Raw genomic sequence first — 143,125 nt, 5'->3', positions numbered from 1 at the left:
GACAAATATACTGCAAGAAATAGTTTACCATGACATAAAGAATATAGACTGTGTTTTCCTAGCTTAGTCGTTTTATTGTTTTTATGCTTGTGAAAGCATTGTCTTCAGTGTATGCCTTCCAGTTCTTCAACTTATACTAAGAGAAAGACAAAACCTTGAAGAGAAAGAGAGGAGAGCTATAGATGTTACATCATCCCAACTTTAAGGTATTTATAGCCCCAAAGTTTTATGTCCTTTTTCAGATAAAGAGATACTTTAAACCCCCATGTCCTCAAATGGCGTATAATTAAATGGCAGTTTCTCAAGCCTTTTGTTTGTTGACTTGATGTTACATGCATGTGCATGCAGTTTCATTTTTTCACTTTTAATGGACCAGGGTTCGTTTCCCACGCTGGTCTGGACTTTCCATGCAGGTGTGACTAGACACAAACGAGCCCTGGTGCGGACCAAACAACCGGACCAAGACCCACTTTTTGAGGTGGTCTCGGTCCGCTTCCAAACAAACTCTGGTGCGGTTTGTGGTTCTCTGGTGCAGGTCTGAATATAAACCAAGGTCCATCCGAACTAACTACAGGATGCATGCGCCTCATAGGCCTATAAAGCCACCGTAGCCAAGTAGCCCCACGTGTTTCACTTGCAGCCCGTAGTGAATGTTGTTCTTTAGTTCATACCTGATCCTCCGTCTTCTGTTAAGCCACGCTGTTGCTAGCATGTTGTGGGTCAGGACACGCAGAGCATAGCATCTCCTTGCTGTGCACATTTGTCTTTGCTGTTCCAAAATTTGAAACTGAGCGTTGTTAAGCCTGCTTTGAAGGAGCTGCTCTTGAAACTGGAAATGATTTTGCAGCTCTAATAAGAGCACAAACACACAGACCAGGCGAGCAGCATGTAGAACTTCCATGTTTACCTCCATTTCCAGGTAAGTACTCTGTGTGCCGCCCTTTGTCAGTGCTGTCCAATGAGAGCACCGATCGTCACACACGTGGATGTGTTTACAGAATATAGTCCACTTGCAAAAAGTACAATCTGAATACGAACCGCACCAAACGAAAAAAATAAAGTCCGCTTTTGGTCCGGACCAAACAAGTGGACCAAAGGACTATTCTGGTCTGAATACAGCCTTAATCTCCATAATTTTAGCCATTATACTCATTCTGTAAACACAAGTATTTGATTTTCTAAAAACTTACACTTTTAAATACCTAAAAATCATTTAACCTGGACAGCTTTGTAAAATAATAAAATAGTCATTGACTGCTGTTAGATTAGATGCTCTACAACATGGTGAGCTGTCAGGTCACCTAACTTCCTTTTACAGAGTCACTCAGATTCAAAGCACTATAAAGTTTTCAGAGATGCATGAAGGTGCATGGACGTGGCATGCATTTTTTTTTTTTTTTACTGACTCCACTTGCTTCCATTTGTGTGAAGATTCAAAGGATTAGGATACAAGTACAGATGAACAACTGTTTGTAAGCTTATCTGATTAGTCAAGGTTCCTCTTTCATTCTCACTACTTTGCAAGATTTTGCCAGATAATTGTGGAAGCACAACATGTAACTAATAGACATAAATATATTTGGGTTCAATCTTTGAGGATGTAGCTGCAAAGCCATGCACTAGACCAAGAGTTTACCCCTGGGGTAAAAATATGAGGCCTCGGTACCCTCAGCCTGGTGTCTAAATAGCTCATGTCCTATCCACACACTGTATTGGTGTTATTTTTTCATGACTTTTTTCAAGTTATTAAAAGGGACATATCATGCTGATCTGTGATTTAATACTTACATATAAAATAATAAAGTTGAAAACAAGACCTCACACCCCCTGAATTTTCAAAAAATGAGATATTGTATTTTTTCTGATATCCTAGAACAAGATTTGATGCCTCTGAAAATAGGTCAAATAGACATTTGGCTTCGAGATTTCATCCTTCATGACGACACGAGGATCCTTTCTTTCTATTGAAGTAATCTGATAAAGCAGCTCCTCCTCTGTGATGTCAGTTAGTCACACAACCGCCACCAAGGGATACACCCACCAAGAGCTGAGTATAAATGTATAAACTATACCTGTTGCAGTATCGGTTTGACTCACCACACTGAAGCGTCCTGAGATGATTTGTGTCGAGGTGGATTTTCTTCCTCCTGAGCTGCAGAACCGTCCGGGTCTGACTCGGGGTCCAATACTAAAGGACGTATCCTACACTCTGCCATTTTATTAGTGCTATCAATGCCTTACAGTGAAGTTTTGGCAAACAGAAAACTCGCTCGTTCTGCTCCATTCAATATGGCGATTTTGTAAATACTGCCATGCTGCAAAAACTGCCCCCTGGCTCTACCCCCTCCGACCCTCTGATAGAGCTGACCAATCAGAGCACAAAGGGCTGTGATGTTGCGAGGTTACTGGGGGTCATTCTTGAAAAGGAGCGTTTCAACCTCAACAAGATTTTCAGAATGGCCTAAACTAAGGATATTGAGAACGCTATTGTGGGGCAATGAAGGAACTAAATGACTTGTACTGAGGGCAGAAATACTTTACAGGCATCCTAGTCTGGCATAGTGAAAAGGAGAAACAAGCATGATATGTCCCCTTTAACTAATGAGTTTTGTCCATGTAAGTGCATGGGGTACTTGACTGACAAGAAGGCAACCTGTAGATGTCAGCTAAAAGGTCAAAAGACTCGCCTCTTTTCCTCATCCAAACCCAAACAAAGCTAGGCTGAGTTCAGCATTTGCACTCTTCCCCCAGTCAGCGATGGGCTTCAACCCTCTGTATCAGAAACAAAATGTGACAACAGAGAATATGCCTTAAAAGACGCAGTCCATGGTTTGGACATATAAATCTTTAATTTCCACCAGCATTACTACCTTTCGGACTGTAAGTACAATCCATATTGCTCTTTGCTCACACACACATGACAGGTGTCTCTGACAGAGATGATGGAATATTTGTAACTTTGTACTGTATGCAATGTGTGTGTAATCAACACAAGCAGCAATGGTTGATAGTGTCCTGAAATTAAATGCCAGGTGTGTGTGTGTGTGTGTGTGTGTGTGTGTGTGTGTGTGTGTGTGTGTGTGTGTGTGTGTGTGTGTGTGTGTGTGTGTGTGTGTGTGTGTGTGTGTGTTTGTGTGTGTGTGTGTGTGTGTGTGTGTGTGTTTGTGTGTGTTTGTGTGTGTGTGTGTGTGTGTGTCTGTGTGTGTCTGTGTGTGTCTGTGTGTGTCTGTGTGTGTGTATGATTATATGTGTGTGCAGTGTATGTATTTGTGTGTGTCCATCTGGATGGGTCCTCGGGGTCACAGTAATCTGGCACAGCAATCTCGCACTGTAATCATCTCAGTGCCCAGCAGGTGGTCCGGCAGACGGCTGGGGAGAAAAGTTTCGGCACATTCTCGCTCTGCAAGCTCAGGCCATTCTTGCTTATAGAAACACCAGCATAAACACTGAAAAACACATCAAAGCCTGCAAAGAAAGCTCATTATGAGACACAACTGAGATAAATCTGGATGTGAACGTCCATGTAAAACATGCAAAATCTAAACCGGGTCAAACTGAAGGCAAAGTGTTTATGTGAATGCACCTTTTTTTTTTTTTTTTTTAGGTGTAATCACATTGCAATCTATTGCACAGAGATGGCTCTGATGATCAGACTTTCCATCACACAGTGCATTTAATAGATTCCCTGGTCCATATTGGAAAGCACAGCATTGTAGATTCAGAAACTTGAAATATATCTATAGATTCAGTGTGGGGAGGGCAGACCCTGAGGCTTCTTTTTCTTTCTCTGGCACAACAGCTTTTCAAAAAAATCAGTACTAGAGATGTTCTTCTTCGATTTTTTTTTTCTAAAGTCTTGGTATCTGTTTAAGTTACATGGCTCATAGTTCTGGTAGAGGGGGGTTTACCTGGAAGTGCACGGTGGATAAATACAGTCTCTGCTAAGGGCTAGCTAACAGTGACACTCATATTTTTACATAGTTGATGCCATAATCCAAAATCTGTGAGAATCTTGGGTTCAATAAGTGATTTGGTGATATGTTTGTGGTTAGAGTAGTGGGTGTTGAGAGTAAGACACAGAACACATCAGCTTGAACACATTCTCAGTTTCTGTCATCTGGGGGCAGTTTGGCTTTAATTTGCTTTCCCTCTACAGAGATCAGTCAAACATGTCATGTCAACTCCTTTATTTGCTTGTAAGACTGTAAAAGGAAGTATTCTATCTCTTATGAATACTGTATGTGCTGCATACATCTTGAAAGACAACTTGACTCTTGTCTTGGTTGTTTGCTGGTCTGCATGTTTATTGATTCAACAAAAGTATGAAACCATAAAATATACAAAAAAAAACACAAAAAAAATCAGAACAGAAAAATATAGTCTGTGCTATGCTTGCCTTAACATGTTGCAACAACATGTGGATATCTACATATATATATATATGTATTTATATTTGGTACTTTTAGCGGTACCGACCGAATTCTGTCAAAAGTAATAGTTCCGATTTACGTAAAATCAAAAGATATCATGTTAAGGTGCCTGGATGCATTCTTGTGACTGTGGGGGAGTGGAACAGTAGGTGATTTTCCATGCTGGACATGAACACAGCACCCCAGGGTTATTGTATTCATTAACCTTTGATAAAAATATATGAAATTTTATTTTAACTTATCACCTAAAAACTTCACTAATTTATTTCCAGTTGCAAGGACTTTTGATAAGAGCTTTTAATACTGCTTTCATTATTTAAGACGTTACACTTAAAAAGAAAAAGAGGAATAGAAAAACAGGGGAATCACTTGACTCAAACCAAAGTTTAACTCAACTTTCTACTTGTCTGTGTCAGTTTTACCAGCTGTGTGCACTTCTGGGCCATTTTAAGTGTTCCTGTGCTTACGTGGCTGTGTCTCAGCGATCAAAATGCTCTCATTTCCCTGCTTGGCTCACATTTATGACTTCAACAATGTGTAGTTATTGTCCCTGCTCTCCCAGCAGTGTTTTTTTGAGTGTAATGGTGTTTTTTTCTCTGAGTAGTGACAAGAAGAGAGGCCAAACATGCTGCCGTTTGTGATTGGGTTGTTGAATAGTGGGTCACTTCTTAGTTCCTCATCCCTTTATCCACAAACATCTGTGTGGTGGATTGGGAGCACTACCTTGTGCAGACTTTACAGGTGTCATTTGCAGCTACTGATGTTTCTGAAAGAGCCCAAAACAATGAACATTCTCATGCTTTAAAACATGCAACAAAATTGTTTTGTTCCATTTCTGTCAACTATTTACAAAAATTGATTCAACACTGAAGTTGGTGCTCAAGTTGTTCTCATATACCCTTGATCAGAAATTTCCATGGATCCATAAATCACTCACGGTCCAAACTGTAGGAAACTGGTCTTTTTGGACTCAAGTATGCCGGCTACATTTGAAAGGATTAACCTATATAGACAGATCATGTTGAAAATACAGGAAGAGGTTTATGTAATAAGAGACAAAAACATCAGGATAATATGAGACTTTACAATGTGGCCTCACAACGTCTGTAAACATGTTTCTCAATAGATGTTTACCTCTAGCATGAAAGTACCTTATTTTCCTGTAATGGACAGGGACAGATAAAAGTGCAGAGAGGGTAATGATATATTTTCTTTCTTTGCTTCTTCATTTTCTGTTTAGCAGTGGAAGGTCTTAGCTCAGGAGTAAAGCTATTTCAGGAGATCTGGGCCTTATCGTGCCACCACACACAGGGATAATGAACTTGTCCTACCCTTGTGCATTATATACATGTCACTGTGTGTGTGTCTGTGTGTGTGTGTGTGTGTGTGTGTGTGTGTGTGTGTGTGTGTGTGTGTGTATTCTGTTTTAACTTAAGAGGGCAGCCAGTCTGTTGTTACATAGTGATGAAGGACGCTTGGCTATCTCTACCAGGCACCTTTATCACATCTGCACATGTGACACCTTTCAATAACCCTCAGTCCCGACCTTTTTTCTCCTCTGAGCTCCATAAAAGAAGGCCAGAAAGATAAAGAGTGTGTGTTTGTACAATTGTGAGTGTAGATATTGTGTGTTTGTGGGGGAAACTAAAAATTGTGTTTCTGACAGAAAGAGAAGAAGGGGAAGAACGAGAAAGAGATCCCAAGAGGAGAAGAAGTATGAGATGCAGAGATGTGGGGTTAATTTTTTTTAATTAGCTCAATCGCTTACATACTGCAGTTCAGTGTTATTTTGAAGTGGGATGTTTACACCCCTGTTGTGGATGGGTATCTTTTTTCACCTCTGATTCACCGTGTGAGATTGGGAAAGGGGCGGGATCAGGGGAAGGCCATTACGTGAATGATTGAATTTAAAGTTCTTGATACATCTTGATCCCACATATTACATTTTAGCTTGTGAAGTACATAAGTTTAGGAGTGTTTGAAGGCAAAATGGGACATCAATAAGTGCTGTGGTGTCAGTTTTGTTCATGATAATGGCAGTCGGAAGCTGGAGGCTGCTGCATAGCTTAAGGCTCCTGTGAGGAACTTTTGCTTTGTGCTGATTTTTGGACAAAGAAGTATTTGCTGATTCTGTCCAAATCACGAGTACTTAGTGTTTCTTGATAAAGTTATTATCCTGCTTCCCTGTAACAGTCAAATCTTTACTCACTAAATTTTTATTGTCATGAAAAGAAAAAATAATAAAGGTGTTATGCCAAGTCACTTGGTCTGCCACCTACCCCACTTGTGATTTAAGATGTTAAAAATAAGCAAATAGAAATTGATACCAGCCATGGTAGACAAAAACATAAGCAATGGAAAAACAGGAGGTCTGCTTTTGTATTGAAGTACTCATATTTTTCTTTCTTTTTTTTTCTTTTTCCTTTTATTCCCTTTTACTTTCTTTTTTTTTTAATTTGCTTTTATTGTTTTTAAAATGTTTTTCTTTTATTTGTCTGTTTTTACTTATCTGTTTTTATCATTTCATTTTGATCTGCCTGTACAGCACTTTGTCTACAGCTGTGGTTGTTTTTAAAAGTGCTCTATAAATAAAGCTGGTATGGTATGGTATGGTATATTTTTTAAAATGCATCTGTTTACTAAAACTTTGATTTTTTTCTTTTCTTTTTTTTTTAAGGGTACCCAGTAAGTCTTGGAATAATACATGATGTGACAAATCTGTGTTTGGAAAGTTATCTTAAAAGAGGATTACAAATAACTAAGAGCAACTCCGTAACTAAGAGCAACTTTGTAGTTAAATCCAAATGTTTGTTTACATTGCATCATTGTGACCTCCACTCTTGATAAGGACATAAGCTGACTTCCTCCATCTTTGTAGTTGTATGACAGAGTAAGGAAGATGGACAGAGTAAAGAAGACAGAGATGTACAGGAAGTCGAAGGGATAGCTATCAGGAGTGTGAATGGGCAGAGTTTAGAGCAGAGAGCCAGGCCTGTTGGCCAGTCTCCAGTGGGGATAGTGGGTGTCCCTGTGCCAGCTGGCAGCCTGTCTCTCCCATCTGTGGAGCCTAGGAGAGTGTGCAGTAATCTCCTGGAGACAGCAGCTCAGCCCGGGCCAGATTTAAAGGGATACGGCCAGCTGGCCAGGCATGGACAGGTCTGTACCAGGGAGAGAAAGGAAGGGCAGGAGAAGGCCACAAAGACGGGGAGGGGATGAGTGAGTGAGCCGTGATGAAGCAGGTCAGGTGTAATGGGGAGGAAGATAGGAGAGCTGAGGATTGGTGGTCTGGGAGCAATAAAGAGCGCTTATAAGAATGATTATGGTCCAGCTGCCAGAAAATAATACGACAGACTGAATGTAATGTCCCTGCCTTTAACAGCCAAAACTACAATGGGTCTTTGGTGGCTGCTGTAATAGGACAAACATGTACCTGTGTCCATGCTGGCTTATGTGAGGTTATATCTCACCGCTCTGTTGCCTTTTCCCACAGTCCTGTGTCACAAAGCTGTAATGCAGATAATTGAGGAGGGTGCTCTGTGCTTACTCCAGTAAAAGAAATAACACAAGCTGCAGCCCAAGCAGCTCCTCTTAGCTCATGGTGTGCTCTTCTCTGTGATTGTTGCAGATGGTAATCAGAGCCCAGCTGGCTCAACGGCTGCAGCTTAAGGCCTGCATTTCAAAATAATATCAGTCTGAGCAAGTTAGCTTTTAATCCACTACTTAATTTTTAATAAGAAATTCTCCTATAGAAAAAATGGTTTACTAATCTCCAACTCAAATGGTTTTAAAAAAATCTTAAAATCTATTTCAGCCTTGTTTCTCTCTCTTGTGTGACTAAAATCCAGTGTAAATTACCTTCTTTTGCAGAGCGGGAACCAGGTGAGAGAAGACAAGTGTTAAGAGGCAGACAGAAATGGACTCAAGTTTGCAGCTGGGTCCTGACTCCTTACGTGAACATGCAAGTACAAAAACCCTGCACAAAAAGACACTTACACACACTCACACAAACACGTGCATCGCAGCAATCAAAGAAAGATGTCACATTTGCACATGTAGACAGACTCCTACTAAAAGATATCTGTGAACAGTATCTTGTACACATGTGTTTGCAGGTGTCCTCACACACTCTCCCACATACAAACACAGAGACACACAAAGACACACACATGCCTGCGGCGATCGTAGGAGAATGAGCGGAGCCATGCAAATCCCCAGATGTGCAGGAAGACAGGGAAGATGAGGAAGAGAGGGTTGTGAGGAGGAGCAGAGTGCCTGGAAGGAGGGAGGTCTGATAGAGGGAGGACGAAAGGAGGGGGTGTGTTGGGGACGGCTGGGTGTTTACTACTGTTTAAAAGGCAGTGGGTGCTGTGTGCAGATTAATAAACAGGAGGTAATAGCAGAAGGACTCTATATTTATTTTTTATCTTAAATGTTGCTTGTTTGTCGGGCTGGATGAATATTGACTGTGAAATTGGGATCAGGGGCGACACATGCCAGTGCTCGGCCTTATCTCTGGGATGCAGGCGGGCCTGGGGCCGTTATCGCCGTGCCACAGTGGCGTGCCGGCACTCCAGCGCTCTCAAAGCCGCCACATTCCCTTTGTATCTGCCTGGAGAAGCCTGTTTACCTTTCACTGGCTTGATATTCCTATTAGAGCCGCTGACTATTTACTCACTGTCTCCTCCTCCTCCTCCTCTTCCTCCTCCGCCCCCTCCCTTCTCTCCTCCCTCCACCGGGCACTGTGCTGTCTCTCATCTCTTCCTCTGTCTGTTTCTCTCTTGCTCATTCTTTCTCCATGCCTATCTTGCTCCTTTTTACTGTTTGTCTCTTTACTGGATATCTTTTTGTCCTGCTTCTGCCTCTGACCTTCAGCATGACATAAAGTTCTGGACGCAGTTTTGCCTGCCAAGAAGGGAATAGACTTCTTTCATGCAGTCATGACATTCGTAATGAGGCAGACTGCTTGACCCTGGCTCAGTAGGACGCTGTTCTTACCAGTAAAGGACAGAGCTGGTCATGTGTTCAAAGAGTTACTAAACTCTAAATAAGGTGGCCTGAACACATGACTTTGTGATTCTTTCATATCAAAGCAGCTGGAGATATCTTTTCCTTTTACAATGAAACATAAACTTACCCTAGACAAAGTGGTGTTGTTGCTTCATCAGTCATAGATGTGGCTGATTAGGGCTCTGGTTGTTATTCACTTCAGGTGATGAAAAAAAATCTATAAAATCTTCTGAAGTGGCTTTTTCAATTTGTCATCAATGTAGAAAAAAATACAAGAAATAAAGCAACTTGTCCACTCAAGCGCCAAGTAGATGTTTAATAGTAAAGTAAGAGGAGGTGGGTGTGCAGCTTCTGGCAGAGTCATCTGCATAAGCACACGGCTAATGCAGAGGCTGTGATGCAAAGCACGCTCAACATCTCACTGTACATGCACATATATATATATATATATATATATATATATATATATATATATATATATATATATATATATATATATATATCAGTAGTTCAGCTTAGGAGCTAAACTGCGAACAAAGAACATTGTCATAGCATTATTATTATTATTATTAACTAAAACTAGAACTTTGATCATGGTTCCAACCAAGTTAGCCCAACATAGTTATATCTTTAGGTTGGAAGAGAACCAGTTCCGGGTCCTGAAAACATGGACTTCAGGTCTAACAACAACCATTCTGATTTTCCCTTCTACGCTTACGCTAACTTGAACCTTTTTATTTGCATTCTGTATCACATTCAGGTTAAACACTAATAGGGCTATTCAGTGTTCCTACTGTAATGTGACATATTGCATCATTCATGGTGACTGCCTGCCAGACTTCACATGCACACAGTCCATTTGTCAGCTTCCTTTCAACGTAAGCGCCAAATGATTGGAAATGTACTTCAGGTAGAGTTTCTTGATCCCAACATGGATTCACAGGCACACAAACAGAAACCGTGGGAGAAATAAAATGCATAGTAGCTAGTCACAGCAAAATCAAACATACTACAATTCACTATCACATAGGATTCTGTACCAAATGGTACAATATTGCATTGAGTATTGCATAAACCTGTACGTCATCATTGTTTAAGCTTGGCATTAGTCTTCAAGATATTGGAAGGTAAAAACATAGAAACATCATTTTTGCAGAATTTGCACAAAAACAAAATATTGAATAATAGGTTAAAACTAGGGATGCATGAAATAATTGTCATGTTACTGGTATCAACAGGTGTTGGCTTAAAAATAAAATATCTGATAACAGCCAACACACCAAAATTCCACCAATATAATAAACCAATAAAATAATGGTCCGAAGCTGCATGTATTTGTTGGACTTTTTATGATTTTGTTTGCACAGTTTAGAATGAGAAGTTCCATATTTTGCTTCCGTTTCAAGTTCAACCTGAATCTAAGCAGCAGTCTGTGAGGTAGCTGACTAATTCGGGCACATTTACCATTTACCATTTACCATGTTATGATTTTCTCAGGAAGAACATCTTCCAGCTTTCAAGTAGGATTTATCTTTTGGAATTTTTTTGTTTGAAAGCAATTGTCATAAATAAATATACAGTTAATATATTTTTCTTATTTTGCACAAGAAATGAATATTGCATGAATGAATATTATATCTATGCAACTGTGTGCACAGAAAAAAAATATCGGTATCGGTGTCAGCTAAACAAGTTGTTAAATATCGGCATATTGGATATCAGCAAAATATCCAATATCATGCTTCCCTAATTAAAACAATAGACATTGTTACAAGTTTTTGATATATTTGATAAAATTAATTGGGGTAATTTTATCTGTTCAGTAACTCAATTTTTGTTGAGTGTCTCCTAAATGGTGTATACTTTATAACAACTCTACTAAGCACTTATAAGTTTACATGTTTAACAGCTTGAAAACACCTGTTTTGGCATGCTGAGTGAAATATGTTTGTTGGTAAAGTATTTTTACAATCGAGCGTAACATCAGGCAATTAGAAATTTAAGAGAAATCATATTGTGAAAAAGATGTAGCTACCAAAAGGCACCAGATGTGGAGTAAGCCCTAAAGTGATGATTCCCTTAAACAAGTTACTCTCTTTCCTCTTCTATCGTATGTTAATATCACCAGACAGCTGTGCACACCAGCTTTTAACTGCATCACAACCTGCAGGCAAATTCAACCAGTTCTGAGAAGCTGTGGGTTGGCAGCCAATCATTCAGCTTTTAGACAATTAACCAGCACCTGTGACAGGAAGATCAGTAACAAAGCTAAACACAACTTTTTTTTGTGCAACATTCAAGTGTCTACCAGTGTCCTCTCCTGAGGGAAGGGCGCTCAGATTCCTCCAGTGATGACTGCCTCTCCACTGACTGCAATCTTCGTGGCAGTTTTTTTGTTTGTTTTATCTCTCTCCTCCATGCAGGGTGCTCTGAGGGGCTTGAGGCACACTGTGCTGCATGCCATGCCACAAGGTGGGATAAGGAGCAAACAAACACACGGGCAGTGCTTAGCAACCCTGATCAGAGTGTCTGCCAGGGTCCTGATAAGCTGACAGGCAGGAGAGGACAGGGAGAGGTAGAGGGATTGGTTGGGGTTGTGAGGATGTGAGGCCGTTGACATTGGAGGGTGTTTTCTTTCTCTAAGCTCTTATGGCAATAAATTCCACAACAGCTCCCAATCATTTCGCCATAAACTGTAAGGTGCAGAAGGAATGATTTTCATTGTTCATTTCCATCTGGTTCGTACACCAGAGGAAGAATATAAGCCTGTCCTGCACCCAAGCTGACCAAGTTTCCATTAATGACTGACTGATGGGGCCAGCCAGGTGTTCTCTTGCATTGCCCGCTACGAGCCTGGTGATGGTTTAAGTTACTTCAGGTGACATTTAAACCAACTATGACTCTGAACCAGCATAGTTAGGCACAAGTGATATTACAGTGTGTCCATAATGGTTTCAGTGAAAGGAGTCTTACTACCCTGGAGTTCCAACTCTTACACCAAGGTTCCCTGATTAGCCCAGTGATGCACTTTGTGTAGCTCTCCCCTTGAGAATGCTACAGGTTTGGTTTTACATTTTTGGCAGCAGTAGCTCAGTCCATGGGGACTTGGCTTGGTAACGGCAGGGTCATTGGTTCAAATCCAGGCATGGACCAAGATTGACAATTGGGCTAATAGAGAGTATGCACGTGATGTCACAGCAAGCTGAAGTCACTGCTGTTACGCCCACTGAGTGGCAGAAAGAGGGAGATAAGTGGCAGAGTTGGCTTAAATACTTAAAAAGTAAATTTAAATATTGTGGTCTATCTCAACATCTGCCTGGTTCTGCCTGGTTTTTGATGGTTGGTTAATCCATCTGTCTGTCAATTGGTGCACATCTGTCTGTCTATCCATCTGCCAGGTTTTTCAGCAAATGTGTGGAAGACCCCATTAACATTTCAGTATACTTGTATTACATTGGAAACAGAGGGGTAGACAAAGATGACGAGGTTAAGGCAAAAAGTAAATCAAAAGCCTAAAATTATGCCTGAGTTTTATGTTTATCAGGCTGAGATCAAACATGACAGATTGCTAACTTGCTAGCATTTCCATGCATGCATTAACTTGCTCATAAATTTAGTCTGCCTGGCCATTTAAACATATAGGGCTCTAATTTCGTAGACCAGGTCCAAGCGCAGGCGCACCTGCCCTGCGCCAGCCTTCGCCGCGCGGACAGGGCGTGACCGGCACACTTTGTAAGTTTCCTTCAGTGCCAAGAGAGGCATACTGAAGGCGCAATGAGGCGCAGGGGTGCGCTTCCATGCCTCCCTCCGCGCAAATGGCAGAGAGGGAGGAGAAAAGCCGTGAGTGGGTTTAACACCGCCGAGCACTGTCTTCACCAATCAAATGAGCGCCTTGCCTCAATTTTAAATGCCCTGCGGCTGAGGCGCAGCGTCTGATTGGTCTGAGTGATCCCCAGCACCGCGGAAACAGTGTGCTGGAAAGAGCCGGTAGGGGACACGGTCAGAGCTGCTGTCCCTGCAGCAGGAGAATGGACAGGTGGGTGCATTGGAGGACACGAAGTGCGTCACCGTGTGGGCCAGCTCCCAGGACAGATGTAATCTGTTCCTTTTTTGTCATTAATAGGAGTATAAAATGAAGAGACAGTAACACAGCTGGCTTATCCATTCAGAATACTTTTGATCCACCTGCACTCCTGGTTTGTCATCGCCAAATAGCAGAACCTTTGGTGATATACTGTATACTCTCCCGGTGTATCCACCTCATCCTCCTCACAATAATGTACTCCATCTTTTTAGATCATGTTAAAAATAAAGACTAAAACAGAGAAATATGGGAAATCACGGGTAAATCCGGAGTGACATACATTATTAATATGTCTCTTTTTTTCTTCGTCTTTTCTCTCCCTCTTTTCTTTGAATTAAATGAAATGAGAGAACCAGATATATACTCAGTATCAGATGTTAAGGCTGTTTATTGTTTAATTGTAAGATGTGCATCAAACTTCCAGCTGCCGTCAGATTAACTTTCCATTATGACAAACGGCTTTAATCTGACATCAGATGTGACGGGACAATTAATATAGATACCAATGTCTATGCTTGTTCAGACGGTTACATTAAATAACGATTGCTGTGATTGTTTATGGCATTAAAATGTGCCTGACACTCTGGAAACCTGCCTCTGAGGCTTTGTTGACGTGAACGCACATGTGTGCCTGTCACCAAATCACAGCTGTGGAGGGTGCGCTCCACTTTGTGCCGAGAATAGACCAGGTTGGAGCTGGCGAGCTTTCAGCGCACTTTCTTCACTGTTTTTGGCACGAAATTGTCACTGCGCCAACATGAATCTGCTGACACCTCCCCCTGGTGCGCTGTCAACTCCCCCTGGCGCGCCGTCACACCCATCTCTGCGCAGACGGTCTACCAAATTGTCAAATTGGCAGCGCACGGTGCGCTGCACAAAATTAACACTGCACAGGGTGCGCCAGGCTTGCGCCACGAAATTAGAGCCCATAGATTCTGACTGATATCAGTTATGCCATGTTCATTGTAGATCACTTAAAGTAGCCCATTTGTATAAAATGTACTGTGAGAACCTCATGTATTCACTTCAGCAAATACATAATCCCATTTATTCTGAGAATCTTACTTTCAGCAATATCTGGTTTTCACTGAGAATCTTTGCCATAACTCGTCCCACTGATGTAAGTTTTGGTCAAATTTGCCTTTAACAACAGATCTTACAATGAACCCAGTTGTAAGGCAAGGAAAAGACCGCGAGCTCCATTTCATTGCAATCTCTAGATATTGTGATATTGCAGTCTAGACCCCAGTGGTGTACTGTCCTTCTGACCAAACATTACTGAATAATGTTACAGCTAATGAATTCTTCTGTAAAATAAGATTGCTACTTTAACTTTGCACCAGTAAAAACCCAGCCATATGCTTCTCTTGAAGAATAAACAAAGCAGAGAAAGTGTTTGAAAAGCTTTTTGACCCAGGTCTGTTTACAGATCAGTGAACCTTAATTGGCTCTGTCAGACCATGCTCACTTCCAGCATATCCATTTTGATACTGAGACAATAACAACATTATGGAGCTCAATAGCTCATATTCCTACGTGGCAATAATATCTAGTTCCCCCCTCCTCTCAGCGCAAATCAATGGAGTGATATGGCCTTTGGCTTCATTTTTCATCTTTATTATTGATTGCTGTTCTACTTTGGAGTGCACTGTCAGTCCAATTATGGAGAATTTAATTGATTTTTCTTCACAAGCTGGGTTAGATTGGATTGGTTTATGCAAAGCAGATCAAACAGAAGTACTCCCTGGACTCCTGTCTATGTGTAAAATACAGCTCTAATGAGCAGGAGCATGCTTGCACTTTCTGCTTCTCACCCCTTTCTCCCCACCTTAGTGCCTCTCATCCCACACACACTTCGTTTAAAAAAAAAGGCAGCAGTGGTTACTGTTTTGATAATTCTGCAAATGTCACATGAATAATGATCTGTTGTACACTGTAATTGAAAAGAGTAAAATTGTTGCTCTAAAGCATCCACTGTTGTATTTCACTCCCAGAGAGAGAGATGAAACCTGTGCAAAGAGTTGATAATTCATACAATTATATGTTATGAATAAAGAAGGTGTCTCCTTAAATTCCACAATGACCTTTACAGGAAGCCTCCTCTCATGAATTATACATGACCCTGAACACAATATGTCAGACAGCTCGACAAGGCTAATTAGCTGCAGGTAAATTGTGAAGGACTCCATCTCTTATGCTCTCTCCATCACACATTCACACAGATGCACAGGTCTGCAGGTGTTTACTTTATCCAGCCCATCTCATTCACTGTAAGCAGTCACAGCTTTGAGGAAATTACACTGTAATGTGAACATAAGCTAGGGCCGTGCAATATCTATCAAAAATAATGAGAAAAAAACTACATATGACAAAATAATGACTCAAATTATTTTTCGGTACTGGTCGATTAGCTCACGTATGTGATCATGGAAGTACAGTAACTTTTTGGAAGCAGACACATGTCAGAGCTTATCAGAGACCAGCAGTGTTGTGCCAAGTCACACGGAAAGTTCATAGTTCATTTTTGAAAATTTTGAACTTAACTCAAGGTCCAAAACATGAACAAGTTCACGTTCATTTTTTTGTTGCTAGTTCTCGTTTTCAGTGGAGCCAAGTATGCTTTAATCCAGATCCCTCGAGCTTATTCTCCAATATATGAATCTCTGTATTCAATCAAAACACCACAGACAGAAAAAACGTAACCATGTTGAGTGAACTGTCTGCAGGATGAGCCATACTGTTTGCAAGGAAAGTGCTGTAGTAGATCTGATCTCTGTTGCCGTAAATCACAGCGCTCGGCATCTCTCAGGAACTCCCCTTATCTCTCCGTACCTTTCCGTGCTTCTCAGATTGTGAGCGGCTGTTCACTGCCTCAGAAGTGAATGTTCCCGTTCATAAGTTATAAACCGAGCAGTTTAGTTCACTGTTCATAAAAATTTGATCCCGTTCAATGAACGTGCCCATTTTTACTTGTTCACGCACAGCACTGGAGACCAGCACCGTCAGGCTGCAGGGTTTGACTGAACCATGCCTGCTCTAGCGGTAAAAACAATGTTTTTGTTGTTTTTTTAAGCAGGTGTTTGTTTGGTGCAGTGGTCTCGTTCATCTCCCACTCAGCTGTATGCCTCTGTTCAAACTGTTGGAACTAATTGATCATACTGCTGACTTTATCTGCAGCAGCCTCTGAACGGACTTTGCAGCCCACTAACTGATGGATGACCAACTCTACTATTAAGCGAAAAATTATAATTATGATAACAGTAGCTGCAAACTGGCAAACTGGTTTTAGATTAGGTCACTTTGACACATTTTACATCTGTAGATTTTAAAGAGTAGTCTAAATTGAATACATCATTGCTACTCAATGCATGCATTTAAAAACTATATCAGTCTGAGAGAGTGATTTAAGTTCCCTGATGTAAAATTTATACTTAAAAAAACAAGGCACATTTAAATATACATTTACTTTACAACAAACTGGAGTTTAACAAACCTTATATATCACGCTTTTGTCCACAGACTTACTTGTCTCCACAAAAAAACCCTCAACTTTTCCTTTTTTCCTGTCTTCTAAAGTTTGTTGTCTCAAGTCCTTGAATCTCATCTTCGAAATTTTAAAGTTTTTCCAAGATATTTGCACAGCTACTGTCGAATACAATTGGTGATACTTGTGGTAACATTACTTCTGAGTAAAATGGTAGAATCCCTCTGTGGCCAGTGCTGCACACCTCTCATCATCCCCCATTTAATTATTTTTTGCCAGAGGGCAGTGAGATCATGTTTAATGTATGAGTCTTTGGGCATGTGGTAGTGTATCCGTTTGTTTTGTAGCCACAGAGCAGTGGATGTGTGTTGTCTTATAGCAGTCTATCACTTGTCTCCTCACTTCAATTTCTACTTTCACATTCCTGGAGGCTGCTATTAGAGCTAACACCCCTCCTCTTGGCACCTTTGCACACCCTGAGTGTGCATGTATATGTACTGTATGTGTGTGGGAGAGGGCGCGCGACAGAGATGGCGCTGTCTTCGATGTCTCTGGGTGCCCCCTTGCTGAGCTGTCATCACTCCCTGGCACCGGGTACACAGCACAGCTGCAGGGGAACCACTCTGCAGGGAACCTTCGTTTCCATCTGTCTCCAATTCACAGTGGCACCTATTTAGAGCAGCTCAGCGGCTGTGCATGCCACGAGTCACAAGAGAAGGGGTGGGTTGGTTGTAGGGGGGTCAAGAGAGGTGGGCATCGCGATTGGAGGGTTATATTTGATATGTGTCTGATAAAGCTGTCATTTATGACTTTATCATACATCAGCTTTGATGCAACGTGATACATTTTTCATTTCACATCTTTTTATCAGACTTTTTTTAAGATAGGCATAAATGAAAGAAGTATTCATGAAGATCACAAATCAGAGAAATATTTCCTGAGCATGTCTTTCTTTTTGCCATGTACCATTCATACAGTTAAGACAGAACATTTTTCACAAAGTGGTTGAGGGATTTGTTGGGCTTTGTATGAAACAGGACATAAATTCCATAATATATATCTTGAAACAATATCACTAGTAACCCCATCAGTTCATATCAGTTTAATATGACTGTGGGCATATATTACCATCTGCATGTGTGTGCATGTACCCATATGTGCTTGTGTGTATACACAGTGTAACCCTGCACTTGTGTCTGTGTGTTTGCGAGTATGAGAACGGGGCTTAATTTAGCAGGTGTGCCTTGACAGTTCTTGAATTGGTGCCAAGTCTGCTGTGCGAAGGATAAGAGAGAGGAGGCGCTCAATGTGCATCTGTGTGCAGCTCGACTGTGACAGATGAGGACGGTTTAACTTCTACAGTTCTGTTAAGATCTGGAGGTTTTTCTGGCACTGTTTGTGCCAAACAGGTGTGTATTTTAAAAACACCACAGAGAGAAGAGGTGAACGAGCCTCCGATGACTTATTTGTCTGGCTGTGGTGTTTCTCTGATAGGAGGACGTTGCCAGTTTTTTCCCTCTGAATGTGGGCTCAAATTTGTTGCAAATACTCCAGATGGAAGTGACTTTACCCTTGAGTGTTCTTGTTCATCTGATCCAACCCTGGGTGAATGTAGACAAACACAAAAAATAGTCACATCTTTAATCTTTGGCGATATTTAATGTAAAAAAAAAAACTTATTAAAAAGTCCAAAAACATCCAGATAGAAACACAATAGTATTTCAACTTCAGCTTGTTAAGTGGTTTTGTTTAAATGAATCAGTTTTAGCTGCACATTTATGAGGATTAACTGTTACCCCGTGGACCTAACTTTGTATTTCCTAAAGTTTCTATTTCTTCTAAATGCTTCAAGTCAGTTTGAAATACAAAACAAAACCTCTCAGAGCCTTAAATGTCGTAAAACAAGTGACTACTTGTTGGCTTTGAGTGCTGTGTGGACGGCTGGCGAGTTGAAAAGTTCAGCCGGTTAGTGGTGGCCAGGTGTCTCACAGGCAGGCAAGACACTTCACCATATGTCTGCTTCTCGCCAACAGACGCCAGCCGTCCTCTCTGCTGACTTTCACATGCTTTACTTTTGCTGTGCAAAGTGAAAAGTTAAATCTTGTCTCAACCTTCAGGAAAATGCTGAAAGAATTCTGTTTTTGTTCATATTCAAAAAAGAAGAAAATTTGTTCCCTAGATGTGAAATATTGAAAAACAAAATAGATGTGGTGCATTTCCTCTGAAATTTTCTTATACACTAACAAAGTTTCAGATTATTTTTGGCTCTCTCCTGCATACAGATTGGAGTTTTAAAGAGGTAATGAAGTCCTGGTGTGTCCTCCTGCTGGGTTTGTATTTGGCGAGGGGTGCCTGTGTGTCGCTGATAGAGGGATCTCTCTGACATGGCTGCTCTGGCCCGCCGCATCTGGGGAGCCAGTAGCGGCAGCCGCTGGGGGGAGATAAGGCGAGGCTACCCGCTCGCCTGTAACACACATATTGCCTCCCTCTGCCCTGTTCTCCTCTCCTCCCTGGCTCCCCTCTCCACCCATCCTCCCGCCCGCCATCCCCCCTGACCTTATCTCGGGGGAGAAGGCACCACTGGGTCGCTGCTGTGATAGCACCTGCCAGAACCAGAGCTGGCCTCTGGTGATTATGGGGGAATCATTATCTCTCAGTCCCCAAAAACTCATTTTATACCTGCCAACATCTGAGGAGGGGGGGTTAAAGGAGCAGAGGCTTCTATAACAGGTAACACAGAGAGCGATGTGTGTGTATGTTGAGGTTTGGTACCAGACGAGTCTCCTGGGTTATCTCTTTGGGGTGAAAAAAAACATCCAGCAAACATCTCACATCTTATTCCATGTGGGTTTTGCATTTGATCGACCTCTGATTTGATGTAAGATCATCTGTGAAGATGGCTGCTCATATAGTTTATCTTACTGCTGCATCATAAGTATATATAACCTCAGTTTGGGTGGTTTATGGAGAGTTTACACCATAGTCATAAACTGGATTGCCATTTATCTTAAGATTGATTGTTTCTGGGAAAGAAGTTGTGCTGCTTGCTCATTTTAGATGGAGAGGAGGGAACTTCTCGTTTTTATGGGGCTTAGTATGCATTAAATCACTTCATTCCTAATTTTGTTACAAGAACTCTCTTGATGGAGTCAAGCTAAGCCTCTTTGCTCTTTCTGCTCACTTTTCCTTTCCTGTTTCATCTAAACAACTATGGTAAAAACTTTGATGCAACAGTCATTTTGCCCTCTGCTTTAACCCTTTTCTGACATGCTTATGACATATTTACTACTGCTGCTTTCACTAATGTTTACATAGAAGGTCATACCCTGTAGGTTTTCTCACCCTTTAGGTGCTGGTTAATGTGGTTGCACAGATCCACCTCTAAACCCCCAAAGACTACTGTAGTTGTTTTTGAGGGTAAATCCTGTATAAGTGTATCTCATGCTCTCACTTCACTATTTTTGAGATTTATTTCAAGGTTTAATGTTCAATGTCAGTGCGGGGAATCCCACCAGTTAAGCTCCTGAAAAAACACCTAAATTTCATGTGCAGTGAACACTTTAGGTTTATAGAGAAATCACTTCTTTAACTCTCCTTCTCGCTCACACACACTCTCTCTACACCCCCTCACGCCCAGAGACAGAAAGCAACATGAGTTATTCTCACTTCCTCTCTGCTGTTGACCATATGTGCGTTGGTTTCAGCCGGTGCTGGCACATCTGTGTTCTCACATCCCCTCTCACTTCTCTCATCAGCACACTACTTGATCCAGAAAAATAAGTGTGTGTGTGTGTGTGTGTGTGTGTGTGTGTGTGTGTGTGTGTGTGTGTGTGTGTGTGTGTGTGTGTGTGTGTGTGTGTGTGTGTGTGTGTGTGTGTGTGTGTATGTGTGTGTATGTGTATGTGTGTGTGTTGTGTGTGTGTATGTGTGTGTGTCTACAAGGCACAGAGAAGCACTGCTGTTATACTCTCAGGCCACTCCGTCTGGTTGAGGGGTTAATGAGTCCTGTGGGGTCAGAGGTCAGGGAGGTGATGGCTACAGTGTTGCTTGAGTTTCACATGAGAGCCTCATTCAGCTGTCTGAGCTTTGTGAAGTTAATACTTGTGGATCTTTGATTTGAGACATGAGATGGTAGTGTTTTAGCATGTCTTTTTCCCAGAGGACAAAAAGTCCTGAAGTCTTCATCTCTATTTACTGGCAAGAAATGTTTGCATGTATTGTGTAGAGGAGGGGCGATAATCACATCAGGTTGAATTTGTATCATGTTTGATTGACTTAACAACACACTAACACATCAAGGTTTGCAACTTGCTTAGTAACATACTCACTTTTTCTTGTTCTCATCTTACAATAAATAGAATCTATGTTGAATGCTGAAATGAAATTAAACACAAAGATGGTGAGATGAGCTGTCAGTAGCAGAGTCTGTGGAGCAAAGATAAATTGGAGAATGGAATTAAGGTTAATAAGTGTAGAAATGATGGATACTTACTTTTTAATTTGTGAATAAGCTTCAAATTTATAACATTCAAGCAAACAGTTTGAAAAAAGAAATCTTCTGACGAAAAAAGATAATGAAAAAATGCATGCTATTGTCCCACACACACAAAACACTAGGGAAGTATAATTCATGTTCATTGAAAAGTCAGGAATACAGCTGCTGAGCAGTACTTGTCACCCAAGTATTTACAACGTCAGAATCCTTTTCAAAAACATATTTTCTAAAATCAGACCAGCAACAACAGACTGCCCAATAGCTGATACCATAAAATTACTGATAGTATGTATATTTTTTTTAAGTTTTATGTTTTAAGATGTGGAGTTTCTATGCACCAGGGGGTACGAAAGGCCAAGATTAAGTGAGAAAATGTGTATTTTTTAAACATTGTACCAATTCTAGCTGGAATTAAGCAACATCCTCTTGTTGAAACACAAAGAAAGAAAATGTTCAACTGCAAATTTATTTTTGTCTACTGGGTAAAGGAGTATTCCTGTGCATGATTGTTTATTAATTTTAAGTCTTCATCGAGCCATCAAACAAAATACTGTCTGGGTGTTGTCACAAATCTGTGGCAAGGCTTGTGTCATCAGTCAGGCTATGAATGTGTGTAGAGATCACAACTTACAGGTCTGCAAGGTAGCAGCAGCTCTGTATTCGTTACAAATACTCCATTAGCTGGAGAAATGCTTGGTCTTTCACCTCAGATGAAGGATGAAGATTTAGTGATCTGTCATTACTGGCTTCATTTTCTGACTTGTCTCTTGTTTGCTCTTCCCAAACTTCACAGCATTTTTTTGTTCCAATGCTTGCTTTGACTTTTGCTGCTTTTTTATTTCTCCAGTCCAGTTTCTTCACAATGACGACTTTTCATGTGACTTGAAAGATTTGATCGGGTTGGAATGAGAAATAATGATAAATATTTCCCAAATTATGGCGGATATCAGGCTAGCATAACCCATTGAGTACTTGAACGTGAATTATCAAGGAGACAAAAGTTTCCTGAGACAAGAGAGAATACAAAATGCAGGAAAAATCTCGAAGAAAACCTCAAGATAAACTTGAGGGAAAATGTTGAAGTAATGTTAATTAGTTGTCCTTTGGGTGAAAAGATGCCTGCACAAACTTTGGGGATGGATAGAGAAGGTTGAGTTCACGGATAGACAAAGTGACATAGGCCACTGGGATATGTACACAGCTGCAAAGGTCCCTGGTTAAGGATAGATGGGGTAACTTAGGCAGAAGGATTCAAATAGGAAGGAGTGGCTTCTGTCCCTCGACACAGCTGGTTCCTGACAGAGGAAGCCCAGACAGAGGCCCAGGTCCTGCTGCCTGCTGCTGTCTGCAGCTATCACCATAGCCAGCCACTGCTGCTTGGCCTCCCCAGGGGGCTGCGGCGCTGCAACACAGGCAAACACGTGCAAACTGTTACACACTAACGCACACTTCTGTTTTTTAGCTGCAGCGGCAGGCAGGGGCAGGAGGAGGGTTCAGATGAGAGCACAGCCCCTCAGCCAGAGCCACGAGACACGCTGACCTGCTACTGACATATACACACATACTCATGCATTCTGCGAGAGAAGACAACGAGATCGAGAGACCCAGAAGAAAGAAAAATGGATGAAACCAATGAGTGACAGATACAGTTAATAAGGACAACGGAGGAGACTTTTGGCTGATGACAAAGCAAGAGATGTGTGAATAAAAAAGCAAGTACCATGCATCTTTCTTATGCAATAGTGTGTGCAGATCTGAAGGGAAGGAACAGAGCAGGAAGGATCCAAGAAGTTCACAGCAAGGATCTAGTTCTTCACAAGGAGGTGAAGGAAGTAAAGGAAGTAAAAGAAGACACAGCTGGCTGTCTCTTTTTTGCTTCTTTCTGAAAATTTCATCACAGCGTCTTTGTCCTTGGATGGCGGTTCATTGGGTCAAACACTAATCTACTGGGGCCTCTGAGGCAAACTTTGGTAACACTTTGAAGAGGACAACAACCTGCAAAGCCACAAGGATATTTTGACTAAACCTCCAGGAAATCCTTGAAACGTTTTGGGGATTTTTAACATTGATTGCCCTGTATCTGTTTTTTTTTTTTTTTGAGAAAGTTTCCTGGACACAAGATCAGGAAGTTTCTATCTTAGTGGTGGTGTTTCAAAGCTTCGAGCATGTCTGCAGAGATTCACCTGGAACGACAGAAGAAGGCCGACCTGAGAGCCGGGGCTTTGTCCACTCCACAGTTTTCTCCACGTGTCCCCACAGTGACACTGATCAGCCACAGAGGACTGAGGGAGAAACATAATGCCCTCAGACTCCTGCCCACAAACCTGGATTCAAACCTGGCAACCAGCAGCCTCTACAGATGTAGTGAAGGTAGGAGCTTGTCATCCTAAAGGGACCTGTTATATGAAATCTTTTGGCAGTGTGTTACAGCGATGAGTGATGGAGGGTCCCGCAGCTGTCAGGTCTGCTCATTAAGTTGGAGTGATTGACGTATAATCAGTTTGTGTTGACTTCGAGCGCATGCTGTAAGGACAATATGAGGTTTCTTCATCTTGAAAGTAGACCTATTATTTGATGAGTGAAGCTGGGGTTTCAAGGTTAAAATAACACCAAATATTTGCACTTTTCCATCTCAAAGCAACTTTGCGTAAAATTATTATGAGCTGTCAAACACATGTCATTATTGTTAACAAGCCCAGTGTAATATTTGTCTTATGGGACTGAAAAGGAAAAGGAAAGAGGTTTTTAGAGCACTGGATGGGTGGGGGGTCTTCCTCTGGGCTTCCCCATGCAGCTGCAAGGAGACAGAACCAGATTCTGGAGTTTCGCTGCTCAGCTTCAACAGCCGCATAGAGCAACATGCAGGTCATGAGGGTGCATCACGGTGAACGACACGAGAGGAAACTTTAAGAGGGGAAATTTTACAGCTGCATGAGGGATACTTGAAAAACATCCAGGAATATAAAAGAGGAGAAGAAAAGGAAAATGTAATTGATTCTTAAAGCATTGCAAACACTGAAGTAGTGCCTTTAGGAAAAAAATGAAAACCTTCACTTAAATAACTGGGTTTGAGCTGAGAAAGAGAGAGAGATGTATTAAGAATTGGACATTAAAGGAGCAATTTTATAGAGTCTAAATATGTAGAAACTGTAAATCAGAGCGAGGACTAATACCCAATGGAGTGAATTACCTGCAGCGCCTGCCGTCTCTTGGCAGTAATGAGCTTTGTGAACGTCGCAGCGATAAGGCCTCTATAATTAGGCTTAGTCATAAGCATCCCCCCTGTAATTCTGTGATAAAAACCCAGAAGAACTCTGGTGTCGCTGCTCCTACCCATTCATCTCTCACTCTCCTTCTCTCTCTCTCTCTCACACACACACACACACACACACACACACACACACACACACACACACACACATTCAAGCATACAGTGAAGAAATCAAAATACAATCTGTCAATACAGCTTTCTGTCTCTAGCAGTTTTACCTGATGTAAATGCGTATGGCTTTGTGGGTGGGTGTATAGTCCAGTGATATGTAAGCACCCTGTATGAAGAAGCTGCAGAAACGTGTGTCTGTGCGCGTGCGTGCATGCTTGTGCAAGTGCATGTGAGGTGTTGTGAGCTGCAGCATAGGCTTCCTGTGAGGGAGCAGATGTCGCAGAGCTCAGGCACAGCTGCGACGGGCGATAACCGCGGTGGCAAGAATATGTCGGCACGCTGGCTCTTCTCCCTGGGTCTTATCAGCCGCACACAGCATACAGAAACACACACATACACACACACACACACTCATATAGACACTCTGCCATAAGGAACTGCCACCCAGCAGTAGCACATCGTCACAGCAGGCCCAGATAGAGGGAGGAATGCAATGAGAGAGATGGAGAGAGGAAGAAAAGGACTAAATCAATGGACTTTGAGGGAGAAGGTGCGCTGAATCCCTAACAAAGCCTCATGTTAGCTGTATCATAGACTTCATAATTTAGTCCCAATCCTAATCCTCTGTGGCTACTCTTTGTAGTATGTCTTTACTGAGGGAAAACTTTTATAGTACCCTGTCTTGACATCACTCTGTAATACCTCATTAACTTTGTGAATCAGGATTTCAGAAGCCTTTGAGATACTTTTTTTCCTTTACTAGAGAAAAAAAGTTCTCAAAATTGTATAGAGGCTGAAAACCTATCATGACTGCAGTTTTGCAACTCTCACAAATGTATTATCTTCTTTACACCTTCGCCATGAGTGGTTTATCTTGTTCTTTTGCCGTGTCACTATTTCACAAAAATTATGCTAGCATAAATCGTTATCAAAAACAAAATGACCAGACAAAATGTAGACATCCCTTTGAACAAATTTAACAGTATTTCCACAAATAAGAATATAGAACCCCACTTTAATCTGTTCATTAATCGTCACATCACCATATCTGCGGCACACACAAGCAACTGTTTGTGTCTTCAGTTGGATGTTTGGGGGTGTTGCACGTGGTATGGTGAAGGAAAACTGAGTTGATTAGGATTGAAAAGGAGAGAGGCATGTGTCTGAGGGGATGCAAGGTGTGAGTGAGAGGTGCGAGTATATGTGTGTGTTTGTTTATGTGTGTGTGTGTGTGTGTGTGTGTGTGTGTGTGTGTGTGTGTGTGTGTGTGTGTGTGTGTGTGTGTGTGTGTGTGTGTGAGGGAGAGAGAAGTTACCCTCTGTATTTCCTCAGCACCAGCTCTGTGGTTTCTATGAGGAACAGATGTTCACAACTTGATACAGTGCCTCATCCCCCTCTTCTCCCTATCTGCAGTGCCAGCACCACCAACTGTCTGCACACTCACGCACTCACAAACTCACACGCACGCACACACACACACACACACACACACACACACACACACACACACACACACACACACACACACACACACACACACACACACACACACACACACACACACACACACACACACACACACACATTGTCTCTCAGGAAAGGCAGTCATACTGTGGCAACTCTTCTTATGTGAATGTATGGAGGTGTTTTCACCTGCATGCTTGGGACTTTTATTGTCTGTTTCCCTTCGAGCTCAGGCCATGTATCCTGTTCTTGAGTCAACACTTAATACAATCAGGTGTCACTTCCTCTTTGACAGTTTGCTCTTCTGCTGGTCAGCTGCATCCCCTTGTGCAGTGGTCCAGCCATAAGCATGGCACTTCTGCCGAGGGAAAGAGACCAATGCACTCACTGTGCCTGATTCATGTAGCGCTTGAAGAGTGTTTTCATGAATCCTTGAAAATTCTTAAAAATGAGGTGAACAAAATTGAACAAGAAACAGATTTCCTTTAACGAAATATTTCCACTCATGACTATTGACTGTATATAGAGTGGATAGTGTAGCTCTGCCATTTATCATTGTACCGTTTTGAAGCCAAAATACTTACAGGCGCAGCCATTGTAGCATTTGTGCAGCAAGAGTCTGCACAGTAGAGACGATGAGGGATTCTGGGAGAATCTGAGTGGAGCTGGGTGACAAAAATAATAAGTATTCATTTCATTTTATTTTACAATCCCTGAAAAAAATAGACGAGAACAGCAGCTGTCAATCATCGTTATATGTTACATAAAGCCTTGTTTTTAACCTCGTATAACTAATGAAAACGAAACATTTCAGAAAAAAGAGGACCTGAATGCAAGACAGCCAAATGATATCTTCAAATCACCACAACAATCGGACGTGAGAAACCTTTCTACGAGGAGTATTAATTTTTTAAAGTTTGACCACAGCTCATCTGGAATGGCTGGAAAGCCAGATTTTTTAACCTATACCGCAGCCAGTCACCAGGGGGAGCAGTTTTTGTGGGGACCTCACTTCGAGCCAAGCAAGCGGACGTCCATTTTTTTTACAGTCTATGCTCATTACAGGTCTTAAATTTAGATAGCACTTTGATAAATGTCTGAATACTTTTTTATTCACTACTTTTCACAGCGTTTTATCTGATGTCTGTTTATGTTTGGTTAAGACATGCCACTCTTGGTGTATAGCAAGCCTTTACTTTGATAGCTAACATCTGTGCGGTTTTACTGCCTGATGTCTGTCACATCACTAGTCATGATTGTGAGCGACTAAATTTTCTGGTGCCTTGGTAAGTACGGTGAACAATTATCAGTCATACGCTAGCATTTGTTCTGACTGTCACCTGCAGCAGGAGTGAATAACAACAAACCACACTGCATGAGAACACATCATGAGAGTGGAACTCAAGTGGAACCATCAGATGATACAACTGGATACAACACGGCAGCAATAACAATTACAACTTTACACTATACACTTGCTCAATATGGCACACCTTTGCAGTAGTTCTTTTATAATCTCCTTTTTTTTACCTTCTTATTCATTTTTCTTCTGTTAGATCTGGATAAGTCTTAAAATTTATTTCAAGAAGTGTGAAGGAAGCCAGTCCAAGCCCCTTGGTCATTATCAAATCCTTAAAAACATTGTGACTAAAGATGTTTCTCCTTTCCCATACTGACCCAATACCTTAACTTCAGTATCACAAAAACAAGCACAACCATGGAAGAGCAAAATAAGATACATACACATTGATGCTGATGACATTTCTCAAGCTTTCACAATCACTGTACTCCCAGGTTACACTGCATTGTAAGTGGCTGTCATGGTTACATGATCACCACGATCACTTACCTGGAGCTGGCCAGTTAATGGCATAGCATGAGCATTGGATACTGCCTGATTGTGTTAAAAGCCTAATTACCACACTCACTGGAGTGTTTTTGGAGGGGTTCTTTTACAGTTGAGTGTTTTGATTTTAGGACAAAGGATTCCTTTACATATAAAAGAAGCTAAAGTTAAATTTTTTTGAGTAATTTCTAATTTACCTTCAGGAAATAAAAGATATGCATGACACATGAAAACATATTTTACCCAGATAAAAAGCCCAGAGGCATATGAAGAATCTTGAACAAGTATAACCTGATTTATGGACTGTGTTAGAGCATACTTTTGTATCCTCTTTACTAAAAACAAGCTGGATAAAAAATGCCAGAGGTCATGCACTAGAAATTAAGTCTGACACACTGGTTGAAGTGTAAACTGTTGTGTAGTGCTTGTTTTGAGTTGATCCATGGCAGAAACAATCCTGCAAGTCAAGTATTTCAAAGGACATTATTTCTCCCAAAGAGCACGAATTGAATTTTGAATTCCCATCATGTCTGGGTAATTCAGACAACCGACACTTTGCTGCTCGATTGCAAACAAAATGTCACAGGGTCTATGGGTGCAATTTGTAAAAGCAGCATTCCAGCGTGTGTGCTTGAGTGGGTGGGTCAATGATCCGTTACAGCACGGGGTATTACAGAAAGACTCTCTGTCTCATCCTCTTTCATAACATTACAGAGGAGCGGTAGGACAAGCACGCGGTGAAGATGTTAACATAAAAATGGAAGAGAACAACATCCTGAGCAACCTCTTAAGCATGCTTTCAGAGAAACAGCATTAGAGGGAGATTTCTCAACACAAACACAACCAACAAAACACAACTCAGTTGGTTTTTTCCTGTGTTTGATCAAGTGAGATGTTCTCTTTCCTTTTTCACTCTGCAGACTTTAATGACACCTCTTTAAGAGTGTGGTCTGTTAAAGGTGCATAAAGGACGAGAGGATAGGAGAAGAAGAAGAAAAGCGCGCAAACACAATGGGTCTGGCGTTCCTTTCAGTCAGCTCAGGGCCTTATCTCATTTCAACACACTAGCCTGCGACTGCCACTATAGGAAAGGATTTACAATGTGTGTGTGTGAACAGAGGAAATGCTGCAAACTTGTCCCTCGCGCACACACACACACACACACACACACACACACACACACACACACACACACACACACACACACACACACACACACACACACACACACACACACACACACACACACACACACACACACACACACATTTGGAAATAGTCATTACCATGCCAGCAACCAATCAACCGAATCTTACATCAGAAAAAGGACTGAACGATCCCGGAGATGCTGTCACATCACAGAGTTCAAAATTGTGTGTGTTTGTGAGGTGGCACAGAGATAAGCTGAGTGAAATAAAAGAAAAGACAAAGCTGATATAATGCCATCAAAGGGGCTTCTAGTTTTATTAGATGGCACGGAGAGTTCATCCACACGAGTTCCCACCTTATGTGTGTGTCTCTTTGTGCAGTTTATCAGGACAGCCACATTGGAGTGTCACAGCTAACCCAGTGACCGCTCGACAAAAGGCCAAATTAAGAGGAGAGAAGGGCTGTCGTACGGGGAGGCTGACAGGTTGACTGACGTCGCTCCCGAGGAGAATAGCATCCTGTCAATCTCTGGAGCTGTCACCTTGACAGGAATCCTTTCTTTGAATGCAACCCCCATCGCCCAACCTTTCTGTCACTCAAGGCCACACACACATTGACACACAAACACACCTTTTCTCCTTTTAAGTATTCAGCACAGAAAACAAATGAGCCTCCTATAGCACATATTTAGGTGACACACACTCACACACAGCTGCTAGTGTACAGCAAAGGCCATAACTCTGATGGAGAAAAAACTAAAGAGACTGACTTTCATAAACACTTCATCCATCTCCTTGACAACCGTACTTCCACCATGTTACGCTACACGCACTGTAATGGCCTGTGCATCTGCTATGTGTGTAATGCTGATGTTTTTTACTCAGTGTCAGCATGGGTCTGACTGTCTTTTCTGCAGGAGCTTCACTGTAAATCAGTACTGTAAAGACAGAACAAAGTTTTTTTTCTCATGCAAGACACTAGTACGTTTCACTCAAAGAGAGTCGTGACTTCTTCATCTGCTTTTTCCTTGTTTTTTCCCGCTCTATATGAAGGCGGTGTTTGTGCAAAGGCTGCATGGCGAGGCTGGTGAGACCGGAGTCAGGGCAGAGCAGCTGTCTGTGTGTACTTTACAAGCTGGTTCTGTTTGTTCTGTAGACACAGGAGGGGTCAGGAGGGTGTCAGCTTTGTCTTCTGTCCCCCACTATGGCTATGTGTGTGTGTGTGTGTGTGTGTGTGTGTGTGTGTGTGTGTGTGTGTGTGTGTGTGTGTGTGTGTGTGTGTGTGTATGTGTGTGTGTGTGTGTGTGTGTGTGTGTGTGTGTGCCCGCCAGAGGGAGAGAGAGGACAGGTGGGTGGGGTAAAGGGCTGAACAGACCAGTAAGGACAGGTGGAGGATTCTCACTATAGAGGAACCAGATGTACCTGCCATTTTCTGTACCCATGCCTGTATAGTACGTTCCTACTCCTATTCATAAAGAAGTTGTTTTTTTGATGAAGGTGGTGGTGCAGTAGTATGATATAATAAATACTCCAGAGTCAACCTTTCATCCACAGAAAAGTCAAAACATTGAACTGAAGATGAAAACTGCTGCTTATTAAACTGTAGAACGGGTAGCTTAAGGTTTAACAACTATCATGTACCTGTCATACAGATGTTAGTCCAGTGTTTACACTGTCACAAAACAGTTTGACAATTAAATCTCTCATGCTCAATTTTTTCGAACTACAAAAAAAAGTGTTTGTCCAAAGTCACAGATTTATTACAAACAAAGAAATATGCAACATTGAAATGCAAAAACCTGCAGGCAGCCTGTTTAAACACAGCCAAAATAGTCTAACTCTTCACCGCTTCCTGTCAGTAGTTGATGTCCAGCAGAACAGCTGATTTAATTTCTCTGCTGACCAATTTTAAAATATTCTATTTTTTTACCAGTGTTCGATTGTCATCCAGATTAATGATTCAAATGATCTCTCTCTGCCCCTAACACACGCTTTTCAGGTGATCAGAGAGAGAGCGACAGAAGTCCTTCCTGCTAATGCAAGATTGTGTTTTGAAAAGCTGTGTGCAGCTTGTTGCTGCTGATGAGGCAAAATGATACATCAGTAACAAGTCTCACTCATGTCTTGTGATTTCAGATATTGAATGAAACACATAGACTGTACAATAAATGACATAGTCCCCTTGACGTTACCTGTCTGTTTCTGAAACAAAGTTTTGAAGCAAATCGGCTTGTGCGGTCATTGGAAATGAGGGCTGGCTTTGAGTCTCCAAATTAACAGCTTTGTGCGCCGGTCAGTTACATGAGCTGAGCTGTATCTCTGATTGGGCAAACTAGTGATCTTAATTTCGTCCACACTGCTGAGTTTGAAAAAAATTCAGGTTCTTCTGCAGCCAGCTTCAAGTGGGCACTTAAGTAACAGATCGGAAATTGCTGCTAGGTGAAACACTGTTTAAGATGAGGGTTGTGTAACATATTAATAGAATAATCATGAAGGAAGCATTGCTACATGGGATTTTTGGATGGCACAAGGGATGGCCAATCAGATTTCATGAATGGACTAAGCCACCCCTGGTCACCCTTTGGAAATCACCCTGCATTAGTACAGAGCAAAATATACACTTTGGAGGATTTTTTTTAAAACTGTAAACTAGAAACATAACATGCCTTTGTGGATTTTCTAAATATAGTTAGATGATTAAAAAAATCTAATTTTGCAGCTTCATTTGTAGTCCATTAACAGATGTCACACTGTCACCTTTAAAAGAAATACAATGTTTTAAGAGCCAATTAAAGAGGATGTAAAGATGTGTTATACACACTGGAACAACATAAATGCTATATTATCAGGGACTATAAAAGGGACATAAAGATGCATATAATGTGTGCAGAGCAATAAAAGAGAAGCATTAATGATAGTGATAAAAAAGGACTATTTCCATACAGGACAGACATGGTATCTTCCACGTATACTTCCCAAACTGATTCTAACATCAGAAAGAAAACTGATTTTAAAATCTCTACATTTTTAATTCGTGTTTGTTCACTGCTCTTTTAAAAAGACGTTCCTGTCATTTTTTTCAAGCACTAAATAAGTCAAAGTCTGCAGTCTCATGGACTCAATCCTGCTCCTCTTGTTGTGCTCGTGATCCTGATATGAGGAAACAGCGGCCCCCACGGGTAGACAGCGGCACAGCAAAACAGTCTCACTAAACGCCTTTTGATTTGATGCTTTTGGCATCTGATTAAGTAGAAGGGATCTGATGTGTTTTGTAGTCATATTAAGAGAATGTTAATTTTTGGATACTTTTCTTTTCATGTGAATGTGAAAGTGGAAAAATGTACGCTCTTAATCACAAATATTGTTAAGAAATCCAATGCAGTAGAATTTATTCACCAGTGGTTTTATAGTAATTTATTTATATGAATTTTGGGGGATTATTTGGATCTTCTTCAATTTAGAGAGGATTCCTGTACAATAGCTGCCAGCTCCTGTCTCTGATGGTACCCGAGAGAGAGAGAGAGAGAGAGAGAGAGAGAGAGAGAGAGAGAGAGAGAGAGAGAGAGAGAGAGAGAGAGAGAGAGAGAGAGAGAGAGAGAGAGGTTAGGAGCTCCAGATGGTGTTTAAACGCAGACAGAAGGCTACAGCGAGGACAGAGAGAGAGGAGGAGGAGGAGAGAGCCGCGGTTACTGCGCACAGTGGGCCCATACGCTCCACTCATCACTGAAGACAAAACAACTAGTCTGAATAACCCCACATTATTCTTTGGCTGGAAAAAGAAATCCTAAAATAAGCCCAGCTAACTGATAATTACTCTGGCAGAGGTGAACATTTTTTTGTGAACCAGGCAAGTCGGCGGAGGATCGGCGGCGCGTCGGAGGAAGAGGAGGAGAGGGACCGTACAGAGAAACGTGGAGGGTCCGCAGGCTGAGCTGAAACTCTGTTTTTAAGGCAGAAAAAGGAGCCAAATTAATTTCCCAGGATATACAATGAGTTTTTCTTGACAGCACGGACTCTGGTTGAAGTATGATCGAGAGGGTTTAAAGTTGGAGGAATAAAAGACGCAAACAGGAGAAACCGCATCGTAATATTTTGCGTTTTTACGCGAGCGGGTTTGACTCTACAGCAACAAAACTAAAAACTGTTCATAGTAGTGAACTTAAATGAAAGGACGTCCGTGCAGTTACACTTTTGTTTTTTCTTCTATTTTCCCGGTCTGAGATGGTTAACATGAGCAAGAGAGCGGATTTACATGACTGGGACAAGTTGTGATTTTTTCCTCACACCACCATCTCCATCAGAACCTGTTTGCTGAAAAAAGAAAGAAAAAACAAGGACCGCAAAACCAAAGACATAAATGTGCGTAAGGATTCAATTTTTTTTCCTTTTCGATATAACTGAGAAAAGAAATACCTCATAATTTATTAAACCTGGAAAGCCAATAATATCCCTTTGTGAACTCCCAAAGGAAAGTTAAACATTTTCTTTTGTCAGACTGTGGCTTCAGCCCCTCTTTCCTCTCTATGCTTCAAACACAGTTTTGAGCAGAAAATCGAGGATAACACCTGAATAACCCCCCTCTCTTTAGCAGATAAGGCTTTACCCTTTTGTTTTCCCAAATAATGAAGATGGAGTCGATATAAAACCTCTTAAAGAAACCATTCTGTGTGGATTATCACCCCTACAATTACCTCAGCCTGACCTCGACCTTCACAAAGTAAGTGCAACCTGTAAACTCCAGCAAATCATGGGGGAACATTGTATTTGTTATTGGTAGAAATGACTTTATTTAGTCTGGCGTGAGCCCACACTTGTTTCCTGTTCCTTTTTTAAGAAAATTTGTTGTAATGGGGAAAATGTGTTTCCCTTTAAGAGGGTTAGTGCTTTAATTTATTGAATTTGAACCATCGTTTTGATCTACATCATGTTAGCAGTTCTGATAGATCAGAGGGTGGGAGATGGTCTTTTGGACCATGTCTTTTCTTTGATATACTTTTTTTTTTCCTATTTAACCCTTTATTTTAGGCTCTTTTAATTTATTGAACAGTAAGTTCAGTTATCTCCAGTATGCAAAGTGAAACAAATATAGAGAAAACAATGCATTTCTTATCAGTGGAGAGGCACTTAAGTTTTTATATGCAGTTGTTATCATAGAGGTGGAGATATGCACATACAGCTGGTCCTAGAAATTGTTGCATATCATAATTTTATCTGATTCGGGCAATTCATGCAGGTATATTAGGGAGACAACATAAACATTAGGTCTATTTGATTTTTGTTGTAGCATATATGCACTCTTATCTTTGTATTTACTTCTTTTGTTACTTGTACTGAGAGAGACAGAGGGAGACAGGGAGTTGATGTGTTGTTTGCCCCATCAGCCTGTGCTGGACATCAAAGTGATGTTGCACAAAGTGATGACTCCAAATCTTTGGACTCTGTGAACTACATGTTCACCTGGAAGTGATGCTTTCAGACCTTTACCCTGAACTGAACTCTAAAAGCCTCCCCACACACAAGTGTACCTTACCACAGCGAGAATCCATTTAGTAGACAAAGCAGAATCAAAGAGACCAATTCTCCTTCTTTTTTGATTGCAGGGTGTTCCTGTAGAGATAAAAACTTGCAAAGGCTTTAAAAAGCGAGGGGTAGTGGAAGTGTTTAACAGAAGTTCTATGGTAACTGCAGAAAATAACACAGCAGTAAATTGATATAAAAGCTTGGATCATGGTGGATGATTTATTCTGACCCTGGTAACTGTGGGGGACACTCCCTGAGAAGAACAAGTCCTACCAGAGGTTTCTCTCCCCCCACTTGAACAGCCTCAGCAGCGCTCTCTTCCGCCTGTGAGTGCAACAGTAAAACACTCAGGCCATTTCTCTGCAGGACGTGGCCTTGTATAATTGGCCCTGGTAAATATCATCTGAATAATTGAACAGTTGATAATAGTCTCAAACAATGGACGGGAGGTTGCAGAGGTGAAACCGCAGTGCACACACCCTGCCTCACCGCACATTATACCTCCATCACCACCACCACAAACGGGCATCTCTTCCTCTCAGCCTTCATCACTCAGCTGGGCCCAGCCCGCCACTCGCTTGGGCAGATGTCACCTCTTCATCATTAAGTAGCTCTCTCTTAAAAGGCATGCCATTCATTATGACCTCAGAGTGTTTATTCACTACATATAGACCACAGGTGCATGAATGGGATGTAGTCAATCTAATGTACAGAAGGAAACAGGCCGCAAGACTTTTAAAAGAGCATCAGAGCTGGGATCTTCTGAAGAAACAGCATCAAACTGCATTTATTTCAGACATATAATAAATGTATGAATAAGTCAAAAGAGCAATGTATAAACAGAAAACCTATACCGCTGTCTTAATTTTAAGACTCAGTTTAATGCAGAATGTGTTGGATAAAGTTACTTTTACTCCCTCTGCTTCACAACAACCATCCATTATGCAACACTATATACTTTGACTGGCCGCTATAAAGTTCTCTACATCAAACCTACTTTAGCTCTTTATAGTAAAAAAAAAAAAAACTGAGAAAGACAAGAAACACTTTGCATAATTTCCTTTTCTTTCTGGCTTTATTAACCTGTGATCTGTTGCTGCTGTCCAAGACACATCATGCCTAATGTTTCACCACATAAGTATCAGGAGAACAATATTATTTTGTACTCTGCATGTGCCAGGACTAACAAGATAATTCATGAGAGAGTAACATCCAAAAAAGCTGCAAGAAATGGTGCAAGTCCTTCCTCTTTACTATTGTGGGCATCTATCAGTGTCTGTGTCACCAGGTGCAGGTAAAAAGACTGTCTACACCTGATCTGGGTACAGCTTGCGTGTTTACTGTAAGAGTGTGTGGGCTTGTCAAGTGTGCATAGTGCATGTGTGTGTGTGTGGTAATTATTGTGATCTAAATGTGGGCTGTGCAGGTGAAACTGGCTGGCTCCTAATTAATGAGCAGAGCAGATGGCCTCGGGTGGGCGATGGTGGAGCTGCAAGTGCACAGCGAGCTGGTCAGGTGGTCAGCACTGCACACACACACACACACACCTGGGTCATCACAAGCTGGTCAAGGCACAACCATCAGGGCTGTGTTTGTGTGTGTTAATGTGCATATGTGTTTATGAGGACTTCTTGTTAGTTTGCAAACAAAATGCATACAGTGTGAGCCTTCATTATATGATGTGTATCAGTTAGATGAGAGCTTAACTAACAAAGAGGTTTAAGGTGTCAAAGTGAACCAGATTTTGAATTAAAACCGAGTAGTGATAGTAGCACTATTGCGCACTGCACATTTGAATTTAGACTTTGTTTTTACTTTATTTACTTTACTACATGTGAGATTTTCTCACTGTCCTGCGCAGAAAAACAGGACGACTTCTGTATGAATTCATTTTTAACATGCATCAACAGGTTTGAGATGTTAAACTTTAGCCTTGTGTCTGTTTTTATACCTTAAATTGTCAGTTTGACACTCAAATAGAGGACTGTTCCCTTGATCTGATGATAGATGCAAACACTGCACTACACCAGATTAAGATGTATTAAAAGTAAGTACACTTGAGTCTATTTTGTGTCACAGAGAGGAAGTAACTACAGTAGTAACCATGCTGAAGAAACCATAATTGTTGTTGGTAAATGGAGGGTTTTCACCAGTTTCACCCCTGTGAGTGTGTTTTCATGGCAAACTGCTCATTTGAAAAATATTTCCTCAGAGAAGAGGATGGATGGATTCTTATGGCGTGGATGGCTCTTCAGTTTTTCTGTTTTTGCTGATTGGATGCCCACAGCCAGAACAAAGTGTAGTCACTGTAAAGTTAAAATGAGATCAGAGAGCATATATTTCTGTTTTTTTTTTGTGGCAATATAGCCAGAAAGTGATGGAGGGAGTGATGAAGTGACTTTCCTGATGTGTAATCTCTATGGTTTCACTGCTGTTTATCCTAATACACAGTGGGAAAGACCAGTGTGGCTCTGGCCGCCTTCTTCTCCATCTTCCATCCTCTCTGTGTGAATGTATGTGAGTTTCTGTGTGTGTTGGTGTGTGTGTGTGTTGGTCTGCTCTTGCCGGGTCTGTTCCACATGTGTTTGACATTACTGTGACAAGGCTGCCCAGCCTCTCGGGGGAGATGGAGAATGTCAGAGAGGAGAGCGGAGAAGCGAACAGCTTCCCAACATCTGATGGAATGAGAAACACACTCGCTGGATGGCCGGCCTGCTGACGCCACAGCGTGGGAGCAGAGCAGAGGGTGGAGGCCAAGTAAAACCCCAAATGTGTGTGTGTTAAATATCACTCTTTTTCTCCTTTCCTCGTTTGATTCCCTACATGTGCACAACTCCTCTTATTCCCAAGAAAAACATTTATAAACACACATTATCACAATTCCTTTTCTATGAGTAAGGAGCAGGTGACGTTTTTTTTTGCTACCCTACCTTCCAGTTTTTCAGGGGTGAAAACCATTTATGGCGGAGCATATCTGGAAATTATTTGTTGAATTGCCTCTTCATTACTTTGACGTATACGGCTCTGACAAATTGCATCCTCAATTATGCATTTCAAAAGACAGCACATTTGCCATTGCACAGGAATGCTTCCTCATAAATGCGACTGCAAACAAGTGTCACAACATTTCTGAATTGCTGACATCAAGAGAATGAGGAAAAAAAGGCTTCCTCCCCCTCCCTTCCTTGTCTTGTGCCTGCTTCACCGTCCGCTCTCCCTCCTCACCTTTTACTTCCCCACTTGCCCGCTGACCCCTGACCTCATTTTCACCTCTCCTCTCCTCCCTGTCCCATTCTCCCAGCAGCACCTTCCTTCTCCTTCATGATAGGAAGTGTGTTCAGATCCGAGTCAGACACAGGAAACAGCTGGGCTAATCTACAGTAGCGCTGAGCCCTGTGTTAATCAGACCAAACGGACAGGTCAACAGAGAAAATGGGAAGTTCCTATCGCCAATGCTACCTGATATAATGACCCCCTCCCTTTCCTCGCGCCTGACACTGAGGGTTTTTACCACAGGCGGGGAAAACAAGTACAAAAGAAACACAGATTGATGTTATTAAGGTCTCCACACTGAATCAGTCCTCTCTGGACGTCTGGGGAAGTGCTGCTAGCAATGAGCACGCAGGCTGAGATTGTAGAGGAAAGCACGTCTCTCTTACTCTTTTTGCTTTCCCTCCCTCCTCTCTCTATGTACAGTATTTGTGAAATTAAAAAAAAGCCGTTATCTCCTGGAAACAGATCCTGTGCCACACAGATGGTTCCGTCTCTCTTCAAATGGGAGGCTGAGCCGCTGAGTGCCGTTGTGTGTTACCAGTTAGCTGCGCAGACCTTAATCTCGGCTCCAGTCTTCCTTCCTCTGCCTCTCTGTCTGTCTCTCTCCACTCATACACACACACACACACACACACACACACACACACACACACACACACACACACACACACACACACACACACACACACACACACACACACACACACACGCACACATTCAGACAAACTTTGCCTCTTCTAGATAAAAATACTGCATGTGTAAGGAGGTAATTTCATAGGGGAGAGGACATTTTGGGCTATTTGAAGTGCAGAGAAAAGTCAGGGTGGTTCTTAATATGTCAAAGGGCAACAAAATGACTTATCACCCGGCAGTTTGTTCATCACCAGGAGCAACATTGTTGTTTAGGGCTGTAACTAAAGGTTTTCTGACCTCAAATTTCAGGAGTGACTTCATTTTGCTTAAAACTTAATTTTTTAACACTTGTAAAAGATCACCTAACGACACAGAGCATGTTTTGCTACTTTATCGCGCATACATTTCACACCGAAGGAGACAAGAGGATAATTAAGTTTTAAAAGGTCTGGTGCAATTCTTGATTATATAAAATGGCCTCACAAACATATATCAAGATGGAAAACAAAATTGACAATATGAACAAGGATTGAATAGCAAACAAAAATAAATTTAATGCTCAGAGAAAGTTTTTATTCTCGTTTTGTGTTGGAAAAATAAGACTTTTAATTGTCGAGTTGTTACAGTCTTCAAGCACTGACCTTTACTTTACTTTGCCACTCTCACAATAAGCTGTAACTGTTTGTCATCCACCAACTTCACATGACAGCGGGTCATCTTAATTTGCCAATTAGCTCACATAAACACCATGTTATTGGCACCACATTCACTCTCTTTCTTCGCCCTCTCGCTCTGTTTTTGTGGCGGCGTCCTGTAGTCGGCTCGTGTCCCAGAGGAGGAGCTGGTATTTATTTCAGCGGCTTCCAGCATGAGCTGGCTGTGGGCTAAATGGAGAAACTGTCAAAGCTTCTCTCTAACCTGTCACATGATTGCCCCCCTCCACCAACACCACCAGCACCTCCTTCTCCCTGTGTTTTGTGTGTGTCAATGTGTGTACGTGTGAAACCTATGTGGTCCTGCAGGATAATACCGAACACCCTGCCCATGCCTGGCTAATGTCAGGAGCTATTGTTGCTGTGCCTGCGGGCCAAATGAAGAGGCATGAGAGCGCTGGCAGGCTGCGGGGAGCAGTTCAGGCTGCAGACAGTGTTGTCAGCTCTGACAGCTCCATAGTGACAGAGCAGACATTTAACACTGAAATGAAATGAAATACATGACAACAAGCAGGAGAATGACTAATCTGCTGTTTGTTTTCCTATCTTAGCTGTAAGTGACAGCTCAGTGTCAGGGCTTTAACAGCACACAAAGCATAGGAGAGAGAAAATAAGCAGCGACAATTCATATTTACATGCAAAGAGTCAGGTTTATGAGGTGGACAGATGAGATGCTGCTGTTACTGAAGTGTGTGTCCATGTGTGTGTGTGTGTTGCCAGGGTCAAATCTAAGTCTTTTGTGCTCCATAAATCAGCAGGCAGCAGCAGTCGCAGTGACGTAAGAACAAACAGAGCTGCTCTCTGGCTGCAGCTGGCTGAAAGGAGGGAGAAACAGGAATACAGAGAGGGGAAAGAGAGAGCAGGACAGCAGCTGTCAGGCCTCCATCGCGCACCTGTCACACAGGAAGTGAGCGCCGGCCACTGTTTCCTGGATACACCTCCTCAAACAGCGCTCCTGGAAGAAACAGAGGGAGGACATCTGCTATGAGGGAAACACAGACAGGTGGACAGCCTGACATGATCAATAGATAAAGAGATTTGAGAAAAAGAAATGTCCAATAACGAGCATGAAAACAATGCAGAGTTTCTCATGTCTGGTTTGTGATTTGGTGTGTGTATTGGGACTGAGAAGGATGTTTGTGTTGTCGCTGAGCTCGGTGACAGACAGGTCACTCTGTGAAGACTCCAGCCTGACTCTCCCACAAACACAATAAGCCTACATGTCCTAAACTTAACAGTGGGACATTCCCACGCTTTCTCCTCTCACCCTCCGCCTCCCCCTTATGACCAATATGAACTAATCCAGATGTAGTGTAGCTGCTCACAGATGTACACATAACTCTCTTCACATGGTTTTCCCCCTCAAATGCTACTCCTTCATGTTTCCCCAGCCTCTTTCATCATTCACACCACAGTCTCAAACCGTTCCCAGCAGGAAGTGATGTCACTGGATGCTGCAGTGCTGCTGATGAGGCATTTGGAGCTGCTGTCTCCTGTCTTGATTCTCCTCCCAGCCTCCAGAGCTGTCTGCTCTCCCCCTCGCCTGTGTTATGCCTGCTGTTGGTGGAGAAGCTTTTCTTTGTTTGTCAGGCTTGTCAGGCTGGGTCCTCCTGAGGCCCCCCTTGCCCTATTCCCAGGCTGCCCTTCATGCTGCCTGTATGCAATTAACGGAGTAATTAAAAGCCTGATGAGCTAATTGGTGCTGGGTGAGGCTGCAGGTGTTTGGATCAGGGAGTGTGTTTGTGGAGGTGCATTTATTGTAAACATCCTCTGACAGAGAGGGGGCTCAGTTCAAACATATTCTCTTTGTTGTGCTTTAATAGATCTTTTCCTCACTTCATAATGATTATTTGAAGTTGCAATAGTTACAATAATAACATTCAAATGCAGTTATTGGCATCAGCTCAATTTAATTTATCACAGAGTCACTCCTTGTTGGGATTTAATATGAAAATTCTGCTGCCTGTCCAGAACCAGATGTTTTGTCAAAGTCTGTTATATTCAGGTCACACAGCATAACTCTCAAACCAAACAGGTGTGGTTGTTTTCAAGTGTTGTTCATTCAGAAATCCTTTTTGCTCTGTGGCTTTGCTAGTGCTGTACCAGAAGGGAATAGTCAGGCCATGTATTATTTCTCCCCAAGCTTCATTTATGACGTTGTACAAAACGAACTGTAGGCGAACAAAATGAAAAACATTTGGACACCACATCTTTCTCCTGTGACTTTTAACCCCATTGTCGGTAGGGATGCACCGATCCAAGTTTTCTGGTACCAAGTTTTCTGATACCCGAGCTTTGGATAGCAATCGATACCAATCCAATACCAGTGTTAAATAATAACCTGCATCCCCTACTGTGGGATAACACTGGTAATGTTTTGGCTAAAAGGCAAAAATTGAGTATATGGAATAACTGAAGTTAATATTTATTCAAACCATAAAATAAGCCTGCCGGGAAAATAAAGGCGTAGAGCTGGTTGCCTGGATCAAATTGAATATTTGTCACCTGCAACTATTGGACACTTTGAGTCAACATTTAGGGTGAGATTTATGCTTTTTTAAACAGTAGGACACAAAACAGAAAATTGTAAACTCACCAAAAAAGTTGACTATAATGTCTTAAATTCTAGACCTGGCCTTGTAAGTTTTCATTCTTAAGCAGAACTCTGTTTCTTTCTGTTTTATCACCATTAACTGGATATAAAGACAGATTATGACATGTCTGACAGAGCCCACTTGCTGGGCTCATCTGAAAGAGGAAGATAGTCTGATTCAAAGTTAAAACATGACAGCCTGAGGCTGAGCTCTCAGCTGGCAAAACAAGGCACATGGCTGTCAGGATGAGGAGGAAGATGTCGACAAGAGAGAACAAAGGAGGGTTATCATGCAGAGCAGAAGCTTCATGTAAATCCTTCTCCGCTCATGTCTGTCTGCATGTCTGTCTCTCTGACCTGTTCCCAGATGTATGTGTAGTCACCTCCCGTTATAGTCGTGAGTGTGTGTGCCTCTCTCTTTCTTTTCTCCCACTTCCTCCCCTGTCTCTCCCTCCCTCCCTCTCTCTGTTTCTGTTTCCCTCCCCTCTCTCTTCGTGGCAGCTGTGCTGGTGATGGCTGTGTGCCCATGGTGCAAGCTGGCTGTGGGGTCCCAGGTGGTCCACATGACAGTTATTGATGTTCAGGTGTTCAACTCCTCTCACACAGAGACCCTGGAGCCACACACAGATATACACACATCCAGAAACAGGCTCAAGATGCACAAAACACATGCATGCACTCCGATGTAGATCACACGCAGACACAAAATACATGCAAATAGTCATGTGTTTGCACAATTATGAGCAAAAGTGTGTTTTCTTCCCCTGCTGCTGAGGGAGTACAACAGAGGATTCATGCACACAGCTGCCGGGCTGTCTGGCGGGGAACCTGGATTACACTTTTCATAACAACAAGATCTTCATTGGGAAATTGTATGCAAACTAATTTGTAGTATCCAGAATTTGTTGCCCTTTTTGTGGGGTGGGATAGCTGGTGTTGTTACTAGTGCCCAGTGCAGTCCTAACACACTCCAGATGTGTCTGGCTGGCCGGGGAGTTGTTCTTGGCACAGCCGCCTCGGCTGAATGTCACAAATACTTTCCTTTATTTAGGAATGGTTCTGGGTTAGTGGCTGCAGAGGAAGAAGGAGGCGAGGATGGATGGTTGGGTAGGGGAGTGAAAAGAGGAGAGGCAGATGAAAAGAGCAAAATAAATGATTAGCAATGTAGAGAGACAGGGGAGAGGAAGGAGAGGAAAAGATGTAGAGGGGCAGAAGATGGAGAAGGAGGAGGAGGAGGGAGTGGTGAGTGAGCGAAGCAGAAACAGCTCCAGTCTAGCATCTGGATTTTATTAGCAGCCGTTGGGAAAATCTGAAAAGGAAGTTTTTTCTCTGCGAGCACGTCGGCAGCAGTGATATGCTGCACATAACCACTTCACTGCCGACGAGAGGAGCCAGGCCCTCCCAGAGGAGAACAGATGGTCGCTAGAACTTCAATACAATTACATCAATAACAGCTTTCACAGATAGAAGCACTGTGTGACAGGATCCCTGCAGCTCCAAGAGGCAAAGTACAACTCCTCTACCCTTAGCACCCCTGGCTCGGCATACGCTGTCTTTAATCTGCCCTCACTCCCTGCTCGTCCTCAAGTTGGCCTTGTTTTTCCTGCCAGTTTAAAACCAGTGAACAATCATTGATTTGCTCATGGTAATCTGATCAAAGACAGTACGGCTTTTGTCAGTGCTTAATAAGCAATACTTCTCCACCCCCCTCATCCCCTGTTTGTGTTTTTTTGTTCAACATGTTTGTTCAGCCGGCACCGCATGTGTACTATCACATGGATTCTCAAGTAACATAGGGGAAAATATGTGTTTGTGTCCGCAGCATGAGCATATGCATCCAGCAAAACTTTGTAAGCATGTGTGGGTACATCTGTGCATCTATTTGAGCATGTGTTTGTGTGTGTGTGCACGCAGGCACTGCACAGGCCTGTCTCCCACCCTGTCATTAGTGAGAGCTTTAAAGCCTCTGAACTCTAAATCAGCTCAAGATGAAGTGGAGTCTGCGATCTGTCTGCAGAGGCAGCCTGCTGACACACACACACACACATACACACATACACAATCCCATTTTACCTGTGACCAAGTTCAGACTTCACACTGATGACAACCTGTAAAGCAAAATATAGAGCTATCAGGCCAACAGGAGGAAGAAATGATTTTTTGTAGATTGCTCTTGGCCAGAGGAAGATTGGTCTCCTGCGTCAGCAGTCTTTTTCTCTTGAATGCCATTTGGGCCCGATGTATAAAAGTAGATGTTGCCATGGGTGCTGTAGTCTTAAGTCTTGGGTCCAGGGCACAGGGTTGCAATCCCCATGTTTTGATATGAAGGCCTGGTGGGAGGCTTGGGGCCAGGGGCTCAGGCTCTGTTTGTGTGGACTCCTCAGCGGCCTGATAGGGAACAGATGTGGGAAGGCAGGCGGCCGGGCAGCCAGCCAGAGCAGCTGGGAGAAATTAAAAACAACAGCATTCCTGGAGACTGGGGGAATTACAGTGTGAGGGGGAGAGGGAGGGGGTGAGGGATGTAAGGAGCGAGAGGGAGAGAGTTTTAAGGCTATGTGGTCACTGAGGAGAGTCTCCGTGGAGAGTGAGCGATTGAATAGGCAGAGGGGGATTTAAGGGGACTGTTCTGTAGCGGTTAGCTGAAGCTAATACGTTTCAGCTGTATCTCCAATGGAAGCACGCACACACTCACACACAGATATGCACACTGTCAGCGCACAGACATATGCCAGTATGAAATGAGACGAAAACGCATCTGAATGGTCTCATAACGGCTTGTCATTACATGATGCTGTTTATTTGTACTTAAATGTGTGTTTATTTTTAAGGGTTTAAGTGATTGCATATGTCTTTAAATGTATAATGAGGCACAAAAACAGCTTCAGAAAGTTAGACAAACCACTAAAGTGTTGGTGTGTGTGTGTGTGTGTGTGTGTGTGTGTGTGTGTGTGTGTGTGTGTGTGTGTGTGTGTGTGTGTGTGTGTGTGTGTGTGTGTGTGTGTGTGTGTCGTACAGCACGTGATCTGTGGTTTGGTGTGTCTCTTAGTGAATTGTTTTTCATCTTGTTTCATCATGGCACAAGGGGAGAGTAGAAGACAGAGAACATATTTAGAACTCAGGCTGCATACTGTTTCCTTGGTGAGCAATCTTTTAGCCCCAATTACGTCAAATGTGCAGACAAACAGCTGTTCAGAGAGTCAGAGAAACAGAGAGAGCAGTGAAGAAGGCAATGATTGCAACTTATCATTTTATCTCTGCGTTACATTCAATAGAGAGTGTTTAGGATGTACAACAACTGGTGTATCGCTTCCCAACTGTATTGATCACAAAGTGGCTCCACTCAGGCAGACAGATAAAAACCTGTGGGGGTAAATAGAGAAGCACGGTCCAGACCAAGTGTTCAGTCAGTCTGTTTTACTCAGTGCACCAGTCTCCCTCATTCTCTACTTCTCTTTGTTTTGAGTGTGTCAGCACAAAGCACTGTGGAAGCACAAATGGCCACAGATGGGTTGGCAGACCTAGCAGACTTCCTAATGTATTAAAAGTGAAATCCAGAGCGTGGTGCGTATGTGTGTGCCTGGTCCCTGTAGCTGGTCAGATTAAACAGCTGTCCATAATCCCACGGTGGGAGCAGACACACAGGCTGACCGAGTGGTCCCCTTATCCTCTCCTTCTCTTCCTCCTCTCCTCTTCACTTAAAGAGGTGATAAAAATAGCTGTTTAGTAAACAGAGAGTCATGGGAGTGTTTTTATTTTATGGCACCCCTCTGGTGTTGGGATTACAAATCGGTTCAGGTCCAGTTTAAATAGCCATTGTCGCATCTACTCTAATTCTCTCTATGACTATTATTTTTTGCAATTTGTAACTGCTTTCTGAAACTGAATTTTTCATTATGATTTTGCAAGCAAATGGATCAACATAACAGGGTTTTTGCCAGGATGTATATTGTGTGTTAGTCCTATAGCACAAACTGTAAATGGTAGCACTTATATATTCTATCAAAGACGCAGTTTCCAGAACCATATGGCTGCCTCCCTACAGGAAGCAGCCCACCAGTCCAGCACCACAGAGAGCTTGTTTGTGTGTTTAGGATTCTATTGTAGAGAATAGCTGCATCTATTTATACCGACCTTCCCCATCTGCCTCTATCTGCAACCTTGTGTGTTTATGTTCACAGCGTCAGGCATGGGGCAAACAGCGGAGTGCCCCTCGTGTTCTTGAGGATCAGTGTGTCAATGGCCCTCGTGCAGCACACTCCGGAGTGGCACTCTTTAAATACAGACACCAGCTGTTGAACGTGTCGACATAAGCTCTCTCAGAAATAGGCATAAGCAAGGACGGGGGCCAAGTGAGGCAGGAGTTTTATGGAGGAAAACATTGGATTCATAGAGGGCTCTGAAAAGTGAAATGAAGAGCAGAGGGTTTGAGGGTTATTTTGATCATTGATGCTATAAAATCTAAATTAATGCCTTCTTATGACACCTTTATCACTGTTATCTGTTCATTACTCTGAGCATGTAAGTTGTTTAAATCCAATTTTAACAGAAACAGATTTTTTTCATCATGCAAAATAAAGACTACAGAAGAATTTATGAATGTCACACAAAATCTACAATATATTATGCCTGCTTTGCTAGAACATTTAAGAGGTCTTTTTCTTTATGAATGTATTTGCTGAATACACTTTGTAGTAATGTTTATTACTAGAGCCGATAATCACAATACTGAATTAACCTACAAATCATGCAACATATTGATTTTATTGTTTTTTAATGCACAGTGCACATTTATTGCACTCTCTCCGATATGCATATACACAGACTCTAAAGCTATCTTCACACAGGCTGCAAAAGTCATCAGACCCTCAGCTCAGGTTTGCATTGCAGAAAGATCTAGTTCCAGCAGCTGCATGGACAGACGGACACATACACAAAAACATAGTCAACACCCTTAGCTTGCTAAATAATAGACCCGCTTTATATTTGGTGGTGGTGTGTATGTGTCATGTTTGATTAGGTGTATGGAGTTTGGAGCATGACAGAGTTTCTTGATGGTCACAGTGCATGTATAGACCTCTTGAAGCCTTCTGCCACAGTTACAGAAAGTAAGGCAACACATGCTTCTGGTCGTCCTACATCCACCCAGTGTCGTGTTTTCTTCTCATGCCCCTCACTGTACCATCCATTTCCTCCATGCTACACAGCCCGGCCTTGCCTTGTTTGGTCCTGGCAGGGTATCTGGCAGAGGACAGTGAGGCTTCTGATAGCAGGACGGAGCTCTGCTGAAAGCCGGTCCACACAGTGATGGACAGCAGCAGATCCAGCTGCACTTGTCACTGGCTGTCAAAGCGGCTGTCTGAACTAGGGGACGAGAGGGGACAGGCGGGGAGTAGAGTGTGCATGGGAATATGCGTGTGTGTGTGCGTGCGTGTGTGTGTGTGTGGTTGTGTGTCTGGAGGTTGGAGGTTACAGTGGAGGGGCACTGATTGGGATGTCAAAGCTACATGGAGTGTGTGTACGTGAAGGGGAAAGAGGGAGAGAGGGAGGTGAGGCGGGGGTTTCAGTCAGCAGCAGCTGAGCGGGTGAGCAGGTGTTACTGTATGTCTCCCAGGCCCATGAATCTCCAACAAGAGAGACACAATACAAGTTTGGATTCATTTCCACTCCCTGCATTGATTTGTTTTGCTTCTCTTTATGGGGCTTTTGGTTTAAGGGAAACAATCGATGGCTCCCAGGTGAAAATGTCAGAGGCCTGCTCTTTAACCAGCTGTCTCCTCTTTGAATTTTGTTTTATTTTTACCCATGCTGAAGCTTAGTTTTGATGACCATGTCTGCTTTTTCTTTCTTTTTGCTTCTTTCATATCACAGGTAGCAGAGTGCAGAAGGTTGGAACAATGCCAGATTCACCTGCGGATGTGAAAACCCAGCCCAGGTCCACCCCACCCACCATGCCTCCTCCACCCCCGGCTGTCAGCCAGGCAACCAATCGCAGCGCTTCATTCACCCCAACCACAAGTAAATCAAGTAAGAAGCTTTTGTATTTCCCCGCATGGTTCTAGTAATAAACACACAAGTAGTCATCTTTGTAGGATCAAAATGCCACAACTGTTATTATCTTTATCTAAAGAGCAATATGGTAATAATGTACGCAAACATGACAGCTGTATGCTTTGAGCTTTATGATTCTTTGATTTAAAGATGGTCCCTTTGTGTTGATGAGCCATGTCAGCAGGCAGTCAAACAGGCAGGTGTGAGAAACACAGTAAAGTGGTAGGCACGCTGGACCAGAGAAACCATAGCTGTGTGAGCTCTAACTCTGCATTACACAGTTATCATTGGAATAGAATACCAAATCTTTTTTGGAAGAAGTTTCCCCCATCATTGCAAACAATGCTCCTCCACAGAGCTGACATATCTGGGTTGAATTTAGTTTTGTTAGGTTAAGATCATGAATTCAGTCGGGGCACAGGCTGAGATGTCATACAGATGTCATATAGTGTCTAAATTTAATTCAAAATTTGAAATGTTTGGTGACAAACTGTGGTCCAATATGCTTGTAAGACAATCCTCATGGTACAATTACTATAAAAATTTAAGTTAAAAAAATAACAAGGAGTTACACACCTCTAAAGCAGTCTAGTGTAGACTCCACTGTCATCTGTCCCTTTAGGTTGTCCGTCATGAACATCTTAGGCCCGAGAAATTCCAAATATGTGTGTCTTCCCTGTTCTGCTGAACAAGTGTTAAAGTCACTTGTGTGTCAGGTGTGCATCTCCTCAAGAATATATCTGTGTGTGTGTGTGTGTGTGTGTGTGTGTGTGTGTGTGTGTGTGTGTGTGTGTGTGTGTGTGTGTGTGTGTGTGTGTGTGTGTGTGTGTGTGTGTGTGTGAGTGTTTTTGGTTTACAGAATGCCCTTGCTAATAGAACAAGTGTCTCTTAGCGCATATGTGAGTGCGGCTGTGGCATTTTGTGTGTGTATGTGTGTGTGCGCCTGTGTTTGTTTGAGTGTGAGTGTGTGAGTGTGTGTGTGTGTGTGTGTGTGTTGTTTACCAGCTGGCTGGTTGGGTGGCAGTGGTGGTGGTGGTGGTGTGTTCAGGGGCTATCAGTCAGGGTGGCGATGCAGTGTGTATACTACTTTCTTCCCTATATAGCAATGACAGGACCGTGTTGTTTCACCTGTTGTGGCAGGCGGTCAGCAGTGCGGCTCTCCATGCACCTCTCCCTCGCTCTAAAACCAGAACACAAGTGCTGCCTGTAGGGATCACATGAGTTAGTCCATATGTGTTCAGGCCTGCGACCAAGCAACAAGCATGCTTAAAAGGAACCACAGGAACCTTTTCTGTTGAGCAACTGAGTTACATATCATCTTGTTTTCAAGCATGATTGTAGGAGTTGGTGTTACAGTGCACAGGGTCCTGTAAGTACACGGTTAAAACACTATGATTTTGAAATGGTAATCATATCATACCTTAGATTCTTAGCTGAGCGTGAGAACTTGTATTTGTTGTTGTAGTCAAAGTAAATCCTTGTGCCATTAGCATGTGGACATTAAGCAAACTATGTGCAGCTGCACCAGTTAACTATTTAAATAGTATAGTTATCTGGTTTCTTGTTTATATTTGTAATGTATATGGTAGAAACCAAGCAGCAACCTCCAGGTTTTAATGTAATGCCAAAGCTCAAGTGTTTAAAACTGTATTACCTGAAGTGTCCACTTGAGGCTGGCCTCAATAGCCCCAGATGCCACATATACACCCATTTTAACAGGTACATTCTTAGAGCAAAATTGCAAATTTCACTGCCGGATATTTATAAGGATTTCAATCTGTGTAGCACATTGTTTTTTTAAATAACTTGTTCGCCTTGAAGATATTAAGATTACAAGTTCGGCGTAATTAGGGACATGGCAAACTCGGCTAACAGGTTGCACACTACAGCTGTGAAGGTTCACCACTCCTTCGCCTCTTGCTTGGTTGTCTGAAAGAAAGTTTGAGTTAGCATGTCAAATATGTGGATCACTGGTGATCAACAGGAGCCAACATGTTCATCAGTGTTTTTATACAGGCTACGGTAGAAATCCTTTAAATATATTGCTCAGAGACTGCAAAACACGCCTGATTTTAAAAAAAGAGAAAACTGACTTTATATTGAATGATTCAAACTCAGAAATGTTGATATTATGACCTACTGACAAGAAACAGTGGAAGAAAAATAGAGTTAAGCAAGCATCTCTTGTAATCTAGCTCAAATAGAAAATAAAAACAGAGGAAAGGTCAATCGTGCATTTGTCAGGTCCTGTGTAATTGTGACTTTGTTTGTGCCTGCATTTGGAAAAATATGTGAGGGATGATATACGTGTGTATGAATGCTGTGTCTATTCTGAACCTTAAAGCTGCAAATCTACTTTCAGCTGGTGGACATGTGTAGGGCCAGATTTAGCTACACACCTGCTATTGGAATAAAAGTAACACAGGCCTGCTGGCCTATTTTTGGCACCTCTTTAACAAGTTCCCCTTATAGTTGTGTCCTAGTGAGTGAGTGAGAGGGAGAGGGTGAGGAGCAGGGTGGAATAGGCAGATACAGTGTGGGAGGGGGTTGAAGGAGGGAGTCAAATGGTACCACTTGTGAGACAGCTGAAGTTCAAGCAAGTGAACACACACACGCGCTTCACTATGTAAAACAAAATTGTAACATTAAAATGACTTTGTGCATCATAGACTGCAGACTGGAGGCTCTACCAGTATGTAATCTTAGCTAAGCAGGATGTGACTGCTACTGCCCTCATCATTCCCCCAGATCTGTCAGAAGTTCCCCAGGCCCCTCAAAAAACTACTGACCCACTTCATGTTCTCTTTTCCCTCTGTCTGTTTCCCTGCAGTGCTGAATGGGAGCAGCCACTCTCCCACATCACTGAACGGTGCTCCCTCAACTCCTAATGGCTTCAGTAATGGGCCAGCAATGTCCTCGACCGCCTCTCTTTCAAACCAGCAGCTCCCGCCAGCCTGTGGTGCCCGGCAACTGTGCAAGCTGAAGCGCTTCCTGACCACACTGCAGCAGTTTGGCAACGACATATCGCCTGAGATTGGGGAGAGAGTGCGCAGCCTGGTGCTGGGACTGGTGGTATGTTCTCATCTCTTATATTAATGCATCTTTATAATCTCACTTCAGTGTATCCATCTGTCCTTCAAGCGGTTTATTTTCCTCTGATTTTGTTTCAACCTGCACTGCTTGATCCTAGCTTTTAGTTCTTTCATAGTCATTAAGTTTTACGCTATGATCTAAAAAGATTGTAAATGTGTCTTGTAAAACAAATGACACATAAAGAGATAACGTATAGGTGAGATTTTTTTTTCTGTTGTCTTTTTTTTTTGCAGAACTCCACTCTCACTATTGAAGAGTTTCACTCCAAACTTCACGAGGCCACCAACTTCCCTCTGAGGCCGTTTGTCATTCCTTTCTTAAAGGTAAACACTTGTTTAATTTTCTTTGTAAGGTAAATGAAGGATGATGTCTCAGTAGACATGCTCATGCTGCTGTGTTTGCATGCATTTTTTTTTTGATTACGCTACCAAGCACAAGATTAATAGTTGTAGTTTCATAGTTTCTGGATTGATAACTAAAAAGTGTATTCTGTAGTTACAGTGAAGCACTGTGTAGAAAAGTGGAGAGGAGCTCGTGAATGTCCAATGAAAGCAGTGTGAGTGAGTGTGTCGGGCCCCCTAGTGTGCAATGATCCTCCACATCTGGGACGTTGTAGCAATGGCTGCGTCATATCAACCAGACAGTTCTGAGAGAGCTATTTGACAGCACTGACACACACACACATACACACAATATACACATAAGCCCACCCTGAAGAGGGGAAGAGAGACACATGGCTGAGGAAGGTGTCGAGGGGCCTGTCTTATCTCATCCTGTCTCTCCATCTATCACACTCTTTTTACTTGCTCTAATCTTTTGTTGTTTTATCTGTTGAGTTTCCAGTTGACTTCTTGTCTACTTAACACACTTATCTTAATATACATCTGGTCAATAAATGTATACCCTTCTGGGACAATTGAGTCATTCCTAATCCTGAGATGTCTGTTTTCACCTCTGAAGGCAAACCTGCCCCTGCTGCAGAGAGAGTTGCTGCACTGCGCTCGGTTGGCCAAGCAGACCCCAGCTCAGTATCTGGCCCAACACGAGCAGCTTCTCCTGGACGCTAACGCCAGCTCGCCCCTCGATTCTTCTGAGATCATGCTAGAAATGAATGAGCACGGCAAGAGAAGGACCCCTGACAGGTAACCAGCAATTCTTTCTTTAACACAATAAAGCACATACAAATAGACTCCAGATGGACTGTGTATATATGAATTATTTTAGGGTAATTCAGAATGCCAAGCGACAAGAGGAGTCTATAAATCCTCTGTGCAGGAGGCGGAAGTCTGGACAGCCCTGATGCCAGGATGAATCTGCCAGCTGTCTGAGAGGGTGGGGGGATAAATGCAGAGCATGAAAACACAGAGATTTTCTGAAAGGGGAAAAAAGGAGATAAAAGTCAAGGAGGAAACTCAGTTCATGTCCTCATCACAACCTTAGAACCGGCGGTGAGCCTCAGTTTGTCCCACATTCCCCCCCCCAACGCGTTGCTTTATGTACCCTGCTTAGATGACGCCTTCTCTTCCCATTTTCTGCCTTTGTCTCTTTCTGGCACCATCCTTCTTTACCTCTCTCATTTTCTCTCTTTCTCTCTGACTGCCTGACCTGCGGGTTCCCAGCAGCTGTCCATATGTCAGGGATGTGTCCAGATGGTGATGTGCTGACCGTAACACTGAGCACATCCTGAGCAGGGCGGGTGTGGGAAGGTGGGAGTGTGGTGGTGGTGGTGGTGATGGTGTTGGTTTGGATGAGATGAGAGGTTGGATCTTGAATGTGCAATCCCACTGTAATCCGCACACCTCCGCCTTCCAACCTGTGGTTTATGCACAGCAGGCGGAGAAGGGGAAGAGGGGGAGGAAAAAAGGAGAGGGCAGGGGTTCAGCTGGGGCAGGACCTACATAGTGCCAGCTGTTTCTCTGGTTTTTCAGATACTAAAGCAGGGATGTGTATGAGTTTATCCAACACACAAACATACACAAGGATAGATATGATCACACACACACACACACACACACACATAATCATCATCATCATCTGCATGGGGCAGCACTGCTTTTATTCGCCTTTGATCCCCTGGATGATAAAGAGTGATTTCTATCCTGGTGCCTGCCTATTGCCATCCAGCTAAACAGATTAATATCAACACTCCCATTTAAACTGTCCAGATGGCTTGAGAACAACCTCACACAGACACACACGAACACACATGCATGCACACACACACACTTGAAGTACACAGACACAAATGAGTGTCACTAAACATCTGCCAAACGCACTGCATTCAGCCCATATTGCCCCTTAAGCCCGAGAGCAGGGTGGGAGGGTGAGGGAGGAATACTTGCAATCTAAGAGTAGGCTGAGGGATATTCAGATTAAGAGCTTGAGACGAATGGTTTACAGTTTGACTTGGCTTTGTTTGATACATATGGCGTACAGCTGTGCTAAAGCTTCAGAGGACCGCTGCAGCGCTGTAACTGAACAACAAGCAGCTCTTATTAGAATAGCGTGTGTAAGTGTGTGTGAGTGTATTTGCACACACCATGTGGGTGTTCTTGAACTTTAAAACTGTTGTCTTCCTTTGTTAATGCAGGTCAAGTCCACAATGATCATGTTTAAAAATACATATCTATAAGAGGTTTAGGTGTTTGTTTTTTTTAAAAATCAGACTTTGGCTGTTAAGTCAGGTTTCATAAATCTCCTCTTCTCTCCTCTTTTCACATCACACGTTGATAAAATTCCTTCCTTACATGATGCCAGAGTTTTGAAAATGAACATGCTGTGAACCAGTTGTACAGGCAAAACTTGTTTCAACACTTATAGACAGACTCAATCAGGCATCTTGAAATGAATGATCAGATTATTTTTCTTCAACAGTAGACAGTAACAGTTTTTCACAGTAGGCTCTTTTTTGCCTCGTGATCTGGTTTTCAAGACATTTGAGTTCCTTGCGGGGGCATGTTTTCCTGAACCATGAAGTAATGCTCTGGCATTGCATTTTTATCCTGGCAAAGCAAGCCCACACTTTCACATTACTCATTGTGGCCTGGCAAGGACAGGGCTTAGCTGGAGAAAGATGGAGTAGGTTGTGCAAAATTTAATGTTTCATTTATTAGCATGGTGTCAAAAATCTGTTTCCGAATGTAAGCGCGTTGAATGGATAAATGAGTTGCACCACTGTATATTTCAGTTAATGAGCATTGTCATTGAAGATCAGAACACTTTTTAAATGTTACAGCTTTCATATGCAACAGCTGAGTAAGTTATTGGATGGACATTAGCGGAATAGTGGTTAATGTGGCAGTGGAAACACTGGCTGCTGCATTTTGGCAATGAACACCGATTTATGGTACAAATTCTGTTTAGTCTGCATCTAACCATTTTACTTTCCTTCCATAACTCATCATTCTTTCATGCCTGTTTTAACACCCCAGATCCTTTTTCACGATACCAACTTGCTGAGTGTTTGACCGTTTAATTATTGTTAAATTCCCTTCACGCCCCTCTCTGCAGGACCAAAGATAGCTCTGACAGAGACGGCCTGCACCCCGAGCACCTGGCCAAGAGACCCTGCACCATCAGCCCAAGCCAACGCTTTAGCCCAAGCACAGGTCTTCCTGCTCACCCACCGCCCAACGGTCTCTCCACACACCCTCCAAATGGCCTCTCCCACCCACCCAACCCCCAAATGGCACCCCAGCACTATCGGCTAGAAGACATGGCCCTGGCACACCAGTACAGAGACGCTTACAGACATAATGAGCACCGTGAAGCCCGAGACAGACACCGGCAGACAGGTAAGACAGCTGAGATGCATTCATAGAGAGTGATTAACCTGTAGATCTATATAGTCTACGATCAAGATTGTGTTCACGGTAAACGGTGTGCATGTGTAGAACAAAGGCCAGTTGTCGGTCCAGTCTGATAATCCTTGTGGCAGTGCGTCTAAATAAAGCCCACGGCCATACATACCCATGTGCTCCAACTGTGGTAACCATGTATGCCTTTACTCTGCTTTCCCAAAAGGAGAGAGGTGAGTTCTCAGCCAGACTGTCTCGCTGATAAGGCACAAAGTTATGATGCAGGCATTCAAAAGCCTTTGATATGTTGGTTGTTTAATTTAAGCTTGTTCTTATAGTGTGTTTATCCTTTTACCAAAAACAACCAGTGTGATATTATATCAGGATTAGGTGTAGGTAGGAAGTAACTCAACTGTGCAGAGCAGGATAAATAAAGTGGTTTGATTGAATGGTTGTTATGTGTTAATATAACGTTATGTGTGTTGAATCTGACCCACACATTTGTCTTTTAGCAGTGCATGGAGCCCGTCAAGAAGAGGTCATAGATCACCGTCTCACAGACAGAGAGTGGGCAGAGGAATGGAAGCACCTTGATAATGTACGTATCACCTTGATTGTCATGTTTATGATCAAGTAATTCTTTATTTTCGGCGTTTACTTTATAAAGAATGTGGAGAAAAGAGTTATTAGGTCATCAGGTGATTGAAGTTAATTTTAGCGCTAAAGACAGGATTCAGATGCCAGAGAGTGAAGTGTTGACAGGCAGAACAGCCTCCATCCAAGCTGACAGAGCAGTTGACAGACAGCTGATCAGGAGGTCTGTGTCTGTGCCGTGAATCAACAACAGACTGACACCTCTCAGGATTCCTGCTCCCAACTCCATGAAGACAAAATCATGTACACTAGACACAGGCACACACATATGCTCACAGACAGACACGCACACACGGAAAACTAGGCCCCAGATGGAGCTCGAGACCCAGCAGAGAGCAGCTCCAGCTGGGGAGAGCAGCTGAGACAAGAGCTGCAGTCATGGAGAGAACCGGCCAGGCCTGGACTCCTGCCAAATTAGAAACACTTCAGTGAAATAAATATAGCTTACTCAGAGGGGAGGGAGGAGGAAGAGGAGGAAAGTAGGCAGAGACAGAGAGAGTAAAAGATGAATGGGAAGAACGATATGGATTGAATGTCAAGCTAGCTAAACCCATTTAGCAGGACAGGACCGGGTCTGGAAACACGGGCACTGTGGAAAAAAGTGACACTGTTTACTACTGGAGGAGGAAAGAGAGGAAATCTGTCGAGCTGGCAGAGAACAGAGCAGAAGGGTGGAAGGAATTGGCTCAACTTTTTTTCATCAGCAGCCCAGCTGTTACATTATGGTTTTTGTAATGCTCTTAGACATTGAAATTCACTGACAAGCACACAATCCATGAACATAAACACACACATCTGCTCAGTGGTGTCAGATAACGAGTATTCCTGTAGACTACAGTGAAAGGCAACGTTTTCCCCCAATGCCGTAATGATCTGTTAATTTTTTTTCAAATGAATTTGTGAGTTGAAAACATTTTGTGTGATTTTGTGTTTTCTCATTTGAAATGAAGGGATTTACATTTTTAACAACATGTGGACTATCATATTCCTCTTTATCTTGAAAAAAGTGGATCCTTGATTTCTTGCTCTTTCTGGTTGCAGCTCTTAAACTGCATCATGGACATGGTAGAGAAAACACGCCGCTCTCTGACAGTGCTGCGCCGCTGCCAGGAGGCCGACCGTGAGGAGATGAACCACTGGATCCGGCGCTACAGTGACGTGGAGGAGATGAAAAAAGGTGGGAGCAACGGACAGCACTGCCTTCCTCCTCCTCCTCCTCTTCCTCCTACTCCTCAACACCACAACTCCTCCTCCAACACATCTAGCAGCGAGTCACTGCCCATAGGAACTTCCTCGGCTGCTGAAAGGCAGACAGGCAGACAGACAGGTAGACAAACACACGCAGGGTTTGTTTGGCAAAGCAAAACACCCGTAGCAAGGTAGGGCTGATTTGATTTGCTGGAAATGCCAATTTGCACATAAAAGTCAGTAAGATTATCATAATTTTTCAGTAAATGTACAAATTTGAGCTCACACTGTGAGGAAACACAAATCGAGATCTTTAACCACCTGATTGCACACTCGTGCTTCCAGCTTGCTTATTCATGATTAGCATTTGTATTCACTTTCAACTCTCATAGCTACTTTCCTTTTGACAAAGTGCAGAAAAAGTGGATGCAAAATTACTGATGTATGCACATTCATAGTTCTTTAAAAAGTAGAAGAGATAGGTATTGTGGGTGTTTGTTTTAATTGATCAAGAGTGATTGTGTCTAAATGTGCACCACTCATGTGTTTCAGAGATCCACAGAGACTTCTTACATAGACCTCCCTCAGGATACCTGCCAGAGGAAATCTGGAGGAAAGCTGGTAAGAGTCAAGCATCCCCCCTTTTTCCTCTATTGTCTCCTGTATGATTGACCTCACACACACTCACAAAAGACACATACGACTGCCATCATCAGTCATCAGGGCTACCTCCCGCCCGCCACAGAGACAGATAGATCAGAGGCCTTACAGCCGCAGGTCCATCAGGGCAGAGGGTTGGAGGCCTTCTGTATCATTAGGGCTAAATGCCCTCCATCTGTCACTGCTATGAAAGGCCACTGCAGTTAAATTTGCAGTGAAAATGCAGTCACCTGGCCCAGTAAAGGCCACAGCAGCGCAGCACAGTTCAGGCTTAACTGGCCTCCATAGTCCTAAGAAGCACACATTCTCCTGTTTTTCGTTGTGATTGTCTTTTCATGCACATGAACAAACTTATCACCAAAACAGTCTTGACCATTGTTATTTTGCATGGGCCTTTTTGTACAGTATACTGCATGTTAGTCAGAGCCCTGCACGGGAGTCATCAGGCTCAGCCCTGGTTCCACCACAGTCTAAGAAGTGCTATTATGTTGCAGTCATACTTCAATACCCTGTGGAGGGACGATGCTGCTGCTGTTGGCAAAATACTGTGCTGCATTTTCACCAGCAGAAAAAAAAGCTCTTTTAATTGCAGTTGTTTTTCATACAGGTACGACAAGCATCCCGCTCTCCCCAGCTCTAAAGCATCTCCAAAACAGGCAGGGTGAGTAAAATATCTCACTCAAAACATCTCACCTTCCACTGTATGAATATGTGTGTGCAAGAGTGTGTGTGTGTGTGTCACCTCTAACTCAGCAGCCAGGTAGTCTGCCTGCTGTAGCAGCAGCACCTCTTGGTTTTAATTAAAACCAGACACGTATTCTCTGGTCTGGTTCAGGTTGAGAGACTGCAGTGCTTTTGAAAAATAAGATCTGAAGTGTGAAAAAGCAGACAGAAATAACACGTCTCAGGGACTCGCCAAATCCCTGTGGAATTAAAACGTTAATATTGCTGCCCCCGTGTTTTCCATTAAGTGCTAATTGCCCCAGCATCTGCTATGCAGTCTCCTTGATAAGAATTAATTAAATTTGCAAACTAATCTTAGTGGTGCATGCATTAGGCCAGATAATTGAGAATGCAGATAGTGTTTTCAAGAGAAGGAAGGGGGAGGGGGGCTAGAAGAAAAATGAACAAGGAAAGAAATGAAGGATAAAGGTGGAGACGCAATGACAGTATGAGAGAAAAAGACATGTGTCTTGATGTGACTGTATGTTGGCAGAACTGACTAACTTTTCAACATATTAGCCAAAGAATCAAGTTCAGACATGCATACCTGCACACACAACCATATGCATATATATAAGCATGTGCATACACACAGCAAAGGATGCAAAGGTTCCCCCACTGCCTATCTTTTTACACAGTAGTTTGAAACAAGTGAAGTGGAGTGGCAGGGAAGAGTGACAGTTATTTATGAGAACCATCTCAAACAAACACGAGCAGGCGAGGGAACAATACCAGTCTTACTCCCTACTTGGTTGACCAAATGCACCAGGGGGGCCTCTTCCCATAACTGGAGAGAACATTCATTTAATCTTTGATAAGTATGTCTGTCTTTGAAAGGAGAAGAACATGGAACCTCTTACCATCACAACACATCACATAAACATTTGATGATGATGACATGTATTTCGCTTCCTGTTTTTCCACTATTTAATGTCCAATGACAAATCCTGTACTGGTCAATTTGTTATGAAATGTGAGGTCAACAATGAAGATGGTCAAATTATTACTCATGACTAGATGAGGGCAGGAAGTTTCTATTTCAGACTACCATCTGGAAAGCAGGCTACACTCCTGCCTCTTCACTCACAGTTTGTTCTTGTGCTGAGAGAAGAGCCTTTCGATACAATCTACAATGTTGAGAGCTGTTGTCCAAGCGGCAACCTCCAGTTTAAAAAATGTGGACATGCCAAAATCTGCTGTTTCTTGAGTGTCCACTTGCAGCTGGCACTGAAAGTACTGGAAGTCACGTACACACCAAGCCAAAAAAAGCCATTTTCACAGCAGAAATAAACATATTTACAGCCTGTTACAAAAAACGTCTCCCGTCTGAATCGCTGATTTCACTATCAGCACACACTGTTTGCCCAATCAGCTCATGTGACTGATAGGCACCCTATAGCTGTTGATGTGGAGACACAAAGCCCATCCCAATATGGCTGCACCAGCCAATTTGCTGCAAAATCTATTCAGAAACAGACGGTTGACGTCAGGGAGACCACGTCCATTAATTATACAGCCTATGATGCAGTGGGAGCATGCACGCACACTTGTTAATACAGCCTGACAATTTTTAATCAAATTATTCTGATGACAAAAGATTGTGCAAAGGGAAACCTAGAAAAGCAGTGAAGTTAGTGACAAAACTTTGCAGACATCTGCTGTTCTCAGCACTGGAAATTATTTTGGCCAGACGTGTTTGAATTAATTATTGAAGTCTGGCTGTTTCCCTTTTCTGGCAGAAAGTTTTAAATCTTGGATGATGTACATCTGTTCACTGAGATACAACAAGATGGCAGCTTAAAGAGCTTCAATAAAGAATGACAGAGCAAGCAGGGAGGGATGATGGTCACACGCACTAACACCTCTCTCCCTCTCTGTCTTTCAGAGGAGGCTGTGAATGAGGTGAAGCGACAGGCGATGTCAGAGCTGCAGAAGGCAGTGTCAGACGCAGAGAGGAAAGCTCATGAGATGATTTCAGCAGAGCGCTCAAAAATGGAGAGAGCGCTGGCTGAGGCCAAGAGACAAGCATCTGAGGATGCACTGACAGTCATCAACCAGCAGGAGGACTCCAGTGAAGTGAGTATCACAGACCCCCCAAATTTCACCTCATTCTCCTTCACTTCGACTTGAAGTTTTTAACCCAGTCACTCTCTCCGTTATTTTCATGCACAACACTCTCTGGTACCCATCTATATGTTGCCCCACCGTCTTAAAAACCCTATTTTTGTGTTGTCTGTACAGCTGTCTGGTTTTGATTTTTTTTTTGCTGCAACATGTTGCCATCATTATTGCAAAAGCAGTCCAGTTGTCTGCATGTATTAAAGTAGACAGAGCCAGATGGCTGGAGCAGAGCTCCAGGCTGAAGCCATTACAGAGCAGTTGACCACCACCTGCTGGTAACATAGACAAGTGGTGTTAGACCAGGACTTCAAGACCTAGAACCGAGTCCTTATGAAATCCTTAACAAAACATGAAGAGCAGAAAAATTAACAAAAGTAAATACTTCTTTAATATGTCTTACTACTTTATATACAAAAAACATTGTATAAGAATGTCAACTCTGTGCCATCCTGGAACAAAAAAGAGACTTATTTTTATTATCCCACTCTCTCCCCACTGTCTCCCCAGAGCTGCTGGAACTGTGGGAGGAAAGCCAGTGAGACATGCAGCGGCTGCAACACGGCTCGCTACTGCGGCTCCTTCTGCCAACACAAAGACTGGGAGAAGCACCACCATGTCTGTGGTCAGGGCCTGCAGGGGTTGCCTGGGGGCAGCAATGTCCCGATAGGCACCCCCTCCTCTTCCACCTCCTCCTCAGCGTCTGGTGCACCTCCCACCCACTCGGAGAGCACCCCTCCAGGACCCCTATCCCTGGTGGGCCAGAGTAGTATTGCAGGAGGGGCCGGCAGCGGCAGTGGGAGTGTATCTGCCAGCCCCAAGGAGAGCAGTTCCAGCAGTGCCTCTCGCTCCACGACCCCAGCTACCCCTGCCCTGCTGGACGCAACTTCTCGCTGAAGTATGACCTTTGTCCCCTCCCTGTGTACTGATGAGACAGTGCTCACTCTCCACACATAACCAAACTGAGGAATCTTCATCGCACACTGCTCCCTTTCCTCCCCTTCACTTTCGGTCCCTATTTCCTTCTCACGCTGAGCTCCTCTGATAATCTTCTCACTACCTGATGATTGACAGTCACCTTCTCTCAGAAACACTTGTTCTGGCTTTGTCTCATTAAAAGCCACACATGCAAAGATTTCAGCCTAGGGTACAGTGTAGTGAAAAGCATGAAAATTGTCTCCTATAGCTGTGTTCAGTCACAGATACATATCAGATGTGTTTGACTTGAAGATATGACTAAGATGTTCCCTCAGTAATGTAAGCAACTCTGTCCACATGAGGACACCAGATAAGGGCTGTGGCAAGGAAACATAAATCAGGGGGCATGAGTTGGCTGATTAGCACTTGGATTGGATTTCCCTTTAATTTAGCACCAATGACAGAACAGTACCAAGCCCTGAGATGTGCACTACCAGTCCAACCAGTTCACTGATGTGGCACTTATTCAACAGTGTCCGTGAGGAGACAGGAAAGGAACATCAAAGTTTGTTTGTTTTTTCCCAAACAAATGAGGGAAGAGGAATAACCTGTGATGTGATTAATTCCTCTGAAACACAGATTAGTATTTATTTAGTTTCTTTCTGGCTTTAAGGGAAAATAAAGAAAGTCCAAATATTCCAAGTAAAGAATAAGACTGATGGTGGCGATGCTGATGATGATAACAATAATAATATGAAAATAAATTAACTTTAAACTGCTAACTACCTTGCTAGCGAGCCAAGAAAATCTACACCGGACTCACCTCTCTGCACCATTGTGAACCCAAATGAATTCAAAGATGAAAACCAACATGATCCAAACCTTTGTATTACACTGCCAAAGTGAATAAGTAAGCGATAAGGAGAAGCACTCATCTAATAACCAAACGCAAAGCAACATCACCTCCTCAGCAGATAAGCCAGCCCTGAGAGGACCGAGCTGCAGAGAGGCTGCGGAACGGGACCCAGAGATGGTAAAAAAAAAATAACAAAACTGTGACCTGCTTTGATCTGCAGCTGCCTCCTGCAGTCTGGACAAAACTACAGCTATTCCTTGGCGATGGCCCAGACTTGTGAAAATGGACAATGCTGTGAACTTGCCTACAAGAAAGACTGATGGAAATGGATGGAAACCCTGCCACAGTGTGATTTTTTTGTGAACAGAGAGAAAAGAGGAAAGAAAAAGCTACACAGCCTCAAAGGAGATGAAGATACAGACATGGCAACAGAGCTGCCAAAAAGAAACCTCAAAACAAGCTTGAAAACATTGTCCAAGAAGGCATTGCATACTGGGGAAGGTTATTTGTAAGTCATTTTTTAAAAGCTCAACAACGGGGAGATATTTCAAGGAATTGCTGTTACCTTTACATTCACTCCCTCCTTTTCCAAAGCATGACAAACAGATAAAGGAGCCTGGTGAAGGGCGGTGTAGACTTGGTTCTCCTCTCTCTTTCTACCTCCCCTCACCCCACACCTCCCTTTGACGCTCTTCCCCGACTACTTGACTCAAGTTTCCCCCCTCTCCCTTAGCCTGCTTTGGTAAGAGCCCCAGAGCAGTCACATGGGAGGGTTTGAACCTGCTTGTAGATATTGTTCCTCTTTTCAAATTTCAATAATGTCTCTTGTCGCTGATGTCCATATGTGCTGCCCTTGTGTATATCCAGAAAGATGAACTTTGTTTTGGTTTTGTTACATTTCAGTTTCCTCCTTTTAAGTTTGGGCTGAGCAGTGAAGTCAGAGCAAGGAGGAAGCCCCTAATTTGACTTGTTGTTTGATCTGTTGTATCTATATTGATGCGATGAAACCCCTCATGTAGAATATTTTGTATTGCTCGCATTGTAAGACAGTGAGAGGACAGAGGTGCAATATGAAGAGAATTCAGCTACTGAATGGAACCTCAACAACTGCCCATAGGGTGTCATATAATATAGATACATATAAATATATTTAAAGTAACATCAGTAACTTAATGTGAATGTACATAGTATTTAAAGAGGTCCAAAAATGTGTTTGCCAAATAACAGAAACCTTTAAACTTTAATGTCCAGAATATGATTTTCTCACAGTACATTAGTTTCTCAAATTGATCAATTTTCCCATTTTCCACTTAAACAGCTTTGAGTTTTAGACCACTAAAAAAGTGTCATGTGACCCTGAGTGGACCCTTAGTGGATGCATGCAGGACCACAATGCATGCAGCTGATAGTGGATGGAAACAGATCAAAGGGTGAATAGACACTACTTCTCTTCCTCGACAACTTCTACAATGACTTGTGCGTATGGGTAACTTCCACCCGATGAAATATTTGAATCTGGATTTCAGACTAAATCCAGTAATTGTTATTTGCTTAACTCACCCTTGTTTGGTTTACATCTTACAGCAGGGAACTCTACATTAAAAAGGGGTGTTGGAGTGTCAAAAAAGTAACCTTAATATAATCTGAAGTGAGAAATAAATTGCCAATTCAATTTCAGAGTTAGTTCCTTCACACCAAATTTGGAAATGGTCTAATATGTTCACTTTCTCACCATCCTTGCAGCCACTGTTCTGAACCTCTCTCTTGGTCCTCATCAACCTGTGTGTTAGGAGTGTTTGTTTCCCCCCAAAGTGCAGGAAAAACCATCAAAAAATAATTAACTTCTGTGCCAGTGTTAAGCTAGAGTAAAACTCCAAACCAATTTGATACAGAATCTTTAAAATGTTTTTTTTCCTCTGTCATTTGCTTATTTGTTATTTGGCATAAGCTAAGGCTCCATGGCAGGTCTAACAGTATAGCAATGCCTAACTATGGATTATGTCCCACATGCTCCAGCTTTATGATCATGTCCAGATAACATTTTGATCAAACAGCTGTAAGGCCTTTACATACAGAACCAGAAGGCCTGTAGCAGCCATATATTTATTTATTGATCAGAGACTGCTCTACCTTGTGGGCCTCATACACACTTGGACCAAACTTGGGGAAAAAAGCCTTTTCTTTTCACAGTGGGTGACACAAAAAAGCATATCTTTATGTTCATCCATGGATCAAAAAGCTAATCATTTTTTAAATTTCTGTGATTTAAAATTGAAATTGGATAAGCTACAAGGTACCCCTGCATCAATGTGTAGCATTTCTGTCTTTGTGCTATAATTACCTTGATATTGTGCTGACCTCAGCCTTTTTGTGTCCGTTCCCCTGATGTTGTATTCCTCCACTTGTACCACAGACCACTTTTCATATTCCCCCCCACCTTTACACACACACACACACACACACACGCACACACACACACACACACACACACACACACACACACACACACACACACACACACACACACACACACACACACACACACACACACACACAAGCTACCTCCTGTGACCATACAGCTAACCACCAGGAGAGGTTGACCTGGACTTTGAAAAGCTGGACTGAAAGCAGACATGGAAATACACAATTAAAAGCGCTCAGTGAATATATTTTAGGAGAAAAAGAGTTGAGAAGCATTGCCATTATCGGATGTACAGGAAAAATTAGCAAAATGATACCGCTTGACTTTAGTAATAGGTACATAATACAGTCAAACCTGCATATTAAACCATGACATGCCATTGTTTGTCCAAAAACCAATAAAAGCACAAACCAAAGTACTCCTGCATTGCCATAGTGTGGCTTTGACACAGTGTGTATTAACAGTACAGAAGTAATAAGGTTAGAGCTCCACTACAGCACTTAACCAAAGTGTCTGAGATACACACAATCAGGGCAGAGGAGTGAGGAGCACGCTAAGTTACCTGGCTTCGTTTCAAATGTGTAGACTCCTCGATCAAGCAATCAAAGCGCTTGTCGTCTACACAATGAATCGTGCTTCTGTACAAACTTACAGGAGCATTTCATTAAGGATAAGCCTACTAATTGCGTGTTCTTACGTTACAAAGCCTTGTAGAGATAAAACAACTACATGGTGGATGAGTGTGTGTGAATGTCAGCGTGTGTTTTTGTATTTAAAAAATATCCTTTCTTTTTGTGTCTCTGTAAAAACTACTTGAAACTTTCAGAGCTTTAATGAAACATCCCAGACAGACTGCAGTGGCAAATTGATTCATAATATGTAGCAGCAGCTTTGTGCAGTGAAACACCGTATCTCTACAATATCCACCTTGTAAAGAACACTGTAATGGCAATTCCTTTCAACTCTTCAAGAGCTTTTTGTGTGCCCTTGTCTGCAAGTAAGCCCTGAGATAAACTAAAAGAACCAAACCCAGTACACCTGTTATAAATGACCAAAATACAACCAAAAGCTACAATGTTACCCTTCAGATTACACTTTGGTTAAGATTTTTTGTGTCTGTCAGCTTCATTTTGTCATGAAACAAATGAGATTCATGCTGAGGTGAAACATACTTTTCTCTGTGAAGATATTATTGATGGCAAACGCATAAGGGCTCTGCTGTTTTGAATACCATCTTAGGGTCTCTGAACACTTTGCATCAGCATTTCCTATTGGTTTAATTCTGTACATGATGTGGGCAAAACTCGTGTTTAGAAGAAACAAACACTTACAGGTTGGCATTTGTCTCTCCTACCCCAACCGATAACTCTACCAATGAAGATTTGAGGCTGGTCTCATGTGATGGTGACTCGTCTTTCTGATGAAACAGGCACTGATACACAGCTTTGGTAGAAAGCTAAAGAGGCAAACAGTGGATACAGCACTTGTTTTCACAAAAGCCATGGCTCAGGATGGTCCTGTTTTTACCTTTACATGAATTGAAAAAGGTTTTATATTTGTAGGGGAGCATTCTATACTGTACTGTGCAATACATTATTACAGAAAAAACAGGTTTCTGTAGGAAAGGTTGGCTCTTTGAAGATCTTTCTCTTTTTGTTTAATTTCCCTCTTCAAAAGGTCCTGTTGCCGTTTTTAGATGAAGTTAACTGTGCCAGAAGAATTCAATTCTGATTTGTATTTATTTCTTGCATGCTTTCCTCCCTGTTGCTAATACCGCTCTTTAACTGTTCGCTCTGTTGGATGTGTGAAGCTGTAAAACATTCTAATTCAGGTTATTGTCTGTGTTGAACAATGTAACTGTGTAATTAAAACATGAAATGAAGTATTCATCATTGGTGGTGGTTTTCTTCTGGATTGCAGGCATATTCTGAGATGACATCCTCAGAAGAGGAAAATCATCTATTGTTACTGAGTCATCACTAACAAGAAGCTATAATATGAACTTCATACACCATATGATTACACTCCCTCTGTCTACAGAAACGTGATCTCAAGAGCTGAGGAACAAAAGAAAAACAGTATAATGGCATGTCTCTATACACTTTGTATCTTTGTATGAGTATAGGTAATGGTGAATATTACGGAAAATAAACCATTTGCCTCTTGCATTTAGGCCTATATTTTCCTCATAGACTGCATAGGGGTAAAACACAAAGATAAACTAGGCTGCATTGTTTTTTAGTTGCCTCTGTATCAGGTTTGTGCAAAAGTTTAAGGTTACACTAGCATTTAGCGTGGCATTGCAAGCTCAAGTACTTACAGTCACTGGCATCTATAAGTCAAGCCCCCGCTCCCTCTCTCACACAAATATATGCAGGCTAGAGCTTAAAAATATTAAATAGAATTGGCAGCACTTGAATAATACATAGCTGTGAGCAGGGCTTGACATTAACATCGGCCAAATACTGGTGGATTTCGGCAGTGGCTGGTAACACCGCCGCTCCCACTGGCCACTTTGGCGGGTTGAATTTTATCTCAAACATGGAGCAGAGAGACAAGCAAAAAGATGACTCTGATGATGAAAGCTCTGAGGAAATTTAATTTACCTCTCCTTCATTGTCATTCTCATGAAAAAAGAAATGATTTTCTGATTACAATCGTTAATAAATATTTAAGCAGACAGTGTCTCTTGCTGAGTTTTTATCAGTTCAATTAATCCCCTTTACCATTTTATTATAAGCAATAACAAAGTACTATTTTAATTACTATGTCTTAATAGACTGCATATTTTCATAAGGAGCACAATGTTACACACAACTTTATCAGAGCTGAATACCTTACTAAGGACCTGTGGATTTTAACATTGATGTAGTCTTGTTTTGAGTGTGCATAGGGGTCATTTACATTTAAAGAGGTTGTAAATCTTTTTTAAGTAAACTTAAGCATGTCATCATCGGCTTTAATCATATTGAACATAATTATCCAACAACAAATTGTGGCCAGTGAAAATACTGAGTGGCCAGTAACTCAGGGATACCACTAGCCACAGTGGCTGGTGAGCGAAAAAGTTAATGTCAAGCCCTGGCTGTGAGCATATAAGACGTAGACAGTAAATGTAAACACTCCACAGGACACCTGTCCTGTTAACTGTTCATTTCTGTGGTAGTACTGTATGCAGCCTTGGGGAAGAAGCTCTGCTAGTAGCTAACAATAGTAGCAGTGGTGGGCACCAGCAGCTCAGTCTTTTTACCGCTGTTTATGTGACTCAGCAGCAATGTACGCACAGTATTGTATGTTTTACTATAACAGCGGTGCTCTGCAATTTCTGGATCTCACAGCACTACATTCCAGTTCCCAGCATCTGTTGCTCATGTGTTCATCTACTTTTATTATTTTATCCTGTAAGTATTCTTCTTATGCCATTAGCAAGCAGCTCTCATGTGCTACGGCTGTAGTCTAGTGGAAATTTTATATTACAACCATGCAATGTTATAATCGGTAAATATTTGGTGAAGATGGCCTAGTGGTCTAGGTCCCGCCCCATGAGGTTCGACCTTGATCGGGCGACAGGGGTTTGAATCCAACCTGTGGCCTATTTCCCACATGTCACTCCCCAATTTTGCCACCTTCCCTACGCTATCCACTGTCCTCTCCCATCTCATTAGAGGCATGAGAAGCCAAAAAAAAAAAGTTGAAATTTTACTCTTAAGATAAGATCAAATGTTAATCCACTCTTCAACTTTTATTTGTAGATTAGTGGATTTTTGGGTATTTAAAAATCATGATGCATCCTGACTAGCATTAACTGTGCCCTTGCTAAATGTTAATGTGAGCTGTTGCTCATAGGTCATTTAATATGTTCTTACACCTTCAAACCTGGTTGATGTCACTCTGGATCCTCACTATAAATGCTATTTTTTCAAATTACTGCTGATAAGTAGAAACTAATCCATAACAAAGACACCAGTCCAACAGTTACAGCATTCCCAGCATACCAGTTGTGCTCCTAGGATTAACAAAAATTAAATTATCCATTCATTAGTTTATGTACAGGGAAATGGCAGCATGGCATGTTGTGGGCTCACTAATCACAGGGACCAATCTATGGTTTGATTCTCTAGATTGATTGAAAAATTACTATTGTGACAAAAAAAAGTTAATTAGCTCAAGATTACAAGGTAAATCAATCTGTTTATTGGGGTGCACCGATCACAATTTTCTGTCCGATCACCAATCTTTAAAAAGCCTGGCCTGCCGATACCGATTTTTCTTTCTTTCTTTCTTTTTTTTTTTTTTTTTTTACCAACTTACAGCATATACCTTCAATGTTCCAACCTGTTCAAAAAATAAATCTTTATGTTAAACAAAAAAACAAACAATCAAGTATCCCGAGTTTTAGGTCTCAGAGTAAAAAGCAACAGTGGCTGGCTGTCAGACCCTATAATATAAGGGGAGGTATATGGTCTGACAGAGGTCTGGCGGAGGTATGTTAGATCAGTTTCATTTGTAAAGATTGGCCAAACATCGATCCCCCAAAATTAAGGAAATCGGCACAGATCGATCTGTGCATGTCTACTGTTTATGTACAAAAATTAGCTTTGTACCTCAAAATAACAAGAAAATCAGTCAAGCTTTCAAGAAAACAGCTGAAGTCTAATCATTATCACAGGAAAACCTACATTTTTATATCAAGACAGTAAGACAAATGAGTTGAAATCTTGTATGAAAACAAAAATCACACCAAAAAAAAAAACAGATTCAGACCTGAAAAGATGCACCTTTTGCGGTAACAATTCCACATGTCTGCCAATTGTCACAACTTCTAGTAGTTTTGTATTAATAAATAAGATCATTTCTGTCGTATAAATGTAAAAGTCTGCTCAACATTCCTGTAATATAAGTTGAACCTGGGATGTGGAGGAATGTGCACCAAAAAGCGATGGGCAGGAGGCACCTTGTTGCTGCGCCACTGGGATGCAGAAGCCCTCCTCCTGTGTTTCTCTCACGTGCGCGCCACTGTCAATCAGTCCAGCGCGTCATGAGTCTCATTCACAGGTGATATCTATTAGCTTACCTCATATGCTGTCAGGTGTCGCGTCCGCGGACCATCAAAGCGTTCCCTCTGTGGCAGAGACTTCTTGTGGCGAGCTGCAGTGGGCTTTGCAGATGCCATGTTGGAGCAGTGAGCTTAGCATGGCGGAAAATCATCTGGAGTACGGCTACCTGGAGGGCGAGTCCATGGGGGAGCATTTCGCCGAGGACCCGGTTGGTATCATTGTGTTTGTGGTGTATCTGAAGGTGGCTGCGCACGTTTGTAGTGTAGTAGTTACGATAGCAGGGCGACTGAACCTGAATGCGCAAGCACAGCAATGTGTAGTTTTATCTTTGATACACGTTTTTGTGCAGAGACGACTTGACAGCCATATCCAAAATAACATGATTGGTGCATAGGGCCATTCAGGTGCACTGCATTGTGGGAGAGGCGCTGGAATAGACAGAAGCCTTACATCAGGTTCAGATGTATTGTACTGAAACCTCGCGCCATATGCTTGTGAGTCTATGACTGATCATTCATTCTGAGAGATTCACTTGTGAGACTCTATATGTCTACCCTGGCTCTATACACTTCCCTTAGACTGTTTTGTATCTCCTTAAGATATAATTTTGAGAAAGTAAGGCTACATGTTTGCCAAGCCATCCAAACTTATTATATATTCAGATATAAAACCATTGTGTGTGTGTGTGTGTGTGTGTGTGTGTGTGTGTGTGTGTGTGTGTGTGTGTGCTTTTTTAAATAAATTGCAATTTGGAGTTCAATGACAGCACAACAATCAGGTGATGCAGACAAACTCCTTATTCAATCAGGCATACTTAAAATCCAATGTGGTCCAGATCCACAATGAAAAACCTTTGACGCCTTTTGCCCTGTGTGTAAGCCATTTTATGAAATCTATTTTGTTTCTGTACTTGTTTATTAACATTTCTTCTTTAATATCTCCTCAGTCAGACCTCCAGTGTGGTATTCAGCTTCAGTCAACAGAAACTTAATACTCTCCTCTCCATGTTGTGTGTTTAAGGAGCTGGCGGCCATCAAGGCCAGGGTTCAGGAGCTGGAGATGGAGGAGGAGACCGAGAGGCTGAAAGAAGAGGAGGAGAGGTGTGATGTAGCAGAGATGCAGCTCCTGACAAGCAGCCCCCGACCTGGTGAGACAGCCTTGGGGTCTTACCCGCCCCATGTTTTGTTATTGTGTCACATTGTTGTATGGCTAAATACTGATTATGCATTGGGGAGGCCTCAGCAGCAAGTTTTTGGCCAGGTGCGTAGCATTGCAGCCTCCAGGCAGGTGAGGTAGTTGCATCCTTCACCATCTGGCCAACACCTGGGACACTTCACATGTGCCTCATCACTGCCCAATGAGACGAAGCAGCAAGCCTCGTGGAACCAGAAGGGTCCTCCTTGCTGCCTTTGGCTATTTTCTGCCTCTGTGCATTTCCACATGCCTTAAACCCCTCCCATTGCTTTCCTTTGGTTCTTCTCAGAACAGAGATGTAATCGGATAGGAAGCACCATTGTGTCTTCATATTTATTTTCAAAGAAGATGCAAGATGTATTTGAATAATTTTTGCTTGTATTTCACCCTGTCAAGACTGTCAGTTCTTTATATTTAATCCAGAAAAGTTCAAATATGTTTTTCCCCCCCATAGGACCTTTTTACAACATGACCCCAGAGGAGAGGATAGATGCAGACAACAGATCAGTCTACGTTGGAAATGTAACACTCAATTTTTTTTTTTCCATGTTAAGCATTTTTATTTTGTGACATCTGTTCTGACTCATTTTATGCACATATCCCAGGTAGATTATGGAGCTACTGCAGACGAGTTAGAGATCCATTTTAACGGATGTGGCCCCGTCAACCGAGTTACTATCCTATGTGACCGCTTCTCAGGACATCCCAAAGGGTGAGATCAGCCAACGTACACACATTTGGGCTTCCATGTAAGATTGTCGAACAAAATACAACTTCACCTAATATTGTACTTAATTTGATTTCTTGTTGCTCTTTACTCTTCACAGGTTTGCATATATTGAGTTCTCTGATCGAGACTCGGTGCACAGTGCCATTGGTTTGCATGAAACCTTGTTCAGAGGGAGAGTCCTCAAGGCAAGGAGAATTATACTTTTAGTTACTAAGATGATTGGTTGCAATGGTTTCGCATACTAAACTTACTTTTGGTACTGATAAACCCAGATTTTAGAATGGAGAAAAATTGTAAGAAATGGATTATTTTGGTGAGGAAAAGATATAGTTGCTTGTATTTAGACCAGAATTTAAATTGTTAAATCATGCCATGCCTATCTTTGGCTTAAACTACAGGGCTTCCTCTTTTGGTTCATTACCTTTAATCAGTTTAATTTGGACAACTTTGTTAATCTCTCCTGGGGGATTTTCTTATTTAACAAAAAAAAACTGTTGTATGCACTAAATGTGTTTCAAGAAGTGTAAATGCAAAACTAGAAATAATTTTTGCTGTAATTGATCACCCTTGGTAGTGTGGTAAAGAAATTATGTTCTTGGACTCCCAGGTAATGCCAAAGAGGACCAACATGCCAGGCATCAGCACCACGGACAGGGGAGGCCACAGAGGCGGACACTCCAGAGGCGGCAGAGGCAGAGGTAGTAGTGGTTATCGTCCCCCAAGATACCAGAGCAGCTCTCGAGGCAGGTTCAGGTACCAGTCCACCAGGCCACAACATCAAACACCCCACCCTTACTACGGAGGCCCCTCAGTGGGAAAGAGACAGTGGGGCCACATGGACTACCAAGAACAGGTGCCTAAGCGTTATCCATGTCTTCTACTGATCACTCCTCCATCAGAGGAGATGGGGGCAGGGTCAAGTGGACAGCATTACCCTCAACAGCGCTAGCACCACCCAGTAAACGCAAAAGAGGGTGACAAAAACTGATGATTTTAAAGAAGTGTTTGTTGGCATTACCAAGTGAAGCATCACGTGAAGAGGATTGGTTGCGTGACTTTTTAAATTGCATCCCTGCATCAGTCGTTCGAAGTACATGAGATGTGAAAAAGAAGTCTGGGGTCAGAGGTGTTGCATAATTGGCTTCTGTGAATGCATGGGACAGTACTCAAATTGTTCAGCAGTTTGCGTCTCTATTTTTACAAATTGATGTGAATGTATTGTGTTTCTGCCTGCAATGTAAATCCTCTCTAATGTATAACTCTTTGCTATGTAAGTGAATGAATAAATAAAACAATGATTCCAGTTCAATGACATCCATGCAGTTATGTGCAACAATAAAATTTTATTTCAGTCATTTCAATAATAAAGGCAACAGTTAAAGAAAATGCAAATAAGGGGTGTTCTGTACAGTGGAGGATCAGAGTGAGAGATGTCAGCCAGTTTGCACCATCATCCCAGATACGATGCCGTCGAAGGCCCTGCAAAATGATTAGTCAAAAATGATTCGATCACTTAGATCACTTCTTTGGAAAACTATCAGTGAGAGTAATAAAACAACAAGCTTTACGAGTTGCCTTACTTTGACTGGATAGTGTCACCAGGATTGTGGAATGGGTTGCACATTACATCCGTAAAAGAGTTGTGTAGTTTCCTAAACATCTAGAAGGGAAAAAAAAAACAACTTAAAGGCTATCAAAATGTTGACCAGTGTATATCAATTGTACCCCTTAAGTTAGGTTTCCTGATAAATCTTTGTAACATGTGAGAAGGATTCAGCACTTGTGCACCTTGTATATCTCTATAGCTTTGCTGATGTAATCACATAAATTTATTGTCCAGATTATATTTAGGTTATTATGGCTGACCTAGGAATAACTTGAGATAAAAAACAAGCCGAGACTTAGGGGAAAGACATTTCCTAGTTGTGTAAACGGCAAAAACACAATGAAAAAGTATAGAGTTTGGCTTTTCATGCTGCATTTGTGGTTAAGATGAGTGAAATCAACTTACACTTCTGATTTCATTGTCCCGCAATGATGTGTTTGATGAATCGACGACAATGACAAATTTCACCTTGGAGTTGGTAACATACCCGTATCTAGTTTATGAAGTTAAGGACATACATGTGTACATTAAAAATCCAGTATGTCTTTCATGTGCTGCAAAATGTATTTCCCTGTGATGCACTGTTCATACTATGCATAGGGGTTCTACTGGCTGAAGTACATTTTGATAGACTTTCTACCAAACTACCAATACTGTCATTGTAGGAGGGTGGGGGTCAGCATGGACATTCTGACTGATCTGCAGCTACAGAGCCCCATACACAACAAACTGTGACACACTGTGCGTCCGGACATATTTCTATCCGTAACAGCATTAACCCTTTCTGCTGTTTGAGCTCCAGTAGCTCATGTGTTTGACCACCCCCATATGTTTGACCACTGGGCAGCTTTCACACCAAAGATGGGTGCCTGACGCTGTCCTGAGGGTATTCCAATGTGTTTCCAATTCTCCACCGCAAAACAAGGATACACTTTGTAGTCCTCAGTGGGATAAAGCAGACCCAGGTACAGCTCTCTCTGGTCCCCCAGTGACTTGCCCACAGCTGAGATCTTCTCCTCCACCACATCCAGGGAGGTGTGTACTGTGTAATGGAACTTCAGCTCATTTTGCGTTGGGACACTGCGGATATACAGCGGGTAGTTCTGTGAAAGGACATAAATATTAGAGCCATACTTTTTGTAAGAAAAAGACTCACGTTGTAAAGCTGAAATGGTTTTCAAAACGGAGAGGAATATTGTGACAAAAGCTTGTCTTCCAAATGCTAATGTTGTTAGCTAAAGCGGCAGGTCTGAACGGCCAATTCTACTTTGCTGGCAAACATAGCAAGCGGACAATTGCTCGGAAACGATTTTCGTGATAAAGCTAAGTATTTTAGCGCTGATTATCAATAATGGATAGCACATCGGACAAGAGATAAAAGCAATCTTTACCTCTTTAGCGATCACTGCAATGCACACCGCCATGTTAGTGTTCCTCCTCTGAGCTGTCAGATGCTATCACGTGATGTGGTGCGTTCAGGTTTCTATATGACAATAGGAATATTAAGGAGTTGACTTGCATACATTTTTCTTTATAAAGTAAACAACCACGTATTCAGACTATATTAGAGAGCTGTATTATTCTCGTCGCTATTTTCTCCTGTTTTATTAATTCATAATATAACAGGACAAAAGTTTCTGTTAAATAGTAGAAGATTTTGAATCACTTCGAGCAACCTTTACGTTTATTGAACATGTAAACAGAGGTCCATCAAGGCACCACAATCATGGCATACCTTATTATTTTTCTGTAATTTCAAGTTAGATACATGTTTTATATTCAACCAAAACTGCTAGGTAATATGACGCTGAAATCATCTTAAATTGATTTTAAAAATGATTAAACCGCAAACGTTTAAAGTGAACGCCTCCAAACGTACTTGGAATGCGCAAGCGCTGCGCTGAAAACCCGTGCGAAGGCAAACAGAGCACTTCCTCGAAGTTGATCCTCACATGACTTACCAACTAACAACAAAGCAGTGTGAGTGATGTCTCCTCTGGCTCTAGCTCTTTTTAGTGCACTAATATGCTGTTCTTTGGCAGAGAAGCCATCAAATGTTCCATCTCCAAACATTATCATCATGCTTATGGATGACGTAAGTTATTTAGGTTTCTTTATTTATCAATGAATGAGCTTGACTTCCCACTTGTCTTTTGGTTTCTTTGTAGGTTCAGGGGAACACAATGCATTATTTAACCGTACAGTCTGTACACAGTTTATCTCTTTGTGTCTGCTATGTTTTCAACCCTTTTGTGGTGTATGATTAGGCTGGGCTTTCTCTTAAAATCTACACATTTCTGCTCTTTTCAGATGGGTTGGGGGGACTTGGGGGTGTTTGGCCAGCCCTCTAAAGAAACCCCGAACCTGGATGCCATGGCTGCTCAGGGAATGTTGCTGCCAAACTTCTACACAGCAAACCCACTTTGTTCTCCATGTAAGTCAGCTGATAGGGTTAGCTAACACACCTAAACCAACGTTTCCTGTTTTTCAGGTAGTAATTAGTTTTGTGGGTAAAAATATTGAGGAACAAGATAAGATGACAGCAGCCATGGGTGTCAAAAAGTGAGTTGAATCACTTTGAGGCATAAGCTGAACATACCTAAGTACACCCTTGTGTGCTAAAAATAATTAGTAGATAGAAATGTGTAATTTAGTTATTGTGTAGAAGAAGAATTTAAACAACACACACACACACACACACACACACACACACACACACACACACACACACACACACACACACACACACATATATAATTGTAACAAATGGTAATGAGGCAGTTTTCTTTGGAAAGGAAGTAAAATGCACTCAGCTATATGTGTGTCTGATTAAAACATAACTTTAGGGACCATCCGGAAATGTAAATAACTTTCTCTTTGTAATTTTTTTATTTCACAGCCAGAGCTGCACTTCTCACTGGGAGACTCCCTGTCAGAAATGGTTTCTACACTACCAATGCCCACGCTAGAAATGGTAAATAAATATCTCATTTGCACAATCATTCATTACCCAGTCTACTATTTAAACTGTTCTTGAAAGTCATTGAAAGAATATTAATTTAAATCTTGACTTTTTTTGTAGCATACACACCACAGGAGATAGTAGGAGGAATCTCTGATGATGAGATTTTGTTGCCCCAGATGCTGAAGAAAAATGGCTATGTCAGCAAGATAGTTGGCAAGTGGTGAGCTCTTTATCTTTCTTTAAACCAGGTTTTTAGGGGTATTGAAGTTTTAGAGGTGATGCTGAAGACGGCTGCTGATGGTTGCAGCTTTTGCTCTGGAAACAGACTGTATCTACATACTGAAATGTCCTTGAGCTACAGAAGTAATGCCCGGTCATAGGGCTGGTTCATTACATGAAAACCTGTTTGTAATTTGATGTATGAGAGAGGTTTTCATGAAACAATATGTCAGTGTACTATTTTTGACGGACACCATCACTTTTTGGAATGATATAATGTTATGCTTTAAGAAATGAATACTTTTTCCGCTATAAATATGTGCTTAATATGATTGTCAGTTACCATTAACAGCACTTATAATTGCAAGGTTAAGATCCCAGTATACATTTGAAAACATATTCAAAGTAGTCTTGGTTATTCCTTATATAAATGCTGCACTGGTGTACTTATGAGGTCTGAAACCATGACTTAGATCTAGGTGACTGCCCTGCTTCTGCTTATTGAAATAGTTTTTTTTTTTTTTTTTTTTTTTAATGGTAATACTGTTACACATTAGGAAATTTGCAGGAGTTCATGTCCAAAATATGAAGCACATTTTTTTCAATTTAATCCCATCCAAAGGTCTGGTTTGAGTCACACATGCCAAAGTATGTAGTTCTCTGCCGGCACTAGTAGTAATACGGTTTCACCTGTATGCTTTGTTCAGAGTTGGTAGCTCAGACTTGTAGTTATTTGGCGACACATAATTTTGACTCATCAGCTGAGCCATCTGAATGTTATTTAAAGTTAAATGAGCCACTTAAAAGCACGAGAGTTTCCCTATTTTCTATCTCTGCTGTATCCTAATTACAATGTGCAGAAAGGGACAAAAAACTTTGGACCGTGGTTACACTGTAATTAACACATAAACAGAGTTCTGAATGAGTGAATGAATTTTGAATATATATTTTAATGTCTTTTCAAATGATAATTAAAAGAAAAAGTAAATCAATGTTTAAACCAAAACTCTACAAACTTCAATTTCTGCCTGAGCAGGTGATCATTTTTACAATAAAAAATAGTCTAAGAAAACATTCTTAAATAAACAAAATAATGTCTATCTTATGTTTTTCCTCTGAAGAAATGCACTGTGTTTGTGAAATTTTCCAAAATCAACTGAAATCAAAAACTGTAGAAAAGCAGATTTAAAATACCTGTTCTGATTTGTTCTTTTTTTATTTCCTTGATTGCATGATTAGACACTTTCAGCTCAAATCTTCACCAAATGCTTTAAGTTTGGTGTAATAGAGAGATAGGAGAGTGTAATAAAAAAACTGATTCTTACTCCCAGTAAACGTAAAAATGAGCATGTATTGCAAACTCCGCTGCACAGTATGTTGTTTTTAGCATTGATCAAAACTAAAAATTTCAGCCACATTGACTTTTCAGCATTTGACTGCACTTTATCACCACAGGCACCTGGGCCACAGACCTCAGTACCTGCCCCTGAAACATGGTTTTGATGAATGGTTTGGATCACCAAACTGCCACTTTGGCCCGTACAACGACAGTCAGAAACCAAACATCCCTGTCTACAACAACTCCGAGATGGTTGGCAGGTATTATCACATGGTGGTACTCAGATATACATGACAGCTAACAGAAAAAAAGGCTGAAAATCTATAAAATCCTTTTCCTGCCATGACTCAGTGGAATAGTCTGGCTGGCTAGATGAGCTGAGTGTCTCCCCTCCTCTTCCTTCTCTGTACCAGCTGTGCTTGTGTATTCCATTTTCCGCCCATTTGTTTTCCCCAAAACAGCCATATGTGTATTCAGGGTCATTGGAACTGGCAGCCGGGCGTGTTTTTTCGCTTAGCCGTGGGTTTAATCAGCGCTGCATACCTGGGCCCTGGACAGATGTACACACACACATAGACACAAGTACACATAGACACACTCGCGCCCTCCAGAGACGGCAGGTTGTGTTGGCTGTACGTGAAGACACCTGGAGGAAGTGAAGCGTAAGAAAGAGAGATGCCTGTCACTGCTTCTCTGCTCACCGCTCCACGCTTCAGCAACGCCTCATAACAGTTCCCTCTGCTCAGCTCGCTTGAGACTTCTCAAATATGCCTTTCACTGAAATCTCCTGCAAACAAACACAACAAGAGGAAAACTTAGCTCAAATCTGTTTTTGCATTTGTCTTGGTCAGTTTAGCTACAAATTAACAGCTTTTATGATTTTTTCAGGTAGCTTTAAATTAATCATTTCAAGTTACTACATATAAAGAGGTCAGAGGTGTGATGTGGCCCAGCAGGTGGGAATGTGTTAAATCAATCTTGTCAATCCACATTTTTTTCAGATACTATGAGGAATTTGTGATTGACAGGAGGACTGGAGAATCCAACATCACACAGATCTATTTGAAGGTAGGTTAAAACTCTCTTGTCACGTTTATGTGCATCTTCTTCTTGGGTGTTATGGTCTTGTAATGGTTTCACTGTTTTACTCTATTGGCTGAATAGATTTAAATAGAATATAATTCAACTTTATTGTCTGTTATACTAAGAATCTGCCTTCACAACAAAAGCACAACTTGATGAAAGATATTATTTTTAACTTAGAATGAAATAAAGATAATTTTGAGCTAATGAAAGGAATAAACCTACCTGACTTCACTTATAAGTTGCCCACTACTAAGCTCCAAACCCCCAAAACCCCCAAAGCCCGAAGACAGAGGGCAGTTTGGGCCAGTACATCACTCAAGCTAAGTGGCCCTTAGTTGCCTGCACCACCTAAAACACCATGAAAAGATAAAGAGTTTGTTGTAAGAAGACAAGGAAAGCAGAGCTAGGAAAAGTAGTTGGTCCAAACCAAAACACATTTCTGCCAGGGGGAAACTGTACCCTCCGACTCCGGAGAACAGAGAAAAGAGAGATTATATTGATGGGGGGCCGGTCTTGAATGCTATCTTGAAAAAGTGGTTTTTGAGTTAGGTTTTTGAAGGAGAGAAGCGAGTCTGAGTTTTGAATGTTCAGTAGAGGGGAGATCCAGAGGAGTGGGGCATCAGCTGAGAAGGCACTGTCGCCAACAGAATGGTGCATCGTTTCGGCGATGGGGGTCAGGAGTTTGGTGTCCGATGACCTTTGATGGCGGCTGGGGGAGTGACGTTTTAAGAGGTCTGCTAGGTATGGGGGAGCGAGGTTATTGAGAGCTTTGCAGGTGGTGAGCAGGATCTTGAAGATGATTCAATCTTCAATCAGACAGGGAGCCAGTGGAGGTGCTGGAGAATGGGTGTAGTGTGTTAATGGGAGCAAGAGCGGGAGTGGGTGAGTGAGCAGCTGAGTTCTGAACTTACTGAAGTTTTTGAAGATCTGAGGAGGGGAGGCCAGAAAGGATGCTGTTGCAATAGTCCAGTCTTGAGGTTAGAAAAGCATGAATAAGTGTTTCGGCGGCGGAGAAGAAGAGGGAAGGGCAGAGGCATTCATTGTTGCGGAGGTGGAAGAAGGATGTTTTTGTCATGTTCTTGATGTGTGATTTGAAATAGAGTGGTGGATTTTAGGAAGTTGCTGTTCATCCAGGTCCATTAACATGCTTTTCCATCTCTTTTTGTACATGGTGGCTCCTTTAAGTATTACTTCTTCTGCATACGTGTACTCCACTGAGACATCCACTGTTAAATAAGATAAAACTTGGGCAGCATTTTGAAACAATTGTACAACACATTAATTATTAAGCTCAAACTTTTTTGAAGCTATCTTGTGCTTTACAGACAGTAGTTACTTCTCCTCAGCTTTTAACTGACACATAAACTGATATCAACACTTCCTTATTCCATAAAACTTCACAGGGTAACCCCTAAAATGCTTGAGTTAACTTTGTGCGAGCTGTGTGACACTGCAGGTTGTTAATTTACTTTTATGCGTGTACCTGAGAAACAGACAACAGAGAGAAGCACAGAGCAAGAACTCTGTACACAAGAAGAATATGTTGTTTGTTCATTTTATATTTTCAGGCCTGTAAATGAGAAATTGTATTTTTAAGTGTATGTGATAATGTAGCACTTTCTCACACCACAGGAAGCTCTGGACTTCATAGATCGTCAGGCTAATAATGAGCAGCCCTTCTTCCTCTACTGGGCCCCTGACTCCACTCATGCGCCGGTCTATGCCTCCAAACGCTTCCTTGGGAAAAGCCAGCGAGGCCGGTAAGTTATACTTTTCTTAACTTCTCTGTAATTGAGACACAGGATGTAGGTGCATTAGTCTAAAAACGATTTTCCAAATGATTTGAATAACTTTGGATGGTGTGTGCTCTGTAGGTATGGAGATGCAGTGATGGAGCTAGACTATAGCGTTGGTCAGATATTGGCACAGCTAGTAAGTTTAGGCATAGAGAAGAACACCTTTGTCTTCTTCACTTCAGACAATGGAGCTTCTCTCTTCAGTGGCCCAAAACAAGGTAGGAAAATAGTCAACATGCAAAACACACACATAATTTTGTGAATCAAGTCGGATCAATTCCTTCTAAAACAATATCTTGTACAAGCAGTGTTTCTGTTTTGTGGACTCCTCAGGTGGCAGCAATGGGCCGTTCCTCTGCGGGAAGGAGACCACCTTTGAAGGGGGCATGAGGGAGCCTGCCATTGCATGGTGGCCTGGACACATCAAAGCGGGCATGGTGAGAATACTCCTGTTATTTGCATTGAAACAATCAACCAAATAATCCCTAAAATCTTCTCTAGAGACTATATTTCACCCAGGATCCATAACCAGTGGATTTGTATGTTCAGACCATTGTTGCTTCAGAATATGCCTCCTATCAACAGGTACCAGGGAGTGCTTTATGTGCATCTGCTGACATAATAAAAGACTGAAAAGCAGGTTGAGGGTAAAGGAGTAATTATTTCGCTAATCCTGTCCTTTGAATAGTTGTTACTGTTTGTTTCATGTGTGTATCGTTTTCCTCTTAACATGTGCACAGTCTGATCTGCTGTTAATCTCGACTTTGTTAAACTTCTATCGAGTGATTTCACACCACAAACAGCAAAGATAAACTCTGCGATTGCGACCACGAGTGTGTGGGCGCTTATTCCTGTGAATCCTCAAATATTTCTGGCAGGAATTAATGCCCCAAACTCTCTCTCTCAGCCCCCCCTCCCCAATTTAACCCCCCACCCACACCGTGATCCTCTAAGCTTGTGCGTTCTGCAAATGACTTTTAATTGTATTAGGGGCAGCTGTGACACGGGGCTGTGACGCAGAGGGATTTGGTGGAGGAGCAAGCGGAGGCTGCAGTCTGCAGTAAGCCTTGCCCCTGGCTCATCTCACAGGGGTGTGCTGGGGCCTGATAGCACAGCGGAGCAGCGAGGGAGAGGGGGATTGGGAGCGTCTTAAGCAGCTAATCTGTTTGTGTGTTTGCTGAGGTTGGATTGAGCTGTAATGAGGACTTCAGTATCTGAATATGCCAGGCGCTCAGGATAAAGGAACAGAGGGGTGGAGGAAGTGGAGGGGGGTGGTACAGGGAAGGAAGTAAGGAAGGAGTAAAAAAGAAAAGGAGGAAGAGGAGTGCTGAAGACTCTGGCACTGCCTCACTTCCAGAAGCATGTATGTGTTCGCAGGGCTTTGCTGCACCTGCACCACGCTATAATTGACCAGTAGACCTGTGTGTACATGCGTCACTTACGCCTTTTATATGTGTGTAGAATTAGTTTTGTTCCTCACAGATATCTGTCAACACCGTGCAAAGAGACACCAATGCTCATCGTCATGATACACCTACAGTACATGTGTGTTTGTGTTGCAGTTGCAGCTGGATCGATAGATCCTCCCCGAAGCTCTCTAGGGTCGTGACAACAAAGCTGCATTGTTGGAGCTTCTGTACTCTCCAGCTTTGGATTTATCACTCTGTGCTGCTTGGGAGGGAGGACAGACTAGACACAGGGTTGCCTCTGTCTCTTGCTTTGTATTTTCTCTGAAATCTCCGTTGATCTGTGCATTGAAAGTCCAAAAGCTCTTTGAGCTGCAAAGGCTGGAGACAACAAACAGCCATCCATGCCATTGTAGAGGGGGATTTCAGCAGGTTTTATTGTTCAAATGGACGGATCTTTAGAGTTTTAAGATGAGGAGGCAAGTTTGGAGGGATTTGGAAATTTAAAAAAATGTTCTTATCTCAAACAGATCAAAAGACCTCTGCGTGGGTGATGAAGCTGATCATTTGATACTTTAATGTGAAAGACATGATCAAGAAGTCACTCGCCAGTATTTAGTCAGTGTACTGGAATGAAGCAGCATGGTTGCAGGTGCAGATTCAGCATTCTCCCAGAGCTGTTGGGAGGGGGGTAGGCTGTGATGGTGTCGGAGGTAGTGGCTGTAGGAACAAAGAGGGGGCGCTGGGTATGGAGGGGGGGTGGGTGGCCACACAATGTTGTCTAGCGTCACGATCCCTTCTGTTGTGTTTTATCAGCCGGCAGACACACAGGCAGAGTGGCAGAGACAGCGATTGGAGCACTGCCTTCTCAGATAACCAACAACAGCACTCAAACACAAAAAGAAATAAGAGAAAGGGAACGTGACATTAATAGAGAGTGATGAGTCAGTCAAAAGAAGGAAAGAACAAAGGGTAACAAAAGAACGAAGTTCATTTGGACTGAAGACCGAAGCCTGTGTGTAAAAGTTTTAGTTTTGGTCTCACAAGTTATTACCAACTAAATGTCAGTTTTGCTTCCTCTAGTGTCCTTTTGTCCTGTCTTATTTAGTGGTTTGTGTGTGTCTGTGTGAGAGGGACTTTAAAAAAATGAAGTGATGGTCTAAATCTGTTAGAGTGTGTGTGTGTGTGTGTGTGTGTGTGTGTGTGTGTGTGTGTGTGTGTGTGTGTGTGTGTGTGTGTGTGTGTGTGTGTGTGTGTGTCTGGATGTGCAGATAGATCATGGAATGCATTGCAAAGCCTTTTCTGTGGTTAGTTCTGTGGATACAGAAGAAAAGGGAATTCATTTCAGTGCTTAGGAAGAGCTTGTGTGCGTGTGTGTGTGTGTGATTGTGTGTGTGAGTGTGTATGTGTGTGTATGCGTGCTGGCTGCCGATATGAGCACAGCGGCACATGGCGGTGCAGCTGCAGAGGCCTGATAGCGCTATCTGATTGTGAGCGTGCCGTCTCCCTCTAAGGCTCGCTCAGGAGAGAATGGAACGGAAGATCAAGGATGACAGCGAAAAAATGGCATTTTATCTGAAAATAGTTCAAAGTTTATAAATAAAATAAAGCTTTTCACTGGGACTGGGAGAAGGAGATAAAACACCAGCTCGCTCCAGCTACAGCCGCCTGCTTGCCCGGGCCTTGTCCTTTCCCTACTTCTTCTCCTCCTTTACTTCACTCCTCCTTTTTGCTTTCCTTGCTAAGAAACTCATTTAGAAAGTGAGGCATTTTAGAAGATTCCTTTTTTTAAACAAACCTGCAAGTAGAGATTAGAGAGGAGACTGAAGAAATGCACCCACTTCCTACATATGTACAAGCACGCATACAAACATCCTGTCATGACTTTGCATAGTTACATCCACGCTGTTTTCATTCTCTTAACACCTGTGTGCTTTATGTAAAGGCATGCATAGAAAGAGCATGGTCCCAGTAATCCTCTCTCTATGCTTCATGAACTGTGTATCCACCAGTTGCAGGTACTCCAGCAACAGGACTGTTAACAGATATTGCCATTAAATAGTCTGAAAAGCATAAACCTTTCAATAACCAATGACGACCTATTAGAGCTTTAGTCCTCATTATTTTTAATGAGCTCTTCAGTTTCTTTGATATCATGTCACATGTTTAAAAAAATCCTTCCTCAGGTAAATTTCCAGTTGGCCAATGTGATGGACTTGTTCACCACCAGCGTAGCTCTGGCAGGAGTCAGTCCTCCTGAGAACAGAACCCTTGACGGCCTGGATCTGACACCAGTACTGCTCACGAACTCACCAGCACCAATGACACTCCAAGACAGGTGAGTACACATTAACTGTTCCAAAGAAGTTCTACTTTTTAGCTTCATAAAAACACCTGAGAGGGACAGCAGTGTTAGTTTTCTTCCCCCAAATATGCCAGCAATACATTTTTTTTAAGTTGGTCCAAAAGTTTAGTTTAGTCTGAAATTTCTGAAAAACTTGCAGAATATTTGTTGTGGGGGCAACAGTTTAACTCAGTGATTAAACTACAACTCATGTAGAAAAGCTATAGTCCTTGTAGCTGAAGGTCTGTTTTTTTCTTTTGCAGTATGTTCAGGGTAAAACATGTAGTTTTAAGTTGTTCATTTTGTCAGCAACTGAATTAATTTCATTTTTTAATAAAAAATGGAAGAAACAACGAAAGAAGAAGAATAAGTTCCTGGACTTAATGCCGGTGTACGTTTCAGGTACTCTTTGCACAGGGATGTCTGTGCTCTTACAAAGACCAGGGAAAACTCCTGAAAAGATGCATTCTCTTTCTAAGGGTTAAAATACGAAAATGTTAGCTGAACATTTAACATTTCATAGTTGTATAATTAAGTGCCAGTGAAAAATACAAAATTTAAAAGTTTGAAGACAAACAAGGTGAGCACTGAATCTGCCAAATCTTTGTGGAAAATTGTTGCTTCCACATCAGAAGCTCGTTAGCATTTTGGTTGTAGAATTTAGCTTCATACTCTGCAACCTGTTAACCCAAACTATTATAGCAAGCTGTACTTTTCAAGTAAATCACTATTTGTTTGGGAGAAATAAAATAAAATAAAAATAAATGAAATCTCAATATTTTTTTTTTAGGATTTGTTTGTTTTTTGGGAGCAAAGACATTTTTTATTGGATGGTGAAAAGACCACATGACAACCTCAGCTTGTTGAAAAATGAAGTTGATGCAGAAGTGCAAAACACTGCAGTTCCCTCAAAGTTCACTGGAGGCTGACTCTGGAACCTAAGGAAACCCTGTTAGATCCCACATTTAAGTACCCATTTCACAGAAGAAATAAACTGTTTACATCTTTTTATCTGGCAGGGAGTGATCAGACAGGCAGGTATGCATTTCAGTCGTGTCTCAAGATTAATTACCCACCACACCTTTTGGTGAAAAAACTCCTGGCATGATGAAAATTTTGGCACTCTTTCCCTGATCCATAAATAGACCAATCTTCTATTACCGTGGGAATGAGCTGATGGCTGTGAGACTGGGACAATACAAAGCACACTACTGGACCTGGAGCAACTCATGGACAGAGTTCAAAATGGTAAAACTCTTTTCAAACACACCAACTTCATCCCATCGCTGCCTCTTCACTTGTTGTTTTGCAGAGCCTCATCCTCCCTCTTTGTCTCTCCTAATCTAACTCAAACACTCAAACACTTTCACTGTCGGTGTTATCTTGAAAATGGCTCATCAGTTGACTGCTGTGTACATCAGCGCGTAATGAATATTAATGAAGAGCCCCCACATCAGCAGACTTACATCATTCATCAGCCGGTTGACTTGTTTGTTCGAACTCCAGTGGAGATTTTCTTCCTCTCCATTTACATTCCCACATTTCCTGCTGTACACTCGTTCTTTTGGCGTCAAGGGGAACAAAAAGAAAAGAGATGCCAGCTGTATCTCTCTGTTATAATTACATCAACTCTATTTTGATTAAATGCATAAGGAGAAATGTGTTATCTGATGCTTGACAGGCAGGATGGTGTTGTCCTCCTTTCTCTCCTCTGTCCATAAAAACATGTCCTCCTGTCCTCCCTCCTTAGCTCTGCTTTTCCTGTGATCCAGTTTGTTTTATGCCCCATCGGTCGTTTAAATTGCTCTCTCCTTCAGGGCTGCTGAATCAATAGCAGCCTCCTTTATCAACTCATGTGAACTGAAGTGGAACTTCACAAATAATGGCGTCTGATTGCCTGTGAGTTGCCTATCGATTGATGTGCGTGTGAGTGTGTGTGTGGTTGTGGGTGTACATAAAAAGAGGAAAGACGAGACAAAACATGAATGCGTATGTTCTGTACTGTACTGTATAGATGGGTATGTCTGTGTTTTATGGACCCCTATGAGTAAAATTCTTTATATGCTTCATGACATTATGATGGCATCCTTGAACTGTCAGTCTCATGCAAACCACAGCACGTTTTATAAACATAACGATGTAAACAAGCTGACTTATGGGCCATATTGAGATGTTTCATGTCGTCAAACTTTGCGTGCAGTGCTTTGAAAATTACATTTAGATGGTGAATATATTCATAGGTTCTTGTCTAGGCCTTTACTGGATAGAAAAAACATAATTCATCACCAATTCCAGACTGATTGTGTGCTTCAATTAAACATTTCTCAGGCCAGTTATCCAAAAATAACACCTCCCCCTTCATTTGTAAAAACTAGAATATATAATTTGAGGTTTTTGGTCCACGGTAAAAAGATAAACAAGGTGAGATCTGTGTCTGTGAATAAGAACAAAGTTACAGGTTAATAGCTGAGAGACGTGCAGCTCTGTTCAGGCTGTGTTCATGCAGCTCAGCCATGAGGAAAATGAGAAATTTCACAGGCTTAAATGGTTCTCATCAAACTCTCTTGAGGCAGTGTGGTGATGTTAATATTGCGAAATATACTTTGTCGTGACTGTGGCTCTTTTGTATTGGGGTTGCTGAGTAATGTGTGCAGCAGAAGGAGCTGTAAAGCAGATGTAATAGTTTTTTTAACCTTGTTGAATGCATCACAAAGCAGTGAACGAAAACTGAGAAATCACTTGTTTACCAGACAGTTAGTCCTAAACTGCTTAGTTATCTCTTATCAGTGCCAGCAGCAGTTTCATTGCAGAAGATGAGATAGAGATAGAGATGTAGTGTTTGTGTCAAATATGCTCGTGATGAAGAAAGTACATGTTCTCAGCATATTGTTTTAAATATCCAGCCCAAATATCATGTGAATTTCCACCATCAAATATTCCCTTTCCTTCTATGCTCTGATGCTCTAGCACCTTATCTTGTAGCAATGACTGCTCGGCTCCAGTTTGAAAGCAGCCTGGTTGTATCCATAGCATTAATGTCAGGGGAGATATGGACTTCTTGCTGTTCTGTCTTTGGTACAAGAGACAGAGTCAGAGAGATACACACAGCAGGCCTTTCTGGCTGCTCCTCTGGGATGAGTTTTTCTTTTTTCATTCCTTTCTGCATTTCTAAGCTGTTGGCTTCAAAAGACAGGACGAGTCAGGATGAGAGGAGGCTCTACAGGGTGTGAGGAGGGGGGGTTGTCTTTGCTTCTTACTCTCTTTTTTCTCCTCTATATGTATTTTGAGGCGCTCTGTTCAGTGCTCTCAGAGGGGGGCAGCAAAAGGGCCTTACAGATGAATGCTTTCTCAATATTAGTTGTGCTCATCAAAAAGTGTGTGTTTGTGTGTGTGTGTGTGTGTTTGTGTTTGAAGGGGGCAGATCTCCAGGGGGCTCTGGAGGAGTGTGTATGTGCGTGTGTCTCAATCAGGCTGCGGTCGCTGGCAGGCTCATGAGAATGGAGTGAGGGAGCAGGAGAGATGAAGAGGAGGCAGCACAAGGAGGAAAAGTCCTCTATTTGGCCCTTTGACTTTAATCTCTGTATGATGCACCGAGCAGAGCTGCATCAATAGCATAACAGTTTAAAAGACTATATGTTTGTAAGCTATACACACAAGATAATGCATGGAAATCAGAGACGCAGACAGCTGCAAGCTCAAGTTAAAACACCTGGGTTTCATGATCGAACACAGAAACTCTCCTTTGTGTTTGCCTTTAAACTTATACATTTAAAATGCTCTAACAGACAAAACTGTAAATGAAATTCAAAGTCTCTTTTTTTCCATCCGTGTGGCACATAAGGAATAAATCAAATACCTTTCCTCTGGTGGCCATTGAACCTCTGAGAGTGACAGAGAAATTTCTCAACCTGTTGGTCTAGAGTGAAATATTGTTTGTAGTTGCTTTACACTGGGTTGCAAAAGCAATGTATGTAAGATCAAATGAAACCCGAGAGGGTTTACACTCTGCCAACATGTGATGTGTACCTTAAAGGTTACATCAGCCAGGATAGGTATGACGTGATGAAAGAAATAACAAGTAATGATACAAAAAACCCTGAGACTAAATCTGAAGTTCATTGTTTCTCTCCCTGAATTCATCATCTAATTTTCAGTGTTAGGCTTTCTGTAAAAGCTTCCTTTTAAAACACAGTCTTTTCTTTGGTTTTATTTCCCGTAGGGCGTCAACTTCTGCCCAGGTCAAGAGGTTCATGGTGTGACTACTCATGAGCAGGTAGAGCACACAATGCAGCCACTCATTTTCCACCTGGGCCGGGATCCTGGGGAAAAGTACCCCATGAGGTGAGTCCTCTGAAAGAAAACCTAAAACTGTGGTTAAAGCTCTAAAAGATTAGGAAAGAAGAGAGTGGGAAAAATACTAACTGGAGAGGAGTGTAGTCAACCAGGAACAGGTGAAGAGATGAACTGTGGAGGATCGAGAATAGGAAGGCAATTTGCCTGTTGCCAGCACAGCCTGTGTATGAGATCAATGCTGATTCAGTGGCATGAAAAAGAAGGCAACGGATTGATCCGCTCAGCCAGAGCGCGCCTGATTACACCCTCCTCTTTGTGATTGCAAACAGCTCCTTAAAGATCGCTATCTGAATCTCAACCCTCTGGTGCACTGCTGCAGGTTAAAATTGCCAGATGAATTGTTCAGGTCTAAATTGAGAGTGAATGCTGTTTAATGAAGTTTTGCGTGTCTCTGCCTGAGCTCAGAGGAGAGTTAAGAATCGCTCAGGGGCGAGAAGACGCCAGAGGACACAGACCGCAGAAGCTGAACTAAGATTATTACTAAATAAGGATGCAAAGATAGATGAGCATCATCCTTTACTGCACACAGCCAGTGGAGTATATTTATGTGATGTTTTACGTAGGATGACACCATGACTAATACATTAAGATAATCTGAAAATTGCTTTGATGACAGAATATTCGTTTTGTGTTTGCTTTGGCTCCTAGCTGCCTCCTGGGTTGACCTTTCTAGTTTACCCTCTGCAGCTCTGCCTCTTTCATTTTGCTTTTGCCTCTTCTTCTCTCTGCCTCCTGTGGCTTTTTTCAGTTTGAAAGTGAGATGGAATGATAAAACATTAATGTTGTTTTTCAATTGCTTACCTTCTAGCCTTGCTGTGTACTTGGAGTAATTAAAAAAACTGAAAAACAGTCAATATGTGACCCTGTACTGAGTGATTTTGATTCATTGCATGATCTCAAACAAAAATACATAATCTAATTGCAGTGAGGTCACTGAGTTTGTCTATAAGGTCAGTCTAAGCAACATCTAACTGCATGATCTCTTCACTGTTCTCTCTTTATCATCTTTTATTAGGGATGCACTGATGTGGAAATTTTGGTCGATGCTGATATTGATATTGCTGTTATGGCCAATAACCGATATATACCCATATAAATATTGTTAAAAAACAATGAGAGATGATGTGTCGTGGTAGTTCAGAGAGAAAGAGTGGCGCGATTGTGAGAAAAGACAACCATGGAGACGATCAGAGGATGGAGCACCCGAGATGAACACAATCAAAAAGTATGTTTTGTCTGTTTTTTGGATCAAAAACAGGAAGAAAGACATAAAAGAAGAGAATCCACTCTTCTTAGGTATTTTTGGTGTTTACGTAGTCATAGAAAACAATATTATTTGGCTCTTGAAAGATCGTTCCAGAAAATGGCTGGCTGATGAGTAAATATCGGTCCACTTTCGCAGCTCAGCTGATGCTGATATGTTAAAAAAATGACCAACATCAGCTGATTCCAATATTGATACCGATATATCCAAGCGGCAACCTCCAGTCTGAGAATATGAGACAATGCGGAAGTGCTAAAATCTGCTGTTTCTCGAGTGTTCGCTTGAGGCTGGCTCCGGAAGTAGTTGAAGTCACATACACACCAAGCCAAAAAAAGCCATTTTCAAAGCAGAAATTAACCTATTTACAGCCTGGTTCAAAAAACGTCTCCTGTCTGAGTCGCTGATTTTACTACCAGCTCCCACTGTACGGGGGGTGAATTTTTTTCTAACGCGGCTGTTCAGATGATATTAAGATCGCGAGCTCTCCCAGTAAGAGGCACAGCTGAGGGTCACGTGACGGCCAGCGGCCTATGGCTCTAGGCAAAGCCCTTGCCACTACCAATATGGCCCCTATAACCAATGTGCTTCATTTTCCGTTTCAGAAACAGTTGGGTGACGTCGGCGATACTACGTCCATGTTTTATACAGTCTATGGATATATCATGCATCCCTATCTTAAATGTACACTTTCATTCCTCTTCAAACTTGGTCTCACTTCTTCTTGTTTTCCACCTCTTTCCTCTACCTACTCCCGTGCCCCTCAGCTCACTCCTCAACACTCAGATTGCTGTCCCTCTGCATCCACTGGGGCTGTTCTCCTCCATCCTTGCAAACAGTGTGTGCATTTGTATTTCTGTGTGTATATGTGCGTGTTTTCACACATGTGTACGCGTGCATTTTGTCCGTGTGCTCCTCGCTCTCCCAGCTGGACCGGCTGCCTGGCTGTCATTAATCTCTGTCTGCACCTAAAGAGCCACTTAAGATGATGTAGGGCCTGTCTGCACACATACCTTCACTACTGTCGCAGCCTGTGATACAGCAAGAAGCACGCATACACACACAGACACACACACACACACACAGACACACACACACACACACACACACACACACACACACACACACACACACACACACACACACACACACACACACACAGATACACACGGGGGAAAACAGTGCAGATTATAATGTGATCTAAAGGAAAGTTTGGGAAGAACAATACAAATATAGTTAGTGCACTTTCAGAAAAGCCTGATTAGATTTGGGGGATGCCGCAGTCTGCTTTAGCAGTAAAACACAAATCAAAACAAGTCTGCTTCTACCTTTGTCAGTGATTTTAGATCCCCAATGGGTTCGTTTAGAGGTTTTTCCTTTGCCCTCCACCTCTGTGACCCCAAGCCCTGAGGTTAACACATTGTGCCTTCTCACCACCCACCTCCGCTCTGAACCCTGAGCCCCCTGGTCATCCAGTGTAGTCCCAGCCCTCACACTGCAGGCACCGCTGCATGATGTGGCCTCATCTGCTGCTTGCCACCAGCCTCTTGTGTCCCCAATCAATAGTCCTTACTGAAGTGCTCAATTTCTACCCGGGTGGAGAAGGATGGTAGAGGGGAGGGGCAGATAGGACAGATGTATTTGATTGTCTCCTCAATTCCCCCACCTTCTGCTACTGTGTTGTTGAGTGTGTGTTGTTGAGTGTGTGTGTGTGTGTGTGTGTGTGTGTGTGTGTGTGTGTGTGTGTGTGTGTGTGTGTGTGTGTGTGTGTGTGTGTGTGTGTGTGTTCCAGCCATAGTGTTATGAATCAGTAATCAGAGTGGTGACACACCTGAGCAATGCCCCCGTCCCCCTTGGGTGCCATACATTATAAATCAAAAGAGTGGATTTGCATACAGCCTGCTTATTATTCCAGAATATGCCTGTACACCAGTAGGCTAAGGGTTATAATCATGATAATGAGCAGTGCTGACTGTGAGCTTTTTATTATTTGTTTGCAGAAAGGGCATAAACAAATGGCATTATTAGTTTTTTGATTTAGAGGTCTGCACTATAAGATTCTCAATGCAGACAAAACAGAGGAAAACTTTACGCAGGCGCTCGGCATATAGCATGCTTTGCTTGCAGAGTTATACAGAAGAAGTAAATGTTTAAAGCAGCCTGATAAATCTTCCTTACATTTGCTTCGATTAAGTTGCTTCATCACTTATCATAAAATGAATCGCAACAACAAGCAGCAGGCAGAGATAGCAGGGAATGAAATATCCCCCTCGTTGATTGGGATCGGGCGAAAGCACGGTTTGTGATTTCAGATAGCTGAAGCAATTTAATCTGAACGTCTGATTTTAACCAAGGGGAGTAATCTTGTTTTTTCTCTATCAGCTCGGGTCAGAATGAGAAGATAGTTAGCTTATGACGAATGTGGCACACCAGGAGAGAGTCTAATTGCAGCCAGTGCACTCACTACCAGTCAAGTAATTGTAGGGCAAAGTAAAGACTGAGACGATTGGGGAAAGGAGCAGGTGCTGGCTGATGGAGGAAGCCTTGCTGCCCTGTGGGAGATCTAAGAGGGAGGGTGGGTGTGAGCTGGACAGGGCCTGGGGTTATTACTCTAATTGACACTTCACCTCACACACGTGCACATGTTCCCTGGGGGCCAATCAGAGGGCTGGGTTTGCGATGGAGGAAGGATAGAAAGCTGGCACAGGTGCTGCCTGCGAGTGTATCAGGGGTGTAATTGCACTGCTGATATTTGTCTGTCCGTGTGTCACGCCACCAGACGTCCACTCCCCCAACACACACATGCGTGCACACACAGCCCATTAACCCTACAGGTCCTATTGAGAGCAGCGTTCCTTTGAAAGCCTTCAGGGCCCCTGTGTTTTACACACTGAATATAATAATGCACAGAGGTGCTCGGCTCGCTGGTGTCCAACAGCAGTAATTGAGAGACAGGGGATGGGAGAGAGGTTACATGGTTCACCCTGCTGAGTGTGCTTTTCCAAAGGGTGCCACAGTGGGCAGCGCGCGCGTGTTTGTGTGTGTGTGTGTGTGTGTGTGTGTGTGTGTGTGTGTGTGTGTGTGTGTGTGTGTGTGTGTGTGTGTGTGTGTGTGTGTGTGTGTGTGTTGTTGACAGCATGTCCCAGCATTGATTTAATGAGTAAAGCTTGGATTGGATACATGTGAGCAATGCATGCAATGCATTCACTCCCTGACAAAAGCATGATTTAAGAAATTGAAATCATTGGTGAGTGTGTGGCTGTGTGTTTCAGTGGTTGTGTAAGTGTATGTGTGACATACGACTTATGCTGAAAAATAACTGAGACATGGAGCCAAAACGGCGACTTAAATGTTTGGTATTGAAAATAAAATTTGTCATTGAAAAACATATCCTGGAAATAAAAACATTAACACTGGCATGGAAAAATGTGTAATATAAAAAATACAATGGCATCAAAATGGGTAATGGCATTGATACAATTTTTCTGAAGTTAAAAACAAAGACGTGAAATGTCTCATATTGTTTCATTTTTATAAATTGTTGCATTCTGATGTTTTTGAATCAAAAACATGACAATCATGTTCATGACCCTCAAGTGTTAGACATTCACAAGTTTACCTGAAGCTCCAAAACCACAAGTTAATCTGTTCCTTTTTGCTATTAATTATTGAGAAGTGGAATGGTTTAAAGATAGTTTTTAAATGATATAATAATCCTACCCCTGCTGGTGTGGCTGTGCTGAAGGTTGACGCTGCTGAATGTTTTAAATTAAAATGTTTATGAGGCCTCGTTTGCAATGACATTTGCAATGACGTTTGCCTCAAACCCCTAAAGAGATCAAAGAAATCGCAGAGATAGACTCTGTCTTGACCACGACTATCCACAGGTTAACTAGAGAATGCCAATTAGCTAACCTCTGGCTAGATTGTTTCAGCAGACCACTGCATACCCGTTTTTACATCATTTTAAAACGTACTTTAATCTATTCCACTTCTTGATGAATAACAGACTAACTTGTGGTTTTGGAGCTCTAGGTGAACTGTAGATGTCACACTTTGGTAAGTCAGTGGGGTCTGTTATTCGCCGTCGATATGCAAATGATAAGTTAATCATGCTCTCCTAGCCCTTCCCCCCAAACCCTCCCCTGAAAAACTGAAAAGGACAGTCAGCGGAAAAAAGAGTCATCAAAAAAGAAACAGTGACATCAAATCAACAAAATATTAAAAACATCAAAATGCAAAAATTTATAAAAATGAAATCATGAAATTTCATAACAGTGTTTATAACTTAAACAAAAAGTTATCAGTACCATTACCTGTTTTGATGCCATTATACTTTTTTATAATGTACATTTTTCAATGCCAATGTCCCTTTCTTTCATTTTCAGGATATGTTTTTCAATGCCAAAATTTATTTTTAATACCAAACAGTCATTGTTTTGGCTCCATAAGACATTCAGAGAGAACAGATTCAGAATAAATAAAAACAGACTGAATGTTTGTGTCCCTCTGGGTTTGTGCTATGGGGTGAGGTAAATGTGAGAAAGACAAAGCATGTGCGAGTGTTTTTATTTACTTCTACGTAAGTGGTAAATTGAAACTCTGAGTGTGTGTGAATACGTGGCTGTGTGGGAATATATGTGTATGCTTCCTAAAAACTGAAGCACAAACTTATAATTGAAAGTCAGACCTCAAATCTGCAGTCTTTTTGAACCCTTCTGTTAGGATACATTACTAAATATGTATTGGCAGTAGCTTCTGAAATCTGTGGATTTGCTGCCTATTTTTATCATATGTCTTAAACATCTTTTCAGCATTTGTGTTGTAAACTGTTCACCTTTTTTGACGAAGATTATACATGTTGTACCAGGGATCATGAAATTTGTCATAAACTCATTATTTCAGCATTGTGTGTTCTATGTTTGTAGTGTTTCGACCAAAGAGTACCAGGAGGTTCTGAGTAGGATCACTCCAGTTGTGCAGCAGCATAGGAAGACCCTGGTGCCTGGATCCCCCCAACTCAACATGTGTGACGTAGCTGTGATGGTGAGATTTGCACGTTATGAAAATAAAGGTTATAAAAAATAAAATGAAAAAAGTGCTTGAAAGCATTTTTTTGTGAAAATGTGAATTGTGTGAAGCAGATTTCTTATCTGACTGTATCCAGAGGCAGTGGACCAAAGCAGTGGATACTGTGTTTTTTCCTAAATGCAGGCAGGTTGTGATACATCCAATGACAGAAAATGATACCAAGTGGAAAAGCGGTATTAAACAAGAGTCCCTGTTTTAGTTTCTGCCCCTTCTTAATCTATATAGCCCACTGACCAGTGATGTTCCTTTTTTCTTTGTGGCCCCCCACTTATTTTGCATTGTGTACAATAATATCACCTGGTTTGGATTCTCTACCTGCTTATTTGCCTGTTTGTCTTTTTATGGGAAAATGTCTTCTAGGTTTATCCCAAGCTCCTCCAGGCACCGGTTGCCCGTCTGATGTAGATTCACTTGCATTGCAGTACTGCCCCCTAGTGTTGAACAAAACAAACACAAGTTCTAGCAAGGTTAAAAATGATTTGGTTTGAGAAGTGTAATGTGAGACAAAGTTTGGTTCTTTTTTCATTAAATCCCCCCACATATTTGACACAATATTTTAGACATGTTTCTGTAAACATATTTTATTTTCCATAAGTAAACCTTTTGATTAAACATTTTCTTGTCAAAAGTTGTAGACATGATGGTGCAGGATACATATTCTAGAAAACAAAAAAAAGCAAATGTTTGAATGTTTTGAAGACCACACACCAGGATCAACTCTATATTCTCTAGTTGACAGTTATGGCTGCTCTCTGTTTCAGAACTGGGCCCCCGCTGGCTGTGAGAAGCTCAAAAAGTGTCTCAAAGTGCCAAAACCTGAGCCCAGGAAGTGCGACTGGCCACACTGAAGTGGCAACAGAAGCCAAGATGAGGAATCAAACCTCAGAGATGTGCCTTTCTACAGAACAATCAAACTTGTGTTTCAAAGTTCAAGAGCTGCATTTGTAAATATTTTTTATTGTACAAGGTCAAAGGTTGTGGGATATAAAATCAAGGGAACTATTTTAGTAAAGCAACATTAGATTCATAATGCAGACTTTTTAATGTTTCTGTTTTAATTGCCCAGAATGAAGTCTTAATGTTGGAGACAGAGGTTTCATTCACAACTCATTTTACTGTTTCAGAGAAGGGAAATGTATTTAATGATCTCATAATGAATGAAATAAAGGTTTCAATTTGAAATGTTGGAATAAACTCTGTATCTTTTATAACCAGGGGAAATACTAGACTGTATCCGTAGTATAGTAGTAATAATATTTTACAACAAATGTTTCAATACTGTTTACTAACAGCAATCATCATGGGTGTATGGCTGTTAAAATTTCAGAAATTGATTTAATAAGTTCATTTGACCGATTGTAATTTAACTATATGTAATGTACACAATGTGCCAAACCGTCATGGGTTTACCAGACACTAGAAGTACGGATTCAGTGGAAAAACAATTCAGTACAGTTATTTTAAAGTTGCATTGTCTTTGTAAAACTCAGTCTTTGTATTCTGACTTTGTAACTTTTTCAAACTTTCAATTCAGTACTTAGTTCCCCCCAAAAACGTTTTTGTGATGATTGAACTCTTGTCCCCTGCACCACTCTGCTACAATTCATTCATTCATTTTCTGAGCCACTTATTCTGTTCAAAGTTGCGGGTGGCTGGAGTCTAACCCAGCTGTCATTGGGCGAGAGGGTACGCCCTGTACTGGTGGCCAGTCAATCATAGACAACCATTCGCTTACACAGTCACACCTACAGACAATTTAGAGTGACCATTTAACCTGATGAGGAAGGAAGGAGGAAGCTGGAGGACCCAGAGAGAACCCACACATGCACAGGGGGGAACATGCAAACTCCACACAGAAAGGCCCACTGGCCAAGCTGGGAACCAGTGACCTTCTTGCTGTGAGGCTGCAGCACTAACCCTTGCGCCACCGTGGAACTCTGCTACAATATTCAGCATAATGTGTAAATTTTCTACATACAATAATAGTTCAACCTAGTGATCATCAATTTAAACTCCAAAATTAGAGGCTCTAAGTAGCTAAAGCACTGGCAGAAAGAAATTATGGAGACAAAACATTTCCCTCTTTATACCAAAATCTTGTGGATTGTCTTGTAACTCACTTACATGCTGCTTCATAAATGTTAGGATTTATAAAACATATCCACTGTAGCTTTTGTTTTTCTCAAATAACATTGAGTCAACACTTTTTTTAGCCTCTGACCTATAAAGTGTACCCTACAGCTTTGGGTTTTTCATGTAATAGTCAAAACTTTTTTTCTGTACATATGCCTCCTTTTTGTTTCCGTCAAGCAGAAGCGCCTGGTGTGAAAATATTGCACATTTTCTTGCAGTCATTTCCTTTATCGCTAGAAGGAAACAGTTGCAGGAAACAGACAGAGTTAGCTGCTTGAAGCAAATCGAATCGATTCATCATGTCAAATGAAACAATCCTGGATGTGGACATAGCTTTCCTGAAATCCAAGAGGGGGATCCTGAAAGTAGCAGAGATGGTGAGAACAGAAAAACTCCCCGTTCGGTTTGCAGTTGATTGCTAAGATATGCCTGTTGCCTCATGTTGTGAAGATACTGTACATAAAGTGATACAAAGAAGTGTAACATTGTTGAGCATCTAAGTTGACACTGCTGACTTCACTGGCTGCAGTGACTAACTTGAAAACACTTAAAATGCTTAAACACTTTAGGTGTTGAAGAAGAAACTGGTTCACTACTACTCCATGAAAACATGTGATGTGGAAACAAGTCGAATCTCAGTTCCCCTTTTTCTATTTTAATCTGAGAGCTTCACGTTGTGTAAAGATGATGATTTAGACAGATTTTAAAGCACTAAGTTCTAATCATGCAAGAACTCGGAGGCACAAGATTTAAGAATGTTGTTCAACCATTGAAACATCTTTTAGTGGATTTTGTCACTTTTTCTGTTTCAGGGTACTCTACTTGTGGCTGTTGTGTGTTTCACTGCAGCATCCACACCACAGTACATCACAGCCACAGTGCTGGAGTTTGTGATCACTTTACTCCTGCTGTTGCTCTACATGTTCAAAGTGAACAAGAGGCTGACTTTCTTCTTCTGGCCTCTCATAGTGGGTCATCTTTAAATACTAACTCATCGTGAAGCATTTCTCATGCCCTAATCTGATAACCTCATGTGCATGCTGTAGATACTCACTGAGGTTCTTGTCTGTTCTTCTATGCAGGATGTTTTCAACTCAGTTTTTGCAGCGTTCTACTTTTTTGTCCTGAGCTTGTTGGCTGTAACTACATACATAGTCACAGGCACACTGGTTGGAGGGGTGAGATTTTATTTTATTATTTTATTTTTAATAGCATGCTTACACACATGGAGAAGTTACCCCTCACCCTCTCATTCTTTTCAACTGTACACCTTATATCTTGCCATTTAACCTTTCTCTCTATTTGCAGATAATTGCTCTCCTGACTGTTGGGCTGCTGTGTATGGACAGTTACATACTCTTCAAGAACATCACATTCAACAAGCCAAGATGGGAAACACAAAATCAAGACAATGAATGATTAAATTAATGATTCATAATAACTCAAAAAGTTTGTCTCAAAAACCCCAACAACGACTTACCCATAAACTCTGGGCGGGTTATCATCAGGCTTTACAGTACTATGTGCTTGAAAATGTTTTAGTTTGTTCCAGATTTCTGAATAGTTTAAATTCCAAACTGATGCTCAGATGTTGAAACATTTGTTCTGCATATCTGGGATAAATCTTGTTGAAACAGCAAATATTAAAAAAGATTTTCGCCGCTATGTGACCTCATAAGTTGGATATTTCCACTGTGTGGCTCCGGGCTGTGTGCTCTGCTCTGCAGCTGGAGGCATCGCATTTCACATCTGGAGAAAGCAGATGTTGCGCTCTTTTGGAGCTGGCGTTTCCGCGCTGTCACTGTTTCCGTTTCCACCTCCGAGAAGCTTCACGCCTCCACACATCGCTCTTGTTTTGCCTTCGATCCGTTACGTTACGTTTAGTCCTCTGCTATCTGTAACTTTAGAAGAGTTTAACGCTTTCTTTTTCAAACATGGGGGACATCGAGGCTCCCAGCTCGACGCGGCCACGCCAGACAGTCCTCTCCTCGATTCTGCCGAGCAAAGAGTTTGTCTCCTCGAGGAAAGGCATGCTGCTTATTGCTGAAGTGGTAAGAAATGACCAAAGGAGTCATACTGAAACAAATGAAACTGTTGATGTTACACTGCGCACTCAAATCAAGCGCGCTGCGCTTTTGGAACTTTGTTTATGAAAGTTTTGTCTGCTGTAGCAATGATAAGCAAGACTCCACATTTAGAAATCCTGACGATTTACTGTCATTTTCAGTATGGGTCAGTCAGTTCCCGTCACAAGGTTTGCATTGGAGAGAGAGGGAGGAGTGGAATGGGTTCTGAAACTATGAGGTAATCTTTGAGGAAATTTAACACTGTAACTGAATTTTGGACACAGTGTTTTGTGCACTGCCGGTGGTGGAGCTAAATAACAGTATGCATCAGTTGCTCGTTGTGTGTTGATTTTATTTCACTTTAATCATATGATATGAAAGACAATAGGCGAGTAGTTGCCTTTATTACTTTTAACAAACAGGAATAGACAGGCTGTCCATGGTTTTAGTCTTCATTGATATCACACGTTATATGTATCCTATAGTTCTGTATAAACCCCCACTTTTCCATCATGTGACACTCAGGCCATGTTGGACTGAGAGCACTTATCTTGCAGTCACATCCTCCTCTCTGTTAACATGTAGCCTGGAGCTCAGTCTGCGTACATGCAAAGCTTTACACACACATCCTTTTTACTGATGCTTATCAAAGTGACTGTGATCTTCAGCCTCTGGCTAAAAATACTTCTGAAACTTAGCTACAAACCCACTGTCCTCTTTTTATAGCAGACGGCAGAGTTGTGTGCTGCTTTGTGTGAGAGGGCACACAGGGGTTCAACCTGCAGACCCAAGCCCCAAAACTTTAGAGCATTTGTGATGTGACATTTCCCCTGATAGAAAGACTATGTCTAACTAAGTTTAGGACAAAAAATCACACCTAATAGGGAAGATAAGATGAAGCTTTGGGGTAAAAGAAGATGTGCTGATTGAATGAATGTACCTGTTAGTTACAGTGGGGTCATGATCCACTGAACTGAACACATGACATCTACACATGCCTCTTTTATCACCTCATAAATCACAGTTTGTGGTTTTATGGTCAAATTTTTTGGTCATCCTTTCAATTACCATTTAATTTAGAGTAATAGTTTTTCAATAGACCTACTAATCCATGATATGAGATATCCATCTTGAAGATTTTTCAATTTAATATGATTGGATTACTATCTGTTTTTCTTACATATTTAAAAACCTAATGGTGCAATGTTTATGTAAAGTCCCTTTACTGTATGCAGATTTATTATACATATATATACATATAATCATTTTAATACACTTTTTTCAGTGTAGACTTTATGTCCAATCAACTGGCTGATGCTGGCTGCTACAGCAGAAAGACAGACAAATAGACATACCTTATCAAATCAGTACAATAAGAACACAAAAATCTGCTGTAGCAATGGTACAGTGGTTGATGTTACAAGGTTAGCGGCAATACTGTATATGTTTGGAAATGTTCCTCTTGGTTAAAAAACCTTAAGTATTGTACACTTTGATATCTATCCCGAGTCCCTGTTAAAATACTTAGGGTTTTTTATTACCAAAAGCCAAATATCTAAAATTTGTCAGATTTATCAATACTCTCTTCAGGCCTAGATACCCTGACAGGTTAAGCTGTTATATGGTCTTCACTGGCACTCTGGAATAATTATTTCAGCACCAGAAACCAGATTTTAACCCTTACTTCAGACTATCTGTAATGCTTCGTTTAAGCTACTGTCCCTTTAAGGCTCCCTGCGCCACAAACCCCCTTCCCTCTGATTGGCCAGCCCTCTGGAAGCGTGTTGAGGGCAGAGCTGAGGGCACATCTTAATGTTTGAGGCCTGCCCCTTCAATGCATCATGAACTAGTCAGATATAAGATGACCTCATGATTACAACAAGTCCCATGAAGATCTTGTGAAGATCTATTTAAAGAGCGGACGATTTTGAGAACTTTAAACAGATTCAGGGAATGCTATAGCATATGAATATTTAGCAGTTTAAAAATCTGCACGTTTGGTATGGACATTAAACCCATGTTTACAATAACACCCCCTCTTTAAGAGTTTATCATACACTACAGGCATTAGGTTACATATTGACATAACTATGTCCTTTTGATATTTTTTGTACTGTGCCTTGTGCACTACTTGAGTTTGTGGCCCCCCCTGCTGTATCTGGTAGGCTGTTTCTGGAACGCAATATTATTCACCGTTTGTCTTTTTGATATAATCCATAGCTCACGAGCAGCATTATATCAACACACTAAACTGAAACATGTGTCTTCCAAGGAGCACATAGCTCATACCCCTGTAATTCCTGTTTGTATTAGTCAGACACTTATCCTGCTGAGCATGCATTATTATACACAGTGTGTCAGACTCCAGCATAGACCTCATTAAGCTTCTCAGTCTCAGCCAGAAACAAGCCAGATAAGGAATGTGAAATCACACTGGGTTGACTGAAAGTGCTTCAAAATTCTTTTAAGCTCTGGAATATTTACAGAATGAAAACAAGATGTTAATTAACTGTGTTGTATTAAAGTATGTGTTGTTCCAATGTGGTTGTAACACAATGAATTGTCAGTAGAAATCAATCCCACATTGGTTATGTTTCTGTGAGTTTTTTTAAAAACAGGGATTTAGAGCAAGTTTCATTACCCATGATACCTGCACATTTCCTTGTAGAAATTATGATCGCATTGCGAGTTCACGTCCCACACTGCACTCTCTTTTTAAAGACATGCTGTAGAGTCAACCAGGAAAGACTGATGTTATCTGTACTGTTATCACAGGTAGATCTGATGGGTCCCTGACAGGAAGCTTCTCAGTAGCAGTGACTTTCAAAGAGCAGCAGCAGCTGCAGCAGTCTGGCCTGAGTCAGGGGGAGTTCCTAACCTCAGGGCAGAGTGGGATGACTGACTGAGACAAAGACAAGATGGCCGAGCCTGGCTGAGATTACAGAGTCTGGACTTGCTGTCATTTGCTCTTTGCTGTCATTTGCTCTGATATGAGCTCAGCCCTTCTAATGGAGGGCGTTGAGCATGGGGCATGCTCATTTACCAACACTGTAACTACTTGTGACTTTGTTTCACACCAAAACGCACCATCATCAGCTCTTTTTTGGGGGGTGTTTACACAACTGTGTTTGTATGTTAGAGAGACCTGGGGGATTCAGTGCGCAGTGTACAAGCCTGTATGAATAAACATTGTGTCTTAACAACTTTATCTCCCTACAGGAAGTGGGCCTGAAGCTGTGATTCACCCTCTCTTTCTCTCACTCACACTCACACTCACACACACACACACACACACACACACACACACACACACACACACACACACACACACACACACACACACACACACACACACAAACATTGACTTATAGTTTCAGGGCACTGAAACAGTATCTTAAAATAGAAATTAGAGAAAAAATTTACTTTTATTTTGATTGGGTAGTTGCCTTTGCCTGCGTGTCCCAGAGAAATAGACAAACATACAGAAAATCAAAATGCTTGTTTTCTGTGCTTTTTGGTTTTGTACAGTCACAAAAAGAAGAATTTGTTCAACTTTTCTTTGAAGCTACCACCCGTTTATCTTTATGTACAGCTCACACTGCAATTTTGTCTCTGTGTTTCTTCTCTTTAGGCTCTCTCCTTTGTGTCTTTTGTGTGTTTTGCGGCCTCCGCAGCAGCAGCCTTTGTGACCGTCCCTCTGCTGGAGTTTCTAGCTGCTCTCATCTTGTTGTTTGCTTACTCCACAAAATTCAACGAGAGGTTTAAAGGCTTCCTCTGGCCACTGATGGTGAGATCAAACTCTAAAGTTTCATTCAAACCTCTGATGTGGATTTATCTTTTATGCTGAAAAGAAAAAGAAAAAGTGGAGTATTTTTTTTTTGTTTTCCTTGAAAACTTGTTTTTGTTTTCCTTCAAGGATTTCATGAGATGTGTGACAGCAGCCATCATTTATTTCACCATTTCCATCATCGCAGTTTCCAAATATGTGGATGGCTCTTCAAGAGCTGCTGGGGTACAGTTGAGGCTTCAATATCACACCAGCCTACATCATCACATTTGTACCCCTATCTTAGATCTTATTTTCTTTATATTTTGTTACTTTCTCATAGTCAAAGGGATCTCTCTCTGTGTTCTTTTTTTCTGCAGGTGTTTGGATTCATTGCCACCATAGTTTTTGCTTTAGATTTTTACCTTATCTTTAATGAGCTGGCAGATTTTCTGAAACAAGGAGGGGAGACCAATGAGGAACCATCAAGACAGCAAGGTAATGACCATATGAGAAAATATAATCAAGTATTAAATCTCTACTGTATGTCCCACATTAAGCAACAAATTAATCCACCTGCAAGGTTTGAACTGAGATTGGAATGAACAAACTGAAAGTGTGTTAACCAACCCTGAAGCTGTATATTTTAGAGCTTTCCCTAATAAATTAGACACTTACAAGCAGTTGGACTATACTGGTCTGAAGACAACTCACATGACCATATCCACATTAACCCTCATTTTGACACCAGCTGTGTATCCTTCTATCTGTTTTCCAGATGACTATTCAGACTCAGACTCTGACTGAGACCACAAGGACCTTCAACAGAGGACAAATATTCAGCTGGAAAAACAAAAGAGAGCAGATGATCTGCTATTTTGATGCAATAAAAGCTGTGGTCATTAAAAATAACTTCAAATACGCATATAAACTTTCCATGCTGTCTACTTCAGGCAAAAACTGGTCAGTCTTCTTTTATACCCAAACTTGTATCTGCTGTTTAGATAATTTGGGAAATAACATACGGATCCGGATGTGAACGATTTTAAAGCTGTGAAACATTTTGTCACGTTATTAAGCTCTCAGGAATTGTTAAAAGGATCCACATGTGGGAGTAAACGTTAAAATTTAATGGTATCGGTACTTGTATCTTAATCAGATTTACAGACATAAACAACACTAAATCAGCATCCTTCCTAAAAATGAAAAAAATCATTGTTCCTCACTTTGCTTCATTAAATATAGCAAATGATTGGCCCAAAGTTTGAGAGTATGTTGTTGTAAGCATAAGCATTATAAAGTCACAGTATTGCTATAAAACACAGGTATATATTTGTTTGTATATTAAAGAACAGTTTGGTTGCAGGTTGGCTGGTGACAACCTCTGTCCTATGTTTTTTGTCTGTCAGTAAATTGATTACTTGTACAATACTCAAAACTTTGAGAAATGTGTGTGAGAACTTGTTTGTGTGTGTGTGTGTGTGTTTGTGTTGTGTCTAGTGTTTTTTATCATTAGTTAAAGGCTGAATTTCTTAACCTGTGCTTTTTTTTTGTTTGTTTTTTGTTTTTGTATTGAACTGCATCTTGTCTTGAGGTGGTTTTGGTTTCTGGTTTCAACTACATCCACTGCCACAACTGAAGAATCAGATGCACTTAAGTGCCACGGTGACTGTTTGTCTAGTACACACTGCACCACCAAAAGAAGCTGAACTTTGCCATCAGAGGCCTTTTTTGTGGCAAGTGGCTTTTTTTTGTGTGGTATGTCCATTTGGCATGCTAATGGTTCAGAAAATATTTACAGAACTGTTGTTGTATTCAGTCATATTCACCATTGTGCCTTCCTTTGGTAGAGTTGTGTCAGTGTCTCTTGAACACATTTACTTTGTTTTTTGAATGTACATTATTAAGAGACTAAAATAAAAAAAAATGTTTAAAAAAATTTCATGGGCCTAACTCATATTCAGTGAAACTTTTTGTTTTCATCATTTTTTTTCCTGTTTTCTGCTCATCACTCAAGTGCAAAACTAATGAAATAAATTCTAAACATTTCAAATAATGTCCAAATCACTTTATTTATGCTGCCACTTTAAACTTTTTTTTGTGAATGTTTTAAATATAAAAATGCAACTGGGCTTTGCTTCATGCAAGACTGATCTTTCTATATTTATTGTAAAAAACTTAGAGGAAAGATAATATTATCTGACGCCAAACACCCACACTGTCAAATTCTTCATATCCACTTTTCATAGCCTAATATGAAAACGAGTGTATTTCAGTGCAACATCTCTGGTCATGATGCTGAACAAAAAGAACCAAAGCCTGAAAGATTTTTGACAAGTATGACTGTCAGTTTATATCATCACACAGGAAGTTGGGATGCACCTGTAAAAGGTTGTTGCAAAATTTGCTGTACAAACATTTGAGTGAACAGTTTTTACATACCTCAGAAACAAACACATCAATGCAAGTTACAAAAACATATGATTGTCCAGGCATTAAACCACTACAATCACCAAAGCAGTAGAAATAGTTTTTACATGATATAAATAACTAAAACCATAAGAAAAAATCAGATTAACCAAGCAAACTGTTTGTGTCAGAGCTTTTACAGTTGTTACAGAAGCCATACAGTTTTTATGTTTCATTTTTGACCTGCAGTCATAATCATTTCCGCTCTCTCACACACAAACACACACTCACACACTTACTCACTTTCCACACACTACTGTAGTTTTCTGGTTCTACAGTCAGTCCGGCATGTTGCAGATGCAGACCAGGAGATGGAGCCATAGAGTCAATCTGGACCCTGCACAAACTCACTGAAGCCCTATATACACAAGGAGGTCTCAAGTAACAACTTAAACACACACGGTTATAATCATAGTGTATTCAATGTATTAGTATAATGTCAAAAAAGTAGCTTGACCTTCTTCCTTCATCCTAAAAAAAACAAAATTAAGCATGATTTTTTAAGATTAAGCCTCTTTTAATTACATTGTCCAAACAGCACAGGATTAAAAGAATGTCAGGAATGCTTGCTCTCTGTATGTGCGAGCCTTACAACTGCTGTGATGTGGAATGTATCAATATTAGTCATACATGAGGTGTGTGATCATTTACTGTAGATGCATACATAGGTTTTATCAAACCAAATACAGTAAAAGCTGTGATGATGATGATGATGCTAAAAGTACCGTGTTTCCATCTTTTCTGTTCTCTACTTTTACTTGACTTATTGTCCAATCCATCATCTAATCATGCTGAATAAATACAAAGGCAAGAAGTACAGCGTACATGTTGAGGCACCCTGGGATTTCATATCGAATCATTTAGAAGAATCAGAGACTGGAAGGTGAGTTAATACCTGAGATAAAGCATAAAGGCTGAGGGTGTTGATCTTGAACAGGCTACCTTGTGATGTGACAGTGGTATGTTAAATACAACGCCAACATTTGTGCAATCTGAAGCCTTTGACAAGTACAAAATTAAGATGTCAATATCTACATTTTTGCCGGATTCGACCTGTTTCTGGCTCTTATTTTTGTGTGTGACTTCACTGTTGCCTGCACAGCTGGACATTATTGCAGTCTTTATAACCCTGTTTGGTCTTTTCTGGTAGAAATCATGGGTTATAAAGGTGACTGTAAAGTTGTAAAGGAGAAAGGACCAATGATTTGCACTCTGTAGAGTTAATATCTAATGTCAGGCTCGTAGTAAAACAGTAAAGTCACAATACTTCTGCTGTTGTGCAGGCTTTTGAGGGTCACAGTGGGTTGCTGATCTTGCAGCCATCTTGATCTACCACTACAGATTCACAGAAAGCAGCATGGGGAAAAAGCAGAAGCTATACAAAAGTGGGCCTTCTTTATGTAGATTACTTTCACAGTGAAACTCTAAAAGTGTTTTAAAAAAGTCCACACCATCCTCAGAACATGAGTCGGTGCAGAGTTGGAGTTAAGTCAGCCTTTTGTAGTTTTTCATGGAGGTCATCCTCACTATGAGTTAGAAATATCTGTGGATGAAAAGTTTCAGAGAGGACACCCTTAAATCCGACTCCAGTCTTTGTGTGTCACTAGAGAGCCACACACAGAGCTCTGATCTCAGATCTCTGCCTGGGAAATGAAGGTGCACTTCCTCGATGTGCGGGCAGAGAACATTTTGTAGGGTGGAGATGGCCTTTCTACTCTTCACATGAATGTTCAAAGAGTAGAGCAGGGTCCATCTCAGTCAGCTGCCAGTACGGTGGCTTTCCTTTAGTCCGTCTGATTGTCTACCTGCACTCATGCAAGCTCAGGTCTCGCCTCCATCTCTCCACGAGAGGCTGTGCGTGCTCGCGTGTACTCACTGGTCTGAGCTGCACCCTGGCAGCTATTGCCACGGCGCCACCTCCGTACCGCCAGGAAGGTATTTACCCCATACACACCTGTGACCAGGAAGCCAAAGATCTGTATGCAAGTGGAAAAAGGGAGCACAAAAACAATGTCTGAGCTGGAACAGGAAGAAGAGCAGAGCATGGACACAGTTGCTGATATGTGCATGTCTGTAAAATATAGTTGTTCTAGCCTTAATTACACAAATGTAGCTGCATAAGGAACAAATTAAATTCTGTATGAAGCAAAGTAATAAGGCTCAGTTAAATTATTGAAAAAGTGCACAGAAAAAACTCTCCTATTCTATTTCATCAGTATTTCTACAAAGGATCAGTCTTTCAATTTGTAAAGATGTCTGCTAGCTCTGAGTCTGCTCACCACTGCTGCAATTTCAGCTTCAGTGTTGTGGTTGATGCAGGAGAGCACCAGAGAAGACAAGAAGAAGAAGAAGGTGCTGGCAGCTGTGTTGACCAGGTCCTACAGGACGACAAAAAAGATACATCTTTTAATGGGCATTTTAACCTTTTTAGATAAAAAAAAAAAACAAAACAAAACAAAATTAAAAGAGACATAAAAGGTAGGAAGTCGAGAGTTTCCTCCAAAGGCCATTATTTACGAAACATTTTGATGTGGAAAAGTCTGTTTATTTACTCATTTGTCTAGATTAAAATACAACCCTAAAAGGATCTATCTGCAGCTATGGCTCTTTGGTGTTATCAATATGTCACGGTGCTTAGAAAGTCTTATGGTTAAATGACAAGGTATAACATTGTGAGGTTCACATATTCAGTTATAAAATGCACAAAATATATATTCTGCATAACAACTGAATTTTAAAAAGCTAAAAACAGCCAAAGGAACCATTTATTCTGTTGCAGAAATCTTGTAACTATGAAGCTTTTATGTTTGTAAATCTTGGAAGAGTTGATAATCTGATGGCTGTATCAAAGTAATTTTGTGTTTCATTAAAAACAAAATTCTGAGCATTAGAATGATGTTAGTTCTGCATCAGTGCTGGTAATAATTTTACACATAACTGATGAACCTCCATGACTGTCACATATATTTGACTCGCTGACGACAAAACGTAATCCTCTAAAAGTATTCACAAAACCAGACAGGAAGGACATCCTGGATGTAGTTGTACCATGTTAAACAAATAAAACTGTGCTCATTTACACAACCAGACTGGATCCTGGTGCTTCACTGAGAGTTTAAAAACCACAGGAGGGCAAAGAAGCCAACTCTACAGACTTAAGAGCACCTCATATTACACACAAACACACATAACTCAGTGCACCCCCTCCTTTTTCCACAGGCGGAGAAAGAGATACCTCCCTTTGATGTTTTACTCCCCTGTTTCAAACAGTTAGTGAAGGGTTAATAATGAAGGTCTCTGAGCCTGACTGGGTCCTCGTGATCAGATGCATGATTGTGAGCATGGCTGACATGGTCTCTCGCACACGATGCTCATACAATGGCTATCTCATAAGAGCTGAAACACATACACACACAAATGAGCACAACAGTGAGATCAGATGATTCAGTCTGAGCATAAATGCTGTGACTGTAGTCCACTGATCTGTGGTTCATGGGTTCAATCAGTAACACGCTGATACCAAACCATAACACCTTATGCTTACTCTGCCTGTTAAAGTACAACAGTGTTGGAACCCTTTAAACCAAACTGCCAACCTCCGTGAACACTTAGACACACTCAGACGGACCAACTGAAAACACTGCTCTCAATACACGCACACTCCCATCTATCTCACCCAACTGGTTCAACAGGAAATGCTGCAATTTCATGTTCCAGTGTCCTGTCCTCATATGCAGAAAAGCTTTTCTACCACCTTCAGAGCCCACATTCTCTCAACAGCCAACCAGTTCAGTCCCTGTGTTTCACTCTTTCCCACATTCCAGGCAGCCAGGCCAGCACTCTGTAAAACCTTAAATAACCAACTGCAGACTGGACCAAACCACTGGCTCTATTATTGGCCCCGATTTACAACCTCTGCTCTAGATGCTGAGACCCAGAGCAATGACCAAAATCCATGCATTAGTTGAGTTTAAATATTCAAGTAGTTCAATATACTGGTGCTTTTTCACATTTTGTGCATGAATCCGTGCTTCTCTTGTGCTGAACAGATAAAGAGTAGAAATACTCTTTGGACTGCAACTATGGAAACCTTGGAAAGATGAGGCAGAGCGCTAATTATAAAATCAATTCCCTTGACATGAGCAGTGAGTCACACGGGGCCAATAAAGCTTCATGCAAGAGTTTAACATCTCGTCAGTATTCACAGCCATGCATGTTTCTGCTTGGAAGAGAATAAAAGATACCAGGAAGCATTCAATGTCTTTTGTCTGCTTGGGTGGTAAACTTTAGCAGTCCAAATCTACAAAGCTTTTATTGGATTCCTCTCTCTGGTAAAGTAAATATAACAAGGGCAAAGTGGTTTCTGGTCTAAAGTGATGATGGATTAATGGTGAGGGAGCTAATAATAACCACAAAACAGAGCTGTGTGTATGGATACAGCATAGTGATGTAGAAAATTAGAGACAGAATAACATGGGGTCAAACTGGGGAAGCACAGGTGGCTCAACACACATGTGCAAAATTGGACCAAAAAGTTTTTTTTAAACCAATTGGAAATCTTAGTTCAGTGTTAGCTTTAGTTACACTAACCGCTACAACAATTTTTCAACCTTGAACAACTACAAATTTCTACATTCAGATTCAGACATTAGCAATGCGTGACTAGACTGCTGTGGAAGGATGCAACAGACCCGATCAGCACTGGTCTCTCCTCTCAAGGGCTGAGTGCATTCATGCATTAATGGGATGAGATGCTGTCTGTGCCCAGAACTGAAACAATCAGTGTATGTGGCACCCTGGCAGGGCACCCAAACTTTTTCCCTCTATTTAAGGGAGAGAAGCATAATTACAACACAAATATCTCCCCATCTTTCTCTCTGTCCTCAGGGTCACCCCATCCTTGTCCCCAAGCTCCCTCTCTGATTCTGCTGTGTGATTCAGGAAAACAATACCTCAGATGCTCAGCCTTTATCTCCATCCAACTGTGCATTACAAGCTCATTCATGCAGACTGAAACCTAAAGTTCAACTGGAAAGCTACAAGTCACAAAATGGGCTTCAGATAAGGCCCCAGGGTTGAATTTATTCCAGTCTTGAAGTGTAAGTGGGAGTCCGGGCCTGTGTTTCCCCCTCTCCACCGCCAAAGTCATCATGCAGGGTGAATTGGAGGAGATGGGATCATATAGCACATAATTGTATGATCAAAACTCTCCTTCTGAGACTCTAAACCACATTGTTAAACGGCTAGCTACACAGAGGGGGACTGGCTTTTACAGTTTTAGAGATTGGACACAAAGAAAGGTGTCAGAGAGGTGAACACTCCATTAGCACTTTAAAATGCTTACTCATGGTGAAACTCTCAGGGGCTCAATGAGACTGAGACTTTGAACCTGATAGACATGAACAGGCTGGGGTACAGTCTTAAACTGTTAGGAGGAACTGAGTATCATGGGACTTTTTAGAGAGTTTAAAGGCAGGGCAGAGAGACTGTGAAATCTGGAGAGCATCACCTACTTTAAATCTTTCATTGATACAGCTTACTCACCAAAAGTTAACAACAGAGGGTTTTTGGGGCATAAACATAGAATGCGATATCCTACAAAGAAATTTAAACAAAATATAAACCACTCAAAATCCTTGGCCCCAACACCGTGTTTCCAACAATACCAACAAGCCAAGCCTCAGCCCACCACGGTCTAAATACTTGAAGAAAAACCTCTGAGTCTAATGGCAACCCACAGTCAAACTCACTTCCACATGCCTGCTTATAAGAACACACAGACACAAGGAGAACATGCTAATGGAGGATTTATCTACAGTTTACCACCTATGTGGAAAAACAATCAGTCAGTCTGAGCTGACACAAGAGGGCCAGCAGGCCTCAGCAGAAAGGGATAGTATGTCTAGGAAAAGGATTGAACAGAGGGATTTTAGATCATAGAACTCTCTCCTTGCAGACTGGTAAAAGCTTTCATTTGGTCTCCAAAAGTAGAAGCCAAAGGCACACCCTCCCCTCATGTTTGGGGTGGAATATTGTACCAAGGATACCATAATGCAACCCGATAGCTTTGGTTGGATTTGGACATCTGGCTTAACATCTTCTGCTTTACTACAACATGTATGCTGTGTGGTCTCTGGAAATACAGTTGAAGACCATTTTTTTCCACTCCCCCCTCTGTAAATGATACTTTTCTGCAGCCTGGAACACCAGTGTATGTATGTGTAGGCAAATACTGAAAGGCAACCAGCATCTGCTGGAGAACACCCACCAGCTCATTTGCTTACAGCTGACAATGCACATCCTGGTGGTAGCAGTGAAACAGCATGATTTCCCAACCAGTCCCAGACTCAGCAGAGTTCAAGAGTTTCTCTGGTTTAAAGAGCTCATATCACGCTTTACTATAGTACATACTCCTAGGAGAACCTACATGTGTATATGTACACATGTAGGTGTGCAGAGAGAAACTGTCACAGGATAAACATTTGGTCTGACACACAATACTTGATTCAGGGTTTAATAACAACATTGATAAGAGAAATGTTCATGACTCATGAATCATGACTAAGGGATGGAAAATAAACAAATGTGATAAATATTTATGTAAAAACTAAACATTGTGATTTGTTAAGGTCAAAGGTCAACATTCCAGCAGCTAAGGGTTACTCTAAGCTAAATTCTAACCAACTCAAAATTTAGACAACAACCCAGTGCTCACAAGCTACTGATTGTGATGTTTACTAACAGTATTTAGCACTTTAGCATCCAAACTCTAAATTGGTTAGCTCCAAATATGGGTCACAAACTGTTGAGGCTAATAGAAAAATACTTTTTTAAATTGTGAGACAAGTGTTTTTAAAATCCCAGACCCCAGATGACCAGCTTGCCAATGAAAGGATAAGTATGATACATAAGATTAACATGGGCCAATGATAAATAAGAGTTGGTATCAAAGCATGCTTTGTTATAACATGTTAGATGCTTCTTTAAATGTGTAGTTTGCATTTCTGTTGGTGATATAGTATTTTTTATGACGTTTTCACCATGTTAATCGATTAAAGAATCAGTCCCATTTAGTTGTCAAATGTAACCACAAAAGCATTACATGAATAATATAATTCAACTTCCTATAAGTTATGTAGGTGTACTGTTGAAATAAGATATTTGTAATAAAATTCCATCTCAAAGTATAGTCAAAATACATTTAATTTCTATAGTTGATAAAATGTTTTTTTGTACATAGCAATTCAGTATGACATAGACATCAGTGTTTCCTCTCTATTTTTGTATCAGTTGGTTTAAAACCATTTCAAATTTCATTTCTATAGAGTAGTAGACTGTTAAAATCATACTCATAGTAACTATTTTACGCAGCATCTGATTTTTTTTTTTTTATGAGAAGCCTCAGTTAATGCCAATTGACATTTATTAGTTTCAACAACTGACCACATCTTTCACCCGCATACAAAGTTAACAATGTTTCAGCCAAGTTCCTTGACAAAATAAGAAAAATACCACAGAGTCACCTTGTAGTTTTCCATGAAATTAAGTCACATCCACACTGCAGAGGTAAAAGTCAAAACCAGTTTCATCATATAGCTAATGGTCTTGGTCTGTCTTTCTACATACACATTTGGTCCAGTGGTCCAAACTTCACTCCCTAGTCTTTGTTCTGTTTATAAAATGGACAGGGACAGGCAATGATATCTTTCACTGATGACATCATCCCAAACCAGAGTTATTAGTAATCAGCTGGTGGAGCCACAGTACTTATGTCCCACCCCTTCCACTCTCTTTACAGATGTCTAGATCGGATCAAAGGATCAAAGGATTGAAGGAATAAAAGAACAAAATTTATTTGAAAAAAAAAAAAGTTTTCTGAAAATCAGTGACTGATTTTACAGTTTGACACGTCCAATATGTTAACATGGGGATGGGCTGAGCCTACAACCAGGGGAAGCTCCAAGTATTTAGGCTTTAGTTTTAGGGAGCTGTTATGTTAACATCTTTTAATATGGTTGGCATGTAACATGTTGTTTTAATTTTATTATTTAACCCATTAAAGAGTGTAAAACATATCTGGTCCTATCATACAATGTGTCGCTTTACCCACCGTGAGGTTCCAGTTTATCTGGGGCACCTTGGTGTGCAGGTTAAGACTGAAGATGAGGAGAAGAACTCCAGTCACCACAAAGGCACTGCAGCTGACAAACTCAAAAAAGTAGACCCCTCCACAGGGAGAACACATCATTATAGTCTCTATGCAGATGAATCCAATGAATGATAGAACCTAAAAGAGAGAAAGGAGAAAAAGAAAGGGAAGATGTATGTTTAGTTCGGTGTGCAACATGTGATATAGTTTTCTCTAAAATACTTTAAAACAGTTCAGTACATTTTACATGAATGATTAGAATTTGGACATGTCTCAAAGCTTCACTACATTTTCAGCAAAAATATGTCAAAATAAATAGTTACACCATCTTGGGAAATCAGGGATTTTGAGGTTTAGGCATTTCTTTAACTGTGCGTGAGAGTTTGTTAATGGTGAAATTCCAGTCCCTACAGATAATGAAGTGATCGTCCTATGAATAGACCCGGGGCCATGCACCCCTCGACAGTCTCACTCCTGGCAGCCTGTAAAGATGCCTCACTCCAGCCAGCGTCCATCAACAAACCACAGTATGGGAAGAATCCTGCTATTTAGGTGTTCGCCTGCCATGCAGACCCGGACAAAACCACAAGCAGATTACCAATTGCTTCGCAGTGGTCCAAGTCTCAGAGACATAACAAACCAAGAGAATGCTACTGTGACACATTCAGACCTGATTCAGCCAAATACAGACTGGATTAGACCAGATCTGCTTGGTCGTCATGGTTGGACAGTTTACATTAGGTGTTGATATACAAATTTGTTTAATGATGGGTCTGAGTTGAGAGATGATTGGATCCTACACTGTAAGAAAAACAGACATTCCATAAGCATTTGCAGTGTTTTGTCTTTATCTTTGTACTATGCTTTGACTCATGGACCAGTGATCTGAGTCTTTTCTATACTTTAGTAAACGTAGGGCTCTAAAATGGCACAAGACCCTTCATGGTAACACTATTTTTAAATGTTCATGCTAACAACTTTTTTTTTTGGCATCAGCAGATCAAAGTTTACCCAAGTGTTAAGGATGAGGAGTTAAGATAGGGTACCTTAAATTTCTGTGTCATTTTGCAGTTGTTTCTCCAAGAGATGTCTGCTCATGATTGCAGGCGTTGTAGTTTCTATTTATGTTTCAAATAGTTAAAGGCAGGAAAAACAGTCTGGGCAGGGAGCAGAAAATACTGCTAACGTCTGTAGACAATTCATCCATTTGTCTGACTAATGTTCTAATTAGTTTAGTTAAGCTAAAGCTAAAAATCATCTGTAAAAGCAGTCTCTTCTTTCACACACAAGGCTTGAATCTCAAGATGAAGGACTCTAAACAGTGACTAACTCACAACTCTCTGTATTGTCTGTCCCTGACAGAGGCTATATTGTCATCAGATTGCAACTGATGGACTCTAAGATGTGACGCAGTATGAATCCCAAATGTCAATGGCGGAGTTAGAAACTACAACAAACTGACCTCCGAACAAGAAAAGGTGTTTGATAACAGCCTGAGCAGGAAGACTGAGCAAAATGTCTGATTGACACACACGCATGACGATACAAAACAAATACATGTGACACTTTCTGTCGGGCTGGATAACTCAGTGCAAACATTAAACATTCAAAACCTTTTAAAGACAGTAAAAAGTAATGTTTATTCTCTCTTAAGATTTATGGTCTAGTCATGTTTTCCAAAGACTAAAGAGCTGCTACAGCTACATGCATTTTTAAGTAATGATCTCTTCTCTAGTTTTGTTGTTTCAATGGTATTTTATTTTGAGATGTTTATTTTTACATTTTACTCTGAAAAATAGGGGCCCGCAGCTTGAGAAATGGTATTTTCATTTAATTAACAGCCATCATTCCAGGCAAGAGTGCAGCCATGCATTTGGATAAGCACCATTTACAATGAAGCCCACAAAAAGTCTGCCTTTACACTGAAAATTCATTGTTGAACCACATTCTTTAGAATCCCTCTCCTCTGTGACATCAGAGACTACAACCCTAAAGCAATTAGCAGGAAAAAGTTTAGAGATGTCATCCGATTATTGGAAGGATTTTGCTTTGGAGAGAAAATGGAAGGAATTTAGAGAGATGGCCATATGACTACTTTATGGGGGTAGCTGACACAAGGACAGGGCAGAGTGCATGATACAATAAACAAAGGAGGGGAAACTTGTGACTGAGAAGCCCAAAAACTTTTGGTTGACATATTTGGAGTATTTTGGTATTTGTTTTTCTGAAGAATAATCATTTGTTGTTTTTCTTTTACTATAAAATCTCAAATTAATTTGGATATTTTAAGATTTTGAGACTTGCTAATGAAGACACCAGCCTGACCCTGGATTTGAACTGTGCATGTAGATGTTCTGTGAAATCTGGAGCATGAGAGAATGAACACAGTCTCATTATCTACAGACCCCTCCTCCTCTTCCTCTGTTCTTATCAGCTCAAAATCTGACCCTGTTTATCCAGTTTACAGATAAGGAAGTACTTTGCTAACTATTGTTGTTCTGTGATGACCACAAGTGAACTGCTGTACAGGCATAGAGCGCACCAACAGTGGCACTCCATTTCACAAATATACTCTGGTGTTGTTTACAATGTCACTACTTTAAAATATTTATAATAATATGATAAAAATTATATATTTTACTTGGAGGCGCCTTTCATGACACCCAAGGTCACCTTACAAAAAAAATAAAAGCATTGTAAAACATAATCTAAACAAAACATCAGCATAAAAACAAGTGAAGTGCACAGTGTTCAGTTAAAGGGAGTAAGCCAGTTTGAATAGATGAGTTTTGAGTTGGCATTTGAATGATTTGATAGAGTCAGACTGTCTTATGTGTGGGGGTAGGCAGTTCAAGAGTCAGGGTGCTGAGCAGCTGAAAGTTTGGGCACCCATGGAGCAGTGTGTGGTCCAGTGGAGGTTGAGTGGAGGGTGCAGAAGGGGGTGTATTCATGAAGAAGGTCACAGAGGTCAGTGGGAGCTAGGTTATGGAGAGCCTTATAGATGAGGAGAAGGTTTTCGTATGCGATACAGTATTGAACAGGGAGCAAGTGAAGTTGGATGGAAGCAGAAGTGATGTGGTCTGATGATTTAGTGAGGGTGATAATCTGGGGAGCTAAGTCCTGAATTATTTGTAGTCTGTTGATGAGTTTGGTGGACAGACCGGTGAGGAGGGCGTTGCAGTAATCAATGTGGGATGTGACAAATGAGTACACCAGAATTTCAATGCTGGATTGGGCCAGTTTTGGGTGGAGTCTGGAGATATTGCAGAGGTGGAAGAATACAGTCTGGGCGATATTTTGAATGTGAGGTGCAAATGAGAGGGTGCTGTCCAGAATGACGCAAAGGCGCTTGACCCTGCGGGTGATGGGTATAGGGAAACCGTTGATGATAGGTGGAGCAGGGGTGCACTGTGATTTGATGAGGGGGGATTAGGGAACCGATTAGCAGGGCCTCTGTTTTACTGTCGTTGAACTTCAGGAAGTTCCTGCATATCCAGCCCCGAATGGTTTCTAGGCAGAGGAATAGGGAGGTGTGAAGGATGGCAGCGTTGGATTTGGATAAGATGTAGACCTGAGTGTCATTGGCGTAGCAGTGAAAGGGGACCCCATGGTGACAGAAGATTGTGCCCAGGGGTAGGAGATAAATAATAAAGAAAAGTGGACCCAAGACTGACTCCTGGGGGACACCCAGTGCAACACCCAAACACCCTGACTTATGGTTCCTTAATTGTACAAATTGTTGGCAGTCGGTGAGGTAAGATGTGAACCAGGAAAGTGCAGCATCAGTGATCCCAATGCTAGCCAGGTGGTCCAAGAGCAGTGGGTGGGAGATGGTGTCAAATGTTGCACTAAGATCGAGGAGAATGAGAATGGTGAGTAGTTCAGAGTCAGCTGCATGGAGGATGTTGTTGGTGATTTTGTCCAAGGCTGTTTCAGTGCTGTGTTTTGAACAGAAAAGGAAGGATTCACGAGGGGTGTTTGTGTTAAGGTGAGACTGTAGCTGTGTGGCAAGCACCCTATAAAGCATATCGGCAATGAAGGGGAGGTTTGAGATGGGCCATTAACAATGAAGGTCAGCTGGATCAGCACTGTTTTTTTAAAAAAAAATTAGTGTGATAGCTGCCAGTTTGAGAGCGGGTGTTTCAGTACCAGTGGTGAGGGAGGAGTTAATTATACTGGTGATCATGGGAGTAATGGACAGGCTTTGACAGGAGAGGTGGGAAGAGGTTTAAGCTGACAGGTTGTGGTTTTGGCTTTATGGATGAGTTCAGAGATCGTATGATCTGAAACCAGGGTGAAGTCAGAGCTGATGAGATGCTGGGCAGTGATGAGCATCGAGGATGGATCATTTGAGAAGGTGCAGCATGGGGCCGGTTGTTGGGGAATGGTGTTTATTTTAGAGCTGAAGACGTCCAGGAGGGCAGTGCACTGATCGGTGGAAATGTCTGGAGGGGGGTTTTTAGGAGGCTGAAGTAGGTGACTGACTGTTAAAAGGGGACTCTGTTGTTACCTCAACCAGTGCTGATGAGGTTGGAGTAGTATGAAGATTTGGTAGTTATGAGGGAGTTCTTGTTGTGTTGAAGATGATCCATGTACAATTGGCTGTGTACAGTGAGTCCAGTCTTTCCGTACAGTCGCTCCAGTTGACGGCCAGTGGCTTTGAGCTGGCGGGGGTCAGAAACAGGGAGCAGTGAGAGTAAATGAGACTGAACGGGTTTTCAGTGGAGCCAGGGTGGTAAGGGAAGAGGAGAGACAGTTGTTATAATGAGTCACCAGGTCAGCAGAGGAGGATGCTGGGGTAGGAGCCGATTAGGGCTGGAGAGATCTGTGGTGTTGATATGTTTGATGTTTCTAAAGAAGATGGTCCGTTGTTCTTTGGCTTTGTGTAATTGGGTGTGAATGTCAAAAAGTAAAGCTTTGTGATCAGAAATGGGGAAATCAGTGACAAGATTTGTGGGGATGATGTCAGTGCAGCAGATTCAGTCCAATATGTGACCTTTGTTATGGGTTGGGAGTTGACATGTTGTGTGATATGGAGATAGAAGGGGTTAAGTGGAGTCGGTAGCAAAGATACAGGATGGGTTGTCATTATGAATGATGAAGTCAACAATGAGGGTAACGATGGGGGACATTGCACATACAGACGTTAGCAGTGATGAGAATTCATTGAGGAAAACAGTGGGGGGGCAAAGCTACACAAGAAGTGTATGCATGAACTCAAGAAGTCCACCGTTGTCAAAATAAAACAAAGACAGCCGAAAGCAACCTATCAAACTATCTTTCAGACCGCCTTTTTTATTTTGTGCAGCTGCTGGAGCCTCATTAGTTGGATAGCAGTCCATCTGTGGCTGTAACACAATGAAAAAGGTTACACCCAAACATGAGTGGAGGGCTGCCTGGGTTGAGGGATGAGGTCATGTCTCTTGAAGAAAGCATATTGCTTTACCAAGGTCCCTGTGCAGCAGGTGTCAGCAGGCAGCCACAGGGGAGGAGGCAGGCAGAGGGATCACAAAGCATCATGCTGGATAATCATGTAAGTAATGATTTTACGTCAACCTTCACCCCTCTGCAGCCTGTTCATGGTGCTTGTGAAAGCTCACTACCATGCACATTGACTCCTATTCTCCTCTCCATCTGTATGCATGCACGCATATCCTTATCTTTGGGATTATGCACTTTATTAGGCCCCTTTTAAGACCCCTTGGACTTGGATCCCCTTCTTATACACCATCTGTTGTGTGGAGAAAATTAATGGAGGAGAACAGAGGCCTCTCTGCTGCAAGACTATGCAACATAATATGTGCTGCACTTATAGAGCAATGGAACCTTGTGCACAAAAAATGGCCTAAAAGTTGATGGAAAATCCAGCCTGGCATGTGTAATACTTCACCCAAGAGGCAAAGGTAAGTGTACGTAGGCAAAGACCTGCATGTCTCCTCGTCCCAAAGTACATACACGTATTCCTTGTTGTCTTACGCTTTTATACAAGCTCAGAATAGATAATGTTTTAACCAGAGAAGAAGGCTTACAGCAGGAAATGCTCTCTGACATTTTGTTGTATCTGGGAACCTCATTACACATCGCCCTCAAACTCAAATGTACAACTGACAATAATATTTGGTTTCCAGTAGACAGAATAGTCGTTCAACAAACATAATCACGAGGTTTGCTGGGAAACAAAAAGAGCTTGATTGATATACTGTTGAGCCCCAAAAGGTGTCAAATTTCCATCATTTTAGCAGGTCACATGTTGAACATAAGCTGGGCTTTGTTGACCTGTCGCAGCAGAGAGACAAAGACAAACCTGCTGTCAGGTTGGACACACCTGGATCAGGTTACACCCTGACTGGGGGGTTGTTTCTGATCAATACAGGGTCAGGAGGAGCCTGTGTGTCCATTCGTGTAAGGATTATCAAGTTAGCTATCTCACCTAGAGCCTGTAAAATGCAATTTAATGCTTGAGCGTGACACCACAGTCACAATTTATCAGCACTTAGCTACCTGGCTTTTAAATAAACAAAGGCAGTGCAAACGACCGCGTGGTGGTTGGCAACCACTACATTAGAGCAAACAAGGACTGGGTGTGGAAGTGATACAATAAACATTTCCTTGGCAAAGTCATAAGGAAGTAAGACATTTCCAGGGGAGGAGTCAGGCAACAGGGACGCTACTTCTAAATGAAAGAAGAATAACGGACGTTGTGGCAAGCACATATTCATTACCCACTTATTTGACACATTAGAGTGTCTTATTCCTCTAGGGACAAAAATTGCTCAGTACAATCCAACATGCTCTGTACTGTAGTCTGCTGATGTGCAGTGATGCCAATCATCACTCTGTATGACTGATTTTTGCACAAAGATGATGATTAACAACACATGATTACTGCCCTGTCAGCCACAGAAAAACTTTTTGTTTACACAGTAAAGAAATAACAGACACAGCACCATCTCTATGTGACAGGAGTGGTTATAGATTAAGCAGAAACTGTGACACATTAGGTGCTTGTGCAGTCAGCTTTGCATTGCCATCGGTCATTTATAAAAGATCATCCCACAGCCTCCACTGGCACTGAGTTTAACGATTAGAACGCAGAGCAGTAAAAGTATGAGCCAGTGGAGCCATTAATGTTTGGCTGTATGCCTGTTCAGCCTCTTTTGAGACACTGAATGTAAACTTTGATGATGATCAATGATTGTGTCCTTGTCCTTGAAGAGCTAAGATTAGCTCAGACTGGGTATTACAACAGCATCACAGCTGAACAAGCTAACCAACAAGAGATATGGATGATAAGTTTGCACTCACACTCAAATTTGTGCAAAAAGAAACTTGCAGTTTTGAAAGGAAATGTTTTGTGCATGCTTTTTAACACATGGAAATTTAAGTTACAAGTTACTTGCCAGACTGGTTATTAAACACATTTGTTGACTGGGGATGATTTCCAAATGCTGGCATCAAATGTCTCAGGAGCCTGTGGTAATTTTGCATTCTAGTAAAAAGAAAAATATCTTTGAAAAATAAGCCCTCAACTTTTTTTCCTTTCTTTTTTTGGACATTTAAAGACATTTTACTGTATAAAAATTGCAAGCTATCAAAAAGTAGTCCATCAGTACCTAAATACAGGTACTGCATCACAAACTGTTAAAAATGTTAATGCCCTAGCTCTATCATTATGGTGCAACTGGAAAGGAATTCCTACAGCTCAGGTATGTTGTCATGTCAAAGTACTGAGCCTTGAAGCTCTCCATCTTTTCACAGAAAAAAAATGAAAAATTAGAACATGTCTTACATTGTTTTTCGTTTATTTGTCTGGTTTGGGCCTCTGTTGCTGATATATTCTAAAAAGATCAGAAATAAGAAATAAGACTGTTTTGGAGCTGCTGAGTCAAAGGAATATTCTCTCACATGTGGGTTTCTTCTTGGGTGCTGCCTGATCCAAACCTTTCCCACACTAATGACAGATGGAGTCTTATCCTGACTTCCCACGTTCACAGAGGTAAACATCACAGGTGTGTGCAACAGCACAGGCTGACGGTGCTCCTCTTTGAGACCTTTAAATATGTCTTAAACACATCTTTTTCAACTGCTCAAGTTAAGTTTTAACAACAGCCAGAACTATGCAGTATTACCTAACACAATCTGGACATTTAAGTTGCTTCTGCTGTTCACAAACATTGTTTGAGGTAATTGCTACGTTCCTGAACTCACTGGTTTGTCCTGGACTTCATTTATGTGTGAGTGTTCAGGCCTGTGTCTGCATTTTTTGGCACTAGAAGAAGAGAAATGGCTCAGGCTCGATAGATATTTCCTCCTCTGGTGGATTGTCAGTGCTTTGGGAGCCCCCATTTCACTTTGTTGATGCCTGTGTCTCAGCTCAGACATCCTGTTTAAATGCATGCTTTTGGAGAAAATGAGTTTTTTCTCTGGTAGCTACTACACCCTGGCAAAGAAATATTATCTCCGACTTGTTTTCTCGGGGAGCAATAGGTGCTTATTAAATACACAGATATAACAAGATGGTATAAGATAGTCTTAAACATTTCTGGATAAAAAGGTGTAAAAATGGGGAAAAAACATGGGCACTGGATCATCAGTATTGGTTAATGTTGTATTAGCCACTTTATCGTTCCAAATTAGTGCCTCCTGAAAATAGTGAGGCAGAGAAACTTCACTCTTGTAATTTCACATGTGGAGACATCCTAATTGAAACCTGACTGACCACTATTAGGGGAGTAGGGGAGTAGGGGAGTAGGGCAGGGTAGACCAGGACATGCACAGTCACGTCTGTTTGTATTGTTCTCATTTAACAACCCCAGGGATCGAAGTAGCCTGACAGTTGGGGGATTAATGATTTGAACAGACCTACATTACTGTAATTCACAGGGTTCAGTTGGTGCCGGTGCCACTTGGTCCCTCAAGCTTAGAGGCTGGTCAGTAAATGGTGCGTCACACTAAGTTTTACGCACTTTACGAGTCTCCATATCTCTACACAATGCATAACACGAGTGCTCGTGCTCATACTTACCACTTCAACCACTTTCAATATCCCGAAGTAGGACTTGAGGTACTCCATATCGCACCGTATCCCCCCTAGAACGTTTCTCGCGTGGACGGGCTCTGTAGTGGGCTGGTAGGGACTGCTGACTCCGGAGATCATGGAAGTGTTGGAGGCCTCGCCGTCAAAGCCCTCCGGCTCCTCGGTGGTCCTCATGGTGATGATTTACGCTGCCGGACTCTTGGAATAGAACTGTTACCACATGCAGACCAACGCTGACAAACCGCCTGGATCCAGGTTATGTTTCATAAAGCACACTTTGTTCCACGCAGGCTTTAAGTGGATGGAGAGAAACAACGCGACGGTCCACTTTCTAGAGCCACCCCACGGGGAAACAGCCGCGGAGGGAGCTCTTTAACATTACGCACAGGAAAAACGGGCTGTTATCCGTTTCAAACAGCCGTATAGTGCTTCCTCTGGGTTCAAACGCTGCGTCCCTCTCCAAAAAGCCACATTTCTAACTATTAGGCGGGTCACTTGTTCGATTCCCTGTGTCACTTCACCATGGGCGATTCTGGTTAGTTCAGCAGCAGCGACAGAAAATGCCTACCGGGCTGTGTGATCTGCCTCCGAAAAATGTCCACCCATTATGGCCCAGAGGTACCGAGAGAAAACCTTTTGTTTCCTATTGTAAACTTGTGCTATTCTCCACAACAGCAGCCTACAGTGAGGCTGCAGCTTAACTCGCTGTGGATGCAAAGAGAGCTTGTCTCCGCCCCTCTGAAAACTGCACATTCTTGCGCAGGATCTGCGCCCGTTTTATTCCCAAACAGCCTGCAAAACGAATCCAGCCGGAACCACGCCGACAGGAGCGAGCACTTTTTCTGCCTCCTCTTTCTCTTGGCCTTGTCCTATTTCTTTGCCGAAATGCCTCAACAGAGATCGTAGTTATCTTCAGTCAGTCAGCCAGCTGATATGTTTTTTCTTAATTCTGCATCAATGTATCTGTTGTTCTGTCTTGAAAGTTTTCACTTTGAAATGGCAGCATATGAATTAAAGATTCAATCATTTTAGTCGGGGGGGGGGGGGGGGGGGGGGGCACTAAAAACAGCTGTTAAATGACCACTCACTTATCAAAGACTCAGGGTTAGATGGGAAAAAATGGCATAATAAGGGTCTTAATGGAGAACCTTTAGTTTTTTGAGTGACATTTCTCAGTTGGACTATAGAGGAACATTTGAAAGTCCCATTCTGATAACATGTCATGTGAAGTTTTAGACCTCATGGATAGGCCCGAGAGAAACGAACTGCCTCTACAACTTCTACCTCACTGCCCTCTTGTGGTATATGGTATCAATGGTTTCCTAGGTGATAGGGTGGAGATGCTAGGGAGGTCTGTCATAGTCCTACATGCAGTCTCAATATGGCTTAGTTTATACAACATGTGAGCTTAAATGGAATGAAAGGATTGACTTAAGGAAAATCAAAGGATCTCAGTGTATATAGGGTATATTTCCAAATTTTTAGTTTTTATTTTGTTGCTGCTGCTGTAACAGCAGAATGTCTCTTATAGGGATCAATATAAAACATTCTATCCTAAGACTTCACCAGCTTGGTACCATTTTTACATTGGTCATTTAAGTTGACTTATGCCAGGAAAAAGAAAATAAATAGTGTAACTCAAACTTAAAATGAAAATTGAATTGGAAGACTGAAAACTTTTGTTTTCTTTTGCAAAGTTATGATTCAACAAACCTTGTACAAAAAACACATCGAAAATAAGTGAAGGTCAACAAACGTTTGTATTCTTGGTTTTATTGAAGCCAGGGGTCTGATAAACATTTTCCTCATCTTTGTCGGCGTAAGAAGCAAGAATCCACATGGCAGCTTAGAGGCTACAGAATTGTGTTAAAGTCATACAATCAAACTTCTGAATTATATCAGGACACAAAAATGCAGCCAGCCATGTGCTTACAATGTCTTGGTATCCTGAATACAAAAAGGGCTGGAAGCAGAAGCTCATAGTCTCATATAGAAGCAGACTGTCAATAGTGGTTGAAGGCAATTCAGTTAGGATGTGAAGAGGCAGTAGCTTTCCTCTGACAATTAAGTACAAAAGTAACAACATCTGTTCATGGATCGATCCTGGGAGCAACATCCAATCTTTACAAAGAGCAAGTGCAACTTTGAAACCAAGCAGCATGAGAGCACTTCATTCCACTCAGGTAAACGCCAAATTATAAAAAGTGTGGAGAAACATATCAGGGTGGTAGAAGACATTACAAAACCTTGAAATGCAAATGTTTATGGGGAAATTTGATTACAAAATTAGAAGAAAAAAAAGATGTAAACACAAAAAATGACATCATATAGGCAAAAAAGACAAACCATGAAAATGAAAAGTTCATGGTGTTTGGTTTCTCTACTTTATAATGTCCCCAAAACATCCCTAAATGAGTGCTTTTTCTAGATGAATGATTTTAATGGTTGATATCACCAGTAGAAAGATGTCTTTCCATAGTTTACCACCAGGGGCACCTTAGGTAACTGAAGCAGCAAAAGTGGATAAATAATTAAGTTCAGGGTGAAGGTTAACTACTAGGGTTCAACACTAAATCTTCTGAAAAAAAAAAAAAAGGCAAGGCAAAAGAAGAAACATGCATTCTGTGTCTGTACCAACAGAAAACTGATACAAGTGTCCAAGGAAAAGTGCTTATTCCAACGAGGGTGGGTACTGCTTCTGGCTGTAAAAATTGTGCTTCATCCACATTTCCAAAAGACCCTCATGTGTGACCCACCAAATCATGAAAAAGGACAAACAAGAAGAAAAACAAATTAATAAGAGCTAGTTTTGTTCAAAAGAAAATCTTAAACAGTCGTGGAGCGCCTTTTTGGCAAACTAAAATAAACCTTGTGCATACAGCAGACTGTATACTATGGCCATCTCATGCAGCTCGAATTGTCAAAATATAAAATATTTGCTGATAATTTTGAGAATTTACTGCTGCATACATTTGTATTTGCCGAGTGGAGTGAGGCATATCTACCAATTATAAAAGTCGCAATTCAAGATAAGAGCTCAATGTTAGGCCTGAAATGTGGAATGCAAGGGCTCCATGCAATGTAGGACAAAACAAAAGGCCGCTGGTTAATCTTATGGATGACTGTGAACTCTAAAAGCAGAAAATAGTGACTAATATGCATCTTTGGTTCATTGTCCCAATTCATTCCAGTTTTCCTTGCTTGCTATTTGAATAGCAAATAGCTGCTCTCTTACACTTAAATCAACTCTGTGAAAGCTACTGATGAAAACTATCCATAGGATTAAGTAGGGCCGTGCGCACAGTTCTATGATCACGTACGCTATCTAATTTGATCAACCTATGGTGTCATGAAACCATAAATATTACAGATTTTTGATATGGTGCAGTATAACGATAAAAAGAACAGTTACATAAGACAATTAAGCAACCCCTTAAGGACACACAAATTAATTAGGAGCATTCCTGTGAAGGCAGGGTGCTCGGCGTGAAAAACAGTTAGCTGTACATTGAAGGCAAAGGTTGTCATTTCAAATGGGCACTGAGGAGGAGTCTGGAAAAACCTACAGGGATGTGTCTCTACAACTACTTTATGTAGAAACCGGGAATGTTTTAACTGACATGCACAAAGAATAACATGGAACAAAAAGAGGACAGTGCTGTCAAAAAACTACAGGATACTAAATGTCATTTTTTGTTGAAACCAAAGCGTATCAATGTTTCTTTTGGCTGCAAGATGAGTGGTTTCACCCACATTACATGTTCCTCCAGGGGACCCAACATTCCAACATGTGGTTGTTTAGATTCTTAATATCAGCAGCCTTTACAATTTGAAAGATATCATTTAATCTACTGCTCTATTGAACACGCTCAACTAGGCCACAGAAAACTTATTTCTGGAAAATAACGAGACCACAGGCTTGTTGTACATTAACAAAAATGTAAAACAAAATAAATTATTTGGATGACAAAAAAAAAAAAAACCACAAGAACCTTTAAACAGATGATGCTACAGTGCATATCCTCTTATGTAGACAAGCACCTCTACTATGACATAAACAGCTAACTGTGCGAGGCACTTAGGAGTTATAGTAGGAAAGATGCTGCCCAACCCCCTCCCCAAATATACACACTTGTAGCAAAAGAAGCGATTCTGTTGCAGCCTCTAAGCCTGTCAAATCCCAACTATTCTCATTAAGTCAAAGACGCGATTCTCAGAATTTGGACAGAATTGCTTTTGTACAAAATCAAGTTAACCTGAATAGATTTTTTTGTACTTATATTTACAGAATCCTTCGAGATGACTAGGGTAAATGACTTGATATGCTATCAGCTATGTGGACTGGTCATATTAGTGTCATGACGTCAGTGGCATTTTAAAATGGTATGCACTACAGTTGAAAGTTTCCCTGAACCAAAAAATGGTGCAGAGAATAAAATAAAAAGGAGGAACTTTGTATAAATACATCAGTATCATATCCAACATTTTTTACATACTAAATGTGTTTGCAAGTATTTTAGTTATTGTTCTCAATTAATATATATAAAGTTTAAATACCTTTCCAATTACAACCAAATTCCTTCCACAAGATAAGCTGAACTAAAGGCTGCAAGTCTACTAATATTTCCACTCTTTAAACCCATCAGGAGGGAGCTTTATCCCGGAAACTGGGGGACCTGCAGCCCAGCACATCAGGCTGCCTGCCAGGGAGTGTGCACATGTTTCCATTCACTGACATCCCTCATAAAATAACACTTTCAGTAGAAGAGAGCCCAGAAATAAAGCCAAGCCTTTAGCACTTATCATCTCATTAACACCTCCACATCTCTTATTTCACCCTCCTCATCTCACCAAAACTCCAAAATATCTGATAGCATCTGAAACTCGTTTTGGTTACACCACCACGTGTGCTGACTGATATAGATGTTGGGAATTTAGTCTTTTTTTTGCTCATATGTGCATGTTTTTTTCTCCAGAGTAATAATGCAGTGGACGATGCAGCTGTTTTTGTTGCCTTCACGCTTCGTTCTCTGTCGGCGGTGGTATGTTGTTAGCTGAAACCATGGAGTCTTGTTTGCGAGTCATCCTGTCCAACTCCGCCTGGACGTCAGTCAAACCCGGCTTCTGCCCTTGGAAAAAAACAGGAGACAAAGCCCAAAAGTAATCTCCTGTAGTGTCTGTGTGTGTAATGATGAACAACAGTTCACTATTGCCAGCAAGCGGATGGATGGAGGCTGAATGGCGAGGAAGTCCCATGCATAAGTTTCTTGGTTTGCTGCCAAAGTTCACACATGCTAAAAAAAAATGGTCAAAAAAGGAACGTGTACTCATGCATGGTCAATCAATTGGGGCACACAAACGTGTTAACAATGCTTTTGAGCTGAAAAGGGTTGGTTTTGGGCAGTGAGATGAGTAATACAATGTTCTCTTAAACTTAATACATTTGAATAACTGCACTTTATTTTGTTACATTTTTAGATAACAATGTTCAAAAAAGTGCAGAAGCTTGAAATAATAACGTGCAAACAGCTTGGGTTACTCAAGTAGAACAGGTAAACACTGTTAATTAGTTGAGCAGGAGAGCAGTGTGGTATGATGTGAAGTGAAAGGCGTTAGTGTTATGGGGGAATTTATGATTGAAGGGTGGTGCATACAGGCCTGTCACAAGTTTCCTCAGATGTCAGACGTTCAGTCACAGAGGACAAGTTTTCTTTTTCTCCTGTATTTTTACCATGTCTCAGGCTGAAGAGATAAAACTCCAAACAGCAAAATGGTCCACAGCTGCCATCAACACAGGCCCTGTTTTAAGCTCCTCTTGTCTTCACTGTGGTGTGCAGGCAGTTCAGACTCTAATCTCAAAATTCATATTTAACAGTAAAGCTGTTGTGTTTTTTCAAATACTCAACACTAACCTGTCAATAAGAGGATTTAAAGTAGTCAGGTATGAGAGGTGGAGGACTTGAAAAAGAGCTGTACCTGTTTTCTTGGCCGACCCTTGCACTCCAGCTCCAACTGCTCCACTTCCTGGGCTCCCCGGGCTCCCCGGGGATCCAGTCTTTTTACTCAACAGACTGTTGAAGAAGTTAGCCAGCACTCCCTCATTGGCAGCTCCCCCTAGAGAAGAAAGAAGCAGATTAAAAAGACTTTCTTCATAAAGAAACTTTCCTTTTTTAAGAAAATAATAAAGGGGGAAAAATTTTTATTTATTTATTTATTTTAAATGTCCTTCTTGCGATCAGCATTGTGATGACTTACCCCATAAATACTTCAACCACTTCACCATTAATGAACTATATCTTTGCTTCAATACACAATAGCCTTAATTAACAGTTATGAGACTCAGTGCAGATCGTGACATATTCTATCCTAAATCTCAAGATCCATGATGTTAGTGATGGGTATAAGACTACTCCACAGTTTGTTTATATCATGGAAATAATATGTTGATGGAGTGGTGATCAAACTGTAGGAAGGTGGACATTAAGCGGCTGACAAATTGAAAAACTATTGAGTTTTTTAAGCTGTTTTTTTTTTAGACGGGGTATCCTTCCTCTTAACTTAAAACAAAGATTGCAATTCCTTGCATGAGAAGGTTTTCTGTAACATTCTGAAATATTTTAGTTTTTACCTCTAGAGGGCATTATTGCACAAAAGATCAAATATGAATGGTGTGAGCAATCAACAAAGCAGTTTATGCACCACAGACTGTATAAAACATGGACATACTCTCCATGACATCACCCGTCTGTTCCTGAAACAGTGAAATGCAGCCAATCAGCGCATGCAGCCACATTGAACATGATTTCAACTTTGAGCTTTCTATTTAACGGCTATAGGGCTCCTATCAGTAACAGGAGCTGGGCTTTGTCTCTGATTGGACAATCAAATGACCCCCATATCTTCTAAACAGTGGGGTTAGAAAAAAATTCACCCCCTACATTGTGGGCTGATAGAGAAACCAGTTTTTCAGACCCAAGCTGAATTTTTGAACCAGGTTATAATAGTTTTTCTAATGCTCTAAGGCAGGTTTTTTGGCTGGGTTTGTACGTGACTTCCAGTCTTTCTGCAACCAGCCTCAAGTGGACCCTCAGCAACTTTTAGCACTTCTGAAAAGGCTTCATTTTTCTAAACTGTATGTTGCCCCTCACTCTGGATTTTTTTTGCATGCATGATTACATAGAATCTTTATTTTTAAAGGAAAAGATTGCAAACAAATTACACCAACCTGGATGCAAAGTGCCTTTCTTTATAATGAGGTGTGGTTAAAAAAAGTAAGAGTGTGAAAACCTTTCATGTTGGGGTCAGGCTTCTTGACAGCAGCCATAGGTGAGCCGCTGGTCACCGTGGGTTGGCCAGCTCGACCTGCAGGCCTTGGAGATCCTGAGGCTGTCCGTCCCGGAGACTCCTGTAATACAGAAACCAGAACAACATTGTGTTCACAAGTGAAAGCAGCTAGTTCTCCAAAAGAAACAGATTGTAGACTGTCATCACAGAAGATTCAACATTTCAACACTTACTGTTGCTCCTCTTGTTGGTGTGGCTGGCTGCTTTGCTAACAAAGACTGTGGGAGAAAAAAAATGAATGATTGATTTAGGCCCTATTTACACAACAACATTTAACCCCAAAATGCAGAAACGCAGAGAAAAAAAATCTGCGTTTACAAGGAAACGCAGAAAAACTGAGAATGCTGTAGTAAGCATGACAGGCTTATGGTTTGTCAGAGTCAGAACCTAACATGGAGAGGCAGCATTCGGCTTCTGTGCTCCAAATATCTGGAACAAACTGACAGAGAATACCAGGTCTGCTTAAACTCTCGGCTCATTTAAAACCAGGTTAAGGACTCACCTTTTTATGGCTGCCTTTCGTTGGAAGATGTTAACAAATAATTTAAAATCTCCCTTTTAACTGTACAACTCTGCACTGCGGCTTTTATATTTTAAATCTGTTTTAACCTTCATTTTTTGCCATTTTATTTGATTCTATGGCATTTTACTTTTTTTAACTGATTTTTAATGTTTTCTTTTAATATGTTTTGCTGATTTTCATCTCTGTAAAGCACTTTGAATTGCCTTACTGAAATGTGCTATATAAATAAACTTTCCTTCCCATGCTATAACTGTCTTGTCCAGAAGCGGCTTTTGGTAGATCTCCACCAAAGTAGAGTTGGGCCAATCATCTGGCGTATTGGTGAATGTTAAGTGCAGAAGTAGTGCAGCAGATGCAAATTTTGTTGAAAGACAGTCAACAGATTGAGCAACACAAGCACAACATGGTAGTCTACGATGATCATAACAACCATACTGTTGTACTGTTGTATGCGCGAAGGGGAGCACAACATCAGCCTTTCCTCTGAAAGTGCTGGCTTGCTGTTTACAAGGCAACAGTTGCTGCAGTGTTTCAGAAAAAATCCACTCTGGAGGCCGTTTTTGAAAGTTCGCATTTTAGGTCTGCTAAAACGCTGTTTTCTGTGTGAATGAACAGCCTAAAAGCAACAACACTTTTTCACTTCATTGTAAAACTCTATAAATATAATTATATAATGTATGAATAACATTAAAAACTAGGTAAGCACTCAGAGAGTGCAGACCTGCGCCAAACATATTGTGATTCTCATGTAACACTTTAGCCCTACTAATACTCCCTTTCAGCAGACTGTCTGAAACAATTTGGTGTTAGTTGGAAGTTTTGTACAATAATTTGTCACCTGACAGTGTTGAAAATTATGATGACCCAGAACATATTTAATATTCCAGATCTTAGTATCCAGAATATTGCCAGGATCTGGATCGTACTTTTACATCTGTCAGAAATTATTGCGACTTTGTCTTGTATTCTTTTGTTTAGCAACCTGATCATTTATCGTGGAGTTATATACACATATGGTGAAAACAGCCCTATCTCACAATGATAAAGAATCCTTGAAAAAAAAACCTGGATCCAGAGGGTGATCCGGATCACCTCCAAAATTTAATCACTTCTTCCTTATCCCATTTCGAACAATACCTGAAAATGTCATCAAGATCCGTTTGTAACTTTTTGAGTTATGTTGGTCATGGACAAACAGACAAACTCTCCCAAAAACATAACCTCCTTGGCGGGGGTAATAAACCTGAACACTTCAATAAAATGCACTGGGTTACCAGTTTCTGCCAACTACTTATTAAACTTCAGCTAAGTCAGTGTGCATAAAAACAGCAGGTGCTGGGTAAATCAAAATCTCAACAAACACTGAAAACTTCTCTATAATGTCATGCTGCTGACTTTAGCGAGTGTTATTTTGGACCCTCTTCCTGGTTTAGATGCTTCAAAAATAGGAAGTGAAGACTTTGGTTTGGTCATGTGGAAGTTTCAAGTACTCACCAGAACAAACTTGGGTAAATGTTCATGTTGTTCAGGATCAAAATTGAAGCCTTACAAGGAAATGAGCTTTGCATTTTAGCCATACAGCTTAGTAGTTTCTTTAAGAGTCTTTTTTTTGTACTTGATGTTATATGCTGTAATGTAAAAATCCACATACATGAGGTGATCCAGGAGGAACCATGACTAGTGAAAAAAAGTCTGATACCTGTTGCTTCATCAGGAACACCTGCTCATCCTCCGCACTTATTTCTTTGTCATGAACCAGCTGTGAATGGGACCAAAGAAGAACACATTAGGTTATTTAACTAATGTTATGCAAACCACATACCTATTTTTCCCCACAGTATTTGCATTACCGTACCTTTCTTACTGGAGGCTTTGAGATGAAGTCCTCAAATGGATCATCGGGTCGAACTGATGTGATGTTTTCATGCAAAATCCCAATTTTTTTCTCATTATCCCAGCCAGATGGACTGAAAAAGTAGGAGATGATTTAAAATACTGAAGTACTCTCTTCTGAATAGTAAAGTTTTCTGCTTTTGGTGTGTCACAGATAACAGAAAGATAGATGGCAGAAAGAAGAAACTATGATAAACTGAATAACTGTTGCACTCACATGAACACGGCATCCTTCTCCACCACTAAGGCAGATGTGGTGAACTGGAAGTCGTACACCTTATGTAATATATATTTGTAAAGCAGATCCAGGTTTTTCTCCTCTTTGACTGATGTGTAGATCAGTCCAGCTCCATCTGATTCGTTCAATCAAGGTAGCTAATTTTCAAGTAATGACATAGATTACTGATTGACTGTGAACAGATACATAATCAAAAAACCATGAACCCTAACAATAGACCTTTTCTATAAACAATCTGTGACCCATTAAGCAATGTTACCAGCATAATGACGAGGACAATAAAATACCAAACATACTCTCAGTAAAAGGATACATTGTAAGCAGAATCGCCTGATGTGGGACTGGATAAAGTCAAAGTGCTCTTCTCTGTAGTCATGCTCCTTTTCTAGTACGCTGACGGCGTCACACTGCCCAATAAAATATTAAAAGGAGAGAGGTAAATATCTTTACAACAGAAAAGTGTCATGCAGGTCAAACCACAGCCTATCACAAAAGTGACTCTTTTGATAATTTTTCCTGTTTTTAAACTTTTGTAAACAGCAAGTACCAGTCTTGAATGATCACTCTTTCTTCCAGGCTGACTACTTTTATCCAACCAGACAGAAGCGCCAACAATAAAAGATACCCTAAGCAAATGCCCCTGTTTGTGGTCACAGCGAGCATGTGAAGCTCTGCTGACAGCAGCACAGTATTTTAGCATCATTCTTTGCCTGAAGGTTTACTGAGCAACTACAATGTCAGCTTTTTATAAAAGATGCTGCCTCACAAATGGGTAACAGACTGACTTTACTTCCTCATCATGGTAACACTTCCAGTGTCCATAGGATAATAACTGCAGCAAGGTGAGTGATTAAAGTGTAAAAGGAGCCATTTTTTCTCACTAACACAGATGGGAGTCTACAGACAGAAGAACACTTAGAGGGTGTAAAGCGTGATCATGTCAGCAGATGTTTCTGATGATCCTTTCAAGAATTCCTCTGACACATGTGCTCCTGAACAGCTTTTATAGATTTGCAGAAACAGTCTTTGACTTCGCATGTACTATATTCTGCCTTGTAATAATGTTTTACCTTTGTGCAAACTATTAGCACCGGAATGCCCAGGTTATGTGTGAGTGTGTTGTCCCCAAGTGGTAGCACAACAGCCTCGTCCTCTTCTGCTGCTGGAGGTCGTCTTTGTGGGGAGGGTTGGGTAGCCTCTTCTGGTTCAGCATACTCTTGAAATGCTTTCACCACTATTGGACAAACAGAGACAGTTAGAGATGAGAAATCAGAGTGCGGTGAACATTAGGCCCCTGATAAATGAAAAAAAAAAGTATATTTGGTTCACCAAACTTCATTTTTCAATCATTCTTAATCTAAAACTCACACAGACAAAGGCTCATATCACCAATTTAATGCTGTTGTTGTGCCCTTGTATCCACATTTTTACATGCATCTAAGAGAAGTGTAGTGACAACACATAAAAACACTCAGGGTCTTACGTATATGAAGTAGGAAAAGAAGAACACCTATCAAACAAAATCTGAGAGGCATAAACTCAGCTCAAATCAACACATTTGTCTGGATGAATGTGCTTACGTGCCTGTGTGATGAACAGGATATAAGCAAATTCCACTAACAATGAAAAACTGCACAAAAAAGGTGAGTGAGTAGCGTTTTTATGGTCTCCACATAGAATCTATGAAGTTCTGACATTTCTTGTTGTGGTTGTACATTTTGTAAAGCCACCTTTAGCCTCTTCTGCACATTTGTGAACTACTGCAGACAATGTTTGTGGCGCTGGGTTAATCATTGTGCACGACCATTAACAGGGTAAATGCTAAAATCTTGAGGTTGATTTCAATACCTTTTTAAGACTTTTCAAAAACCTTTAAAAAAGTTTTAAGACTTTATCGCAACTATCAGTTGTTGTTGGCATCCACTTTTTAACAGTTGTAGTTTACATTTTTACAGAAATTATGTAGGCTTAGGAGGAATAAAGCTTGAAAGAACAAATGAAACTAAAGGCAGGTTTATCGACACTCCCACAACAAGAAACAGCAGTTATTCAAGGCCAACTTGCTGAAGAAAATGAGAAATTATTTAATCATTTTTAAAATTTAGGACATGTGCCGGAGATTGTGTGATTTGCTTTAATGTTGTCTTTAATTTCTCTTTATGAAACTAGAAATGACATTAATTTATAGCTGGTGTTTATACTGCTCACAATCCTTATTGTTGTATTTTATTGTAACTAGAGTCTTTATGTATTTTTTTATTCTATTCTTCTTTCTTTTTGTATTTTTCTACTGACTCCATTGATTTCTGCAGTTAACATAACAATTTTCCAGTTTGGGATCAATAAAGTAACTCTATTCTTTTCTATTATATTCTATCTTAGAACTTTATCTGCTGAATGTTAAATGTCCCAATCAGGGGACAGTTGCAAGGAGGAAAATAAATATTCATGGATATTTTTTGGGTCAAAGCTTGAATACCTATGAAACTTAATACCTCATAAAACCACAATTAAGACTTTTTAATACTTTTTAAGGCCCTTAATTTTCCCAAAAATGATTGATCAACTTTTAATACTTTTTAAGACCCTGCGGACACCCTGATTAAAATACACCAGAAGAAGCCAAGGGTACCCTTAAATGAAAAACTGAACTAAAATTCCAAACTTGCCATAAAAGCAAATATAACAAGTCTCTGCTGTTACAGTTCATGCACTAGTCTAATGTTGTCCATCAGAAAGAGAAACTGTGTTTATCACTTAAGTCACAGGTCTTGGGTGAGAGGTTGTTCAAAAGGCATCTTTCACTCTCCTGTTTTGCTGTCCCAGCTGTCCAGACATCTACAAAGCTGTGGTGTGTGGTCGTAGTGGGCAGGGGGGTGGAGGGGGACTTATTCAGGAAGCTTTGGCCTCCTTCCTTAAGGAGCTTCGGGAATGCAGTTGAGGACAGCCCACAAAGCCAGATTGACTTGGCATTTTGAGCCTCCTTTACTTTCAAACATGGGATTTAGTACACGGGACGAGACGCGGGGTTACAAGCAATCGAAAAGGCAAACCTTCTGGAACACAAGATTACACAAATCCAGTGCCTACATACGGTAAGTTGGGAGTATATACATTTAAGCTTAAGAGAAGGAGTTTAAGATGACAACCTCAACCCCTTCTGAAAAGAAAGTCTTCACATCTTGGACCCCTCTTTCCCCACACACATTTATTATGGTTTATCAAATCCTCCATACGTGGCTAAAGCTACACATGGGGTCTGCAGGGCCACAGGGTACACAACAAGGTGGTTAAATCTATAATAATGCAGATAAGACAACAGGCCAGTTGGGCATCTAACAAAAACCAACAATAGTTGTTCAAAACATATTTTTGTAAATCACAAGAGTAGCTACTTGCAATTTGAACTCACAAATCACTTTTAATTTCATCATCTGTGACCTGTTGACAACACTCTCAGAGTTTGAAAGTGAAGAAAATGTTCATGAAAAAGAAGTCTGAGTGTCTAATATAGACACTATGAATTCACAAAGCAACATTGTTTTGTTTATTTAACATTCAGGGGTTTACATCATGATGCCATAAGCAAAGAGTGTGAACAGTGAATACCTTAAAACACAAAGTGAAAGACACAAAGATAGACAGACTTTGCCCCACTAGCACATTTTATCTACTCCACAAATAAAGGTGAGGTCAAAATGCACACATCATTGACAGTTCTGCCTTCAATAAACCAGACACACTGAGCTCTCATACTGAAAATGCACTAAGAAAACAACACTGACTTCAAAGAGAAGGTAAAAGTCAATGCTCAGGTTTAACAACAAGGAAATATGTGTCTGACTTTGAATCTGAAACTGTTTACCGGTCAATACTGCTTCAGCTGCTATGTTTAAATATTTTTACTGCTGTCAAGTTTCTTGTTCCCTCCAATTTGAATACTACACAGCAACAGACCCCAGACTAACAGATACATGTGCATTCACGCTATTATCTGCAAATGTTGCTCAAAATACTCCTTGCCTCAACCTCCAACAGAAGTCACAGAGTGGAGTGTTACCCATCCTAAAGTTTGGTTAGGATACAAGAAGTTGATCCTGTAATTTGACTTGTAGACTTCAGCAGGCAGCCTACTTCAGTTACAGCACAGCAGGAATCAGAAGGTCCGGCCCACTGACTGAATTCAAACCAACTCGGTTTACGTCTCTTCCTTTTCCTGACGCTGCTGCTGTTGAAGGGGAGGGAACCATGATGCAAGACATCTGCAAGACTCTCTGGACAAAAGCCACTCACACAGACTTCCTATGTGTCTGTCAGCCTCTCTTTCTCACACACACACACACACACACACACTCATTCACTTCTGCAAATACCTAATCTGACGAGGCCTCACCAATCTGTGATGAACATCACGGCTAAAGATGCTTTATCTGGATGACATGCTGCAGCCAAACTGGAAATCTGTGTCATCACAGTGGGTGGGGATAACATGTTTGGCAAAAGGAAAGGAGGAGGAGGAACCCCAGAGAAGTCCCAAAAAACAGATTTAAAGTTAAGCCTCAAATATTGACTCAAGAAAAACTACTCTTCAACTTAAACACAATGATTGTGAATCCACTACTAAAATGCATGATGAAGCTTCTCTGACTGAGGAGAAAGAACATGAAGTCCAAGCAATTTCCTGTATCTTACACTGTATAATAACATTTTAACATGCTCGATAATGTTGTATAAATCTATCTTTGCTACTTGAACAAAATCAAAGCCAGGTACATTTATCCATTTAACATCATAACACCTTGTTAAAAGCTTGTAAATGGGAATATGCTTAAATCATTACTTGGCTATTAGCTTCCCATTTCTTTCTCGCTTTTGCCAGCAGCAGAGAACTTGTCACCACTTGTTGCTGTGTAAGCATACATGTTGAAAACACTTAAAGACCTGTTCTGTCAAACTCATCTGCAATTATCAAAAAATCATTTCAGCAAATCTTGACAGACTTATAAAAGCCACAACAGCAAGAAAACTGTGAAAGCACTCAAGAACATTCTGTGAAATCATACAAGCAGAACTAACTCACATCTCCAAAAGCATCTTTCCAAACACAAAAGAGCCGTTTATAAGTGAGAGATGACCTGCTCTAAAATTAACAGGAGAACAGCATCTGAGTGCATCACGCTCATTGATCTTCAGAGCTTGCCCCTGGCCAGAAAACAGCTGAGGATCAGCTGATGGTGACCCAGAAAACATCCCTCTCAATGTGTAATGTTATACAGAGCTTGCCATCCATGCTACACAGTGAGCGTTCTCTCCTGACGCTTCTTCCTGGCAGCCAGTCAGCAAGGAGTCTGGTTCTTGTTATGTAACACATCCATAGCTTCCACCCTGGGATGCTTCAGGCAACTTTCATATCACTGTTTCATTTCAGCCATCTATGAGGAATACTTGCATGTTTGCATGTGCCACTTTCAGTGTCTTAGCTTTGTGCATGCTGAGAAATACTATGACCCCATCATGGCAAACACCATCTTAACACTCTAGTATGGATGTAGAACATGCTAGCTACAAATTAATTAGTGAACATTTAGGTTTTGGTGGCCAAGGAACAGTGATATCAAGTAACAGAGGTTTTATCTCCAAGCAAAATCTTTGAAGATGCCTCAAGATTTTGAGTATCAAGCTAAATAAAACAAAAAAACCTGAACACACAGTCAACAATATTTCTATGACAAAGGCTTTGTATCCCCCAGTCCACACTTTGTTGAAAATCTTCTGACCCAGTGTTTCATTTCAGCAATATTTCCATTTGGAGTGAAAGCAGATAAACAAGATCAAAACAGTACTTACTCTTCTGTTCCATTTCTCTCATGTCCTCAGGTGCAATCTTGAGCTTGTCCACATGATCACGTAGAACACTTGCCCACTTCTGCAGTGACTCCATAATGGTCCAGGGTCGTGACATATCCGCAACAAAAACAGCTAGACAGTCAGGTAGTGACTGGGCTGAAACAGCAAACTTCAGAAGGCCTTTGTGATACAAGTCCCCATCCAGGATCCACACATTACACCGGGTAAGGTCTGTCAAAATAAACACAAAACTGGTCCAAACCGTGCAGAATAATTGGATGTATTAAACCACACTAACCATGTAAAGGCTGCCACTGTGAAACTACCACAGTCAGGCCTTCACTCACCATCTCTGTCCTCATCGTTAACATTCAGGTACAGATATTCCAATCCCCTTCCTTTCTTGTTGTGTTCAGCTCCTTGAAGTTTGGCCATGAGTGACGTTTTGCCTGACCCATCCTCACCTGTGAGACATATTAGGTATAATTACCAGTAGCAGTTGTTTATTTATTCATACAGCATCCAAACGTTAATATCCTAAAAGAACAGATGTAAAGGAAAAAGATGAATATACTCAGTACTTTATACTGCCACAACCAACACAAATCTAAAGTTTACAATCTTTCTCACTCATATACCATGGCTGAACTTGTGCTTTCACAACAGTTGAAGGGTGTGAAGTCTCAAACAAATATTTCAGGCCAGTGTGAATTTTTTTTTACACTGCAGTGGCATACATTTTTGCACTTCTAGCTTGAGTAGTACTTACCAAGTAACAGGATATTTTTTCCTGATGGCAACTTTGAACTTGATCTTGTTGAAACTTCACTCAGTATTGAGGTCCTACAAGAAATTGCACATAACGACGCAAAGTCACAAGATTGACAGTCAAGTGGCATATCAACAGCTCCTCTTAAAACACAAGTTCTGCCAAATACAGTTATTGTCTGGGTAACATTTACATAACTAAACTTATGCCAGAGGCACTGGGAGAAGATAATTTCAGACAGACCGGCGATGTGCCCAGGACAACACATAAAGAACAGGAAATGATAAGTCATATCCACTGACCGGTGCGCAGAAAAATCTGTAGCACTGAGTCTGAATTCTTAAAACCTGACAATGTAAAGCCACATCTGTATCCTTGGAAATGACTGCTGACTAAAGCCAACATTGTTTCCTTGCATACTTCAGATATTTGGTTATGTTACTAGCTTGTTAACGTTTACGTCTCGGTTAGCTTGTTGTGTCCTGCATAAAGAAGCTGCTTGTTAAGGTGTTGTCATGACATGACCCAACAATGGCCCTAACAAGATAACTCACTCGAACTTCAAAAAATGACAGCAAAATACGTATCCATAAACTCTCAAGTAGAAAAAAATATCCACACCCAACAATTGGCTAATCAAGTAAAGCCCTGTAGCTGACGTTAGCTGAACCCAGCTTCAATAGTTAGTGCTAATGCTAATGCTAGGGGCCGGTGTCTGTGGGCAACCGGCAGTGACAAAGCAGAACCGTTACAGCTGTAGATTTCCAAGAAGTGTCCCAACAAGCACAAAGTTGTTGAAACAAAAGCAGGACTTGCCAAAGGTTTTGTCCTTCTTCTTCCTCGTTGTTATTGTCGCCTGCCCCGGCTGCGCCCGGGAGCTGTTTCTCCAGAACGGGAGCCATCTTCTCTCTCTACAACCACAAAGGCAAGGCCCTGGTTCTTGGGCTACACTAGCACCGCCTTCACCCAAGTAACTAGGGGTGTGTTTCATTTGTTGACTATTACCTCCCGCAACATTTCTGGTTTATTCAATCAACTTTTATTTTCTAACCATCTTTTATATTAAAAAATGCGGTTAAAATCGTTATACAGTGGTTGAAAAGAGTTCATTAAAAATACCTTAGATAGAATTATGATAAAACATATTTAAAGAAATATTTTAGACTAGAAATGGTAGAGACTAAAGCATACCTAAACTAGATATTCATGAAAATTTATTTTTATTTTAACTTTAAAACTATTTAAACAGTTTAAAATTTAAAATAAGCTTGTTAAGCTAAGTAAATAAATAAATAAATAAATAAACATAAACAAGAATTCAAAATAGTAATAAGATAATACAAAGTTAAAATGTATTCAAATAAATAAAATGAAATAGATTAATTTAAAGTTAAGGATAAAGTTAAATTTTAATGGGAGCACCAAAATAAGATAGTTAAAAAAGAAGATAGTTAAAAGAAATGAGACAATTAAAGCTTGAAATAAATTTCAAAGATAATTAAAAAAAAAGTTATAGAATGAAAAGCCCTGCATAAAAGTCAAAGTGAATATATAGACTATTAGATAGCCCATCCATATTAGAGTCCATCACGCAGATCTCCAATGACGTGTTGTCCTCTGGCGCCACCTCCAGTCCAGTGTTTGAGTCATTAAATAGATTAAATCACCTCAGGCCTTTGCTCTCAACATTCTCACAGTAGCTGGCCTAAGCTGCAGGACTTCTAAATTAAGATGAGTAAAATATATCAAAAGTGAAACTGTTTATATTACTATCAAAATTACTGTCAAAATTTGGCACAAGTTCATCCATCATTGCTTTAACTTGTTAAGTTAATTTTCATCCACTATACACCAGGGTGTGCAATAAAATTGCAGTAAAACACAAATGACCCACATTTTAACTTGAAATTGCCCAAAGCAATCAAGAAAATTTAATCTAACAAGACAGTGAATTACTCCCAGGACAACTAGTTGTGTTTTTAAAAGGAAATTCAAGATTAGGTAAGATTATACATCATCAACATTTTGGTTACATTTATCATGGAAATTGATAACAATTGAACTCAAAGAGAAAGCCTTAATGATATATTCAGACTGGACAATATGGAAAGCTTCTTTAAGACTTTCTTGGGAAAAGCATGAAAAATGTAAGTACAAAATTTAGCCAACTAATTCACCAATAATATTAAAAGTTGCACGAGTTTGTTCATGGTTTTGTTTTTAATTCACATTTATTAGCAGTTAAATCTTGACATGATAAGTGTCCACTAGAGGGAACTGTTTATATGACCCATAAATGCAGTGTGTTCAATTCCCAACCATTTCTAAAAACAAACCTAATCCTGCTCAAAAAGTTGATGTTTTAAAGGCATATTGATCCTGAATGCTATTATTATTATTATTATTATTATTATTATTATTATTATTATTATTAATAATAATAATAATAATAATAATAATAATAATAATAATAATAACAATAATAATAATAATAATAATAATTATTATTATTATTATTATTATTATTATTATTATTATTATTATTATTATTATTATAATCATCACCATCATCATCATTATCATAATGATAATAATAATAATCTCCAAGTATGTAGATGGTACTGCTACTGAATTTCGTGATGTTAAGTGCAGTTCTTACAGCAGTGAGTTTTGGTCCGAGATGTTTGACAGATTCTTACTTGCTCTCTACTTTGGTGGTTAGCTGACTCCCCTCACACCCCTTAGAGTGTGTTGTAGCACCTGCCCAGACACACACACACCCATCCTTTTTAGTTTAAGGGTCAGCTTGGGTAAACCAGAACAACATTTTCAGTGTAGTTTTGCGCATGATTGCATGATAACCCAACAGAGTTTATCAAGTCCTCATAAGTCCCCTGTCTCTGTGGAGCAGAGTGGTGGGCTGGGATGGTGTTACTCTCCTGGGATTGCATTCCTGAGCTTCTGCATCATGTGAAACTCAACCACTGCTGCCCTTTTGTCACTTTTTGGTTCTGCTGCAGCAGAGAAAACAAACAAATTGGATTCCCTCTCTCCTTTAACTTATCAAAAAGAGAGCAAAATGGGAGAGCTTTTTTCTTTTATATAAAATCATCAACCTTCCAATGGTTAAATAGAAGTTTTTCATTAGAGCTTTGGCTGTTAAAGTTTTTTTTTTCTTTTTTGTGCTTCCCAAAGAGGTTCTTGGGATGTTGTATGATATTACAATCGATATTTTAGGTCATCTAGAGAAAAGCCGGAACAGTATTTTTTTATGAATTATATTTAACCAAAGACCCATCAGTAAAGTGATTAACTTGTTAACATGTGATTGGGATAGATGTTTGTGAAATATGTCTCAATTTTTCATTCATCTTTTACTCCTGTTGTTTGAGTGCTTGTACCAGAAGAGGGCGCTGTCTCCTCATTAATGCCACATGTCCAGTGATCTCTCTGTAAACATCAGAGATAAATTACTTATTTTAAGTTACCGGCATGGGAAAAAACAAGAACAGCAAAGTAAATAAAGAGGATAAAAATAAATTCCTTGCTAAACATCTAAACCATCTGGATGCAACCAACAAAGATGTATGTAAGACAATACTTACTTATTAAAGGTCATTTTTTTCCCATTTTAAATTAAAAATAATGTTTATCAAATGACATTTAAATATTCTTCTGAATACAGTGAAACAGCTGTCTGCTTTGCTTGTGTTCATACTGTGGTGGGAATCCATATTCTTTAGTTCGTACATAAGCGTCACCCATAATAAATGTCAGCCGGGCCTAAAGCAGGACAAATTAACCTGTTTGGCAGCTTTCCAAAAGCACAGCAGATACCAGGTTGTTGAGTTTTGAGTGATGTAATGAGAGCATTTGTCCAATTGTTGTGCGAATT

The 143,125-nt window shown here is 41.2% G+C and overlaps 8 protein-coding genes across 20 annotated transcripts; 5 read left to right on the top strand and 3 right to left on the bottom strand.

Moving 5' to 3' along the window:
- Positions 1–23,072: 23,072 nt before the first annotated feature.
- Positions 23,073–66,419, top strand: cbfa2t3 (CBFA2/RUNX1 partner transcriptional co-repressor 3). Of its 11 annotated transcripts, none has more exons than XM_074666186.1 (12): positions 23,073–23,870; positions 47,941–48,096; positions 50,951–51,192; positions 51,447–51,536; positions 52,174–52,355; positions 54,724–55,007; positions 55,526–55,608; positions 56,706–56,991; positions 57,405–57,473; positions 58,120–58,173; positions 60,121–60,311; positions 60,855–66,419. In XM_074666186.1, exons 1-12 carry the CDS (start codon positions 23,666–23,668, stop codon positions 61,248–61,250), a joined length of 2,238 nt encoding a protein of 745 aa, XP_074522287.1. In that variant the 5' UTR covers positions 23,073–23,665; the 3' UTR covers positions 61,251–66,419. The 11 variants fall into 11 exon arrangements, with proteins under 11 accessions (XP_074522287.1, XP_074522292.1, XP_074522291.1 ...); XM_074666190.1 differs by having other exon boundaries at positions 23,074–23,870; positions 55,523–55,608; positions 56,706–56,841; XM_074666185.1 differs by having other exon boundaries at positions 23,074–23,870; positions 55,523–55,608.
- A 3,153-nt stretch (positions 66,420–69,572) lies between these two features.
- pabpn1l (PABPN1 like, cytoplasmic) lies at positions 69,573–72,811 on the top strand. The gene is made up of 6 exons (XM_074666217.1): positions 69,573–69,814; positions 70,627–70,753; positions 71,255–71,322; positions 71,406–71,512; positions 71,628–71,715; positions 72,138–72,811. Exons 1-6 carry the CDS (start codon positions 69,629–69,631, stop codon positions 72,477–72,479), a joined length of 918 nt encoding a protein of 305 aa, XP_074522318.1. The 5' UTR covers positions 69,573–69,628; the 3' UTR covers positions 72,480–72,811.
- A 52-nt stretch (positions 72,812–72,863) lies between these two features.
- trappc2l (trafficking protein particle complex subunit 2L) lies at positions 72,864–74,622 on the bottom strand. Its single transcript, XM_074666214.1, has 5 exons — positions 74,528–74,622; positions 74,067–74,239; positions 73,542–73,629; positions 73,111–73,190; positions 72,864–73,009 (listed from the first exon to the last, which is right to left on the bottom strand). The coding sequence occupies exons 1-5, from the start codon at positions 74,558–74,560 to the stop codon at positions 72,964–72,966; spliced, it is 420 nt and encodes a 139-aa protein (XP_074522315.1). The 5' UTR covers positions 74,561–74,622; the 3' UTR covers positions 72,864–72,963.
- Positions 74,623–75,055: 433 nt separating this feature from the next.
- On the top strand, positions 75,056–96,192 carry galns (galactosamine (N-acetyl)-6-sulfatase). Of its 2 annotated transcripts, XM_074666203.1 has the most exons (14): positions 75,056–75,231; positions 75,447–75,570; positions 76,036–76,110; positions 76,219–76,321; positions 77,776–77,919; positions 78,661–78,727; positions 80,378–80,505; positions 80,620–80,759; positions 80,875–80,978; positions 84,134–84,285; positions 85,437–85,539; positions 88,511–88,632; positions 94,834–94,951; positions 95,758–96,188. In XM_074666203.1, exons 1-14 carry the CDS (start codon positions 75,124–75,126, stop codon positions 95,842–95,844), a joined length of 1,575 nt encoding a protein of 524 aa, XP_074522304.1. In that variant the 5' UTR covers positions 75,056–75,123; the 3' UTR covers positions 95,845–96,188. The 2 variants fall into 2 exon arrangements, 1 of the variants encoding a protein (XP_074522304.1); XR_012598088.1 differs by lacking the exon at positions 88,511–88,632 and having other exon boundaries at positions 95,758–96,192.
- A 1,181-nt stretch (positions 96,193–97,373) lies between these two features.
- cklf (chemokine like factor) lies at positions 97,374–98,786 on the top strand. Its single transcript, XM_074666211.1, has 4 exons — positions 97,374–97,506; positions 97,942–98,097; positions 98,212–98,307; positions 98,438–98,786. The coding sequence occupies exons 1-4, from the start codon at positions 97,429–97,431 to the stop codon at positions 98,546–98,548; spliced, it is 441 nt and encodes a 146-aa protein (XP_074522312.1). The 5' UTR covers positions 97,374–97,428; the 3' UTR covers positions 98,549–98,786.
- Positions 98,787–98,980: 194 nt separating this feature from the next.
- On the top strand, positions 98,981–104,907 carry cmtm3 (CKLF-like MARVEL transmembrane domain containing 3). Its single transcript, XM_074666210.1, has 5 exons — positions 98,981–99,180; positions 102,827–102,982; positions 103,112–103,207; positions 103,342–103,459; positions 103,740–104,907. The coding sequence occupies exons 1-5, from the start codon at positions 99,064–99,066 to the stop codon at positions 103,766–103,768; spliced, it is 516 nt and encodes a 171-aa protein (XP_074522311.1). The 5' UTR covers positions 98,981–99,063; the 3' UTR covers positions 103,769–104,907.
- Positions 104,908–105,174: 267 nt separating this feature from the next.
- cmtm4 (CKLF-like MARVEL transmembrane domain containing 4) lies at positions 105,175–123,514 on the bottom strand. The gene is made up of 4 exons (XM_074666209.1): positions 122,605–123,514; positions 113,541–113,717; positions 107,710–107,808; positions 105,175–107,406 (listed from the first exon to the last, which is right to left on the bottom strand). The coding sequence occupies exons 1-4, from the start codon at positions 122,788–122,790 to the stop codon at positions 107,242–107,244; spliced, it is 627 nt and encodes a 208-aa protein (XP_074522310.1). The 5' UTR covers positions 122,791–123,514; the 3' UTR covers positions 105,175–107,241.
- Positions 123,515–124,374: 860 nt separating this feature from the next.
- Positions 124,375–140,186, bottom strand: dync1li2 (dynein, cytoplasmic 1, light intermediate chain 2). 2 transcript variants are annotated; one of them, XM_074666204.1, is made up of 13 exons: positions 140,047–140,186; positions 139,231–139,304; positions 138,809–138,925; positions 138,462–138,692; positions 133,685–133,848; positions 132,928–133,021; positions 132,594–132,729; positions 132,339–132,450; positions 132,183–132,242; positions 130,134–130,178; positions 129,904–130,021; positions 128,593–128,730; positions 124,375–127,745 (listed from the first exon to the last, which is right to left on the bottom strand). In XM_074666204.1, the coding sequence occupies exons 1-13, from the start codon at positions 140,130–140,132 to the stop codon at positions 127,633–127,635; spliced, it is 1,488 nt and encodes a 495-aa protein (XP_074522305.1). In that variant the 5' UTR covers positions 140,133–140,186; the 3' UTR covers positions 124,375–127,632. The 2 variants fall into 2 exon arrangements, with proteins under 2 accessions (XP_074522305.1, XP_074522306.1); XM_074666205.1 differs by having other exon boundaries at positions 124,375–127,740.
- Positions 140,187–143,125: the final 2,939 nt, after the last annotated feature.

This window comes from Halichoeres trimaculatus, unplaced genomic scaffold (assembly GCF_033239565.1).
Source record: "Halichoeres trimaculatus isolate MK-OKI-2021-1 unplaced genomic scaffold, fHalTri1.1 fHalTri1_scaffold_3, whole genome shotgun sequence".
Lineage (NCBI taxonomy): Eukaryota > Metazoa > Chordata > Actinopteri > Labriformes > Labridae > Halichoeres > Halichoeres trimaculatus.
This window is presented reverse-complemented; position numbering and strand designations above follow the sequence as displayed.

Bases quoted from the DNA above. Each gene is read 5' to 3' on its own strand.
- cbfa2t3 (XM_074666185.1), top strand. From the start codon at position 23,666: ATGTCTGCAGAGATTCACCTGGAACGACAGAAGAAGGCCGACCTGAGA. The intron at 55,008-55,522 runs GTAAGACAGCTG...TTTGTCTTTTAG, and splicing joins AGACAGACACCGGCAGACAG to CAGTGCATGGAGCCCGTCAA. The intron at 58,174-60,120 runs GTGAGTAAAATA...TCTGTCTTTCAG, and splicing joins GCATCTCCAAAACAGGCAGG to AGGAGGCTGTGAATGAGGTG.
- pabpn1l (XM_074666217.1), top strand. From the start codon at position 69,629: ATGCTGTCAGGTGTCGCGTCCGCGGACCATCAAAGCGTTCCCTCTGTG. The intron at 69,815-70,626 runs GTTGGTATCATT...TGTGTGTTTAAG, and splicing joins AGCATTTCGCCGAGGACCCG to GAGCTGGCGGCCATCAAGGC. The intron at 71,323-71,405 runs GTAACACTCAAT...CACATATCCCAG, and splicing joins GATCAGTCTACGTTGGAAAT to GTAGATTATGGAGCTACTGC.
- trappc2l (XM_074666214.1), bottom strand. From the start codon at position 74,560: ATGGCGGTGTGCATTGCAGTGATCGCTAAAGAG. The intron at 73,630-74,066 runs GTATCCTTGTTT...TTCATAAACTAG, and splicing joins CCCACTGAGGACTACAAAGT to ATACGGGTATGTTACCAACT. The intron at 73,010-73,110 runs GTAAGGCAACTC...ATCATTTTGCAG, and splicing joins GGTGACACTATCCAGTCAAA to GGCCTTCGACGGCATCGTAT.
- galns (XM_074666203.1), top strand. From the start codon at position 75,124: ATGTCTCCTCTGGCTCTAGCTCTTTTTAGTGCACTAATATGCTGTTCT. The intron at 75,232-75,446 runs GTAAGTTATTTA...TGCTCTTTTCAG, and splicing joins TCATCATGCTTATGGATGAC to ATGGGTTGGGGGGACTTGGG. The intron at 75,571-76,035 runs GTAAGTCAGCTG...TTTATTTCACAG, and splicing joins AAACCCACTTTGTTCTCCAT to CCAGAGCTGCACTTCTCACT.
- cklf (XM_074666211.1), top strand. From the start codon at position 97,429: ATGTCAAATGAAACAATCCTGGATGTGGACATAGCTTTCCTGAAATCC. The intron at 98,098-98,211 runs GTGGGTCATCTT...TCTTCTATGCAG, and splicing joins TCTTCTTCTGGCCTCTCATA to GATGTTTTCAACTCAGTTTT. The intron at 98,308-98,437 runs GTGAGATTTTAT...CTCTATTTGCAG, and splicing joins CAGGCACACTGGTTGGAGGG to ATAATTGCTCTCCTGACTGT.
- cmtm3 (XM_074666210.1), top strand. From the start codon at position 99,064: ATGGGGGACATCGAGGCTCCCAGCTCGACGCGGCCACGCCAGACAGTC. The intron at 103,208-103,341 runs GTACAGTTGAGG...TTTTTTCTGCAG, and splicing joins GCTCTTCAAGAGCTGCTGGG to GTGTTTGGATTCATTGCCAC. The intron at 103,460-103,739 runs GTAATGACCATA...TCTGTTTTCCAG, and splicing joins GGAACCATCAAGACAGCAAG to ATGACTATTCAGACTCAGAC.
- cmtm4 (XM_074666209.1), bottom strand. From the start codon at position 122,790: ATGAGGACCACCGAGGAGCCGGAGGGCTTTGACGGCGAGGCCTCCAAC. The intron at 113,718-122,604 runs GTAAGTATGAGC...TCTCTCTTTTAG, and splicing joins TATTGAAAGTGGTTGAAGTG to GTTCTATCATTCATTGGATT. The intron at 107,407-107,709 runs GTGAGCAGACTC...ACTTGCATACAG, and splicing joins AAGCTGAAATTGCAGCAGTG to ATCTTTGGCTTCCTGGTCAC.
- dync1li2 (XM_074666204.1), bottom strand. From the start codon at position 140,132: ATGGCTCCCGTTCTGGAGAAACAGCTCCCGGGCGCAGCCGGGGCAGGC. The intron at 138,693-138,808 runs GTGAGTGAAGGC...TTATTTTGACAG, and splicing joins TAACGATGAGGACAGAGATG to ACCTTACCCGGTGTAATGTG. The intron at 133,022-133,684 runs GTAAAACATTAT...TTTATTGGGCAG, and splicing joins TGCTAATAGTTTGCACAAAG to TGTGACGCCGTCAGCGTACT.